Here is a 144,179-nt window from a genome sequence, read left to right as displayed (position 1 = left end):
ATCAGAGCAGTTCTTTCCTTAGGAATCCTGTAGGTTATGAGTGTGCCTTGCTTGTGCTTGTGTGCTCTTAGTCTTGTCTAGTAGCAATCCTTGTCTCTTTGAGTTGGACTGATGTCTTTTCTCTCTATGTAAGCAGAAGATGGCACCTAGGCCTCCTCCTCCTCCACCCACAAATCCTGATGCACCAGATATGATGAGAATGATGGAATTGGTGATCAGTGAGATGCGGCAGCAGAATACCGCTTTGGTACAGCAGAATTCTGTGGCTATGCAGCAATTGGAAGCTGCTCGACTGTCAGTTGAGGCCTCTCAGCGGCAGTATTTGGAATTGTTGACCAGTGGAAGGGCAGTAGCTAAACCCTCATCTTCTTCTTCCACACAACCTCAAGAGTGGAGTCTTGAGAATTTCTTGCAGCACCGTCCGGCCAAATTTAGTGGACAGGTTAGCCCAAATGAGGCGGGTAGATGGTTCAGAGATATGGAGCGCATCTTTAATGCCAAGAGGTGTTCAGAGGAGAACAGATTGGTTGTCACGGAGTATTTACTATCCGGGGAAGCTACTCACTGGTGGAGCAGTATGAGGACCATACTAGAGGGCAGCAACACTTCTATCACTTGGGAGTTGTTCAAGGAGAGATTCTATGCTGAATATTTTCCTGACAGCGTTAGATTTGCTAAGGAGATTGAATTTCTACAGCTGGTTAAGGGAAATATGTCAATTTCTGAGTACGCAGACCGGTTCAAGCATCTGATCAGGTTTCATACAGTGCCGATGAGTGAGGTTTGGCAGTGTCGGAAATTTGAGAATGGTTTGAGGGGAGATATCAAGTTGTTGGTGAAGGGGCTTTCTATTAAAGAATTTCCAGCTTTGGTGGAGATGGCAAGGGTCATGGAGAAGACCAAGTTAGAGGTGGACAGTCAGAGAAGTCAGCCTCTGAGAGTGGGAGGACCGGTGATGTCCAGAGATGGTTCCAGTTCTAGAAGGACTCCCTACTCTAGGCCTCCTTCTCATGGGTCTAGGGGTTCATTCTCCCAGTCTTCAGTGTCTTCAGGGCAATCCAGTCATTCCGGGGGAGTGAAGTGTTATTCCTGTGGAGGTCCCCATCTTTAGTCAATTTGTCCTCATATGGCGGGTTATAGAAGATGTAATATCTGTCGGGTTGAGGGACATTTCGCTAGGGATTGTCCTACTGTCAAGAGGACAGGTCAGCAGACTTCCCAGGCCGGGAGAGCACATCCGAGGAGCGGTGCCAGACCGCAGGCTTTAGGCAAAGTGTATGCTATATCAGGGTCAGAGGCAGCCAGCTTAGGTACTCTTATTGTTGGGCATTGTATGTTGAATGGTAGAGAATGTTGTGTATTATTTGATTCTGGAGCGACACACTCCTTTGTGTCAGAAGATTGCGTGGCTATTTTGGGTCTGGTAGTGAGGGAGTTACAGTATGACTTGGTTGTAGCAACTCCCACTTCAGGGTTGGTCAAGACATCTACCTTGTGTGCTAGATGTTCTGTGGTTGTAGAAGGACGTCCGTTCAAGGTAAACCTCATTTGTTTACCATTGCAAGGATTAGATGTGATCTTGGGGATGGATTGACTATCTGCCAATCGCATTCTCATAGATTGTGGTGAGAAGAATTTAGTTTTTCCTGAAGAGGAAGGGGCAGTGTTGTTGTCTTCAGGGCAGCTGAAGCAAGATTTGGTAGAAGGTGCTTGTTGCTTTCTCGTGTTATCGCATCTGTCAGTTGAGCAGAGTGGGCATGGTTTAGATCACTCAGTGGTGAGTGATTTCTTGGATGTGTTTCCTGAGGAAGTGTCGGGATTGCCTCCTCAGAGGGAAGTCGAGTTCTCTATTGATTTGGTGCCTGGAGCAGGACCAATATCGATATTGTCGTATAGAATGGCTCCAGCTGAGCTGAAGAAGCAAATTGAGGATTTGCTTGAGAAACAATTTATCAGACCAAGTGTTTCTCCGTGAGGCGCGCCTGTGTTGCTTGTGAAGAAGAAGGATGGTAGCTCTAGACTGTGTATAGACTATAGGCAATTGAACAAGTTAACCATCAAGAATAAATATCTGTTGCCCAGGATCGATGACTTGATGGATGATCAGTTGCATGGGGCTACTGTTTTCTCCAAGATAGACCTGAGGTCAGGTTATCACCAGATTCTGGTCAAGGCAGGTGATGTGCAGAAGACTGCCTTTAGGTCCAGATATGGTCATTACGAGTATGTAGTTATGCCGTTTGGTGTGACTAATGCTCCAGCCATATTCGTGGATTATATGAATAAAATCTTCAGGTCGTTCTTAGATAAGTTTGTTGTTGTCTTTATAGATGACATACTTATTTATTCTAAGACTCGGGAGGAGCATGAGAATCACCTTAGGACAGTGCTTGGGATCTTGAGAGAGAAAAAGTTGTACGCTAAACTGTCTAAGTGTGAGTTCTGGTTAGAAGAAGTGCAGTTTCTAGGGCACGTTATCTCAACGGGTGGAATTGTTGTGGATCCAGCTAAGGTTCAAGCCGTACTTCAGTGGGAGAGACCAAAGTTTGCCACTAAAATCAGGAGTTTTGTTGGCTTAGCGGGCTACTATGGTCGTTTCGTAGAAGGTTTCTCTAGAATGGTAGCGTTGTTGACTCAGTTGACGAGGAAAGATCAACCTTTTGCTTGGACGGACCGGTGTGAGTCTAGTTTTCAGGAGTTGAAGCAGAGGTTGACTAGTGCTCCGGTGTTGGTAATCCCTGACACAGGAAAACCTTTTGAGGTTTTCTATGATGCTTCCTATCAAGGACTTGGATGTGTGTTGATGCAGGAGAGAAAGGTAGTCACCTATGCCTCTAGGCAACTTAAGATTCATGAGAAGAATTACCCCACTCATGACTTGGAGTTGGCAGCAATTGTTTTTGCCTTGAATATCTGGAGGCATTATTTGTATGGAGCATAGTTTCAGGTGTTCAGTGATCATAAGAGTTTGAAGTATCTCTTTGATCAGAAGGAGTTGAACATGAGGTAGAGGAGATGGATGGAGTTTTTGAAAGACTTTGAGTTTGATCTTCTCTACCATCCGGGGAAAGCGAACGTGGTTGCTGATGCGTTGAGTAGGAAGACAGTTCATGTATTAGCATTGATGGCTAGAGAATTGGAGTTGGTGGAGAGCTTCAAGAACTTGAGGCTACAGGTGGAGTTAGAATCAGATTTTATCAGATGTAGCAGTTTGGTGGTGTCTAGTGGGTTGTTAGACCGTATCAGAGAGAAACAGTTATTGGATGAAGAGCTTCAGAAATCAACAAGGTTGATTGGTACCGAGCAGGGTAGAGATTTCAGTGTGGGGACGAATGGTATACTGTGGTTCAGAAGCAGAGTTTGTGTTCTTAAGGATTCTGAGCTGAAGAGATTAATTCTTGAGGAGGGTCACCAGAGTCGTTTTAGCATGCATCCTAACATGACTAAAATGTATCAAGACCTCAAGAATTCTTTCTGGTGGTCTGGAATGAAGGGTGATGTTGCATGGTTTGTGGCTTCTTGTTTGACCTGTTAGAAGGTTAAAGTGGAGCATCAACGACCTGGAGGTTTGTTGTAGCAGTTGGAGATTCCAGAGTGGAAATGGGATAGCATAGCTATGGACTTTGTTACCCATTTACCACGAACGGTAAAAGGTCGTGATGCTATCTGGGTGATTGTTGACAAGCTGACCAAGAGCGCTCATTTCTTGGCAGTCAATTTGAGGATGTCTATGGTTAAACTTGCTCAGTTGTATATCAGAGAAGTGGTGAGACTGCATGGGGTGCCTTCCAGCATAGTATCAGATAGAGATTCAAGGTTTACTTCTCGTTTTTGGCAAACTCTTCAGAGTGAATTGGGCAGTCGACTTCAGATGAGTTCAGCTTATCATCCACAGACCGACGGCCAGTCAGAAAGGACGATCCAAACACTTGAGGATTTATTGAGGACGTATGTCTTGGATCATTTGGGAGTTTAGGATGAAATGTTGTCGTTGGTGGAGTTCACCTACAACAACAGTTATCAAACCAGCATTGGTATGGCACCGTTTGAGACATTGTATGGGAGAAGGTGTAGGACGCCTCTATGCTAGTTTCAGGATGGAGAGTTAGTTTTGACTAGGCTGGAGTTGATTCAGCAGACAACTGATAAGGTGAAGTTGATTAAGGAAAGGATGCAGGTGTCTCAGAGTAGGCAGAAGTCTTATGCTGATTAGAGACGGAGACAACTGGAGTTTGCTGTTGGGGATCATGTATTCCTTAGAGTGACTCTTACTACTGGTGTAGGAAGAGCCATTCGCACAAGGAAGTTATCTCCTAGGTTTATTGGTCCCTATCAGATCCTAAAACGTGTAGGACCGGTGGCGTATGAGATAGTTATGCCTCCCCAATTAGCGAATCTTCATTCAGTGTTTCACGTATCAAAGCTTATGAAGTATGTGTCTAATCCTTCCCACGTGTTAGAAGCTGAAGATGTGCAAGTCAGAGAAGATTTGTCTGTTGAAGTGCATCCTGTCAAGATTGTGGAGAGCCAGACCAAGCAGCTTAGGGGAAAGACCATCAGTCTAGTCAAGGTTGTTTGGGATAGTAGAACAGGTGATTCCACTTGGGAGTTAGAGGGAGTTATGAGAAAATCCTATCCTCACCTGTTCTCTGGTAAGTCTAATTTTCGAGGGCGAAAATTTTTGTTGTTGGGGAGAATGTAAAGATCTGAAAAATAGAGTGTTATAGAGCAGATTGGTGTATTAGAATAATGAGATCGATTATTTTACTTAAAAATAATTTGATAATATAAAATGAAATTTTATAAACTATTCTCATTATTCTAAGAACACTTCATCTCTCAAGAACTTTATTCCTCAGAGTTCTCTGAGTTCTCTCTAAAATTTCTTCTTGCTGAGTTATCTGTTCAACGATCAGGAAGTGCCTAGGTGATCCTGGCGTTGAGGGCTTGAGTTTGGACCGATCAATTTCTCGTTCCTCAGCTAGTAAGTCGTCTCCCTTTTTCTGTCCGTTTTCTCTGAGTTGTGAGCATGCAATGAATCTGGTTGCATGTGATTAGTAGTTATTCCTCCCATTTCTAGCTCAATTTAGGTTCTAAGTGTGGTTCTCTATCATCAATTGGTGAGTTGTAGGTTTCTGTTGAAATTCCTTGTTGTGCAAGGTACGGCTGGAACGTTTCTGTGATTTGGACTGTGTATCTCTGAGGTAAGGGAAGCTAGGTTGTGCTTTAATTATCAATTGGTGTTGTATGTTATGAATTATGTGATTAGAATGTTATGCAGTTAGAATTTTAGCTTGTGAATGTATATTCATAACTGTTAGAATAATGGAAACTGTGAAATGCGATTGGTGAGCTGAATGTGATGAATCCATATGTTGTAATGTTTGTAAATTGGTGACTATTATTGGCTGTGATGTGTGGTAGTGTTGTTGTAGTAAAGAGTAAAGTGTTTTGGACTGGTTTAGTGTAAATTAGAGGAAGTGAGGTAGTGAATTTGAGAATTGGTGGTCAAGGGCTGTTGGTGACTGCTAGGATAGTGTAGATAGGTCATATGGGACTGGTTTGAGTCTTTAAAATGGTCAAAAATAGGTTTCAAGTGGTAGAATTGGTTTTGGGTCTATAAGTTGATGAATTGGAGGTTCTAGAGTAGAGATTGATGCATAAACACTTTAGATTGGTGTTAGGAATGTTTAGAATCCTTTAGTTAAGTTTTATTTAGCATATACATCGAATTAGGAGTGTTAGAAGTTGGCCAAGTTGAGTAGAATTGGTAAGGAGTGGTTGAGTTGTGTAATTCTGCAGAATTTCGTTCTGTAGATTATGCAGACTCGATGTGCGAATGGATTCGCATAGCGAGTTACCTTGGCGAGGTGCTCTCTTCCAATGCACTCACATAGTGAATGGGCGCGTTGTGCGAGTGATTTGAGAGGGTTGCTCTCTATTTGTCAATCCGCATAGCGAGTGTAATCGTTATGCGACTGGTTGGGGTTTGGAACCATTATTCATTTTATTCGATCAGCGAGTGGGTCTCGCTCTGCGAGTGCTTGGGGGGTTCAGTCTCTGGATGAGACTCTTGCGTAGCGAATTGGGTCGCTATGCGAGGGATTGGGGTCTGTAGCTTTCTACAATTTTATTCGTATAGCCAGTTTAGTCGCTATTCGAGAGACCCAGAGTAGTTGGTCTCTGTCTTTGGCTTTCACAAGGCGAGTTAGGTCGCTGTGCGAGAAGTTTAGGGTCTCGCTATGCGAAGGTGTGCGTTATGCGAGGGGTACGTTCTAGTTCAAGCCTTGTGTGTTCTTATGTTGTTTGATATGTATCAAGAAGTGTTGTATGAAGTAAGTGGAAGTGGTAACATGTAATATCTGTGGTGATTGTAGTATGTTGTAATCAAAATGGTTTAGTTTAAGTGTTGTTTATGGACGTAATTCCATGATCCTCAAGGAGAGGAGATATGGTGGTGCCCTATGTTATGATTTAAAGTGGAGTCTCTAGTTGAGATTCAAGTAAGTTTAGAATGAATGCAGGAGCTTAGTCTTGGGGGTTATCCTAAAACTTCAATGGTCTTTCATTCTCAAGTAGAGAGGATTGATCCATGTTGTAAGGAGTAGCAGGAGGTCCTAGTCTTGGGTGCTTCCAGTATGGCCCAAGGTGAGTGATAACGGACTAACCTCGTGAGTGCGGTAAGGTGAAACCCATTGACAATGGCTTTGCAAAGCAGTAGAAGCCACCACGAGTGCACGACCCGCCATAGCTCGACAATCATTCTAAGTCCGGACAGTCAGAGTTAGTGTGTGTTATGTGTGAAGGGTTTAGGTGATAAAGATGGATAATATGATTGTATGAGTTCTATTAATTGTGGTATGATTAGTCTTTGTTTAAATTGGCTTACCCTGTTGTGTGCTTATGTTTTGTATGTTCTGCTATTCTTTTCTACGATGATCATCCTTTGGATGTGAGCAGCGGAAGAAGATGTTTCCTTGGAGCAAGCATTGGATGGAGGTGATGCTGCTGCTGAGTAGTTGTGTTTGGTTCTTTAGAGCCTTGTAGATAGTTTTGGAATAGTCTTCGGTTTGTAAATAAAGTTTTAAATTTATAGTTGTTTTTGGGATGACTGTAAAGGTATCACTTTATGTTTAGATGGATAACTGTACTACTTTATCATGTATGTTGCTTCTCCTTATTGTCGGAACAATCGGTATCGTTATAGAGTTGCGCAGCGGAATAACTTATAAAGCGGAAAGCGTGTTCGGTCAAACTCTTAATAAGATGGTCCGTTTTAGAAATTTAATTTTCTTAGAGACAAATTTCCAAACAGTTGATGTGCATAAAATAGTAAACAATACAGAGAGCAGAAAAAATTACACAAGCAATTTTTATACTGGTTCGATTCAAAAGAATCTACGTCCAGGGGTTAATCACTATAAAAAGTGATTAACGTTTTCACTAAAATCAGTTTCACAAGTTTACAATAGAGTAAATGAAACAGAAAAAGATAAAACATTCCTTCAAACGAACGAACCGGAAGAACAACAACTTTGCTAACTTGAAGAGAACCGCTCCGACCTTTGACCCACAAAGCGCGAGCTTCTCCTTTTCACAAGACTAGGCAATGCAATGAACTAGCTTTCGGAACTTCCTCAGATCACACTGTATTCTCAAAAGCTATGTGTTCAACTACGTTTTTTTTTTAATCTTCACAGAAAAACCACTATATAACCAGCTGCTCTGAATATCTAAGGTTAAGTTTCAACTGCCACGAATAATAGATTATTGTAAGTGATAATCGATTATTCAAGTCCGTTACAGGGTTTTCAAAATGTGATAATCGATTATATGATGTGATAATCGATTATTCCTGTATGACTCTGTGATAATCAATTATTGTCATTCCATAATCGATTATTGTAGTTAAAAATGCAAGTTTACAAAGTTTACAAGAATTTCCTACTACATTTAATTTCTACAAATAGCTTTTAACTAATTCTGATATCTTCTTCAACTAAAACTTCTTGCAGCATCATCAAAACAAATTTCTTCAAGATTTACCAATACTCCTGATTGGTAACAATCTCCCCCTTTTTGATGATGATCAAAAATTCAATTTTAAAAGCAATTTTGGCTTACCTGCAAAACATACAAGCTAACACACAACAACAAAGTTAGCAATACATGTATTAATTTATACTTCTCCCCTTGTATTATTCTTCTCCCCCTCTTTGATCAGAAGCAAAAAGATTTGATGTTAAAGGATCCCCCTAAATATGATCTCCCCTTCAATTAAACAAAGTATGCATATAATCAAGAGATCATTTTATTTATGAAAATAAGGATTACATTATAAGAAGACACATAACAGACAGAATTATAACATAGATGAAATAGCAAGAAAACAACAAAACATTCTAACATAGAACATATATCTAAAACTCAGGACAAGGAGATCTCTTTGGAGGTTGAAGGTTGAGATGATTCTCGATGTTAGATAGGCGAACATCAAGATCAAGAAATTGATAAACCATGTACTCATCAACAGATAGTTGCCAGTCATAAATCTCCTCAAAGTGTGTTCTTTGTGCTAGACTCATATCCTCTAATTGCTTAGATAATCTAGCAAAATGTTCTTCCATGGAGAGTGAGGAGGATGAGGGCATGGTAGATTGACCAACATCAGAAGGAGCAGCAGCATTAACTGGTTCTGCCATATGAGTATCGATGTCATCATCTTCATCTTCATCAGGATGGTCATCATCTTTGTGAATGAGAACTCTTCCTCTAGTAATGAATCCCATCTGACGAAAGATAGTATCGCTAATTTCCGAGCCAACAGCTTGAATGGCTTGAACAAGTTCTCCTTCAACATTTACACCTTTGTACTCCAAGATTCTAGAAATAAGAAGAGCATAAGGAAATTGATAAGAGTGGGATTTCTTAGCTTTTACCATAGTGTCAGCAATGAGAGCAGGCCAATCGATGTGTATTTGATTTAGGATCCCATACAGAAGAAGTAGATCCTGTTCAGAGCATTGAGCATGATTGGTTGCTCTAGGACATAGGATCCAGACAAGTAAGTAGTGAATCATCCTTTCTTCAACCTTGAAACCTCCAACAAGCAATTGCCTTCGATTAGTCTGTTGTTCAGGGTGACGTAGGAAGGATTGGAAAGTCATCAAGCGATCGAAATCTTGGAGTCCGAGATGAACTTTGACAACATCATCCCAGATGGGTAGTTGGGCAACGTTGGTCCACACATCATCATCTAAAATTATGCGGACACCCTTGACTTTAGTGGAAATAATCCCATCTCGATATCTCAAGTTGAAGTAGAACACTCTGATGAGATCGGGATAAATGCAACCTTTTTGCTCCACCAGATTTGAGAGTCCTTGAACATTAGAAAGCTCTGGAAATTGAAATCCATAGAAACAGAAAAAATCAAGGCGAATATACTTTACTACCATGATTCTTCTTTCTTGCCAAGAAGTAACATAGTCCGCATGTTTTCCTTGATCCGAAATTCATCCATCAATGGTTGCCAGACATGGTTGAGAGGAAGAGGATGCTCCAGCAGCTCTACGGCGATGTCTCCTTGAATCTGCCATGAAGAAAGGTTGAGGGAGTGATAGTTTGAGAAAGTAAGTAAAAATGGAGAGATTGGGAGCTCAAGATTTTGATGTCAGTAGTTTCTGGGTGCAAAGAGATGTCTAATAATCGATTATAGGGGCCTATTTATAAGAAGAAGGGAAAAACTAGCTGTTTATGGCCGTTTTCAGCCGTTATGGGAGGCTCCAACGGCTCTATTTTTGAAACTGTTAGCGTGATAATCGATTATCGTAAGTGATAATCGATTATCGTAAGTGATAATCGATTATCTGCTCGTTGGTCACATTCCAGAAATTGTGTGATAATCGATTATGTATGAAGATAATCGATTATTTGCTCATGATTTTCCAGGGGTGCATTTATCACTCTCAAAGGTTACCTTGAGACCTTTGTCACATGGTTGGCTTATGCTTAGTAGGTTGTGTTTGAGACCTTCAACACATAACACCTCCTTTATTGTTAAGGTGTTTCCTCCTCCAATGTCTCCGGTTCCAATGATTCTACCTTTGTTGTTATCCCCATAGGTTACAAAACCTTGTTTCTTCTTCTCAAAAGATATAAACTTTTTCTTGTCACCAGTCATGTGTCTTGAGCAACCACTGTCAAGATACCACAATGACTTCTTTGACTTAGTAAGTTCCTACAAGACAAATTAAAGCAAGAACTTAGGTCCCCAATCTTGTTATGGGTCCTTGGGGTTAGTTTAAGTAAACATATATTGTTTCATAACTTTAACCCATTCATATTTCCCATTTGGTACACCAAAATGTTTAATGTTGCATTTGTTTGATGTGTGACCATGTTTCTTGCAGTAAAAACAACAAACCTCATGTACCTTATTTTTCACCAAGGTTCCTTTTTCAACCCAAACTCTACTAGTTCTTTTTATTTTTGAATTCTTGCTTTGATGCATGACTTTATTTTTCACATTGCTTTTAGTAGCATTTGTTTTAACATGTGATTGAGACCTAGTTGCCTTTGCAAGTAAATTCTCTAGTATATCAATATTAAACATATGACTCTTGCATGATAGACACTCAACATGTTGTGCAACAACATCAAATTCAGACAACTTAGTTTCCAGATTACTAACTTTGTTTCTCAAAACAACTTCATCATCTAGTACTTTTTCATATTTCAACTTCAAATCATTATGTTCTTTCTTTAGCTTCTTATGAGCAACATCAAGTTTTTCCGATTCATTTAACAAATCAAGAAATACCTTCTGTAAATCAAATTCATCACTCGACTCTAAGCTAGAGTCACTTACTTGGCTTCCTGCATCTTCTAAGTCTGCCATTAAGCACAAGTTTGCTTCTTCATCTGAATCGCTTGAGCTTGAAGAACTTGAAGCATTATCTTCCCAGGCTATGTAAGCTTTCTTTTTCTTTGGAAACTTTCTTTCTTTCTTTTCTTCACTTTTCTTATTCTTTGGACAGCCAGTCTTCACATGACCTCTTTCTCCGCATCCATAACATTTAATGCTTGATGAAGATCCATGATTTTCTTTCCTTTCTTCACGATATTTGTCTTTTCCCTTTGCTTTCATAAATTTTGCAAACTTCTTAATCATAAGACTCATGTTTTCTTCATGATCATCAGAGTCATCATCTTCAATCCTTTTAGAGTTCTTTCCTTTGGAGATCTCGGACTTGAAGGCTAGTGTCTTTCTTTTGCCTTGATCTTCTTCAGTCGTCAATCTTCTCAACTCAAGTTCATGCTCACGGAGTTTCCCAAACAAAATTGGCATCGACATTTGAGTAAGATTTTGAGACTCAGAGATGGTAGTCACCTTTGGTTGCCAAGACCTGTCCAATGATTTCAAATTTTTCCATTCAATTCATCAGTATCAAAAGTCTTACCCAACCCTGTCAAGTGGTTCACTATGTGAATGAAACGCTTTTGGACATCAGAAATTGTTTCTCCAGGTTGCATTCTGAACATCTCATACTCCTGAATGAGAGTGTTCTTCCTTGCACATTTCACGTCCTCTGTTCCTTCATGTGTGACTCTGAGAACCTCCCACATTTCTTGTGTTGTCTTACAAACTGAAATTCTATAAAACTCATCAAGTACAACAGTAGATGAAATAATGTTGCGAGCCTTAATATCAAATTGAGCTCTTCTATTTTCCCCTGGAGTCCAGTTGAAGTATGGTTTTTCTACTTCTACACCATCAATAGTTCTTTTTGGAATATAGGGACCATTTAGTACAGCTTCTCAGATGCCTCTGTCAACAGACCCCATAAAAATTTCCATTTTGACTTTCCAGAATGCATAGTTATCACCAGTAAAGAGTAGTGGTCTGTTGATGGAAGCACCTTCGGCATATACTTGATTTTGATGACCGGCCATTTTCGAAAATTTTGAAAAAATATCAAAGCAAGCTCTGATACCAATTGTTGGAACAATCGGTACCGTTATAGAGTTGTGCAGCGGAATAACTTATAAAGCGGAAAGCGTGTTCGGTCAAACTCTTAATAAGATGGTCTGTTTTAGAAATTTAATTTTCTTAGAGACAAATTTCCAAACAGTTGATGTGCATAAAACAGTAAACAGTACAGAGAGCAGAAAAAATTACACAAGCAATTTTTATACTGGTTCGATTCAAAAGAATCTACGTCCAGTTGTTAATCACTATAAAAAGTGATTAGCGTTTTCACTAAAATCAGTTTCACAAGTTTACAATAGAGTAAATGAAACAAAAAAAGATAAAACCTTCCTTCGAACGAACGAACCGGAAGAACAACAACTTTGCCAACTTGAAGAGAACCGCTCCGACCTTTGACCCACAAAGCGCGAGCTTCTCCTTTTCACAAGACTAGGCAATGCAATGAACTAGCTTTTGGAACTTCCTCAGATCACACTGTATTCTCAAAAGCTCTGTGTTCAACTACGTTTTTCTTTTTTTTTTAATCTTCACAGAAAAACCACTATATAGCCAACTGCTCTGAATATCTAAGGTTAAGTTTCAACTGCCACGAATAATCGATTATTGTAAGTGATAATCGATTATTCAAGTCCGTTACAGGGTTTTCAAAATGTGATAATCGATTATATGATGTGATAATCGATTATTCCTGTATGACTCTATGATAATCGATTATTGTCATTCCATAATCGATTATTGCAGTTAAAAATGCAAGTTTACAAAGTTTACAAGAATTTCCTACTACATTTAATTTCTACAAATTGCTTTTAACTATTCTAATATCTTCTTCAACTAAAACTTCTTGCAGCATCCTCAAAACAAATTTCTTCAAGATTTACCAATACTCCTGATTGGTAACACTTATTATAGTCTATACTATATATATTGGGATGTTACAATATAAACTGGATATATATATATATATATATATATATATATATATATATATATATATATATATATATATATATATATGGGGTTTGCTAATGCACGTACTCCTGTTTTTCAGTTTGTACATTTTAGCAATGTGTACCGGGTTTTAGTAGACAAAAATACCCTTATATATAATGGATTCTAAGTTTTAAGGTTAAGAGTGCTTTAATAATTTTCATTCTCAAAACTAAAAAAAAAAAAAACCCCAAACCCTTATTCACCTCCCTCATTCCTCTCAACTCTTTCTTTTTCATCTCTCTCACTCCAACATTTTCTGTGTCATCCTATGGTAGCCCCAACTGAAAAAAAATCAGAAACATTGGTTGTTAAACAATCTTACAAAAAATGATTTTATAATGAGTTTTAATTTTATAATTTTTGTCTTATCTAATTTTATCCAATTTTCACAAGCATAAAGGATTGGTAATTGACCTGAAAAAAATAAAAATTACTCGTTGTCAAACAATTTTCATACAAAAAATGATTTTATAATGAGTTTTCATTTTATAATTTTTGTCATATCTAATTTATCAAATTTTCACAAGCATAATGACATCAAAGGAATTGGTAATTGGCCTGGAAAAAAATTAGAAACACTCGTTGTTAAACAATTTCTTAGAAAAAAATGATTTTATAATGAGTTTTCATTTTATAATTTTTGTCGTATATAATTTTATCTAATTTTCACAAGCATGATGACATTCGAAGGAATTGGTAATTGGCCAAAGGGTCTTTTTTAGAGATGATGATTCAACATATGCAGATGATGAAATTAGAGAGGTTAGTGAAGATGGTGAAATTGAAGAGATCTTGAATGATCCTTTGCTTGATGACTCAACTCTTTACAAAGGCAAATTGTTTAACGGCAAGTATTTATGATTTTTCAATTGGGGCTACAGTAGGGATGACAGAGAAAAGGTTGGAGTGACAGAGATGAAAGAGAAAAGATTAAGAGGAATGAGTAAGGTGAGTAGGGGTTTGGGGGTTTCTTTTTTTTTTTTTGTCTACTAAAATCCGGTACACGTGGCTAAAATGTATGCGCGTTAACAAACCCACATATATATATATATATATATATATATATATATATATTGTATAATATGATATCTGGTTGAGCGGTTAAGAGAATTAACCGATCGGTTAACATCAATATTGGGCTATAATTGGGTCGTCGTATAAGTTATTATTGTTTAAATTATTATTAGGCCAAAAGTCCAGCGGATGGTTAAAATAACCAAAGATATCTGATTAGAAATATTGATAAAGTTGTTAATGAATAACGAAATGAATCTCCAGGTAAGTTTGTTATTATTTACTCTATGAAAAACTTATAAATACAACGACAAGGCCAGAAGCCAGGTACGTTCTATTCATTCTCCACTATGTCCAAATACTGAACAGTGATAACAATAAATTGAATATTTCATTATGAGCAAAAGCTCTTTGAACGCACGCTTAATTTGAGCGTCGGAGTGCCTTTTGCAGGTACCTCTCCCCTTCCCCCCGATCCAAAACAACAAACCAAACGGTTCCGACTAAGGACAAGTGAGCAGAGCATTCGATTTCAGCGTCGGAGAGTAGCAAAGCAGAAAAGTTAGTCTCTTGGTCCTACAAATCCCTACCAAAACATTTTGGCGCCCACTGTGGGGCTAGAGACTAGAAGACACCCAATGGTGACCACGAGAAACATGGAAGAGTAGAATACTAGAAACATGATCAGAGAGATGCAAGCCCAGATTCAGGCGCAGGCGCAAATCATACGGGAACCGAGGCTAGTCCAACAAGAGATTCAGCAGAAACATGTAGAAGAAATTGTAGCACTAAGGGCACAACAATCCCCACCTAAATTGTCTACCTCAAACAAACACAAGGGTAACGAGGGCAGTCAAAACGGGGAGCGATATGCCCCTACCGAGCCTAACAGAGGAGCAAGAAGGGAACCCATACCCCTTCAAACCTTTCGGCCTATCAGTCTACTTCCATTTACAGCGACCATCATGCAAACCCCTATGCCAGAAAAACCTTCTCCAACATTGGAAAAATATGATGGCTCAGCAGATCTCGATAACCACCTCAGGATCTTCACTAATGCGATGGCGTTCTACACGGATAGTGATCCAGTCATATGCATAGCTTTCTCTTTATCACTAAGGGTGCGTTCGCTTGAGGGGATTACACTATTGACGAGAGAATGGGAGCGCGGATTTGCGGGACTAAGTGTGTTCGATTCTATGGATATGCGAAGAAGTAATTGCGCTGATTTGCGGGATATGTGTCTTTTTTATCACTCGCTGATACCATGAGTTTTGGAGTGAATTAGTTTGCAATGTCATGTTTGCCCTTCTAAGGGTCGAGTATCCGATTCCAGATTTGATGTATATGGTTCCAGTACATTAAAGAAAAATAACATAGCCTTATATTCGATCCTCAGCTTTTTGTATTCGGTTCCCGTGCATTCCAAATATAACATTACGTTTGTATTCGGTTATGGATCCTTTGTATTCGATTCCACTTTTTCGTGGCCATGGTGTATTGGATAGAATATTGTAGTAGTACTCCTGGTGGATGATGAATGAAGTGAGGGATGTTAGGGGTAGGTCCTTAGAACATGCATGGAGATTTGGGCATAGGATGACACATATATGCAAAGGTTGACATGTGTTGAAATGAATAATTGAGGTGGCGGAAAAAAATGAATGCGTATACATGCAGTTGTGGTAAAAATGAATTTTTTTGCATTTACTAAATTATAATTTACTAAAAAAAATAATTTCAATTTACTAAATTATAATTATTTTACATTTTTAAATTAATTTAATTTTTTACTTTTTTATAAACATTTTTACAATTAAATATAACATAAACAATTACTATTTTATATTACTTTAATAACTAGGGGCATTTTGGTAATCTTTAATTTCTACCAATTAAACTAATTTTTTAAATCTGTCACATCAATCAAATCCTACACTAATTCTCACAAACTTTACTTCCAAGTCCACTCACTCTCAATTACCTACAAATCCACCCAAAAAAACAACAAAAAAATTACCCTCAAATCCACTCAAATCCACTCAAATCCATTCAAATCATATCCCACAAATCACTACAAAAGAACAAAGCCTAAGGGATGAAGCAATAGAATGGTATAACACCCTCCCCCCAAACACAGTCGATTGCTTCCCCACAATCGAAACTCTCTTTAAAAGACAGTATGCATATAATCAAAAGCAAGAGATGACGCTAGCTGAGTTGGTAAATACCAAACAAGAGAAGGATGAAACCTTAAAGGCATTCATCCAAAGGTACAACGAGGCCGCGCGATGAGTAAAGGACATGAATCACATTTTCATCATTAGTAATTTACCATTGTGTTTACAACCAAGTTATTTTCTGAACAGTTGTACACCAAACCACCAAAAACCATGGAGGAACTCCAGGAAAAGATCGTTGAATTTATCCGTATTGAGGACATGAGGAACTCGAGGAAGAAGCAACAACAAGAGGTTCCTACTAACGGGAACAAGAAAGGTGTCCATCTGGACTCCCAAATATGATCATTATACGACCCTCAATGCGCCCAGGGAGAAAGTACTCGAAGAAGCCCTTCACGCCGACTTGCTCACAATACGAAAGAGGCCCTCGCCGAAAGATGCCGACAAAGGAAGAGCCTGTCATTTTCATCAAAACCATGGTCACTCTACAGAAGAGTGCGCCACGGTGAAGGATGAGATAGAAAGGCTCGTTCGAGCAGGATATCTCCAAAAATACGTTGAGGGAGGAGCTAGAGTAAGAAGTCCCCTCAAAGAAAAAGCTTTACGTAGAAGTCCCGAGCGGTCATCAAGAAAAGACGATCGGCGTAGGAGACATTCCCGAAGCCGTAGTCGTGATCCTGAACAGGAAAGATCGGTCTGCGGATGAATCGATACCATATCTAGAGGCTTCGCAGGAGGAGGGGCATCATCTTCGGCCTATAAAAGACACCTGAGGAGTTTAAAAGCTGTTCAAATGATAGATCGCCCACATCGATCTATGCCGACTATTACCTTTACCGATGCAGATTTTCATGCTCTCGACCCCGACCAAGAAGATCCTATGGTCATCACCGTCGAGATAACACAGTACCAGGTTAGCAAAGTGTTGATTGACCAATGAAGTTCGGTCAATATTTTATACTGGACCACGATCTTAAAGATGGATCTATCCGAGGACTTAATAGCTCCATTCAATGAGCAAATCGTAGGGTTCGCAGGTGAAAGAGTAGATACACGAGGATATCTAGACCTACGAACTCGAATCAGAACAGGTAAGGAAGCGAGAGAGCTCAGAGTAAGATTCTTACTTGTAGAGGCAAATACTTCTTACAATGCACTATTGGGACGACCATGTTTAAATGCTTTTGGAGCCATAGTATCCACCCCTCATTTAGCTATTAAATTCTCATCCGATAAGGGAACTATATGTACGGTAAGGACGGATCAACGAACGGCTCGACAATGTTATGTTGCTGGAAAGTCACACCTTTTGTACGCCCAAGAAAGAATAGAGGGGCAAAGACAGCTACAATCGATCTTGATCCAAGAACAAACGTTGACGATCATATCCAATCCCAAGGAAAGATCAGAACATTCCAACTGGAAAAAAACGAGTCACAAACGACATCCATAAGAGGACGGTTGGAACCAAATGATGAGCAGAAATTAACAGAAATATTGAAAGGCAATATTTCTGCACTTTAATTGTCCGATGAGGTGGTAGTATAGGTAATAAAATTTGAGGCCTTTTGGTTCCTCCAGAACTAAGCAAATAAAAAAAATGTTAGTTTACAATTTTTCATTATATAGACACAAAATTATGTTGTGAATAAGGGTGGGCATGGATTAGATTTTTAAACATCCCATCCAAATCCATTATAGATCCAAATATATAGATCAGATTTTGGATCTAAGTCTACTTCTTGTGCAAAACTATATTGATTTTTTTTTAAATCCATATCCAAATATATGTAACAAGTTGAAAATCCAAATCCATAACTAAATCCATTTGTAATGAAACTTAAATCTTTTATAAATCTAATTTTAATTTTAAATCTATTTTTAAAATAAAATAATTATTTCATCTAATGCATAAATATATAAAAAAGTTAAAATAATATATAAAATAATAAAAAATATAATAATATTATAGTTATAGTTTAATAATATTAAAGATTAAAGATAATATATTATATAAATTCTTAACATTACAAAAAAACTAAAATCATGTAAATGTCCATATAAATCTTGGCCACAGATCAGCGCACTCCTTTCCTATGGGACCAGTGATAGCAAAACCTATAATTTCAAAAAGTGAACCAAATTTACTACAAGTACAAGCAGCAAAAAAGACCAAAAGCAAAACAAAACGCGACGCGACGCTAGTCACCACCGCCACACGCTAACACGCCGCGAGCGACCATCACCACGCGAGATCAAGAGAGGAGGCCCGCGTGACGGTTTGCACGCAGAGCAAGGAGGCGGGTCACTACGAACAGGTTCGTTTATTTATCCCTTGATTTTTCCCTGATTTCGTTTTTGGGGTTATACGGATTGTTTTGGGGTGCTAATTTCCCTGATTTTGTTTGGCCATTGTTTTGTGGTTGTCCTGATTTTGCCCTGAGCTCCCTTGACTTCCCCCGTTTTTGTCCTTCGTGTTTCGCCATTGGGATTTATGTTTACTGGATTTGATACATTCTGAGATTGTATAATTCTGACCTTGTATAACTGCCCAGCATGCTTAATTTCAATTCAAATTGGGGCTCTGAGTCACTGTCTGTTAGGAATTGGCAGCATGAGGAATGCTTCTCACTAATTGGCAGCACGTTAAAGTTTCTGAAAACTATAACTAACTTGTGATATTTCAACATATTAAAGCAACTTGTCAATAAGCAGAGAAAGCATTTGCTTGCTTCTATTTTTTAGGAGTTGTAGTTAAAATTAAATAATGAAGTCCCCACCCGTCTTGTTAGTTTGTTTGGATATGTTTTAAAAATGAAATGCCATTATCCTATAATTTCTTTAGGAACTTTTTTTTTTACCATAAGATTCTCTCTCTAGTCCCGAGAAAGCAATGTTTTCCCTTTCCAGTTTTTGTTTCAGAACATTGGATTTTTTTAAAAAAAATCGGACATTATTTTCATCAATTTTTTAAGCAAATGTCTCTTAAGTAAAAGTAATCCTTTCCTTTGGGTGAAAGGAAGAAGAACACATATCTCTCAGTTTTCCACCTTAAAGATCTTCTAAAGAAGGATTTTAGTTACTTATCTCCCTGCTTTTCCTTACCTCCATCCGAACATAACTTAAACAAGGAAATTTAGGTCTTTTTATGCTATCATTTCTGCTGTCAACTTATTGACATATTTTGATGATTGTGTTCTTAATACTACATTTCTAGGCTTAAAACTTGAAAGTATGAAACTTTTATGTTGTGACTATTTTTATTTTTGGATAGGATGAAAGAATCAAGGACAAAGAAACAGCCTGAAGGTGATTCTGAGATTTCAGCATGGGTTAGTAAAAGCCGCAAGTTAGAAAAGAAAAGAGCATTGCAGCTCTCAAAGATTTTTGAGGAGCAGGTTTTTCCCCCCTTTATGTTGTACCTAAATTTTGTGATCTTTAAGATACTGATTCTCCCAGTTTAAATATGTAATCATTACAACATGCTAAAAATCTCACAGGACAAAATTGCAGTAGAGGGAAGTGATGATGAGGATACAGCCCAACACACTGGTAAATTTCTCTGTTTCTGAATACATAGGGAAGTGATGTTGAGGATACAGCCCAGCAGCTTAGGGCATTTAAGTTTTGTCTTAGAGGGTTATGAATCTTTGTTTGACTGTTGATAAAATATACTTGTATATTGAATATCTGACAGAAAACCTGGCGGGGCTGAAAGTTCTCCATGGCCTTGATAAAGTTATGGAAGGCGGTACAGTAGTTTTAACTATTAAAGATCAGCCCATACTTGCTGATGGTGATGTTAATGAAGGTACAACTACTTGCTACTTATTCTGTAAGTTTGAAGTCTGTGAGTGATACATAGTTAGAGTTTTTGTTCTCACATGGCAGAGGTTGACATGCTCGAGAACATTGAAATTGGAGAACAGAAACGACGAGACGAGGCTTATAAAGCTGCAAAAAAGAAAACTGGTGTATATGATGATAAGTAAGACATTCTCCTTGTAGTCGATGTACTAGTGCAATAATGTATGTATAGACTAAAATGAACTTATGAAAAGGAAAGAGTTTGTATGAAGTCTGTTCTCTCGATTTCAGGTTCAATGACGATCCCTCCTTGGAGAAGAAAATGTTGCCACAGTATGATGATCCAGCTGCAGAAGAGGTTTGCTACTCTTGTTACATTCCCAAAAAGGATGATGAGTAACGTAGATTTTGTGAATGCATGTACTCATTTGATTATTTTATTCAGGGAGTAACTTTGGATGAAAAGGGACGGTTCTCAGGTGAAGCTGAGAAGAAACTTGAAGAGGTTAGTTATGCTTTTCTTTTGTGAAATATTGTGATGGCCATTCTATTCTTCTTTTCTTATTGCAATATTCATTTTGTTTATCTGTTTTTCTTTTTTCATTTTTTCTGGGGTATCTTTTTTCTTCCTTCCAGCTGCGAAGAAGGTTAACAGGTGTTTCCACAAATACCTTTGAAGATCTTACTTCATCTGGAAAGGTATCATCAGATTACTATACTCATGAAGAAATGCTAAAATTTAAGAAGCCCAAGAAGAAAAAGTCCTTACGGAAGAAAGATAAGCTAGACATTAATGCCCTTGAAGCTGAAGCTGTCTCTTCAGGATTGGGTGTTGGTGACCTTGGTTCTCGGAACTATGTGAGGAGGCAAGCTATCAAAGAAGAGCAAGAAAGATTGGAGTCTAAGATAAGAAGTAATGCTTACCAGTCTGCTTATGCTAAAGCAGAGGAAGCCTCCAAATTGCTGCGTCAGGAACAAACTCTCAATGTTAAAACAGAGGAAGATGAAACTCCAGCTTTTGTAGATGATGATGAGGATCTTCGTAAATCCTTAGAGAAAGCAAGAAGATTAGCTCTTAAAAAGCATGAGGAAAATGGGGTATCTGGTCCTCAAGCTATTGCGTTGCTTGCTACCTCAAATCATAATAATGAGACTGATGGTGAAAACCCCACGGCTGGAGAATCACGTGAAAACAAGGTGGTCTTCACAGAGATGGAAGAATTTGTCTGGGGTCTCCACATTGATGAAGGTAATTCTGATTTATTTGTGGTTTCTAATATAATTAATTTCATACTACTTCATGAGTATGACTGATTAAATTTAAAAGTGGATCAGTTTTGTTTTTTATCCATTTGGATTGCTGGAATTCTGTTGATTGTTTTGGAAATCCTCTATATAATATTTATTTCATTGTGCTCTTCTTGTTGACATCTATGTCAATAACAATAATAATTTGAATGTTTGTGATGTGATCTTTCTTTTTTATGCTGAGTACAGTAGGTGTTCTGACATATAAATGTTTTGTAAGCATGTTGGAAGTGTTATATATTGGGGAAGCTGATAGTAGATAAAACTAAACTAAGGCATGTTACTTTCTACTTTTCAGAAGCACGTAAACCAGAAAGTGAAGATGTTTTCATGCATGATGATGAAGAGGCTACTGTTCCTGATGAAGAAAAGACTAATGAGGCTGGTGGATGGACTGAAGTTCAAGAAACTAATGAAGATGAACAACCCAATAAGGAAGACAAAGAGGAAATCGTTCCTGATGAAAATATCCATGAAGTTGCTGTAGGGAAAGGATTGTCAGGTGCTTTGAAACTGCTTAAAGATCGAGGAACACTTAAGGAAAGCATTGAATGGGGTGGCAGAAATATGGACAAGAAGAAAAGTAAATTGGTTGGAATTGTAGATGATGACGAGAAGGAAACTCAGAAAAAAAGGGAGATTCGCATTGAAAGGACTGATGAATTTGGGAGAATTGTAAGTTTTCCACATTCTTTACCTCTTATTTCAATTTTTAATGTCACCAAGATCATATTGTTTATGATTACTGCATTGATATGACTTAAGATTAAAAACAGAGAAAATATATTTTGGAGGGCTTGAAAGACCCCTCTGATGGTATGCTATTTATAATGATAGAAATCTGATACAATGGGAAGATGAAAGATCAAAAGATTATACTATATACCTACGGACAGAACTAGGTACAGCTGGAAGCAGTTCCCAACACACTACTCCCTACTTAGATTTGATACTGACTCTAACATGCTTAGATTTAATAATTATTCTAACAATATGTTTTCCTTGAAAAAGAATAATTAGACAAACTTTAAAATCAGTCACTTGATAATCTTTTATACACATTGAATTTCATTAATTCAACTTATTGTTTGAGAGTTGTCAATCATTAAGTTGAATATACAATATTTCATATAATTTAGTTATAGGAATACATGTGAGTTCAATTTATCTAACAGTTGACATTCATGATCATCAAGATACAGTTGGGTTTATCAAATTTGTATTAAAGGATTATTTATTAAGTGGAGCAAGAACACTTGTCCTTTTCTTTTATTTGAGAAAGAATAAGACCTTCAACATCTTCAATAGTAGTATCATCAAGTTGGCTTTTTATTAGAGCAGTAACATAATTGCATTCTTGAGGTAAGCCTTCAAGAATTGCATCGACGTAGTGTTTAATGAAACAGGTTCACCAATTGAATGAAGAGTATCATTCAACGCCTTAAGGTGATGTAAAAATTCATTGACAAGACGATTATCAAGTATGGAGTTGCACAGTTCTGATTGTAATTGTTGTACATTAGTGCGCTTTTAATGATGAAAATATGCATGAATTTTATTCCAAATTTCATACCAACCAAGATCCCTAGAAAGGATTGAACTAAATAAAGAAGTTTGAAACCATGCAAGGAGTTGATCCTGTTTGCGAGATGTATGAATCCTGTGATGTTCTTTTTCATGAAACTCACTTTCTGGTGAAGTGGGGTATCTATCTCATTCCCTTCCTCCCCTAAACCTCATCCCTCCACTGCTCCTTTGGGTGAATTTTCTTCTCCTTGTTGTTCATCCATGTCACCCTTGTCTCGGCCACTACCTGCTGCTGACTCCTCCCTTATAAAACATGTTAGGAAACAAGGTATGAATCCTAATTATCTTCCTCTCTCTCTCAAGTCAAAAGAATAGAACAAGCAATTGAATCAACGTATAGTATGGTATTCACATCAAAAAACAAGAATACAATGATATATCAGGAGCTTAACCTCCTTCACCAGGTACTCAGACCGGTCTGCACAAGCCAAGTTTCTAACTGTCTACCGAAAACAATAAAAGAGCTCCTCTTATATAGACATTTGTCCCGCCCCCCTTAATCGCTCAGCAGTTCCTTATTTCTCTATTCTTTTTCTCCTTTCCTATACTCTCTAAGTCCTAACATTACTCCCCCCTTGAAGATCAACCTTGTCCCCAAGGTTGAACTGAAACTACTCATGCAACACTATCCTATTCCGCCAGCCGAGAAGGCCGAGAGCTCCATCCGTTTCAGCTCCACTTCTACCACCTCCTCTTCTACGTCCTCCTCTTCATCCTCAGCCAATAACACTATTCGTAAATTCTTCTCCGAGCATTGGTGCCCTGGCCTGAAAGGTCCCCCACATCTGTAACACCTCCCTTCTTCTCTTCGCTTCAGAAATTCTGGGTAGGGAAGGTTCCGCGAGTTTCTTCCTCTGTCATCAGTTCCCCCAGGATTTCCTTCTCTCGCTGCACTACCCGTCATGCTATCTCTCCTCACCGATCCGACGCTCTCAGTTGCGACAGTCCTTCCCGGGTTACTCCTCGCCGCTTTGGTTCTCGCCACCACTGCTCCGCCGTTGGTGGATCGCCCCCATAAAGGCGGGTTCTTGGCCCTAGACCACCCCAGCAAACCCAGGCCACAAAGCGCCTCCTCAACGTTGCACGCGATCCTCATCGCCGTCATCAGATCACGTGGGTCATGGGGCCTCATTTAACACCTCAACTCCTCGTGCAGTCTCGCCAAAAAATAACCCAACAACTTGTTATCGGAAAACTCCTTCGTCTGTCCGGCTAACGCTTCAAACTCCCTCATGTACTCCTCCATAGTGGACGTTTGTCTGATCGCCGCCATTCTTTCAAAAATTCCACCTCGGTGACGACTCTCGAAACGGATCAACAACGCCTCCTTGAGGCCCTCCCAGGTTTGGTTACTTGCCTTATCTTTCCAAAACTTGAACCAATATTCGGCGCTTCCCTCCATGCTAATATGCGCTAGTTCAATCTTCTCTTCCTCTGCTACCTTTTGAATTTTGAAAATTTCTCCGCCTTGCTGATCCAATTCAAGGGGTCGGGTCCCTCGAAAATGGGTAATTCCACCCTTCGTCTCCAATTAGGTAAATTCCCCGATCGCTCCCCCTCACCATCTCTGTCCCCATTATCCACGCGCTGGTTTCCACCATTATTGTTTACAGACCCTTGACTCCCATCGGAACCTTCCTCTGTTTGCTTGTTGCGCACCCCATCAACCTTATCAATTCTTGGATGTCCTTGCGCATTGCTATCGATTCTTGACGATTCGCTGTGGTCTCCGCCTTCAATCCGTCTACGGCCATCTCAATGTGCTCCAATTGTCCCTCGACTACGTTCATTCTTCCTTCCATAGTTTTCGTTCTCACCGTATAGTTATTCGGCAACTTCTTGGTCCAACAACTTCTTGATCCGGCAATCCCCTCCCAAGCGGATCCGACAGGTCGGACCACTTTGTTAGGAAACAAGGTATGAATCCTAACTATCTTCCTCTCTCTCTCAAGTCAAAAGAATAGCACAAGCAATTGAATCAACGTATAGTATGGTATTCACATCAAGAAACAAGAATACAATGAGATATCAGGAGCTTAACCTCCTTCACCAGGTACTCAGACCGGTCTGCACAAGCCAAGTTTCTAACTGTCTACCGAAAACAATAAAAGAGCTCCTCTTATATAGACATTTGTCCCGCCCCCCTTAACCGCTCAGCAGTTCCTTATTTCTCTATTCTTTTTCTCCTTTCCTATACTCTCTAAGTCCTAACAAAACATGTCTTGCATCAGTGAGCATTCTTATTTATTCTTTAAACCTGATTGTGCCAGCCTCTAGCACAATTAATCCTTAATCCTTCCCGTTTCAAGATGCATCTTCTTTACCTCCTCCTCTTTCAACTCATCCCATGCAAACCTGGTGTTAGTCTGGTATCATTAAATCACAACTTAATCCCACGTTTCTCCTTACACATGCTTAACCAATTATAATTGGAAGAACCACACAGGCAGGAATTGATACTTTATTTGCCAATTGGATCTAGACTTTAATTTCTCTACCTGCTGCTTTAAAACCTTTTCTCTTCTTTTAAAACCTGTAACTATGCACGTCATCCTTACCCTTGCTTTGACAAATCAGTGTCCTTTGCTGCAAATCTATGTCAACAACACCTTTGTTGATGGATATGGTTCAGCCTCCTGGCTTTGAATCCTCAAGTGTTGTTTGTAAGCTAAACAAGGCTATCTATGGATTGAAGCAGGCACCTCAGGCCTTGTATGACTGATTATGTCAAACTATGGTCTCCTTTGGGTTTAGTTGTAGCAATTGTGATCCCTCTTTGCTCATCTTCACAGACACCTTTTTCCGTCTTTATCTCCTTGTTTATGTGGATGATATTGTCATCACTAGTTCTTCTGCTCCAGAGCTCATGATCAGACTTAGCAATTTTGCAGTTAAGCAGCTTGGTGGCTTAGTGACGAGTACATGAAGAGGTCAACAATAGATTTACAATTGTTAGACTTTTAAATTCTTTTCTTGTAATTTGGATTTAATTCTTGTATTGGGCCTTGTATTTTTTCTTAAATTTTTTAAATTAGGGACTCTTTAGACATTAGTTTCTATTAGGCTTTTTAGTAGCTTATTGGACGGGTCTCTTAGTGAGTGTGCCTTGATCTTTGGTCCATAGTATAAACGACTTTTTGTAGACTCTTGTACTCAATATACATTTTTGGAGAAATTGAAGCTTAGCTTTGGTGAGAGAAATTCTCTGTAAGTTCTTTAGAAAAGTTTTGATTCTTATATTTGAATTTCTAATTCAAAGTATCAAATCTTCTTCTACTTGTCAATCTTCCTTGTGGCGTCTACTTCTTTTCTAATCTCCTTCCGTGTTTTCTACATTCTTAATTTTCAATGGCAATTGTTGGACAATCTGTTCTCTCTTATATGAGGTTATACATAACTTCCTTGACATTTAGGTCAAACAACATTTCTCTGGTGCTCTTATCTTGTCCCAATCAAAATATATCTGTGGCTTGCTGCATAAAGAAAATATATCTGTTTTCTAAATTAATGTAATACCATGGATGAGGAGAATGTGTGTAGGTTTGGGTGCTTAGTGATTATAATGTTTAATGACACTGAACCTTAAAATTGACACTATCACAAATGCATTTATTAATGAGCTTTAGTGTCATTCTTTCGAAGTATCAGTTTTCAAATTGTAGTGGATCATCAATCATCCTTCATTGATTTATTCTTTTGTTGCTTCAGTTAACTCCTAAGGAAGCCTTTCGAATGATTTCTCATAAGTTCCACGGTAAAGGACCTGGAAAAATGAAGCAAGAGAAGCGTATGAAGCAATATCAAGAAGAATTGAAGATGAAACAAATGAAGAGTTCCGATACACCATCACTGTCTGTGGAGAGGATGCGGGAAGCTCAAGCTCGTTTGCAGACCCCCTATCTTGTTCTCAGTGGTCATGTTAAACCAGGGTATGTTTTCAATTTTATGCAAACTTATAATTCCTGAAGTTTTAATTTAAAAGTCTCTTTGCATGAAATGAATTGAGAAATTTGGAGCATGTTTGGTTTTGTGATTTAGTGTTAAAAGTTATTGTTGCAACAAGGAACATACTTCCGAAACTAAGATTAATTCCTTTCCCTCATCTTAAAGCACCGTACTCGCTTTTCATTCATGTCCACACTTTGGTTTAAAAACTTTGATACTTAACATAAAGGCTTACGAGACCAGTTGGTACAGGTTCATTTAGTGATCCGTATCTTTGATTGTTATCTAGAATAGAGTGCAGGCTTTGTATTGATATATAACTTAGTTCTTTAATCGTTATGATTAATTACTTGTATTTTCCATTTGTTATAATGGGATTGCCAATCCATTTCTTGTCATTTCATTTTTATGTCATTATTTCTGTCTTCAGCCTTTACTTATTACCTAGTCTTTGAGGTTTGTTTATATAAAGTCCAGTCAGGGGAACACTTTTTATTTGGTTAATCTTCTCAAAGGCTATACAAGTGATATGTTGTGTTTAAATTCCAATATATCCAATATACAGTAAATTTTTCACTTCAGACAATCCCCGTCCCACTTTTTCAAAAAAAGTCCAATTCTTCCTCTTACCAGCTTTCAGAACCCGTTTTAAAATTTATAGAAATTGTTGGTGGCAAAAAGTGATTTTGGTATGCGAAGAACTAACTAGAGTTAATGTTAGCTGCTTTGATTTGGACCAATAGGACTGTCACGTGATGCTGATAGTGGCCAAGGGTCACTTTTTGTATTGTATTCACTATCTAGCATATCAGCTGCTTTGTGATCCTTCGTAGCATTCTTGGGGCCATGTTGCAGTGTTATCCAGATTAACTACTCAGGAAGTTGAAACAGTGTATTCATAACGAAACCTACTTTTGTTATTTTCTGTGATATTATGGCAGTAAAATTAAAGTTCTTTTACTGAATTGTGCAAGGCTTTGAAAATATGAAAGGAATTATGTCAATATAGCAAGCATGGTTCTGTGTGGTTTCTTCTATCTTCTCTTATTTTCTTGTTTTGCTTAGTTAATATACCAATGTATGTGACTGTTTGATTTTTTGTTGGCAGACAAACTAGTGACCCAAAAAGTGGTTTTGCAACTGTTGAGAAAGATCTTCCTGGTGGCTTGACACCTATGCTTGGGGATCGTAAGGTAATTCAGGGCGTGTTTAAGCTTTTATGGTATATTTTTCAGATGTTTATATATTTTTTTATTTGTTTCAGGTAGAGCATTTTCTGGGAATTAAGAGGAAAGCTGAGACATCAAGCTCCGATAACCCAAAAAAGCCTAAATCATAATTCCTTGGTATACTAATATTCTTGTAAGCTTAGAAGTTGGACCCATAGTGTTCATCTATTCTGTTGCTTACTGCTAAAGATTTGTAGCTGAATTTATAGTGCTAATTTCGTTAGTAAAACTTGATTTTCTTGAAAGATGTATGTTGGTAGAAATTTAAAGAGCTAGCAAGATCAATGCCAGTGGTTGAAATTTTCTCCATTCTATGCGGTCCAGAATGTGCGATTCCTTCTGTACAAATAAGAGTTTATTTTCAATGTATTAATTAAAATTTTGGAATGTGGATTTCTCTTTGGATAGTCTAGAACTTTATTAGTATGTTCTTCGCTAAAGAAATTTAGTGCAACTTTTCACTTTTTTTTTTCTTAAAAGTTTGTTCACATCAGAGCAGAACACATAAGACAGAAATTAATCTCCTCTCCATTACCCAACACCCATATAGAATGATCCTTAATAGCTCTAAGCCAAGTTTTGATACCCTGTCACAAAAAAGAAGTATACCTAATAAGAATCTGGTTTTTGGCAATGATGAACATTAACCCATGGTTTCAGCCCACTGAAAGTTGCTATAGATAAAATCCCAAGTTTAAGCAAATAAGCTTGATTTTCTTCTTTCTAATTGAAGACTCCAAGATCACCTCCATCTTTAAATCGAGACCAAGCATTTTTTGGTTATATATAAAGTTACAAAGCCAACTCTCCAAAGGCTTTAGTAGACTTATACCCCGAAAGAATAAATTAGATCTTAAGAGTTAGACTTTAAGGTTGGAATACAAATTTGTTTTATTTGTAGTTGATAAAGTTTGTGATTAAATATTAATACGTGGTTCAATGATATGATAAATTTAATTAAATATCAAATTTTTTAAGACAAATTTTGAAATGAGTCTTATATTATAAGAAGTGAATGAATTTAAAACTTAAAATTTAATTTCATAAAATTAATTTATCAATTTATAAATTAAATTTTATATCTGTTTATTTAATGTAAATTTGTTTTATATTTAGTTAATGTGTAATATTTAATAGGCTTAAATGCTTACTCCATTATCATGTTAACAGGTAAATTTCTGTTTAGTATCCGGTTTTAAAAATGAAGACATTGAGTCCCTATATTATGGTCATGTCCGTTAAGCTGACAGCAACGACATTAAGTTGACAGCAACGATATTAAGTCCATGCTAATGTGGTCGTACTTTTTCTCTTATCTCTTCTGCTGTCCAGTTTTTTCTCTCTCTTATTCAGCTTTTTCTTTGATAATTTGTTGGACTTGTTCTTTCTTTTGTGGACCTTATTCATATATTTTTCATAACATAAGAACCCAATGTCTTCATTTTTAAAACTCGATACTAAACAGAAATTCACCTCTTAACTTAACTTGAGGACGAAATAAGCATTTAAGCCTATTTAATACAATAAAACTACCAATGACATAATTTAAAAGATGAATTCTCCCATGGTAACCATCTTATCTTTCCCTTTCAATGTCTTCTTGATTTTATATATAATAGGAGAAAAATGACAAAAACGAGACACACCTTAAAAGACGGACCTCAAGATAAATAACAAAAAAATTATCTTTAATAAAATCAATGGATTGTATATGACAGTATTAAAATTAGGATTAGTTAAGTTTTGAGTTTTTTTATAAATTTCAGTATTTTTAATTAAACACTTATTAATTGTTTTCAATTAAATTTCGGTGTCATTAATTCAGTTGTTTTACTACTTAAACTTTTTATATTTTTCAATTGAATATTTGTTATTTAATTTTTCTGTTAAGTAGGTGATGAGATTTTTTATTATTTACGTATTTACTTTCACGTATTATAAAAAATATATATGAAATTTTATAATTAATATAAAATAATATAATTAACAAAAAATACAGTGTTTTTTTATATTTTAATTAAAAATATATTAGATAATGATATTGTCGTACTTTTTTATATTTCAATATCATCACTTATAATAATAAATATTTGAATATCATCACTTATAATAATAAAAGGATTTTTTTGTCTTATTAATATAAGTGAGGGTGATGTCCCTTCTTATCAAATACAAGTCAAATTTTATTTTATATTATTCTCATATCATTTTATATTAATAAAAAAAATCATCTCACAACACAAGTAATTTGTAAAGAGATTTTAAATGGGTTAGACTTAAACAATATGGTTAGACTAAAACAATGTTAAAAATTAAAAAATAATGGTTTAATCATTCTCGTAATCCTTATTTATGTTGGGTTTCTTAGAAAGCAGAGGAGAGTATTTGTAAGAGTGACAATGCATATGAAATGTATTATGTATTATTAACACTTGCATCAGAGCCATTATGTATCTTATATACAATGTAAAACATATGACAATAAAACAGAGAAAATCGAATTAACATACTTTTTAAATGACAACTACTAGAAGCTTGAGTTATACTGCTAACACTCTCCTTAATTCAAGCTTTTAAGAGATACAACACATATCTCTTTACTAAGAAATTCAAATCTATCCAACTTTAGAGATTTTGTGAATAAGTCTGTCCATTGCATTTCAGTCTTGTAGTAGGCTAATTCAATCTTTCCTTTATTTACCGTGTCCCTCAAGAAGTGATATTTCACCTCTATATTTTTGCTCCTACCATGACTCACAGGGTTTCTTGGGTTTCTTGCTAAGTTTATAGCATAAGTGTTCTCCATTCTCAACTGCACTGGACTCTTCCTGAGTATCTTTAATTCTCTAAAAAATTCCTTAAGCCAAATTCCTTAGCATGCAGCATAACATCCAACTATGTATTCCGCTTCACAACTTGACAAAGCAACAATTGATTGCTTCTTAGAGCACCATGAGATAGGTGCTTCATTTAGAAAGAAGATGTACCCTGATGTGTTTTTCCTCTCTACTGGATCCCCACCATAGTCTGAATCAACATAACCTATAATTTTTCTGCCTTCCATATTGAAACAAAATCCCATAGTCTGAAGTCCCTTTGATGTATCTTAATACACGTTTGGCAGCAAGCATGTGGCTCTTCTTTGGATGACTTATGAACCTGCTTATCAGTCCAACGTTGAACATCAAATCTGGCCTGTTGTTGCAAAGGTAGCGTAGCGATCCCACAATCTGCTTAAACATAGTCTCATTCACATCCTCTTCAACCTCATCCTTCCTCAATTTGATATTAATCTCCAAAGGACTTCTAATAGCGTTGCATAATATCATTTTAAACTTTTCTAGCAACTCTCCCACATACCTTTGCTGATGCATGACTAGTCCAGCAGTAGTGTGATTAAACTCCATACCTAGAAAGTATTTGAGCTTTCCAAGGTCAGTCATCTAAATCTCATCTTCCATCATGCTCTTGAGTTCATCTATCTCCTCCAAGTTTGAACCAATCACCAATAGATCATCAACATACAAACAGATGATCATCATATCTCTAATAGAACTATCTTTCACATACAATCCATGTTCTACAACACATCTTTCAAAATTGTGATTGATGAAGAAAGAATCAATTCTCTTGTTCCAAGCTCTGGGAGCTTGTCTTAAACCGTAGAGGGCCTTCTGAAGTCTATACACCTTATGCTCCTTGCTTCTTTCATTAAATCCTGGAGGTAGCTGAACATAAACCTCCTCCTCCAAGGGTCCGTGCAGGAAGGCAGATTTGACATCAAGTTGAAACAATGGCCATTCCCTTGCGTAGGCCACTGCAACCACTAACTGTATGGTCTCCAATCTTGCTACTAGTGCGAAGAATTTACCAAAATCCACCCCTTGCCTTTGAATAATCCTTTAGCTACAAGCCTTGCCTTATGCTTTGAGATTGTGCCATCTGGATTTAGCTTCTTCTTGAATATCCACTTTACCCCAATGCAGTGTTTTCCAACTGGAAGATCAACCAGCCTCCACATTTCATTTTTCTCTATGGACCTGAGTTCTTCTATCATTGGATTTTTCCAAACTGGTTGTTGTAGAGCCTTATTCTCATCCACTGATTCTGCTCTAGCCATCAATGCCATGTGAACCAGGTCTCCCTCATCATTAATTCCTGCATAAGTGTATATCTCATAATCTGAAAATCTTGGTGGCATTGCAGTTTGTCTTCGTGGCCTTTGAGCTGTTGCAGAATCAGCATTGCTCCCTATGACATTTGCAGATTCAGCTTCAACCTATACAGACTCATCAGAAACACCATGCACCATGATTTTCTTCAAACTGGTATGCATACGATACTAGTCCCAACTTTCCTTTTCTAACACAATTACATCTCTACTGAGCACCATCTTCTTAATTGGGTCATAGAGCTTGTATGATCCAGTGACATGATACCCAACAAACACCATTGCCTCACCTTTGTCTTCCAGCTTGGTTCGCTTTTGATCAGCAACATGCGCAAATGCCAAAGAGCCGAACACTTTAAAGTAACTCACTGGCAGTTTTGCACTAGTCCAGACTTCAGATTGTACTCTACCTTCAATTTTCTTGGTGGGATACCTATTAAGAATGTGAACAGCAGTCGAGACAGCCTCTGCCCAGAAGCTTCGTTTCATTTTCTTCTCCTTTATGAGACACTTGGCCATGTTCATTATCGTGCGATTCCTTCTCTTCGCCAACCCATTGTGTTGAGGCATATATGATGCAGTGACCTTATGTGTAATTCCACTACTCTGACAACACTCTTCGAAATCATGGGAAGTGTATTCTCCTCCTCCATCAGTTTTGAGAATCTTCAACACCTTTCCACTCTCTCTTTCTGCACAAGCTTTGAATCTCTTGAACTCCTCTAAAGTTTCATTCTTCATCTTGATTATATACACCTACACCATCCTGCTGTATTCATCAACAAATGTGAGAAAGTATCTGTTTCCAACTAATGAGGGCACCTCAAATGGACCATAGATGTCAGAATGCACAACTTTTAGACATTCTTTTGATCTCATCTTCAACTGTGACTAGAATGGTCTTCTGGTCTGCTTTCATATCAAACAAGATTCACAAGCACTGTTTGGTAGAGAAATGTTTGGCATACCTGATACCATGGCCTTCTCTCCAAGTTGTCATAGGTCTTTCAAGTGACCAAACGACAGGTGCCACATCCAGCTTTCTTCATCCTTCACAGTAGACAAACATCGTAGACTCTCTACTACATCCAGGCTAACTTGGAAAGTTATGTTCTTTGAGATCTTGCTTGTCAAGATCAACTTCTTGTTGTCGTCAAACAGTTCAACTCCATCATGATTTCCCATGATCACTGATAACAGTTGAAAAACTGTTATTTTCATGCTTAAATTTGATACTAAAAGCAACCTTTAACACTTAGAAACTAGCTTAAAATCATGCTTTTGGTTATATTTTTAGAAATAAGAGAGTTGGACAGGTTTATGCTTGATTTCAGTGTTTTATGCAGGTTTTAAGGTGAATTTGGTGAAAGAAGTGAAGAAGGATAGAAATGGAATTAGAAAAGACATCAAAAAGTGCAAAAGGAGAAGCTGCAATTATCGCTCAGTGGCAGTTTACCGCTCAGCGGCACTTAGAAACCCGCGTTGGCTCCGCTGAGGGGTGCAAAGGCCGCTGAGGGGAGGAAACCAACTCACGCACTTACCGCTGAGCGGTAGTTTACCGCTGAGCGACACTATTTTGGGCTTGGGCCTAATTTTCTGTATTATTACGAACAGTATATAAGCTTTAGGTGTTCCTAGGGTTTGTATCTTTGGTTGGGACGAAGCAAACACTCTCTTTTCCACCCCTTTGAAGGAAGATCTTGGATGCTCAAGCTACCTCTCTACCTTTCTAGGGTTTTATCTTTCATTCTTTCATTATTGTTCATCTAGATTCACCATGAATATGATGAACTAAACCTTGTATTGTTGTTGGGGAATCAATGTAATCTTGTGAAACTCTCATATATGGAATTTGTGTTTAAACATCTTATTTGAGATACGTGCTTTCTTTCATCAGTAGTTAGGGTTTTTCCTCTTTGCTTAATGCTTGCATTGTTTAACTCATTCATTGTCATGATCATTGATTTTTTCGATATGGGAACGTACGGGGAAGTCTAGATCTGGGGAATTTCTCCCAATAGCATATTGGTTGCCTTTAAGCTCCTACACTTCAGAACTAATTACTAGGAATGCTAGGAATTGTATGAAGTCGTAATTAAGGATAGACCTTCTTGACAAGGTAATTTAGAGAGTGTCATTAACATTGATGGAAAGAATGATGAATTCCTAAATTATATGAGAGTGGATAAGATGAAATTGATAACCCCAACAACATACTCATCCATATCATTCATTACGTGTTTGTTTTACTCTTTTTGCCATTGATCACATTCATGCATACATGTTTAATTACTGTCTTTTGCATTAAAAACCTACAATCAATCGTTCACAAGTCTTAAATAATCAACAAATCAGATAACTAACTAGGCCGTGAGTCCTTTGGGAAAACGATACTTGGTCTTACCTAGTTTTATTACTTGATACGATTCGGTCACACTTGCCGATTGTTAAACAAGTTTGTGGCGCCGTTTTCGGTGTTCATAAATTTGTCATCAAGTTTTTGGCGCCATTGCTGGGGACTCGTGGTTTAACTAGTTTATTTGTTTGATTATTGATTATCTTTGACTTGAATTTTGAAATTTGAATTTCTATTTTTATTTTCTGTTTATATTTTTCAGTTTTTATTTTATTTTATTTTATTTTTCTGTTTTTATTTTATTTTTTCAGTTTTTATTTTTCTGTTTTTATTTTTCTGTTTTCTGTTTGTATTTTATCTTCTTATTTTTAATCTTATTTCTTCTATATCTTTTTGTGCTAACCAATTCTTTTAGGGATTTGTTTTCTTGTGTATGCAGGAAGCAATCCGAACTAGGAGCAAGAAAAGTGCAAAACCTCTTCTTGAAGGTTTAGACGAGAGTAGACGGAGGAGAAGAATTTGTACATCTAGAGAACTCTTTCCTTCTTCGGAAACTCTGTTACAACCATCACCACAAAGTTCTGACTATAGCATTGAGGAGATGGAGAACAATAATAACAGACAAACTCTTGCTGACTATACTAATGTAGCTGGACCTCAACATTTCAACAGCATAGCAAGACCAAGAGTCAATGCGGCTAATATGGAGGTGAAACCAGCACTAATCCAATTGGTTAAGAGTAACCAGTTTAATGGGTTGTCTCACGAAAGCCCATTTGAGCACCTCACTACATTTAATGAGATTTGCAACACAGTAAAGATAAATGGGGTGCCGGACGAAGCGATCAAACTTAGCTTGTTTCCATTCTCACTAGGAGGCAACGCTAAGATTTGGTTGAACTCTTTTTCAGAAGGAAGCTTTACAGAGTGGGAAGAGGTGGTAACAAAGTTCCTAAACAAATACTTTCCACAATCAAAAGTAAATAAAGGAAAGCAAGAGATTACATCTTTCAGGCAAGGTATGGAGGAATCACTAGGACATGCATGGGACAGATATAAAAGCTTACTGAGAAAAACTCCCGCACATGGTTTTGACGAAGGGGAAGTAGTCTTGGCTTTCCTTACAGGTCTTGGTTCCCAAACCAAGATGATGCTTGACGCCACAGCTGGAGGAAACATCAAATGGAAAACTCCAGAGGAAGCTACAGAAATCATTGATAATATGGCTACTAGTGATGATGAGTTAAGCAGTGAAAGAGGATATCCTAGTCAGAAGGAGTTGTTACAAGTAGATGATGCTCTGCGTATTCAAAATAAGATTATTTTTCAGCAGTTGGAAGAAGTAATTATGAAACTTTCTCAATTACCACAGGAAATACAAAAGGTGTTAATGGTTCAACAGTAGCAGCAAACATGGCAAATGCAACCTACTCCATCTAGGAAGACAACAAAACTAGACGAAACCTTTCAACAATTCTTGAAAACGAATGCAGCTTATTGTAAGAATGTGGAAGCTGCATTTCAAAATATGAAGACTTATATTGAGCGAATAGTTGGCAAGATGAAAACTGATAATCTCAGAAAGGAGTGTAAGACTATTGTGACCAGAAGTGGTAAGGTGTTAGAGGAGAGAAAAATAGAAAGAGAGGAGAAAGAAAATGAGAGTGAAAAAGAGACCTGTGAGTGGAAACAAAGAGTTGAGAGAGAGAGAAAAGAAGAAGAAGATAAAAAGAAAGAAGAAAAAGAGAGAGAAGAGAAAGATGAGAGAAAAAAAGAAAGAGAATTTGAAAAACCACTTCCTTATCCAAAAAATATTTCAAGGAAGGAGAAAGAAAAACAGTTGGAAAGATTCATGGAGTTGTTTAAAAAGTTGGAGATTACTATACCATTCTCTGAAGCATTGCAACAGATGCCAGCATATGCAAAATTTTTGAAGGAACTCCTTACAAAGAAAAATAAGTACATTGAGAAGGAGACTATCCAAATATAGGGTAACTGCAGTGCAATTATACAAAAAGTACCTCCTAAGCTTAAAGATCCAGGAAGCTTCAATATTCCGTGCACCATAGGAGACTTGGAAGTTGGAAGAGCATTGATTGATTTGGGAGCTAGCATTAATTTAATGCCGCTATCTATGTGTAAACAAATTGAGGGATTGGAAATCAAACCTACTAGAATGGCTCTTCAACTGGCAGATAGATCTCTTAAATATCCATATGGAGTGGTTGAAGATGTGTTAGTGAAGGTTGATAAGTTTGTATTCCCAGTAGATTTTATTGTAATGGAGATGGAAGGGAATAGTGATGTACCTCTCATTCTTGGGAGACCTTTTATGAAGACTACTAGAGTTTTAATTGATGTGGAGAATGGTAAGCTGAAATTGAGAGTTCATGATGAAGAAGTCACTTTTGACATATTCAAAGCCATGACATATCCAAATGATGATAAGGCATGTTTTCAATTTGACGAACTTGATGAAGTTTGTATGATACAAGAAAAGATGGTGAGGTCTGTTTCTTCATTAGAAAAAACTCTTATTGATGCTTGTGAAGATCTAGATGAAGGAGAAGAAAGATTAGTTGAAGAGTGTTTGATGGACTTGGAAACATTGAAGAAGATTCCAGTGGAAGATACAAAATTTGAAATAATTAATAAGGAAGAAGAAGTCAAAGTAAAGAAGCTAGAATTAAAAAGACTCCCAGCACATCTGAAGTATGTTTTTCTAGAAGAAGATGAAAAAAAGCCAGTTATTATCAGTAATTCTTTGTCTCTACAAGAAGAAGAACAGTTGATAGAAATTCTGAAAGCAAATAAAGGAGCAATTAGGTGGTCAATATTAGATCTCAAAGGTATTAGCCCAACTTATTGTATGCATAAGATTTTTATAGAAGAGGATTATAGACCGAGTGCTCAACCACAGAGAAGGTTAAACCCTATAATGAAGGAGGTGGTCAGAAAAGAAGTGTTGAAACTTTTAGAAGCTGGTATTATCTATCCAATCTCTAACAGTGAATAGGTAAGTCCAGTTCAGGTGGTTCCAAAGAAAGGCAGAATGACAGTAATTCACAATGATAAGAATGAACTTATTCCCACTCGGACAGTTACTGGATGGCGTATGTGCATTGATTACAGAAAGCTAAATAAAGCCACTAGGAAGGATCATTTTCCTCTTCCTTCATGGACCAGATGTTAGAAAGATTAGCAGGTCAAGCTTTCTATTGCTTTCTAGATGGATATTCTAGATACAATCAAATTGTGGTAGATCCAAAAGACCAAGAGAAGACAGCTTTTACTTGTCCTTTTGGTATCTTTGCTTATAGGAAGATGCCATTTGGATTGTGTAATGCTCCAGCTACCTTTCAAAGGTGTATGCAGGCAATTTTTGCAGATCTCTTAGAAAAGTGTATTGAAGTCTTCATGCATGATTTTTCAGTCTTTGGAAATTCTTTCCAAAGGTGTTTGGTGAATTTGGATATCGTTCTTAAAAGATGTGTTCAGACAAATCTTGTTCTTAATTGGGAGAAATGTCATTTTATGGTAAAGGAAGGAATTGTGCTGGGACATAAAATTTCTGCTAAAGGGATTGAGGTAGATAAAGCAAAAGTGGAAGTCATTGAGAAATTACCTCCACCAACAAATGTAAGGGGGATCAAGAGTTTTCTAGGTCATGCTGCATTTTATAAAAGATTCATTAAATACTTCTCAAAAATTGCTAAACCATTAAGTAATCTTCTTATGAAGGATGCTTCTTTTGTGATGAATGAAGAATGTTTGAAAGCTTTCGACATATTGAAGAGCAAATTAGTGTCAGCTCCAGTAATTATAGCTCCAGATTGGAATAAAAATTGAGCTAATGTGTGATGCAAGTGATTATGCAATAGGAGTTGTTCTTGGCCAGCGAACAGAGAGGATTTTTCATCCAATTTATTATGCCAGCAAAGTTTTGAATGATGCTTAGTTGAATTATGCTACCACAGAGAAAGAATTTCTAGCCATAGTGTATGCTCTAGAGAAATTTAGACCTTATCTTATTGGGTCTAAGGTGATTATTTATACAGATCATGCAGCTATTAAATACTTGTTGACAAAGCCAGATTCTAAGCCACGTCTGATTAGATGGGTACTACTCTTGCAAGAATTTGATGTGGAGATCCGTGATAAGAAAGGGAGTGAGAACTTGGTTGCTGATCATTTATCATGATTAGTCAACAAAGAGGTCACTAGGAAGGAATCAGAGATCTGGGAATCTTTTTCAGATGAAGCACTCATGTATATTCAGCAGAGGTCGTGGTTCGCTGATATGGCTAATTTCAAAGGCATGCCAGAAGATTTAACATGGCAACAAAGAAAGAAATTTTTACATGATGCCAAGCAGTTCGTCTGGGATGATCCTTATTTGTTAAAAATTGGAGCAAATAATCTTCTGAGGAGATGTGTGACAAATGAAGAAGCAGAAGGGATTCTCTGGCATTGTCATGATTCACCTTATGGGGGACATTTTAATGGAGAAAGAACAGCAGCAAAAGTTCTTCAATCAGGATTTTATTGGCCAACTTTATTTAAAGATGCTCATAATCATGCTAAAAATTGTGATAAGTGTCAAAGAGCAGGGACAATCACTAAACGTCATGAGATGCCATTACAAGGCATTTTAGAGGTTGAGATTTTTTATTGTTGGGGTATTGACTTTGTGGGACCCTTTCCTCCATCTTTCAACAATGAATATATTTTGGTAGCAGTAGATTATGTGAGTAAATGGGTGGAAGAATTAGCTTGTCCTAAAAATGATGCTAGCATAGTAATTAAATTTTTGAAGAAGCAAATATTTTCGCGTTTTGGAACTCCAATAGTGATGATTAGTGATGGGGGATCTCATTTATGCAATTATCAACTAGAAAAAGTACTTAGACATTATGGAGTGAAACATAAGGTGGCTGCACCTTATCATCCACAAACCAATGGACAAGCTGAGGTATCTAACAGAGAAATAAAAAGGATCCTAGAAAAAATAGTGACTTCTCAAGAAAGGATTGGTCACTAAAGCTGGATGATGCTCTTTGGGCTTATAGGACGGCAATGAAGACGTCTATGGGATTATCACCGTTCCAATTAGTTTATGGGAAAGCATGTCATTTGCCAGTAGAATTGGAGCATAAAGCGTTGTGGGCTTTGAAATTTTTGAATTTTGATCCTCATGAAACTCAAAGCACACGCAGAAGGCAGATTCTGGAGCTTGAAGAAATGCGATTACATGCATATGATTCATCCAAGGCTTATAAAGATAAGATCAAATTCTATCATGACAGGAAGCTGGTAAATAAAGTTTTTAATCCAGGACAACAGGTACTATTATTCAATTCAAGATTGAAGATATTTCCTGGGAAATTGAAGACAAAAGTGCATCCACATGGAGCAATTGAAATATTTAATACAGTCGCTGATGATCCACAGAAAAGCTGGGTGGTGAATGGTCAACGTCTCAAGCCTTACTTAGGGGGAGAAGTGCAACAATTGTCCACAATGATGCAGTTGGTTGATCTTTGAAATTTTGGGTCAAGCTAATGACGTTAAAAGAGCGCTTGCTCGGAGGTAACCCAGTGATTTAAGAAATTTTTAATTTTTGGTGATGTAATTTTGAACTTTTGGGTATTTTTGTTATAAGTTTGTTATAGGGTTTACATCTACTGATGGATGTTAGGTGGAAGAGTATCTACTGAAGGATATTATGTTTGTATACACCTACTGATGGGTGTTGGTAAGGAAAATTTGCACCTACTGAAGGGTGCTGGAGGATTTTGGGTCAAGCTCATGACGTTAAACAAGCGCTACCTGGGAGGCAACCCAGTTGATTGATTTTTTTGTATAATTTTTTGTTTTGATCCTGCTTTAGTTGCATAATAGGGTTGTGCATGAGTGATCTGAGAATTTTATTGCAGGGAGCCAGTGAGGGGTATGTTTAGGACGCATCTAGGTCAAGCTAAGAAGAAGAACACTTCCCGTAAGTGCCGCTGAGCGGCAAACTACCGCTGAGCGGTAGTGTCGCAGAAGGGGCTTGGGTTGCCCCTCAGCGGAACCCGAGCCCATTAGGGGTATTTTTATACCCTAAGTTGCACCTTGGCCTCTCTTTTTAGATTCTTCTCTGCACACACTCCTACATACTTTTCCAAGGTTTTCTACAACTTTTCCTTCATCCCTTTTGAGAAAATTTCTTTTCCACTCACTTTCTCACTTGTTGTCCATTTAAGTTTGGGGTTGGGAGAGAGCATCATTGATGGGGATGAGTTTTTCAAAACACTAGAGCAGGGTTTGTTTTATAATTCATTGTTACTAGAATAGGGTTTGATGTACTCAATGGAAACTTTATCTGTTATGATGGTTTTCTGATGATTGTGAATGTGTGATAAGTAATGCTTGAATGATGCTTTGATATGGATTGATGTTGAGATGAGCACAATTACATGCTTGAACAGGTGGTTCACAAGCTCTGTGAATAAATGCAAGTTATTATGATTGTGATTGTGATTGTGATATTAAGCAGGATGTGTATGTCAAATGTGAATGAGCTTATATGTGAGGTTTTGAGCTCCAGAGTTTTTGTGATTGAGTGCTATTACTTTGGAAGCATGAATAACTTTGCCTAGGTTTTCTATGATTGAATCAATTGCTTGTTTGCATTATATGATCAAGGTCGTTTGTTGGAAACCCTTATATTAGCCAAATTGCATGAAATAAGCCACTAAAAGAGAACACTATGTGTTCTATCCTTTGAACCCTTAGCCTTGAACATAAATTTAAAACCCTTGTTGAAAGCTTTCCCTTGAGTTAAGTAGAAAATATTGTGGTATTGATAAATGTTCAAGTTTGGGGTTGTTGGAAAATAAAAAGGGAAATTGAAAGCATTGAGCTAAGAGCTAAGAATTAAGTATGTGAAAATAGAAAGAAAAGAAAAGAAAAGAAAAAGCAAAGCTCAATGCAAAGGAAAGTTGGGAAAAGTAAGAATGATTGTGTTTATATGATTCTCTTAACTCAAGGGTTTTGTGATCTAGAAAAACTAATTTTCTTTTTAGCCCAGCCACATTATAAGCCATTGAAAGTCCTTGTGATGATGCATGCTTGTGAATTTATTTGATTGTGGTTAAATGAAAGGCAAAGCTAATTCATGTGACACTGTGATAGTAGAGTGAATGAGTGATTACCTCTTATACACTTGTGTTTGAGTGAAACACTTTACCTAGTGAGGAAATATTCCATGAGCACATGAACATCCATGCTTAGTTGATTGATCATTCATGAAAAATAGCATTTGCTGGATATTAAGTGATTTTGTGAACATCCAAAGCATGTGCATGTCTTGATTGAAATCTGTGTCATGAGTTTAATTGAAGTTTTTACTTATCTTGAAAAGAGGATTTTTGAATGAGTGAACCATTGTAAAGATTGGTAGAAGATTGAGTTACATTTTGTTTGCTTGAGGATAAGCAAAGTTCTAAGTTTGGGGTTGTGATAACAGTTGAAAAACTGTTATTTTCATGCTTAAATTTGATACTAAAAGCAACCTTTAACACTTAGAAACTAGCTTGAAATCATGCTTTTGGTTATATTTTTAGAAATAAGAGAGCTGGACAGGTTTATGCTTGATTTTAGTGTTTTATGCAGGTTTTAAGGTGAATTTGGTGAAAGAAGTGAAGAAGGATAGAAATGGAATCAGAAAAGACATCAAAAAGTGCAAAAGGAGAAGCCGCAATTACCGCTCAGCGGCAGTTTACCGCTCAGCGGCACTCAGAAACCCACGTTGGCTCCGCTGAGGGGTGCAAAGGCCGCTGAGGGGAGGAAACCAACTCACGCACTTACCGCTGAGCGGCACTATTTTGGGCTTGGGCCTAATTTTCTGTATTATTACGAACAGTATATAAGCTTTAGGTGTTCCTAGGGTTTGTATCTTTGGTTGGGACGAAGCAAACACTCTCTTTTCCACCCCTTTGAAGGAAGATCTTGGATGCTCAAGCTACCTCTCTACCTTTCTAGGGTTTTATCTTTCATTCTTTCATTATTGTTCATCTAGATTCACCATGAATATGGTGAACTAAACCTTGTATTGTTGTTGGGGAATCAATGTAATCTTGTGAAACTCTCATATATGGAATTTGTGTTTAAACATCTTATTTGAGATACATGCTTTCTTTCATCAGTAGTTAGGGTTTTTCCTCTTTGCTTAATGCTTGCATTGTTTAACTCATTCATTGTCATGATCATTGATTTTGTCGATATGGGAACGTACGGGAAAGTCTAGATCTGCGGAATTTCTCCCAATAGCATATTGGTTACCTTTAAGCTCCTGCACTTTAGAACTAATTACTAGGAATGCTAGGAATTGTATGAACTCGTAATTAAGGATAGGCCTTCTTGACAAGGTAATTTAGAGAGTGGCATTAACATTGATGAAAAGAATGATGAATTCCTAAAGTATATGAGAGTGGATAAGATGAAATTGATAACCCCAACAACATACTCATCCATATCATTCATTACGTGTTTGTTTTACTCTTTTTGCCATTGATCACATTCATGCATACATGTTTAATTACTGTCTTTTGCATTAAAAACCTACAATCAATCGTTCACAAGTCTTAAATAATCAACAAATCAGATAACTAACTAGGCCGTGAGTCCTTTGGGAAAACGATACTTGGTCTTACCTAGTTTTATTACTTGATACGATTCGGTCACACTTGTCGATTGTTAAACAAGTTTGTGGCGTCGTTTTCGGTGTTCATAAATTTGTCATCAATCACTGTGTATCCTTTCTCTACCAATTGTCCAATGCTTAGTAAGTTGCATTTCATTTCTAGAACTAATAGTACATTGGTGATGATAGCATGTGATCCATTCTTCCTTTTGATGACCACATCTCTCATTCCTTCAACCTTGAGAGCACTATCGTGTGCAAATTTTACTTTGCTTTTCTTTGTTTCATCAAGATTTATCAGTCACTCCTCATTACATGTCATATGATTCGAGCAACTAGAATCGAGATACCAAGACTTAATATGAGCATTTAAACGTTCAATAGTGGTCGTTAACATCAAAGTAAAAGGATTTGAGTCTGTGTCTTCTTGTGCGAGATGAGCTTCCTTACTCATGTACTTCTTATTATGCTTTCCTTTGTTGGAAAAACACTCATACAAATAATGTCCAAGCTTATGGCAGTTGAAGCACTCGATACTCTTATTGTCTTTCTTCTTCATATTTTTCTCAAATCTGCCTTTATCTTCCACTAATTTAGACTTGTCATCTGGTTCATATGCATTATTGACATTCTTCCTTTTTCCTTTTGCTGATTTCCCTTTCCATTTCTTGAATTTCTTTCTCCCTTCATTTATGAAACGATACGACTTCAATGCTTGCTCATCATTCTTGATGGGATTCCTATCCAACAATCTCATCTCATGCGCCTCCAAGGAACTTTGAAGTTCCTCAATCTTCAATTTTTCAAGATCTCTTGACTCCTAAATGGCCACCACAATGTAATCAAATCTTTGAGGCAGTGATCTCATGATCTTCTCGACTATCATAAGATCACTAATTGACTCCGCACACCCTTTCATCTAGTTTGTAATGGTTAAGATCTTGTTGAAGTATTCACTCACTTTATCACCATCTTCCATCTGCATAAGCTCATACTTCCTTTTCAACGTCTGAAGTTTCACTTTCTTAATTTTCTCTCCTCCTGCATGACAACGCACTAAAATGCTCCAAGCTTCTCTTGTTATAACAACATTTTGAATCTTTTCAAAATGTGTATCATCCACACACTGGTGAATTATATACAACGCTTTGTTTTATTTTTTTCTTACAACATCCTTTTGATCCTCAGATGCACCTTGAACCAGTTCCAGCCCATCACCTTCAACCACATCATTCACATCTTGGTATTTGAACAATACCTTCTGTGCTCCACTTGTTTCCGTTTCTGTCTGTGATAACTGGGAAGTTTGATGTAGGAATATCAGCCATACCTCAATCTCTTCTTCTTGCTTAAGAACCAGATTCTTGACTGCCTTTCTTGTTGCTTCAATCACTCTATCCAGCCACCACACTGTTGACGTGATTTCAGAAGCAAGCACCACAAGTCCTTCTTCTTGACCTGACTCTAGATACCACTCTTAGAAAGTAGAGGAAAGTATTTGCAAGAATGACAATGCATATGAAATGTATTATGTATTATTAACACTTACATCAAAGACGTAATGTATCTTATATACAGTGTTTGTAACACCCTAATATTTTAAAGGGTATTACTGATAGTTAGAGACTAAATTAATTTGATATCTCATATAAACAATCAAACTTTATTTCAATTACTCCAAAGTACAATACCAAACTTACAAACTTTAAACAATATAGTCTTCACCATTGAAATTTCAACTTATAAGTTTTACACAACATAATCTTCCCAATACAAATTTATTCTTTTTACAAAAATCCCTAAACGTTTTTCCCCACATCTCTCTCATCTCTAAGCTTTTTCAACCGCATCTGCAACATTATCTAATCACATATAACATGAGTTATATGATCATAGTACAAACAAATAAGGGTAAGCCAACCATATCATAAAATCATTAAACTTGTAATAAAAATATTATAATCATGTGTTTCTGCAATTGATAAAATATCATTATTCCGATGTCATTAATTCATCATTATCAAAATCATCTTTCTCCTTTCCATAAATCTTACAAGTGTACCATGCTTACTCATGAAGCCTTATGGTCAGACCGCTCTCTGCCTGCTTCCTTAAGCCTCACTTATATACTATGTCTTACTTTCTGAAGCCTTATGGTCAGACCCCTCTCTGCCTGCTTTTATAAAACTTACGAATCATATGTTCATGTCAAAGCCTTATGGTCAGACCACTTTCTGCCTGCTTTCATAAACCTCATGTGTTACTTTGCTCATACCAAACTCTCATGGTATAACTCGAACATACTACTCCCGGTAGTAACATCATTTCATAAGTAATGATTTCTCATATCCACCCCAACATTTCATAAAACCAACAATTCATACCCTCTTATCCATCTAACTCAATCATGTTCATTCTTTAATCATGAATTCATAATAACCCGTTTTGGTATCAATAAATTAAACATATTGCCAGATATCATGCTTCATATTATAAACTCATTTTGCCCATAACGAGTATAACTCAACGTATTTTCACCAAACAAAGATCATGGATCAACCAAAATATATCAACATATCTTAGGAAATACATATTAAAGTCTGGGCTCAATGTAATAAAATATATATGAAATTTTTACCATGATAATATTATGCATCTACAATCAACTTGTTTTATTTTATTTTCATCCTAGTATGGATTTTTCTTTATTCCAATTGGTCACCGGAGAGGACCCAGATGTCTGAACGCATCAAACTCACCTTCGACGCCAGCACATATGACTAGTCACAACTGACTGGACCAGGCCAGGGCTGCTCTATGATCAGGGATGTGCCAACTCAGGTTTTTAAGGTTCCTCTATCCTACCAACAAAGAAAGGCCCTCAATAATTAATAATTGATTTATTTAAATTATCTATCATGTTCTCTTATGCTCTAAATTTGAAATGTCAAATTCTAATGTGTTCACTTCCTCTCATAGCAACCTCAAACAATATATGTACATCTATTTAATACCCATATATAAGCTATTTCAAAACCCTTACTTCAGACCTTCCAACAAGATCAATTTCAGCCAACAAACTCATTCAGAACAGATTAAATTCATCACGTCACAACATGTATAATTTCACAGTTTCAGTTATCATGCCCAATATAATAAAAGTCATAAAATAGTTTCACAAGAGCACACCAGTTCAACATTCATATGCAAATATTTTATAAAATAAATTCATACAAAAATAATTAGCTCCCATTACCATCAAAATAATATTAATATAAAAATTTAGGGGAATCAAGAAGTTGAATCTGGCAGAGCCGGTTAGACAACTTCTCATCATACTAGAAAGATGCAATAAAAAAAATAGATAAAACAATAAAATTTCTGGGGAAACAAGAAGTTGAATCTGGCAGAGCCGGTTAGACAACTTCTAATCCATCCAAAAATACAATATAATTAAATAACACGAACATTAACATGTCTGGGGAAACAAGAAGTTGAATCTGGCAGAGCCGGTTAGACAACTTCTAATCCTTCCAAAAATGCAATAAAATAAATAAGTAAAGCAATAAATAGTTTGGGGAAACAAGAAGTTGAATCTGGCAGAGCTGGTTAGACAACTTATAATCCTTCCAAAATACAATAAAAATAAATAAGGAAAGCAATAAAATGTTTGGGGAAACAAGAAATTGAATCTGGCAGAGCCGGTTAGACAATTTCTAATCCTTCCAAAATAATAAAAAAAATAAACAACTAATAACATACAAATGGCATAACATAATCAATATCACATTTTACAACTATCACACTTGGATATCATCACAGAAGCATACTCTTATTTAAATTTCAAGATCATACAGAAACAAAATACTCCATATTCAAGATTTAAGATCAGACAAAAGCAAAATATAGCATATTCAAGACTCAAGATAATAAAAAAGGAATACTCAAAGTTAGCTCCCTTTACCTCTATTCCAGACTTAGTTTCCTCTTCTCAAACCGTTCTCCGGAAACTTCCAGAATTTCCCCTCTTCAACTAGAATTTACTCCAACTCTCTTCTCTCACAATTTCTCTAGAATTTTGGTGTAAATTTCCAGCCTCCCCCCCTTGGCTATTTATAGTAAAAAAATTTACTATTCATTTTTACTATTCATTTTTTTTATTCATTTTACTATTACAAAAATAATTTTTTATTTGCAAATTGGTGAAATCTGATCTCAAAGCTACGTGTAACACTTATCCTTTCCAAAAATAATTTTTTTTTTACTATTCACTTTTTACTATTCACAATTTACTATTCACAATTTACTATTCACTAATTTTTTTTTTCTAGTATCTAACAAATATTTTCAAGGATCTTACAGTGTTCAACGTATGACAGTAAAGTAGAGAAAACTGAATTAACAGACTTTTTAAATGACAACTACCAGAAGCTTGAGTTATACTCCTAACAGAGTTTTCTTAAATAGGTCTTTTTTTTCTCAATTGGGTTCCTAAAAGTGAAAAATTGAAGTAATTGGCTCCTTACCGTTAAATTGGGTTAACGGGGTTAACTTTCAGGTGACTTGTCACTATGAGTTGGAGTAATTTAATAATGTGCCTCTTAGGTGGAAAATGTGTAATTAAAAAAAAAGGGTCATCCTCCATTCTCACATTGAACCATCCAAAACACTAACGCGCCACCACCCATCTCGGCACTTCTCCACCATGCAAATCTTCACCTTCGTGCTTCAATTGCAATATCCTTCCCCAAACACCATCAACCTCGCGCATTTAAGCACCAACCATAAATATTATTCCCTGTGCATCAAGCCTGCGAAAGGAAACCCAAAATTCAAACCCCAAATTACGATGAATCGTGCCTCACAACAACCCTATTCACAAACACCATCAACCTTGCGGAATTAAGCACCAACCATAAATATTATTTCTTGTGCATCAAGCCTGTGAAAGGAAACCCAAAAATCAACCCCAAATTACGATGAATCGCGCCTCACAACAACCTTGTTCATTACATGTCTTTTTCCACGTATATCATCTTCGTCTTCCTTCTTTGTTTTATCCCTCATCCACTTCTCGTGTGTACTGGCATACCATTGAAGGAACTCCATTAAAATAAGGTTTAATAGGTTCGGAGGTCCCTATATTTGTGGGTTCGTTTCAATTGGGTCCTCCAATTTTGAAAGTGATCAATTTGGTCCCTAATTTAACAAAATTGAGTCAATAATACCCTTTCCGTTAAATGCAATGGACGTCATTAACTTTTTAAACATGTGGTATGTTGAAGCATCCTTCAAATAAAACTGTGCCACCTGCAAATAAAAGGATGCCTCAACATGCCACATGTTTAAAAAGTTAACGCCGTCCATTATATTTAACGGAAAGGGTATTATTGACTCAATTTTGTTAAATTAGGGACCAAATTGATCACTTTCAAAATTGGAGGACCCAATTGAAACGAACCCACAAATATAAGGACCTTCGAACCTATTAAACCTTAAAATAATTGAATAAAGGAGTGGTCGTGGATTTAATGAGAAACACGTTTTAGATTATCTTTATTATGGGAAGGTTACGTTCAGGAGAGAAACTTTTCATTTGGATATGAATTTTGAATATTTAATAGGGTGGGATCCATTTGAGTTTAAGGAAATTAAAAGTAAAGGTGCATGGGAGAAGTTCTCGTATTTTCTTGGTTTGAGTTTTTAGAAGGGTAGGGATTTGTATTACTACTTGTATGTCCCACGGGTGATAAATTGAGAAGGGAATATCCTTTTGGTTTTGAGAGGATTTTACGTGAAAGGTTGCATGGGTAGTGGAATAGAAGATGAGTAATTGTATTGTCCTTTTGTATTTTTTTTACATGAATGATGTTACACTCTAGGGTTGAAGTCTACGAGAGGTTGGAAACTGTGAGAAAGAAAAGTTACTTTGGTGCCTTCTCTCTCGAGAAAGCTAGGGATCGCAGGGTCCCACTCCATTGTTCATCGTAGTTTTACTGACGTTATTATAAATCTAAATCTAAATAGGCTTAGGTGTGTACGTGTTAAATGGCATGAGAATTTCTTGGCAGCGGGAGAGCCTTTGAGGTCATTTTGGGTGCTTTTATTGTATTGATACTGTGAATTAGAGACACGGCTTGGTGGTCACATACGGTTAGGGTTTTGGGAAAAGGTTGGTTAACTTATTATTTTGATTAAATAATTACTTTGGATTTTAGAACTTTGAAACTGGTGGATAAATGTTATATTGATAGTAGTTATGAAAGGTATTGAGATTTGTGTTATAAATATTGTGTTTGATGAGTTAATATTTATTATTGAGATTAAGTGTGGAATGTATTGAGATTGCGTTATAAGCTTGGTGATTGCTGAGCAATGCATGTTATTGAGAATGTGTATTGATTTGTGATGTGAATATAAAACTATGTTATTTTCTTGTACTATCGTCGATCATGTGTGAGCTTTTTGTACTACGCTACATTAAGAATGTGTTGGACTCTCGTTTAGAGATAGTGATTCGAGTGTCACTTCCTTCTGCGCGGAGAGGTGGATGTCTCACCCAAAAGGCTTCGGCTCGTGCTGAGTATAGTGCACTGGTGCACGTAGTGCCAGTGTTTTTACTCGTTGGTCCTTGAGAAGTCGGGGAGATAGGTCAGAAGTTGCGATGGAAGACGACTCAAATTGTCCTGTTAGTGAGAACAGGTTTCCTGTTAGTGATAACAACTCATGACGACACAATATAAGAAAACAACATTGATTCCTAAATGGTGTGGCTATGATATTAATGCGTTGATGGAATATGTTATATGATTATATTACTCTGTGATTAAAATTAAATATGTTTTGTTGTATGTTATGATATTTATGGTTACTCACCCTGAAATATTGTGGTTGTGGTTTCCACCTACGATGTTCGTACTTGTACGGGAGTAAATGGCGTTGCAGATAAGACTGGATTGGCGTAGTTGACGTGAGAGTTGGGATCTTTATTTTTGGGAATAATTTATTCTATTTAAAAGTTTTCAGACTTGGTATTTTTATTATAAAAGAGATTATTTGAGATTTTCGTTTTGAACAGACAACATTTATTATTATGTTTTGCTTCCGCATTTTAATCGAATAAATTTTGATTATCCAAAATAAATGTTTTATAGAAAAGTTTTGAAATTTTTTTTTTACACCGTCACATCTCAAAAATCGAGGTGTTACATTCTGGCATACCATTGGAGGAACTCCATTGAAGGTTCTCCTTTGCTTGCATGTTGAAGGTACCCTAGTGTGCCATTGTGGTTGAAAGTGACCCTCATTCGGTGTTGAAGTTGCCCCTCTGTGTTTGCACACCATTGGTCAACCACCGTGCCACTGCTCCCAACATCCCATTATCACCATGTCGCTGCTTCCACCAACCCATCATCTTCGCGCCGCTGCTCTCATCAACCCATCACCTTCGTGCCATTGCTTTCTCATCTTTTGTGGTTATTATTAGTTTTATGTTTCATATAATTTTTAATTTTGTAAATTTAATATTAATATCTTCCTTCTTTTCTAAAAATGAAATATAAATTTTGGTTGTAATTTAGGATTTCACTCTATTGCAGGTTAGTTCGTTAATATCTTTGATCAAGATAAAATCTCTAGACTAGAACTTCCTACACCTCTTAGCACATACTCATTCTACTTTACCTGAGCTTGAATGGTTATTAGAACGACATTAAACTAATGAAATGTCACCATCAAATCTCCCCACAGGATCCATGAAACAATATTCATCATCATTAATAATATCATCATTATCATGCATATTTATCTATTAATCTATTAACCATTCTCAGATTATATTATAAATTAATCATTGTTTTAACATTCACATAATCACACACATTAAACACATTATAAGAGACATAAAAAATTAGTTAAAATTATAAAATTTTCACTCAGCCAACATATTTGTTCGCTCAGCGAGTAGTGTCTGACAGCACACTCGCATGACGACCAAATCATTTGCTTAGGGAGAATATCACAAGAACTTATAGACATAAATTCTCCTAAAAAGTCGCCCGGTGAGTATATTTTCGCCTAGCAACTATCAAGTTAATGAACTTTCTAAGGCCCGTCGAGATTATTCTCACCCAACAAGATTATTCTTGTCCAGCGACTACCAAGTCAGAAACTCTCTCACTTTGACTTTACTTAGCGAGTATATGCTTGCCCACGAGTTTGCATAATTCTCTAAAATAAAATTTTGGATATTTATGTTATTTCAACCCTACAAATCAATCTAACAACAATCAGAGATGCCAAAGATTATACACTCAATTGCAATCTCAACCATATGACATACCAAATTTCAACATACAATGAATAAAGACAAACCAAACCCCTAAGTCAACTCCACATGTCATGTTTCATCAAACAACTCAATTACACACAAAAAATTATCACACAAGTTATCATCAGTTAAAAATAATGCAATTAACTTTCCTTACCTAAGAGACAAACTAGACTCATCAAAACTTTAATACACCTCCAAGCACACAAAAAGCTCTATTTATCCCTACAAACAACACAAATACAATCAAGACACACCATAAAATTAACTGATAAGCAGAGACTAACAAATAAAACTAAAACAATACATGCGAGCCATAAAGTGTCACATGCAAAGAAAGGATGAACTTAAAAATAAAAAGGACAAAAACTAACTAAATTAATCAATCTAAATTGAAAAGTTTATCGCAAGGATCAATCTTATGATCTCAATTTTTAATTAGACGAGCAAAGAGGAAGAACTCTTAAAAAGAAAAAAACTCTAATAAAATAATTTCTATATAGATAGTGTGCGTTAAAATAATGACATTCATTCGTAACAAAATTATTTATATTAAAATCTTTTAATATTAAAATAATTAAGTATCACTATTTTTAAACCAGTGTCAGTTTTTGTCTTCAAGATATCGTACATGGTTTCAATATTTTTTTTCTCAATATTTTGATTTCATTTTTAAAAGGAATATTTTTTCAAGAATTTCATATCATGTAAGTCTTATTTTAAAATATGCCATAAAAAATTGTAGCTGTCATGGAACAAATATCGAAACTGATTTTTCTATAAATAAACTTTATGATGGTTGGATTTCAACGATGTGGTCCTTTTTTTAGTCTAAAATTATATTTAGATTTTTTAGACCTAGCACTCTCTACTATATATCTCAAGTTTACCATCTTCAATTCATTTAGATTTTTCTTCAATATCATTTGAATACCTTATTCTATATAAGATTCTCTAAGTGTTCTTACTTGAATATTATTATTTAAAATAAATGTTATGTGGATGAAGTTATACCGTTCGTTCTAAAGTCTCATTATCAAAGACGATCGAGTTTTGTCAAATTAGAAACCATTGTAGAAGATGAAAGACACGAGTTTAATTCATTTCCCAAGACTGCTTTTGTTTCTTTCCCTTTACTACTCTCTGGATTGTTGTACATTTTGTTGTGTAAAGGAATGGTTTGATTTGGTGTTCAATCAAACAAATGTAAACAAAATTTTCCAGTATTATAATGGAATAATAAAGACTAAAATTAGAAATGTAAAAAATATTTTGTTAATTGTGTTACATATAGTATTGTTGCTGATAAAAAATAGTGTGTAACTAAAATTAATTTAAGGCATCACCATAGAATGAATTGAGCAAATAATCTCCAGTAGGAATTGTATTACGGACAAACGAACTCAATTTTCACTCGTTTTGGATTTGGTCTGTAAAAGTAGGTTGGTTAGGGCCAGTTCATATTTTTCATGGGAATTAATTTTTCAGATCCACCTTATATAACATTTGGTTAGTATAAAATGTTATTTACTTTTGTAATTTTTTCCTTCAGTTGTAACATGTAAAATATTAGGATTTTAATAACCTTATTTAATATTCACAATTTTATAATTTTTAATTTTTAAATACAAATACGTTAGAAATTCCATATATATATATATATATATATATATATATATATATATATATATATATATATATATATATATATATATATATATATATATATATATATAACTAAACATAGATTAAATTTCAAGAAACAAATTGTTAAAAACTGAAAACTAATCAAACACCATAAAAAATAAATTTAATTAATGCCAAATCTACACATCATAATATATTACTACATTTTGAAAATAATTCATACACTGCAACTATACGAGTTAGTCTAACCTGCCCCATCATTAACCCGTGCAAGATGCGAGCTATGTGGAATGGACCTAAATGGGCAGACCAAAATAGTTAACATGTCTTACACTTTTTTGAGTTCTTCTCCGTGCGCCTCCAAAACTTTCTAGCTACACCTCCAAGTTCCAATCATACCCTCAACTAATTTAAAGAAAAAGGTTGGTATGCAGTAATTATGATTTTACTGCTTACCAAAATTTTCAACAGCTAATGCTTTGCATTAAGTATGTCTTTTTATCTTATATATTCGTTCTTTATTCCCTACCATTATATTTACTTCTTCCTTCCATTTTCACAGTTTTCATGTGCTCCATTGTTGGTGTGTTTCGTGGTGTTGGTTTCTCGTGGACAACATAGAAAGGAGGTGGAGGTGCATTTGTTCGTGAAAAGTTACAGATCAAAAATCTGGTGCATGAAACCTTTGAACCTTGGGATCTCATCAAATTTCAAAATTTGTTGAAGGCGTTAAAAGATTTCGAAATTCAATAAAGATCGAAACAAATTTTGAAATCCATTGAGACCTTCAACGAATTTTAAAATCTGTTGAAGACCCTCGAAATAGACCTTTAACGAATGCATGAGTTATTTGCAGGGTCTCATTCATACGGTCCCATGCTATAGTCTCATCGCTCACATCCCGACAAGAGATCATCGTCAGTAAGATTCTAGCAATGCGCTTCATAGAACCCTGCATTATAACCGTGACACAAAAATAAATAAACATTCATAAATAAAAGTTATAATATAAACAATGTAGGATAACATACCAGCTAACCATAATATGTAGGCAATCTAAGACGAACGGGCATGTCATTTGGAATGTGTCATTGCAGTCTAGGAGCAAGACTGGGTCGGTCTTGATTGGCAACAAGAATAAGGTATGGATGAGAAACCCTCCTGAACCATTATAAGTATCCCTTAATAGAATCAAAGAAGATGAGGCGTGTCTTACATGCCTTATAACGTGGTCTACATAGTGCAACCAAACAACATCAATGATGAGTATGTCCGCCTCTACAACAACATATGGTGGTCGTGAGATGATATGTTGAAATCTAAATTGCCTCAAGACACGCTTAAGCAAATGTTGGTGAAGCATCTCACTAATCTTGATCCATCCAAAGAACATACAGATGCCCAAAAATGGACTAGTGGCCCAATGTGACTCATACGGGTACCAAATCACTGCATCGTATGTGAGGCCATCCAGATGTGACCTCACCTCTACTAGGCTGCAAACCTGCCTCCTCGTCACCCATCGAGCGAGATGCGATTTGTCTTCATCGTCAAAAGACAACACATGCCTCTTTCCCATCCCAAGAATTACTACTGGAAAAGCGCTTTTTACCGGCGGCAATTTACCGACGGCCTTAGAGCCATCGGTAATCATATGGTGAAATAAAATATCGACGGCCTAAGAGCCTTTGGTCATCTCTTCGATCAATTTTGCCCCAAATGATGATATTCCCTCTGTGCAATTCATTTCCCACCAAGAGTTAATGTTCGTCCCTTCTCCAAAGTCAAAACGAAAACACTAAACCTTTCTCCATTGCACGAAACACTTGCTCGAAGACTTGGTTTTTGCATTAATCCTGGCCACGAAACCGTTGGAGGAGTGCCAAGCGGTTATCTCTGTGACAACGTGGTGGGTATTTGCCTTCTCATTTTCTGTCAATTCCTTGCACGAAACCCTTTTTTAATTTTTGTTTTCCCCCAATCTGACCAATGTCTTGTGGAATCATGGTGAGTAGGAGGCTCCATTAGATTTGAATCGTGGTGGGACGAGGGTTTAGTGGTTGATGGAGGCTTCGTGGTTCGTCAACGTTGGCGTGAGGAGGCGATAGTGCTGAGGAAGGGCTCCCTGGTCCGTTCAGCGAGGTGAAGGTTTGGTGCAGCTCTGGCTTGGACGAATAAGCCATCACGTTCTCTTGAAATCGAACCAGGTTAGAATCCAACCTTTTTATTTCGTACATCCTCTCTATTACAATTTAGTAGCTAATAGTCACAACAATAGTCTCAATTTTTGCGCACGTTATTCAGCTAGAAATCAACCAAGTGGTGACATTTTACATTTTCTTATGTTTTTTTGTACTATTTTGTAATGGAAACTTATAAGAATTGATCTTTGTACAAAGTTGATGATATCATCTTCATAAAGGAAAAAGAAAGCATATTAATATTAGAAGATGGTTTGTTTAACAGGTGACAGCATGTCTGGATTAATTGATCTAATAGAAAACTGAATATATGGATTAAAATAAATTGACATGCAGATTTGGAAAGGTACTAAGGGTGGTAGAAAAAGAGCATAATTGTTAGTGAAGAGAATGAAAGAAAAAAGTAGAGTATATTATGCCTATAATAGATTGATTTTACAATGTTTGACACATGTGAGCAGGGTTGGATATTGGCATGAGTGAATGCCATCCAATATTTTGTCAAAGGAGTCAAGTAGGACCTCCTAATATGAATTGGCGTGTCATTCTTGTTCCTTTGGAACTGGCCACCTGGCATGCACAAAGTTCCCTCCACATCAGCATAATTAATATCCTGTTCCATGGCTAGAGCAAACTGACAATGCTCTATTGTCCATTCAGCACCAAGAAACCTATTAATTGTGACAGCATCATAAGGTATTCTTCTTCCTCTCACATAGCTTGTATATGCCTCATGACTAGCACCGAATGACCTTGCATTAGTATAAAACTCCTTCACCACAGCTATGTTGGCAGGTAATGGATAAGAAGCTAAGTTCTCCCACTGTCTTCTTTCCAGCTACCTCTCAAATTCAGGTGCCATGGTAGGTATTAATCCCACCTCTCTCTCCATCAACAACCTCCTATTTTGCACCGTCTGAAAGTGCCTCTCATGCATGTGCGAGAGGAACTTGTTAGAATATATTTGCTCTTTCCTCTTCTGTCCTCTATCTGTCTTGGAGGCAATGGTCCTAATATGTTTGCCAGATGATGAAGCCATATATGCACCACAATCAAACACAATACATTCCATTAATGAGTCATCTATAATATCAATTCATTCAACATATACTCACTAGTGCTTACAGACATGCTTTCTATCATACTCTCAACACCTCAAACATAAGTATCTTAAATTTAAAGCACCAATCAACATCAAGATCTTTTCTCCAACGCTGAGGGCCAATCAGGGGGCCCTCAGCGACACCTGCACACAACCAAAACCACCAGAACACAAAACAAACACCATGCACCAGTCACACCTGCACTGAGCGCTAGTCAATGACCCTTAACGCCACACCAGAATGTACATCACGACCCTAGCTGGCCAAATACTCCATACAAATGCTTTCCACAGTGCAATAATCATCAACAATCCATCCAAACATAGTTTATTCAGCAGATCCAACAACATATCATGCATAAACATCAAAAATCAAAGCTATCAAGAGTAAAAATTGAAAATGCAAGATGCTTACTTCAGTGGAAATCAAAGCTTTCAAAATGTGCACAAAGAGCTTGTGAAAACTTAAGGCTTCTACGGACACTAGCTATAACACACCAAAATCTCCAAACTTGATGGATGGAGTGAAGCAAAGAGAGTGGAAATGGTGATTTTTAGTGATGGGATGAAAGGGGAAAGTGGTAGAGAACCCTAGGCAAAGATCTTAGGTGGCTAGAAAGTGAGGGAGTGAGAAATAAGGGAAAAATCGCGCCCTTTTGGGTTAAAAGAATGAAATGGACCTAATGACGCTGAGCTTTAAAAGGCCCAAAGAATCCAAATAGCGTCGTTGGCGCTAGGCGCCCCTTAGGAAGGCGCTGAGCGCGGTGCGGTGGTTTTTCTCCCCTCTTTTCTTGCTTTCCCTAAGTGTTTTTAGGTATGAGCCCTCAGTTTCAACCCTTAATTTTTTCAGATTTTTGCTCTTTCAAAACATTCCACTTTCCAACCCAAGCTTAACATTTCACACTTAAAATAATTAAACTCTCGATGCACATCATAACCATACATCCACAAAAACATCCCTATTGCAAACTAAAACATATCACAAAATAACAAACACACCAAATAAAACAAAATTAAAAGTTTTATAAACACTAGGTTGCCTCCCAACAAGTGCTTGTTTAACGTCACGAGCCTGAAGCCATAATGCTCAGTTTGAAGTTTTATAAACACTAGGTTCCACCTTTTTGACTCTTCTAGAATATGGAGCTTCTATCTCAATAACTCCATTCACTTTAATCTCCTTCACAACCCATAACCTGTTCCTGTACTTGACTGGTTTGCCAGGTTTGAATTCTTCATCATCATACTCTGAGTCTTGGTGAACTATCTTCTCTTTAATCTCTTTCTCCTCTTCCTTTACTTGTTACAAGAAACAATTCTTACCTCCCTTGACTGAGTCAGCAGCTTGCTTAGATACACTATTCTTTGACAAATTTTTATCTATAACTTTTGCACTAGTCTTCTTCACTTGAATCGGGTGCTCATCATTAAAGACATTGAAAGTCACCTCTTCATCTTGGTCTTTAAGCATTAGAACTCCATCATCTACATTAATGACAACCTTAGCTGTGTTCATGAATGACCTTCCAAAAATGATAGGAATCTTCAAATCTTCCCCCATCTCCATTACTACAAAATTCACTGGGAATTTAAGTTTGTCAACTTGGACCACAACATTTTCCACTACACCATAGGGATTCTTGGTAGACATATCCGTCATTTGCAACACCATCTTAGTAGGCTTAACCTCAAGAGCACCAATCTTCTTTAGCACAGATAAAGGCATCAAATTGATGCTAGCCCCTAAATCAATTAGAAGCTTAAGATAACCAAGTGTTCTATCCCTATGTCTAGGCAATAGTTCCCTTGGGAGAAATTCCCTAGATCTAGATTTCCCCATATGTGTCCATATTACAAAAACCAATAATCATGTCATGAATGAGCTAAACATAACAAGTATAGGGCAAAGAAGAATAACCCTAACAATTAATGAAAGAAGCATATATCAATTAAAACCAATTCAAATACATGAGAGTTCACAAGATTACATCATCCACCAACAACAAATTGAATTTAGTTCCCCCTTGTCATGGAGAAACTAGATGAACAATGGAATGAGAATGAAAGATAAACCCTAAAAACTGAAGAGGAGAGCTTATGCATCCACTTATGCCTCTAGAGAGTTGGAAAAATCTGAATCTGTGTCAATTCTATCAAAAGATACTCCCTCTAGGACGTCCAAGTCCTTATAGACAGCTGAATTGGATCATAGGTCAACGTTGACACCGCTCAGCGCCCCTACTTAGGGCGCCTAAGCTAGCTTGCGAGAGGAGTGGTTCTCAGTGCCCCAGGGAGGGCGCCCAGGCGTGAAACGTTACTTGAAGATTGGCGTTCAGCGCCCCAAAAAAGACGCCCAAGCATGGTTTGGAGGCTCCAACGCTGAGGGTCTAGAAAAGGGCGCCCAAGCGTGAGCGCGACTTCTGTAGCATTCTCTTCTGGTGCTCTTTCTGTCCTTTCTGAGTTCCAACTTCTTGACAATTTAACTCATCTTCCAATTCATCCCAATTTCCTACAAAATTAAGGGAATTTAGTGATAAAATCTTCAAGTATAACCTCAACTCTCTTGTTCACCACAATAAGCTAAAATCAAGAGAACAAGCAAGTTTCTAAGTCAAAAAGGATTCATTTATTATCAAAATTCAATCCCAAATAACGGTGAAGTCAATCGTTATGAAGCCCATCGTTTTATTTTGGTTTCTACCATGCTATGTCCAGTACATGTGTTTGGACCATGTGTTCTCTAAATTAAAGCTGACCAAGGTTGGCTTTATTGTTAAGAACAGTGGATTTGTCCAGTTTTCACATGCCATGAAGGTTTAATTCAAACAATGGAACTTGATCTTACTTTGCCTCTGAGTGCACAACCGAATGGATGCCAAATAAAAAATTTAGGGACTACACAGTTTTTGTGTTATATGAAAATTTTTGTGTAATATAAAATAATTGAATTACTCTTTCATAACACCGAATGAAACCAAAGTTGGACATTCCCCTTGTTGTCTTTTCTTTTTATTATTCATTGAAAGCATGGACTAAATTTGATTTCTCCTTTTGCATCCTTGGTTTCAAGTTATCCATTTCCTCTTAATTTATTTAATGCTTCTATAATATTATAGGCTAAAGTTAGAGAACTTTCATTTACAATATTCCTATATTAGACCTGAGGCATGCTAAATATTCAAAGGATGAAACATTGCCCTCTTTATGTCTTGGTTCATTTTACACAAGGATAACTTGCCATCTTTTGATTATTGCTTCCAACTGCGGAGGAGATAATCATGGAGCAAATCATCAGTGCAAAAAAGACCTTTGACGTTTGATATTTTGGACATTTAACGTCCAACCTAGCCCCGACGTCTTATAGGGAGATGCCAATTTGACATTGGATTCCACATGGAACATTAATTAACGTCAGATTACACGTGGACAGACATAAATTTTGACGTCGGACCCTCTGTAAATCGATGTTGAGTTGTGCTAAGCACATATCTACCTGGCTGAACGAGAAAATCCTAGGTGAGTACCTAAAACCATTCAGGTTTCGGATGTTCCTTAATAGACGTCATTAGACTTCGGTTTTGACACTAATCGACGTTGGTTTTAACACTAATCGACGTCCCAATTATTTTTTTTAAAATTAAATTTGTTTTTACAATAAAACCACACCTAAATACATAAAATATTCCCAGCACATCACAAAATTATATATACTACGCGTTTCAAGTCATTATAATACTAAACAATCTAAAAATAATTCCAAAACTTAAACTATCAAAAGTAAACTAATTAATGTATTCAACAACAACAAAATTGTTCCTAAAGGGATGGCCATAAGTCCTAAGTCCATTTCTACCAAAGATAAGTTGCCTACTCTTGTCGTATCTTCTTAATTATGTTATCTGATATAGGTGATGCATGAAGTACCTGAAAAACACTAGAAGGGGGTTGAATAGTGTTAGTGGAAAACTTTTCGCAACTCTTCTGATATAGCACGTTATCAAGCTCTTGAAATTTTCTTTTTAAATGCTTAAAAGCTCGACTTGATAAATATGTACGAACGATTTAATGTGTTATTCAGACTATGTATTGTAGTGTTTTGTAAGAACTTCCTTTATGAAAAATAATCGTTTAACTTGGAAGATTGTTATGTTTAGAAATTAAAGCGCAACTGAAGGTTTTGTAAGAGAGATTGTTTAAACAAGAGAATAGATAATTGCACAAGAGATTTTATATTGGTTTGCTTCAACTGAACTATGTCTAGTCTCCTATGTAGATGGTTCCACTACAATCTTCACATGATTACAAATGAGTATTAGCACCACTGCGGGTACTCAACAACCCCACCGGGATTTTCTTTGAGTATTCGCACCACTCTTGGTACTCAACAACCCTGCCAAGATTTTCTTTGAGTATTTGCACCACTCCTAGTACTCAGCAACTTTAGGCGAGATTTCCTTTGAGTATTTGAACCACTCTTGGTACTTATCAACCTTGCCAAGATTCCTCAACACAACCATAGTTCAGTTGTAAGTATTTTAATTCTCTTCAAAATTGCAATCAACGATTACTTACAAGTTGTTCAGACTCTAACTCTCGTAGAGAGATTGTAAACACAATACAAAGCAGTCTAAACACTCGTAGGTGTTTCTCTCTCTTCTCTTACAACATTAAGCACTATAATAATGAAGCGTGAGAGTATTTCTTTTCTCTTTTTCTTCTCTTCTCTTTTCTTCAACTCAAATGTATTCTTTTTCTTCATCTCTTTCTCTTTTGCTTCTTAGGATGAATACTTCGTTGTAAGCTTTGCTTCACTATCCTCTTAAGTTATCCTCTTAATTTTCCTTTCAAGAGATCTTCCATTTAAAGGCTTCATGGATATTTTTCTATTAGACTGAGCTTTAGCCTTGATATTCGTGTTTTTTCTTTCTTCTTTATACAGAAGTCGTTGGGTAAGTCAATTGGTCAAAGCAAACATGTTTTTTCAATACTATGCTTGAAGTAGGTTGTACGATCTTTTTAGTCTTTGCTTCAAGTGATGAACATTATGTGAATATCTTCTTTGTCTCTAACGTTCATTTTTTTTACATTTGTTTTTGTAGCACTATGGATGTGTGTATAATAACTTATCTGCAAGAGTAGGGTAAATAATGCATGCAACATATATGTCTTTTCTTATCATTTTTGTTGTTTTTGAACATTATTATTTAATGCTTGCTTAAAACAACAAAGTGCTTGTTGATTTTCTACCATTATGTAGCATTTTACAATTAAACTATTTTCTCTAAAGATACCAAGTGTAGATAAATACTTCATCGTTAGACGAAGTACTTGTTAGGCTCATGGTATCGTTTAGTCAAGTAAATGAGTCTTTTGTAATTGTCTCTTTTTAGACAGATAATGTTTAGCTTGTTTAAGCTTTCTTTTATATTTTGATTTTTATGTCTTTTAAAAAGTTTTGTCGAAGACGTCGTCTCGACTTATTTTTGATTTTTGAGAGATACGATGAATACCTTTTTCAGGTATGATAACCTGCAAGCGTTTAACTTTAACTCTCTTAGACAGTTTAGGCACAACAATGTTTAGCCACGCGTCTGAGTGTTTTGACCTAGATGTTTTCCTATTACCTAAGAATCTCAGTGTTTTCCTATGTTTTTCTATGTTTTTCTATGTTGGGGATTTTGGTTCTAGGTTTTGTGTGTTTGGGTTTAGGCTCTTAGTCTTGTGTTTTCACCCTAAGTTATTTTCTTATTATTATGACATTTTAATGTTTTTTTATTAAACTTCAAAACATGAGAGCATTTAGGCGCATAGACAATTTTGTATTTAACAATGTATTCTTGAAGCGCTACAAAATTAAGTCAAATTCATTATGTTTGCATACAAATGTTCAAAGCTGAATTGGATTTTTAATTATGAAAGGTAAGTATCATTACCTTAATCCATTCATCTGTAATTCTTGCTCAAATGATGGTTTTAATCCAAGACATGCCATAGTAGTCATATTTCCATGAATCTAGATGCTTGTTACACTAAAATGACAAACTAAATAGTCACACATGTAGATCATAAAATAACATAGAAAATAAATAAGAACTATTTCGGGTATAGGGTTGAAGTCCCTTACTCAAAGTCATACAAGTTGTCTTGAAGACCGGACGGGCTACCTAGTTGTCCTCCATCTTCCAAGTGACGTTGTTCATTCTCCCCCCTCCTTGTTCAAGCCGTGTGGGTGGGTACTCAAAGCAATACAAGTTGTCTTGAAGACCGGACGAGCTCACTAATTGTCCTCCATCTTCCAAGTGACGTTGTTCGTTCTCCCTCATCCTTGTTCAAGTCTTGTGGGTGGTACCTGTCAAAGGCACTCCGACGCTCAAGTTAGTAATATAACCGAACGATTGGCGCAAGAAGTAATGCATATATTGTGCATCGTGATTCTAAAGTCATACTTGGGACCTTTATTTATACTAGTTGTGATAAGCCTTTACCTTTCACTGGCCTAATGACGGTCGAATCACACCTTAATCTGTATTAAGGGCTTAATGAGCCATTACCACTTGGCACGACCTCGGTGGATGACCATGGAAGGACGTCCTCAGAGGACGACCTGGGAGGATGGTGGACGACCTGGAGGGTCGGCCTAGGAGGACGACCATGGGAGAACGATCACGGGAGAACGGTCATGGAAGGACCGTGGACGACCTAGAAGGTTGGCCTGGGAGGACGGTCATGGGAGGACGACCATGGGAGGATGACCATGAGAGAATGACCATTGGAGGACAGTACGGTACATGGTCCTTGTTAACCCTCGACAAGTGTAACCAAATCGTATCAAGTAATAATAAATGGTAAGACCAAGTATCGTTTCCCAAAGGACTAACGGCCAAAACAGTTATGTGATTTGTTGATTAAATTAGACTTGTGAACGAATTCTTATAGATTTAAATGGGTTTAATAGGTTCGGAGGTCCTTATATTTGTGGGTTCGTTTCAATTGGGTCCTCCAATTTTGAAAGTGATCAATTTGGTCCCTAATTTAACAAAATTGAGTCAATAATACCCTTTCCGTTAAATATAATGGACGGCGTTAACTTTTTAAACATGTGGCATGTTGAGGCATCCTTTTATTTGCAGGTGGCATAGTTTTATTTGAAGGATGCTTCAACATACCACATGTTTAAAAAGTTAATGACGTCCATTGCATTTAACGGAAAGGGTATTATTGACTCAATTTTGTTAAATTAGGGACCAAATTGATCACTTTCAAAATTGGAGGACCCAATTGAAACGAACCCACAAATATAGGGACCTCCGAACCTATTAAACCATTTAAATGCAAATACTAAATAGTAAATATGAATGCATGTATTGATCAATTGAACAAAAGAATCAAAGTGTGATTGAAATATATGGAATGATGATGTTGTTGGGGGTTTTCAATTCATCCTATCACGTCTCATGTATTCAAGAATTCATCTTCTTCATTAATGTTAATGTCACTTTCTAATTTACCTTAAACCCAATGTCTTGGTGAAGAAAGCCTACTCCTAATCACTAGTTTACAATGTTTTGTCTCCCTAGCAATTATTCATGCATTACATTCGCACAAAAGCTTAAAGACAATCAATCCTCCTATCCCTATGTCTAGGCAATATTACTATTGGGAGAATTTCTTGATGTCTAGATTAATTTATATGTGTCCATACAAATAACATCAATGATCATGCAATTGAATGAATTAAACAAAGCATGCAAAGAGTATAAAAGAAAAACCCTAACAATTAATGAAAGAAAGCATATGGATTAAAGAACCAATTCAATACATGAGAGTTTCATAGGATTACATTGATTCCCCAACAACAATGAAGGTTTAGTTCACCATAATCATGGTGAAACTAGATGAAAAATAATGAAAGAATGAAAGATAGAACCCTAGAATTTGAAGAGTGGAGCTTGAGCATCCAAAATCCTCCTCCAAGGGGTGAAGAACGTGTGATTTTGCTTCGTTCTGCCAAAAGATCTAACCCTAAGTCGACTAAAACCTTATATAGACTCCTAAAGATTATAGAAAAGTGGCCCAAGGCCCATTAAAATGGCGCTCAGAGGTAAGTGCGGTTCTTTTTTTTGACGCTCAATTGCAGTTTTGCCCCTCAACGGTGACTACGAGACTTCAAAGTGACGCTCAGCGGTAATTTCCACTGAGCAATACTTGCGGCTCTTCTTTTATGCACTTTTTCTTCCTTTTTTGCCTCCAACTTATGGCTACTTCACTTCTTCCATTCAATTCATCTTAAAACCTGCAAAAATAATGAAAACCAAGCATAAAACCCATCCAACTCTCTTATTTCCAAAACATAAGCAAAAGCATGATTACAAGCTAGTTTCTAAGTCATAAAGGTTGTCTTTAAGGTCAAAATTAAGTCTAAAAATAACAGTTTTTCAACTGTTATCACAACCCTAAACTTAGAACTTTGCTTGTCCTCAAGCAAACATAATGTAACTCAATCTTCCACCAATCCATACAATGGTTCACCACATTCAAAACTCCTTCTTCCAAGATAAGTAATTACTCAAATCAACTCATCACAAAGAATTTAGTCAAGATGCACACATGCTTTAGTGATCACATAATCAAATAATATTCAACAAATGTTATTCTCATGAATGACCAATCAACTAAGCATAGATGTAAACATGTGCTCATGGAATCTTTCCTCACTAGATAAAGTGTTTCACTCAAACACACAAGTGTATAAGAGGTCACTCCTTCACTCTACTATCACAATGTCACATGAATTAACTTTGCCTTTCATTTAACCATAATCAAACACATTCACAAGGAAGTATCATCACAAGGACTTTTCTATGGCTTATAATGTGGCTGGGCTAACAAGAAAATTGGTTTTTCTAGATCACAAAATCCTTGAGTTAAGTGAATCATCTAAACACAACCATTCTTCCTTCTTCCCAACTTTCTTTTGCATTGAGCCTTTCTTTTTCTTTCTTCTATTTTCCTTTTTCTTTTACTTTTCACATGCTTAGCTCAATGCTTTTCATATTCCCCTTTTTAAATCACCCAACAACCCCAAACTTGAACATTTATCAATACCACAAGATATCTTCAACTCAACTCAAGGTAAAACTTTTCAAAAAGGGTTTTCTATCATGTTCAAAGCTAAGGGTTCAAAGGATAGAACACATTGTGCTCTCTTTTATTGGGGTAAAATCATACATTTGGCTAATAAAGGGTAACAATAGATGGCCTTGATCATATGACACATACAAGCAAGTGATTCAATCATAGAACCCTGGACAAAGTCATTCATGCTTTCAAGGTAATACCATTCATTCACACAAACTCTAGAGTTCAAAACCTCACATATAGGCTCGTCCAATCATTCCACACACACATTGTACTTAGCATCATAATCACAATCACAACATCATGCATTTATTCACATAGGTTGTGAACAACCACCTGTATATCAGCATATAGTTCACAATCTCAACATCAATCATTAACCAAGCGTCATCAAGCAATACTCATCATGCATAAATCACAAGCAAACCATCATGGCAGATAAAGTTTCAAATTGAGTACATCAAACCCTATTATAAAAACAGAAGCAAATAAGTTCAACAGTACAAAACAAAAGATAACAAATCCTGCTTTAGAGGTGATAACATCCATCAGTAGATGTTATATCTGCTCCTCATCAACCCATGTTGTCGTCTGTATCTTCCTCCACTTCATCTTCCTCAGCATCTTCAAAAGCATTCTCATCATCCATAGCTGAAGCTTCAGCTGCTCCAGCTCTGCTGTCCTAAGCTTGCTCCTCTGGCCATGGCACCACATTATGAAACTCATCAATGGTCCACCTATGTGTTGGGGGTGTATCATACATCCCAATAATCATCTCTGTTGTGGCCCCCTGCCCTTTGTGGATGGACTGCATCCTAACATCTATAAGAGACATATACATGTCCCTCATCTAAAATGACTCTACTTCTTGAGTCTCTGTAGATGCCTAGCCGTGTGGTGGTCTTCTTCCTCTACGAGGACGGCGTGCTGGTACTAGCTGAGCTGCCTCATCACCTCCACAATACTGTTTGTAATAGGCCTCATCAATAGCTTTCCTATGCCTCTCAAATGGCGGAGCAGAGATATTCACCCCAACTAGCTCACATAAATGTGTAATCAAAGAGGGATGCCCCAGAGGTGCTTTGTTATTCATAGTGTTGGCACACACTTGTATCTCATTAGCTATGACCTGGCCAATATTAATGCTCATCCCTCTGAGCACACAGTACAAGAGAAGCGCCCTGCTGACAGTTATGTCTGAGACATGTGAGCATGGCTGAATGTTGGCATGAGAAAATGCCATCCAATACTTTGCTAGAGGAATCAGATCAACTCTCCTGATGTTCACTACAACACCATTCCTGTTTCTCTGAAAGTGTCCACCAGGCATACATAGCACATTTTCCACATCACCAAAGTCTGCTCGTTCTTCCATATTGAGAGCAAACCGACACTACTCACCAGCCCATTCAGTATTTAAGAATCTATTAATGGAATCAGGGTCATACCGAATGACGTGTCCTCTAACATAGCTCAGATAGTCTTCAACAGGATGATCACCCAACCTTCTTGCGTTGGTGTAAAATTCTTTCACCACTGTTATGTTAGCTGGTGCAGGGTAAGTGGCTAGCCTCCCCTAGTTCCTGTTCTTCAATTGCTCCCCAAATTGTGGAGCAAAGTCAGGTATCAATCCAGTCTTCCTTTCCATCAGTAGCCTCCTATCTTGGACAACTAGAAAGTGGCGCTCATGCTTGCGGGATAGGAACTTGTTGGCATAGGATCGTTTCTGCTCCTTGTCCTTCCTCTTAGATCTTATAGTCTTGATTCTCTTGCCTGATGAGGAGGCTATCCCTACATCAAACACAGTTCACAAAATCACAAGACATATTGTTAAGCATTAGAAAACCACAAATAACACCCTAAGATCAGTCCTATCACCGCTGAGGCAATCAAAACCCCTCAGCACAACTTATACAGCAAGCCAGCAGCCAAAAGAAGCAAGAAAAACCATTCTGTCAGAATCGCGCTCAGGGGAAATTTCTGTTGAGCAGCGATTCTGTAGACTTTTCAAAATCTTATTTAAATGCTCTTAATCTCCACCCACATGTGTTCTTCCTTGTTCCAGACCCAAATTCAACAGTTTAATCGGTCCAAACAGTAGTTAATTCATCTAATCATGCATAAAAATCATAATCCCTCAAGAATCATGCTTAGACAACCATGTTCATACCAATTCATGCTTTCAAAAACCTAGAATGAAAAATACTTGTACTTACTTGGGTGGAGATGCTAAATGAATGAAAAATGCTCTATGAATGTGAAGAAGTCAGCCCCCAACAACAATGCTCTCACCAAACCCCAAACTTGAATTAAAACTTGGTGCAAAAAGTGAGTGGAAGAGAGATTTTGTGAGAGGGGGAAGAAGGGAAAAGTGAGGAAAACTCTTTGGAAAGTGCTTGAGAGTGTGTGGGAAGAGAGAGATATGAAAATAAAAGCAAAGCCGCGCCCTAGGGTATTAAAATACCCAAATGGGCCTAATCCCGCTGAGCCCATTTGAACCAAACCAATCCATCCAACTCTGCAGTGTTGGCGCTCAGCGGAAATTTCCGCTGAGCGGCATTTGCGGCACCTCTTCTCTTTTTTCCTAGCTTGCCTTAGGTGTGTTATACTCATGCCTCTCACTCACCTCATGCATTTATGTTTTCACATCACTCATACATTCCATCCCTATCATGCATCTAAAGTAGAATCAAACACAAATAAAGTAAATCAACTAGGTTGCCTCTTAGGTAGCTCTTGTTTAACGTCACGAGCCTGACCCAAAATCCTCCAGCACCCTTCAGTAAGTGCAAATCTTTCTTACCAACACCCATCAGTAGGTGTAAACAAACCTGATATCCTTCAGTAGATACTTAACCACCTAGCATCCATCAGTAGATGTAAACCCTGTAACAAGTTTATAACCAAAACAAAAAATACCAAAAGTTCATAATTACATCACCAAACAAAAAATAAAAGTTTTTAAATCACTGGGTTGCCTCCCAGCAAACGCTCTTTTAACGTCACTAAATTGAGGTGATACAATTGTTAGAATATGTTCCTCATAATACACCGAAAGTAGAAGTTGAAGCTATGATGCTTGATAGTGGTCAGACTGTGGATATAGTTGGTGGTGAATGTCAACAGCAAGGTGATAGTGGACCAATTTTCAAGAGGTTTTATGCATGTCTCAAGGCATGCAAGGTTAGTTTTGTCTCATGCAGGCCAATTATTACGCTGGATGGTGCTTTCTTGAAAGGAAAATATGGTGGTGAATTGTTAAGTTCTGTTGGTAGAGACATGAACGACCAAATGCATGTTGCATATGCCGTGGTGGAAGTAGATAACAAGGATACATGGAGATGGATTTTGGAACTTCTGGTTGAAGACCTCGGTGGGGCACGAGTATGTTCATCATTTAAATTCATCTTAGACCAACAAAAGGCAATTCCAATGACCTTTCACCCCATTATGTTCATTTACATTAATATCGAAATCAGACCTCTAACCACACTATTATAATTTAAAATAACAGGGACTACTTCAAGCTATACAAGAAGTGGTTCCTAGAGTTGATGAACGATACTATGTTAGGCACTTATGCAAATTTCAGAAAAAAGTTCTTTGGAAAGCATCTACAGCGTTTGATGTCGAGGGCAACTACAACAATCCACCCACAAACATGGGAAATAGAAATGAGAAAGATAAAAGAGCTCAACGATGATGCTTTTAAATACTTGATCAAAATTCCTCCTAGGTTTGGTTTTCTTTAATACCTTTTCAAAATGTTGTGTCTGCTGTAATGATTTAGTTTTATTGTTTAATGGTTTCCCAAGATTAATGCTATAATGATTTAGTTGTACATGCTTAGTTCAATTGGCTAAAGAGTGGAAAACTTGGATGTTTATTAACCTGTACTTGTACCTGCTTAATATTTCTTAACCTATTCCAATGTAGATATTGGTCATGATCAAGGTTTACCACCACATCTCAATGTGATACTTTGGTAAAGAACATGTCAGAGGCATTCAACAGTGTAATGGTGCATATAAGGTCTAAGCTAATCATAAGCATGTTAGAGGAGATCCGGCTTTACCTGATGAAGAGATGGGCAACAAACATTACAAAAATACAATCATTTTTTGGGGTCATTTGTCCTAAAATCAAGACTAGACTTAATAAGGAGTCCCAATTAACTAAATATTGATTCCTAGGTAACCTTAATTTATTATTATTTATGATTTGTGTTAAAATGTCAAGTTTTTCATTATTAATTATAAGGTCTTTTGTCTTTACAATTGGTCAGCAAACAAGCTCTTTGAAGTTCGTCATGTGTCCCAAGCTGGGGACAAGTTTGTAGTCAATATAGACCAATTTTTGTGTACATGCAGGAAATGGACTATCACTAGCATTCCATGTTGCCATTCCTTGGCTGCTATGAAAATTCTCAATTTAGATGCATAGGACTTCATACCTTGTTGGTTTAGGAAGTCAATATATGAAGAAATATACTCATCAATTGTGTATCCAATAAATGGTAACAACATGTGGGTGATTACCACATATGCTAATGTCTTCCCTCCACCAAAAAGAATATTACCAGGGAGACGAATGAAGAAAAGAAGGTTGGATCAATGAGAGTTAATGAAGGACGATACAAGAATGAGGAAGGGTGTGTTACTTAAAAGATGTGGCCTTTCTAAGGAATTGGATCACAATAGAACTTCATGCTCGAAATTAACCTAAGAATGTGTTCTGATTCCATAACCAGAATTCAATTACTCAGTCATAAACACATAAGAATGGTCCTTCGACGAACAATAAGAATGATCTTTCGACATCCTCTTTGAAGAAGAACAAGTACGTTCACCTCCTGCGTCGTACAAAAACAAGCTCGATGACCTCACACACCCTTTTCAATTAAGGATTTTCATCTTCGACTTTAGGGATTTTATGAAATCCCAATTCTTTTTCATTCCTAAATTACACAACCACGTTATGCGAGCGTTCTCTACTACTTGCTTAACATTTACACAGACAACATGTTACAAGATAGAAATTTTAACTTCATCTACCCCAATTAACAACAAGATTCCAATTGATTCAATTTTACATCAACATAGACCTAATTGAGACAAAAAATAATACCAAACTTATTTAAGACAATTATACCTCGAAAATTATTAAAAAAAAAACCTATGCATACCCCTTTTTCATTCTATATATTCACGCTCGGGTAGCCGACCCAACCCTAAAACAACCCAAAACTTAAAACGGGTCGGGTTGATAGAGACCTACCGGACGAATCTCTTCGCATTTCAAACTCCATTGCGACACTATCAAAGCAACACCGCAATGCCTCTGCAACGATGCGCAGTTCAAAGTTTGCAGTGTCTCTGCTTATAGCACGTGCCAAGTCCCTTCAACTTCATCACCTCACGTGTCACTGCGTCGCTTCTTCTTCTCCAACTTCAACGCCACTCTTCAGGTTTTTCCCTTCTTCCATACGAAATGCGAATGCCGTCGCCACCACGCGCCTCTTCTCCAGCTACTATTCCCTCGAACAGTTTTCCGATGATGAATACGACGGTGACTTTGAGAACCAGCAGGTTCTTCTTCTTCTTCTTCTCTCTCTCTCTCTCTGTTTTTTCTTTCAAATTTTATTGTTTATCTCATATGCTTAGATGTTTCACGTGTCGTTTTGGTGAAAGTGATTTTATTTTTGTTTAGGTATTTGAAGTTCGCTTTGTCTGGTTATGTTAGTATGTTTTGATTGCAATGATTAAATTGAAAAATAATACAGTTGAAGTTAAATATATTTTAATACCTATGAACTGGTTATGAATATGTTTTCTACAATTGCAGTTCTGTAAAAACAAATACTTTTGTTACAAATGCTGAGGCTTTTCAATCGAAGATGGAATTTGATTAAGGTTCAATTTGGACAAAATGGAATCTACTTTTTTGTACTCAGTAGGTTCTGAAAATCATGGTCTGCTTTGGTACAGGGCTACTATTTCTGAGAAAATGTAATGGTTATTGTAGGTATCGTCTACGGTGGCCAATGTAGACGAGTGGAAATGGAAACTCAGCATGCTGTTACGCAGCGAAAAGGACCAGGAGATTGTATCAAGAGATAAAAAAGATAGGAGGGACTATGAACAGATAGCTAACCTTGCCAAAAGAATGGGGCTATACAGGTAAAATAATACACATTTATTCATGCTTTGTGAAATGAGAGAAAAAAAATAAAGACTCACTGACTTTAAGAGATATTCAGACTTTTTAAAGAATCTGCGTCTTTCTGTTTTCAATCATTTATTCGTGTTGGTTATCATAATGCACAGTGAGTTGTTTGGAAAAGTGGTCGTTGCAAGCAAGGTGCCTCTTCCCAACTACCGTCCAGATTTGGATGACAAACGTCCACAAAGAGAGGTAATAACTTTGCCACAACTGGTGGGTAGAAAACTTCAATTTGTACTAGGATTGGTTGTATCCTAGAAAAATAATCTCCTACATTCCGTTGTCACAGGTGGTGATTCCACTAAGCTTGCAAAGGAGGGTTGAGGGTTTGCTGCAGGAGTACCTTGATAGACTTCAGTTAAATTCTGCAAAGACAACTGGCAGCCTGGATGATGGGAACTCCACCAATCAAGTTAAAGAAATAGACATTGACGAAAATGATGATTCTTTTGTGGATGAATCTGTCATGGAAAAGGTTCTCCAAAAGAGGAGTTTGAGGATGCGCAATATGCAAAGAGCTTGGCAGGTTTTGTTTGATTTCTTGAATTTTCCTGTTAGATTTTGTTTGGTATCACACATGCATGAATTAGTCACAAATTAAGAGTCTGTGTCTGTTGGGTTTACTTTTTTTGTAATTTGTTAATTTTCTTTTCTGCTCTAATTTCATACCGAAATTATTAGTTTGTTTGTGTGGTTTTTCTAACTTATAATGAAAATATGTGTTTGTCCTTGCATAGATTATATCTTATACACAATTACTCACACTGAAGATTAAATGGTACCACGAGACTAGGTTCTAATTTTTTAGCTTGGCCAACAACCACTGTTATGTTTTTTGTTGTACAGTCCTTTCTGTAGCAAGTTATTTGTCTTCCTTTGTTTTGTTGTATTGGAAAAACGGAACAACTTTCCTTTTATTTTTCTGATACTAAAATTGGTTACTTGGTCATAAATGATACTATTGCTGCTGTCTTCCTGGCTTGCGAGCTTGTGTGTTGACAAATGGAAGAACTTAGTATTAATTGCTATACAAATTTGAATATTCATGATTTATCTGAAGGCTTACCAATCAGATATTTGCATGTTCGTAATAAAAGCTTGCAAATGAAGTTTGGAGTTGGTTGCTGATACGCAAGTTTTACTTTAGCTATCTTACAAACAAATAATCATATTTTTGTTGTTTTTAAAATGCCCTACTTCTATGAACATAAGATATTTTCATGCCATTAAGCACTCTAGAGCCAGATAGTTAAAATGGTTGTGTATAGCTGCACACACAGAGTCAAGATACAAGCTTGTAGTGTTGCATAGAGCTATGCTGACTCTTGGTATAGGAGTATGGCATGTGGTTTCTGTAAGTTTTATCTAGTCTGCATAATGGGCTTCTTACATTATCCCTATATTTTAAGCCAACAAATATTTTTTAGTGAATTGAGATTCTCAAAACTACAATTTATTTTACTTATGGTTTTTTCTTTTTATTCTTTTTAATGAAGCAGAAGGTTCTTGAAATAATTTGCCTACTTTTAGCTTTAAACTATATATATTGTACTTTTTTGAGTACAGGAATCACCTGAAGGCAGGAAAATGTTGGAGTTCCGGAAGTCTCTACCATCATTTATGGAAAAGCAAGGTTTACTTCAAGCTATAGCACACAATCAGGTATGCTTGCTAATTGTGTTTCATTATATATGTGCCAGGTTAGCTATCAGCACATCTTTAGTACTCTGAACTTTGAAAACCAAACACTGTATGGACTATCCATAATCCCACAAGGTTTTTAGGACATCATTATAAAAAATAAACAGATAAGAACTGAAGATTGAAACTGGACTTTGACACTTAGTATTTTAGTTAGATTTTAATGATCTAAAATCTAGATAGGTCTTTGTCTACCATACAGGCATTACCTGCAGCTGAAAAGTAGGTAAACTTAAGCTGAATTGGACTGAACCAACACTTAAAATACACTAATAGGTCCTTGAAATCAGCACTACACCCTGTGGAAAAATTTGCAATGAAAGGCATATCAAAATTAGATCACATTTTTCTTTTTTGGTATTTAAATTTGTTTTATTGGTCTTTTCATGCCCTTTATCGAACATTTTTTTAAATTGATTTATAATCTTTCCTTTGTCCTTTTGCTTGAATGATTAGTTTGGTATTTTTATCTGACTTAAACTTAATAGATGCTATGCACTTAATATAATTTTTCAAAATGATGGGAAGGCTTGAGATGAGCAGTAGGTTGGTTTTAACAGCTCTACAACCTTATAATTATGCCATTTTATTGAATTTTACTCAGTGAAATTCAACCTGTCCTTATTCAATCCGATCTAGTAATTTTCAGATCAAACATGTTATCACTGTCTATGGTTTTAACTATGAATGAACTGAATGTATGAATTCAGTTGAGGTTACGTATTCATAATTGATACCTTATTTGATGAATAATAATCTAGGTGATAGTTATATCTGGAGAGACTGGCTGTGGTAAAACCACTCAAATTCCTCAATATGTATTAGAATCACAGATAGAGTCTGGCCGTGGAGCATTTTGTAACATTATTTGCACTCAGCCTCGAAGGATATCAGCCATGGCAGTGTCGGAGAGAGTGTCAGCCGAGCGTGGAGAGCCTCTTGGTGAAACAGTAAGCTCTGCTTTTCTGGAAATGAACCAAAACTCAGATACATGTAATTGTAAAGAAAACTTAGATGCACATATTATTATTCATGAAGAAAATATAAGATTCATAAACTACTCTTTTTGCTTTTGAATGGGATTTTAAAATTGGGAATATCTTTGTTCTTGCTGCTATACCACAACAGAGGTTTTTTGATAGGTGGGCTTCAAAGTTCGATTAGAAGGAATGAAAGGGAAAAACACCCATCTTCTATTTTGCACCAGTGGTATATTACTTAGAAGGTTGCTGAGTGATCGTAATCTGAATGGTATAACCCATGTTTTTGTCGATGAAATTCATGAAAGAGGCATGAATGAAGGTAGTTTCCTGACTGACAATCTAATATCAGTTAATGATATAATGCCAAAGAAGTATTTAAGAAGACTTATGCTTTTGGTGGTTGGTTTGTGTTTGTCTCAGACTTCTTATTGATTGTGCTAAAGGATCTGCTTCCAAGGCGTAGGGATTTAAGGTTGGTTTTAATGAGTGCCACCTTGAATGCTGAGCTGTTTTCAAATTATTTTGGAGGTGCTCCTACATTTCGAATTCCGGTAAGATGATCCACTAGTTTGTAGTTGAGCTTTTATTTGTGTTGACAGTTGAACTTCAATTACTCCAAATGATAGAAGCTCGTGTATAGGCAATTAAATGTTTAGTAATGTTGACATTCACATTGTTGTATGCTAGGCATGGTATGGTAGTGATTGGGTGGATGAGTGTGTACATGCAGTTTGTATGTTCAAATTTGTGCTTGATCTTTAATGCATTTAAGACATTTTTTAAGCTGCTATATATTCCATTGTTGAGGCAAGGTTTAGAGTGTGGTTAGCTTATCTTTCTATGGCTACAAAACAGTTATTAACATAGTTGTCAAACTCATAGTGATCACATCTAGGATTGTTTGACCAATGTCTGAAATGTGAATGAATAGTAAGACATAATATGGTTCAGAAATTCGTCAATAAGAAGCTTAAATATATACACTGTTCAACACTATACCAAGATAATACTCATAAATGTCAAATTCTGCTTAAATTTCACATAGGACTAAGGAAAAATAAACTCCAATGATAGCATGCCAACATTTTCCAAAATTCATTAGTCCTAATTCATTGGGTTCCTCTATCGTACTGAATGCCAATATTGGACCTTAATTTTGACTTTCCAATTGCCAAGGATAACAAAATGTTATCTGGTGATGTCATTCTTCCCTTCTTAGCCTTAATGGTCTCATAAAGTGACCACATGAAACCTATATCTCAGAAGGACAAGAGTAACGGTAAGTTACTATCATGCCATATATTTTAAGTGAGTGGGTTTGGAGCCTTGGTTCCAGAAGAAGGAAAATAGGGCAATAGAATTGCCAGATATGGTGTATACAGTGAGTGTTTATATGAAGACCTGTTTAAGAAGAATGAAGTAAATCACTAGAATAATCAAATAGGTTGCATTCAGTAAGGTTTCTGTAGTTCCTTTTCCTTTTAATAATGTTTTCTAGCTTCTATGACTCCAGTTTCTCTGATGATAATTGATGAAAGAAAAGGAAAAAAAAGAAACAAATTGCTGAAAATGTATTTGTTAAGTTTATTAGATACTAAATGATATACTTGCAATGAGTCAACCATTTCATGCGATACATGATGCTCTTTTGTTGTAAGTTTTTCTTTTTTCTGTTTTTTGTAATATTTTATCATAGAACGAGGTCGTTTCAATTGTTTTGTTTTCATTGCCCAGGGTTTCACCTATCCTGTTAGAGCTCACTTTTTAGAAGATGTGTTGGAAATGACTGGATACAAGTTGACTTCCTTCAACCAAATTGATGATTATGGTCAAGAGAAACTGTGGAAAACACAAAAGCAATTGGCACCACGGAAGAGGAAAAATCAGATCACTTCTCTTGTTGAGGTGTGCTGCAACCTTAAACATTTGGCCTTTAATATGTATAAGTTGAATTGATGCTTAAGAAACTCTCTTCATGATTTTTCTGTGCGTTTGTGCAATCTTGGAAGATAGAAATGTTTAGTCTGAAAATGTACTGGAAAATGTTTAGTAGACATTCAATTGATATTAGATCCTATTACCATGTCGGTCAACAACAAATGAGTGGTTTGGGTTGGGATGTTTTCATTCTCTTGTACATTTAACTTATTGATGTGATATAATAGTCACCATTCTCTTCTTAACTTATTAATGTGATAGCAAAGTTACCATTCTCTTCATTCTGGTTTCGTTTCCTCATCTATATTTCATTGCATTGGGCGGCTGGGAAGGAGATGGAAAAATCGAAATAAAGATTAAGGAAGATAGAAAGATATTGTATATCCTCCCACTTGAAAGGATTAATCTGAAAGAAAGAGGATTTTTATTCAGTTGGTTTATTTTAAATAGTACATTAGCCTCTATACCTAGCCAATTCTAACCCTAAAGTAATAATTACAAAGAGATCTCTTGAACCTTCTAATAATTTCTAACAACTTCTTACATTTTCTAGTAGTACACTTAATATCCTATTAACAAGATTCCCAATTATTGCTTATTTTGGTGCCGAAACAAAATTTTATTCTCAATCTTCCCACCAATATTTTTTATCACAACAGTGATGACATAGAGTGTTTATATTTTCAATTGCATCTATGTTCAACTTCTGTGTTGCCCAAAATAATGTAGATGTTCTTTTTTTTTGGCCTGAGATTGACTTTCCACGCAGTATATTGATCTATTTATAATCAAAAGGGTTACATAGGTGATAAATAGCTTCAGCTATTTTCAAGAGAACAATTAAATTATCACAACTTTATAAGATACATTGAACGTGGTTAACTACCAGGAAAATAAGAAACATTGATTGTCCTATTTCCAACAGTAAGTGGTGACTTTTATGCAAGACGTTCTTTGTTTGTCTTAGAAACTGAAACTAAATTATGTTGAAAAAATTAACTTTTGATTTTCATACTGTTGAACAGGATGCTCTTTCAAAATCAAACTTTGAGAACTACAGCTCCAGGGCACGTGAGTCAGTGGCATCTTGGGCACCTGACTGCATAGGGTTCAATCTCATTGAGGCTGTTCTATGCCATATATGTCGGAAGGAACGTCCAGGTGCTGTCTTAGTGTTTATGACCGGATGGGAGGATATAAGTTCTCTAAGAGATCAACTTAAAGCACATCCTCTTTTAGGAGATCCCAATAGGATTCTACTTCTAACATGTCATGGTTCAATGGCAACTTCAGAACAGGTTGATTATTTCCTTTGTTGGATCCTTTGGGTTTGCTATTACATCTCCATTTACTCATGATTTATATTCACACAAAAAATCATTTTATGCCACTCAATTTATAACTGAATTTTATAATATAGAAAATAAAATAGTACATCATCATTAAATAGCTGAAAAAAAAGTGAAAATTTGTGTAATTTGAAGATGGAAGAGCGGTAGTCTAAACACATTTTAGTGAAGGGAGAGCAGGCGTTTCACTTGAGGGAAGAGAGGGAGTCACGTTGAGGAAGTTTTTCCCAGTTATAAAAGGGAGGGAGTCACTCTTTTATTTTATCAGTGCAAGCCAGTTTTAACAGAGTAATTTTTTTTCCCAGTGCAACAAGGGCTGTTTCTAGATAGGCACCTTTTTTTGTGTTATTCTTTGGGTGCAGTAACAGTTTTAAGTAATTGGGCTTAAATGGGCACTTTTTAGGTTAGAAAACAATTTCAACCCATTAAGAAAAACCCTAGAGCTGTTTCCCACCATCCCTCATGAAGAGTTTCACAGCAAGGCCAGTGTCAAGGCTGCCATTGACAGGCAAGTTGATGCCATGAGAGTCACTGCTGCGAGTCGCCGTTGATAGAGGTGCCGCCAAGAGAGGCGCTATTGTCAAGAGAGGCGCGTTGCCGATAGAAGCACTGCTGTCAAGAGAAGCACTGCTGTGAGCTCTGTCGGCTTCTCCCTCGCCACTGGGAGGGAGTGCATTGTGAGAATTGCCAGTCCTACACAAGTTGCGATTTACAACGGCAATCCACTACAATTTGTGAAGATCTCGAGTTTTAACTGAAGCGAGATAGGAGACGGAGTAGAATATCATAGACTCGTACGATCTTACATTCTGGATTGTGATTTTGACTACCATGTTGTTAGGAACCAAAGAGGAAAATAGAGATAAGGGAAGAATGATATCATTGATTGAGCGAAAAATGTACACAGCAAACAATATTAATCTCTTCTCCAGGCACTTCTCATTTGCCCTTCAGAAATGATTTCTCTCTTCATGCATAACTATCAAACCCACTCTAATCTAGTGTCCCGTTTTCTATAACCATTCTAACACTAGTGGACTAATTGACTGTCAACTGCCCTTATTCAGCTCTCATTATTCTAACAGTTTTTGGATAGATAATAAATTGTATTAAGGAAAAAAGAGAAAGTAGATTAGGAGGAGGCTGGACAGGAAGAAAACAGCACACATAAATGAATAGGGATCCACTTATCATTTTGTATCTTGTTATATGATAGGCATATCACATTATTAGAATTTCTGGGTTCAAAAACAAGTCTTGTAATGTATGTTTCTGGGAATGCCTTCTTAGACCCTGTCATTAATTTGCAATTCATTTTTCTTGCTCTCTTATTTATAAAGTTATCTGTTTTCATGTACTTTTTTCTTATTGTTGGAAGAGAGAAACTGAGAAGTTATATGATGAATTGTGTGTTTAAATTACAACTGAAGCATTCAATTTATTGGGAAGAGAATATAATGACGGAATATTCAGTTACTCTATTTTATACCATTAACATAAATATAGAATCAATCAAATTGATGATAAATTAATTGATGGTAGATAGTACTGAGGTTTATGATGATAATAGAATATTTATCTCATGTTCTGTTTGTAAGTGCATTTTACTGATAATTGAGTATCCTTTTTCCCTGTTGATTTCATTCTGTCACGTCTAGAGTTAAATTATTTAAAATCCTGCATTATGTATTCTTTGTAGAAACTCATATTTGAGAAACCACCTCCAAATATAAGGAAAGTAATACTTGCTACAAATATGGCTGAGGCAAGTATAACAATCAATGACATAGTTTTTGTGGTCGATTGTGGAAAAGCAAAAGAGACCACGTATGATGCTTTGAATAACACACCTTGTCTTCTACCTTCTTGGATATCACAAGCATCTGCACGTCAGGCAAGTATCTACATCTCTTGAGTATTCACTGTTGTTGCTTTTGTTTTAACTTTTGTAGTATTCGTGCTGCTACTGATGCTCCATCCCTTTTGTATTTACCTTTAGGAGCCTGGTTATCTAATATTTTTCTTGGTAAATGTTTATATGTTGCTTATGTGAAAATAATACAGCCTTTGGTGGAGGAAGTTAATAAAGTGCATAGTGATGTTAGGAGAGGGCGAAGAAATGGGGTTAATAAACCTAACTGTAAATTTGAAGACCAATAAAAATCATCCAGCCTGAAGTTAGTTATTCTGTTTCTTGTGTCCCTCCTTACTCCCTGCTGAGTTGTATTTTCATTAGACCCATCTACCCTTGCAGTAACTAACCCTGCTGAGCTACCTAGGAGACATGGACATTGTACATAATGAACTAATAGAAAGCTCTACCGAAAATGTTCTTTCCCCCTCAAACTCGGTGGTAGCTGAGAAGATCTAAGTACCCTGAGTTTGTCTTAAAGTGGAGTAAACTGAGGCTTGCCAAAGGCTCGGTATGAATGGCAGCAGTCTGTTCTTGAGCAAGAACTTAGGAAAGAATGAGTGGCTTGTTAAGAACCTTTAATCAGACAAAAACAAAAGGCTAATTCCCTGCTTTTGGTCCGATAATGAAGAACTGAATTATGGCTTAAAGCAACAATGCTTCAATTGTCATGGGTAGATGGCCGGAGTAGGAAGCTGAATTTGGGGTCCTTGCAGAAGCGACTAGACCCAATGGACCTTCTGTCAGCAACATGGGAGGCCCAATCAGCATGGCAAAATGTTTGCAGAGTGAGAGGAAGACTAGTTAAAGCAGGCTGCAAGGCAAGACTGAGGGCAAGCGTACTACCAGGAAGATATCTAAGAATCCATTTGACTAAGAGTTTAAGGGCTGTGCTATCAATTGGTAGATCTTATTTACTGCATAGCCTAGCTGTTGCTGAGTGATAGCCATGCAATCAGCAGCACCTGCAATGGACCCATAGGTGACAGGATCATCAAGATAATCTGAACCATATGACAACAACTTCCAGTTGCTGGGAGGGGATTAGATATGTTCTTCGCAGAGGCCATATATCTTCTCTCTGCAGAAAATCCTTGCTATATTTAGACTCTAAAGTAGAAGCCTTTTTGGGTTGTGACACTTAGAGTATAAGTGACGAACTTACACTGCACTTTTAGATTGAAAATGATCTTATCTTGAAACTGCCATGAGTGTTAGCAATCAATATGCTTGGATGAAGACATCAAAGATGTCACAAGGCCAATGGATCTGACCTGAGAGGTCTAATTTGAGGATGTGAAGGTGTGATCGAAATCCATGGAAATGGTGTCAGGAATGGATTACATTAAAATTCAGAGATTTACAGAGGTTGAGAGAAATTTAGTAAACTGAAAAGTTTGCTAGTGAAGTTTTGAATCTAAACTATAAGATTGGGTTTATAGTACATAGAGAATTGATACCGTTATTACCAGAAAACAACGGCTTGCAGTAACTAACTCTGCTAAGCTGACGAATTACCTAGAGTTCAAATACATTTTATATAATGAACTTGTTAGAATAATTACATCTATGTATCATCATTAAGCCTGCTTAAGGTGTAGTGTGCTAGTCTTTATGAGTTGTATCTATAGTAGTACCTAGTTCTGCACCTAGGTGTCTAGGGAAGTCCCTTAATCTTCCATGTACTTTTGTATGAGTTCTTTATTATAAATAGAAGATAGTGAGAGGGATCAATTAAGCCCTCTAGAAATATATTTTCCAGTTTCTGATTTTTAACAGCCATATTCCTGTCTAATGTGAAAATCTTAACAAAAGTCTGAAAGTTTATTTGTTTTTGCCATTGTGTGAAATTTATCTTTTAAAAGTCTTCTGGTTAGTATTGAGACATTTGTAGTGGCTTGCTTTTTAGTTGTCTTTTTAGGTTTTGCTTTTTCTTCCCCATAGTCTTGTAGTTTTTCTGAAGGATTTCTTTTCGTGTCTTACTATCGATCTGTTTTCACATTATGTAATGGCCTAGACTGTATGATGTAAGCCTTATTTCTATTACCGCTGAGGTGTGGACTAGGATCTATGTATCAATTCTGACTCAATGGTTTTTTGGATTTTTCGAAAGTCAGCAGGCAAGGCTTCAAGCTAGCTTGTGTTGTCAAGTATTCTGTTGTTGTTTAGACTAGAGAGAATCTCATTAGTTTTATGTTCCTCAATCTTGCTCCTTAATTGTGTGTAATAGTCAACCCACATGCCTTTTGGCCAAAGGATTCCTTTAAATATGAATTCCCTCCTTCGCTGACCACTTTTTCCTTGAACCTTGATGTAAGAGCTTTGAGGTGAATTGTTAGGGGTTGGATAGTTTATGAAAGAAGGAAGAAAAAGAAGGCCTAACTGCCTTAGCGGTGAAGCGGTGAGAAATAGGGCGGGTAGTATGGGTATATAAGGAATAACACTTTATACTGTGATTAGACAGAGAAAAATCATATACTTTGTATAGACCGGTGGCAACACCTGGTGAGAGGGGTTAGGCTCTCGTCTTACACGTGTTTCTCCTTATTCATTTCATAGAATAAAATACCCATTATTTGATTCTTTATGTTGAGTGAGTGTGCGTTTTAGTGACCGAGAGTTACGGTTAGGATCCTATTCTTGGATTCCTAACATGAATTGTCTTTACTATCATGAGTTGATTGTTGAGAGAGGGCAGGGGTTTTGAATGGAAGTTCAGCCATTAACACATGGGATTGTCTTGAGGAGGAAACAAAGCGAAATTAAATTAAGCTCTTATTCTCATGTCTCTTTAGGTCTTTATATTTTTGCTTTACTATATTTTTGCTGGTTGCAAGATTCATCCTTTTTCTTGTCATTTGTCTTTTAAATTCTGAAAGTTGGGAATGCTTTTTAAGCTGCATGTTCATAATCATTATTGTTTTTGCTAACAGTCAAACATGCAACTAATTGTGCTATTTTTTGTTTTCCTCTTTGGTTGCAGAGAAGGGGTAGGGCTGGTCGTGTGCAGCCAGGAGAATGCTACCACCTTTACCCCAAATGTGTTTATGAAGCCTTTTCTGAATATCAACTTCCTGAACTACTGAGAACACCTTTGAACTCTCTTTGCTTGCAAATAAAAAGTTTGCAGGTTGAGAGCATTGGAGAGTTCTTATCAGCAGCTTTACAGGCACCGGAGCCACGAACTGTAAGTGCCATTGCTCTTTAGTTATAATGTATATTTGTATTAAATAAATCAAAGTAAATCTTATAAATTTGTAGAGGATAATCCATTTTTATAGATAATTTAAAATGCTTAACGTCTAAATATATTGTTGGGACAGGGAATTTTAAGAGAAATTAAAATTCTAGAAGTTTAAAAGAGTAATTTCATTACATAAAATTATACAATTTCAAATTCTACCTAAAAAGTATGATTTGAAAGTATCTGTATTCTTTTTTCTCTTACATTTATTACTCTTTCTTAATATCCTCTCATATGTCAACTCCTTTGAGGTTGTTTAAATCATGTGTAAAAGTTAGTTAAATTACACCTTCACTAAGTTTTTATACAATGCAAATTTAACCAATCTAATTGTGGAATTTCATGATATTATCTTAAAGATCATGTTTAAAAGTTTTCACACAATTTTAATTTTGGTTAAGTATGTTTTTAGTTTCTGGTTTTTGACGTGAAATTGGAAGTTGTCCCTGTTCAAAACTTTGATATATTTTGGTCCTCAAATTTAAAAAATGAATGAATATAGTCCTTTTTTTAACCCAATTATGTTAAATTTTTTTGACATATCAAACATGTTTTATGATAGCATTTAAGTTAGTTACACCGTTTGACATGATCTCGCTTCAATGTTAGATGGGAAACACATTTAAGAACTAAAATGTATAAAAATTTCAGACATGAACAAATTCCAATTTTGCATCAAAGTTCAAGAATTAAAATCATACTCAACAATTTTAATTAGATATGTTAACCAATAATGAGTATTTATATATTTCAGTATCATATTATTTGTTAAAATTAAGTGACGCGATAAATTAGTAAATAATTTGAAATTGTCTATGCATGCTATAATTAATTATAATATGAAATTCAATTGTTGGATTAATTAAATTTGCTTTCCATAAAAAGGTTTTTAAAGGTGTAATTTAACTAACTTTTACACATGGTGTAAAGGGATCTTAACCCATATACGTACGCATATATAAAATTAGAGCTGTCAAAACGGGTAACTCGACCCGACCCAACCCGACCCACCACGGGTTGGTCACTTAGTGAGCCAACCCAACCCGACTCATTTATTAGCGATCTGAAAAAATTCGAACCCGACCCGACCCACCACGGGTTGGTGGGTTAAACGGGTTGGCTCATTGGCTCACTTAATTAACTTCTTTTTCACTCTCTTCTTCCGAGATTCTTATAACATGTTACTTTGATCGATCAAATTGAAACAATAATAATATGATCAATTAATATAAAAGAAAATGAAACAAAAGAAATATATTGTTATATATATTTTAAGCTATCAAGCATAAAATTTTGCCAATTTAGTTTAATGAGACATACGTAATTACATATATCCATTAACAAAAATATATAACACAAGATAAAACTGTCATGCTTGTAGATAGATCTAAAAACAAGATAAAACAAATGATATATTCCTGAATTATCCAATCTATAATATTATCCATCTATTAAATTTGAGTCCTGAATGAATAAATCCATAGGATTATGCTCTCTTGAAGCATCTTCTTCTTTATCTCCATCTACAATACAATAAAAAATAGTGTTAACTAATAATATTGAAACACAAAGTAATAAATAATTAAAGACATATGAGAATAACAATAATGTTACCTGTTAGTTCAAAACCATGCAACCAGTTTTGAGTTAAAATAAGTGCCTCAACATTCTCTGGAAGAATGGATGAACGATATTTGGATAGCACACGAGAACCAAGACTAAAGGCAGACTCACTAGCAACTGTAGTGATTGGAATGCTAAGAACATCATAAGCCATCTTAGACAAGTTTAGATAACGATCTTGACGATCCCTCCAATAACTTAATACATCCAACTTATCAAAAAACTTTGGATCAAGATTCCCTTCATCTAAATAAAGATCTAATTCAGACCTTCCAGTGTCATTAACATGTTGGCTCAAATAATCAACATATTCCTAAGACATCAAACAAAGTTAATATGTCATTAGTCACAAGTAATAAATAAAATTTACATAATAAAATAAAGCAAATATAAGAATTAAAGACTTACATCAAATGCATCCATCACTATCATTAGTAAAAGAAGGTTGTTGTGTTGGAGGAGCAACTTGAGAACTTGAAGTATTTGACTCATTTGAATTTAATTTGACATATTCTTCAAACAACTGATACATGTTATCCTTTAAAACATTAATTTTTTCTTCACAAGTAGAAGGATTAATCTTTCTATAACAAAATCGAATGACTTCAAACTTCATCCGTGGATCAAGAATAGCCCCAATAGCAAAAATGTCACAATATTGATCCCAATACTTACTAAACTTGTTCATCATACTCAATGACATATCTTTAATCGTCATATCATCACTTTTTACATTTTCTCGTAACAAACATTCAATTTTCCAAACTTGCATGAAGTAACTATTAGAAGTTGGATAAGAAGAACCTGAAATCAAATTAGTCATTACATAAAACGGCTTCAAGAACTCACACATTTTTTCAGCCTTTTTCCACTCATCATTTGACGGACAATGAAAATAATTTCTATCACGGATAGCCAAACTTCCAAAGGCACGTCGATATCGAATTGCACTCTCAAGCATAAGATAGGTAGAATTCCATCTAGTAGGAACATCCATTTTCAAACCTACTTTGGTATCAATACCCCTTACTTGCATAACACATTCTTTAAATGCAATTTTTCTTGCCTCTGATCCTCTCACATATTTTATGCTCTCTCTAATCTTTTGCAAAGCATGAGAAGTCACCTTTAATCCCTCTTGCACAATAATATTCAAGACATGTGCACTACACCTTATATGAAAGTAATCACCATTACATATCAAACTATTTTGCAATTTCAATTGCTCACTCAAATTATTTTGCAACACCTCATTGGCACTAGCATTGTCGAGTGTAATAGAAAAAATCTTCCTATCTATTTCCCAATCAAGCAAGAGAGCAAATATTTTTTGTGCCAAATCATGACCTGTATGTGGAGGTTCCATTTTACAAAAGGCAATAATCTTACTATTCAACCTCCAACTAGCATCAACAAAATGAGCAGTCAAACAAATAAACCCTTCTTGATTTATAGAAGTCCAACAATCAGATGTCAAACAAATTCTACTATGAGATTTACACATCGCAAGTTTAACCCTCTCTTTGTGTTCATGAAATTTCTTTGAAATATTAGACACAACTGTATTCCTACTTGGAACTCTTACTTCTGGATTTAGATATAGAAGTAATTCTTTAATCCATTTATATTCAACAAAATTATATGGAAGTCCATGTTGAATAATAGCCATTGAAATAAGGTCATCTACAACTTTTTGGTCAATTTCTTTAGATCTTAATTTTCCAGCATGATCAATTATCATTTTCCCTATGTCATTGTCTTTTAATTTCTTTAGGACCGAACACTTTGACAAATGACACAACATTGTTGAGGTCCCTATTTTCATACCACCAGCAACATACTCTGTTCCACATGCATTGCATTTTGCCTTTTCTTTACCATCTTTAATACCAATTTTCGTAAAATGATCCCAAACTTTTGAAGTACTTAACCTAGGTCTCTTAGTTTCTCTATCAAAATCTTTATCCTCATTCTCAATGTCTTCTATGTTAGGTGGCAAACCATCTTTCAAATGATCATGAACACTTTCATCATTTACTGTTTTAGATTTCATTTTGTTCTGTAATAATTATACAATATTATTAATATAATGATCACAACAAAAGATACACACAATATTTTTAAACAACAATTTATTCCACATTAAATTCAATGATCAAATAGGTAAAGAAACAAAAGGGTTTAAAAACCCTTAGTTTAGGGGTCTGCGGGTTTGGAATGAGAAAAGGAAAAGAAATATTCATGTGGGGCCAGTAATGATTATTTGGTAGTTGATTGGATGTGTGGGGGCAAAAGGGTTTTATTGTTTCATTTTTTTATGCATGATGGAGGGGTCTTACGTAAGAAATGGCAGGGAGGATATTTCATTCAAAGAATGAAACCAAATAAAAAATGAAATCGTGACCTTCTAGACTTAGGACTGGACTGCAATGACCGTAGGGTTATCATTGCTCCAAAATCAAAATATCTCAAGCACTAAGCTCCTGGAATCAATACACGGTTCACTCTCAAAATAAAGCACCACTCACATTACACTTTATTATGACAAAAACATGAGCAAACGAAATTTGAAAGCTATAAAAATATAAATCGTTTCTTACCTGAGATATTTGAGAGGACAACAAGGGTTTCACGAAGGGGAAGGAGAGAGTCTGCTGCACGGCTCTGCTAAAACGAATTTTTTGCTGCACTAAGGGGAAAGGCTGCGTCGAGTGAAGGGAGCGTAAGGGTAGGGGAACTTAGGGTTTTATTTGCAGAGGAGAACTTGTGAAAAAACTATATATTACTAAGTAAAAGTTATACATTTTGAATAATTAATTTAATTAATTTAATTTTAATAAAAAAAATAGAATTTAAATAATTAATTTAATTAATTTGATTTAATTAAAAAAAAATAAGTGGGTTGGTGAGCCAATCCAACCCACCACGGGTTCAACCCATGTGAGCCGGGTTCTTAGTGAGCCGGGTCAAAATTGGCTCGCATAAAAAATTTGATATTTTTTTCCAACCCAACCCGGCTCAAACTCGTGGTGAGCTGGGTTGGCTCACGAGTTTCAACCCATTTTGACGACTCTATATAAAATATAGAGGAGGGATAAAATGAGACCAGTTTAAGTTACACTACTGACCTTTTTAATAACATGTTAGATAATTAATTTCTAAACTTAGTTTTGGGTTGAAAGTTACTTATAGTTAGATCATATCTACAAAAAAAAATGTATTAGTCTAAATATATTTGATACTTTATTTATATCTGTCAAAATTGGTATAGTTTATAATATATAATTCTTAGCACATATCCAAATACGAACTTATTGATTACCATTTTAGTGTTCTTTTTTTCTGAAGTATAGCACACACAATCAAGGTAATATGTAATTATGATTCAAGGACATATTATAAAAGCAAAAAAAAAAATACTTTTTATAGGTGGTTTTATTTGATCTTTGTCATGTATTATTTACATACATACTGTTACGTATCGAAGTGGGAAACGTAACCAAAACGAACCCTCACACACTCTCACAAGCATAGTACAATGAGCAATAGATAATAGATGAACCAATGTCCTTTATTGAAAGAAATAACTGAAAGAAAACAAAGAATAAGTGGGAGCATAACCTCCTTCAATCACTTGGGAATATAACCTCCTTTATAAAACTCAATGATCAAAAGCCTACCCTCAACCATAGCGTTAGGGCTTTATTTATAATTATTATTTTCCTAGGATATATTTCTAATTACTGTAATTAACAATATTTCCCTGGAATACTGCTCTAATTACCGTAATTAACAATATTTCCTTGGGATACTGCTCTAATTACCATAATTAACAATATTTCCTTAGGATTACCATAATTAACAATATTTTCCTAGGATATAGCTTTATTTACTATAATTACTATATATTTCTCGCATATCCTAACTACTGTCCCATTTAGGAGAGTCACTCTTCAACCGATCGACTTTGGTCTTCCTCCTTCCACCGTTTGGTCTGGCCTCTCCCCGCTTTCCACCGTTCGGCTTGGTCTTCCTCCTTCCACCATTCGGTCTTCGATGGAGCTTCCACTCTCTGTTCCGACCCTCCGTAGCAACCATTGGTATCATTTTCGTTGTCTTAACAATATCTTTGTCTTCTCGCCACACGCTTTCGCATTGCCGGTCTCGTTTCTGTGTTCTGGTTTTCTGTCACCACCAATGGGTTTTGTTATCACCAATGGGTTCTCACTTCATTTCTGTTTCTCAAGCAACAGTGCTTTGTTCCGCTGCTACCATAGTCAGCGCCGGCATAGTCAGCGCCGGCGCAGTCAGTTGTTGTAACCTCTGCAATTTGTCGCTGCCGCCTCAATAAGCTGCCACATTTTCTTTGGTCAAGATTAAGAGTGCCTCATGAAGTGCACTAGCCGTCGTTTCCTCTGTTTTTCGTGAGGGGAAATATTTTTCAGCCCCTACAGAGAACTTCCTTCTTGGGCTAGAGTTTAGCCCGTACTTCTTGTAATACAGTGTTAAGTATCACCATTTAAGAGTAGTCCAACAGAGAACTTTGGACCTCCAACCTGTCTTTGGCCTTTTGATGCCATCATAAGTCCCCCAATCTTTGGTGTTTTTGGTTTCTGCCAATGCCTTGTTGTAATAGCTCACTGAGAGTTGTTCTAATGCCTTGTTGTAACAGCTCACTGAAAGTTGTTCTATGAGACCACCCACTGATTTGGCTCGTTCGATGTTAGGGGTTTTAGATTTGTCCCCAAATACGGATCGGTTCTCACAAGTTCTTCCACCTTCACGTTCTGTCATTGACATGCATATGCCGTTCAATTGTGAGGGGAAGAAAAGTTTCAGTCGCTGTAGGGTGGTTAAGTCCCTACAGGTTTGTTGCTATTAGCTGCTGCAGGGCAGTTCAGTTCCTGCAGGTTTGTTGCTGTTTAAGACAGTAAAGTCCTTGAAGGCTCATTGTTGTTAGGGCAGTTAAGTCCCTAAAGGTTAGGACAGTGAAGTCCTTGATGGTTCGTTGTTGTCAGGGCAATTAAGTCCCTAAAGGTTAGGACAGTGAAGTCCTTGCAGGTTCGTTGTTGTTAGGGCAGTTAAGTCCCTAAAGGTTAGTTGATGTTAGGGCAATTAGTCCCTAAAAGTTCATTGTTGTTCAGGGTGGTTAAGTCCCTACAAGTTTGTGGCTGTTAGCCTTTGAAGGCCTCCCATATGTTACTCATAGAAATCATGTTCTTGAAGTTTTGTTGTTGTTCGCCACTATTGATGGCAATCCAGTCCCTGCAATTTGTTGCTGTTCGTCACTGGAGGCCCTTGATTTGTTCTTGTAGTTCGTTTGCGGCTGCAAGTCATCATCCATTTTTGATGGAAATTTGCCCTCGTCCATTGCTGTCCAAGTTGAAGTTTCATGGTGCTAGTTCGCCCTCGTCCATTACTGTCTAAGTTGAAGTATTGTGCTAGTTCGCTTTTGTCCATTGCTGTCCAGTTTGGTTTATTGACGTTCTCTACAATTGAGTTTGACTATTCCAAGCTTGGTTTATACAATCTTGTATGATCCAGCTTGAAAGGGAGTGTTATAATTTGAGATAATATCTTTAGAATCTTCCTAATTAGAGGAAATAGATATATAATCTTTTAATTTATTTTACTTTCCTAGTTTCCCTATTTACCTTTTTAGGAGAATTAGATTATTACAAATAGAGAGTATCAGAATATATTTTTTATGATTGAGAATAATAAATTAGTCTTATTTTCCACTAGAATCAACACCTGTTTTTCTCCTATCTGTCCCTGCAATTTCATCGTTCTGGGCTGGGTAAGGCCTTCAACCGAGAAGGCTGACAGCTCCATCTGCATTTGATCAAGTTCGGTCTCCGCTTCTTCGTTTTCTTCCTCATCTTCTGCCAATATAACCATTCGAAGGCTCCTTTCCAGACATTGGTGGCTTGGATCGAACGGTCCCCCACACCTGTAGCACCTTCCTTCTTCCCTCTGTTTCAGATATTCTGCATAAGGTAGATTCCTCATGTTTCTTTCCCTGTTGTTGGTGGCAGATCATCCTATCCCACTTCTGTGTGTTCCTTCTCGTCCTATTGAACTCCTGTTCTTTGTGGATCTCGCTCGGCTTCCTACAGAAAACCCCGTTCGATTCTGGTTAGGTTGATTGGGCTCCAGTCGCGTTCTCAAACCTTTCGGTCTCCCCCAAGGTTGATTCCTTCTCATACTTCCGCTCCCCACCTTTGCGCCCCCTTGGATCTCCTCCACGTCTTTTGCCATTCTCATTGCTATCATCAACTCCTGCGGATCAAGCAGTCGTACTTGATTCCGAACTCCCTCCTGTAAACTCGCCATGAAGTATCCCATCAGCTGTTCTTTGGCCACTCCCTGTGTCTGGCCCACCAGGATTTCGAACTCTTGGATGTATCCTTCCACTGCACCTGATTGCTTAATAGCCGCTAGTCTTTCGAAGACTGATCCCCGATTTGTACCTCCGAACCGTACCACCATTGCCTCCTTCAATCCTGTCCACGTTCGGTTCCCCGCCTTCCCTCCAACTTTTCTTCCACGGACACCCCTTGTAACTCAGAGTTTATCCGCTCTATTGATCTAATTCAACGGATCAATTCCTTTAAAAATGGGTAACTCAACCCTTTTTCTCCAATTCAGCGATTCCTCCTGGTGTCCACCGTTCGGTCCCCCATCTCTCTCAACCTCCTCTTCATTCATCTTTCTGTCAACAGATCCCTGGCTTCCTTCCAAATTCCCATCTAGATGACGGGCTCGTCCTCCCATCATCCTCATCAGCTCTTGCAAATCCTTGCAGATTGCCGCTACCTCCGTCTCCACCCCTCCTATGGACAGTTGCATGCTCTCCTGTCTCAGCCCCACGTGCTCCAGTTTCACTTCCACCGTATTCAATCTTCCCTCCATGATGTCTTTCACTTCTATCTGTCAAACCGACTGGCCTCTCACTCCTTTCTATCGATCTTGCAGGTCGGACCAATTGTTACGTATCGAAGTGGGAAACGTAACCAAAATGAACCCTCACACACTCTCACAAGCATAGAACAATGAGCAATAAATAATAGATGAACGAATCTCCTTTATTGAAAGAAATAACTGAAAGAAAACAAACAATAACTGGGAGCATAACCTCCTTCAATCACTTGGGAGCATAACCTCCTTCAATCACTTGGGAGCATAACCTCCTTCAATCACTTGGGAGCATAACCTCTTTTACAAAACTCAATGATCAAAAGCCTGCCCTCAACCATAGCGTTACGACTTTATTTATAATTATTATTTTCCTAGGATATATTTCTAGTTGCTGTAATTAACTTATACTGAATATTTCCCTAGGATACTGCTTTAATTTCTGTAATTAACAATATTTCTCAAGGATAATGCTCTAATTACCGTAATTAACAATATTTCCCTGAGATACTGCTCTAATTACTGTAATTAACAATATTTCGTTAGGATTACCGTAATTAACAATATTTTCCTAGTATATAGCCTTATTTACTATAATTACTATATATTTCCCACCTATCCTAACTGCTGTCCCAATTAGGATAGTCACTCTTCAACCGATCGACTCTGGTCTTCCTCCTTCCACCGTTCTGTGTTCTCCTTCTTTCCTATACATTTTTCTCTCATATACCTTCAACCCCTAATACATACACATACATCTCTCTCTCTCTCTCTATATATATATATGTATGTATATATATGTATGTATATATATGTATATATATATATATATATGTATATATATATATATGTATATATATAAGGATATATATATGTATTTATATATATATATATATATGTGTATATATATATATGTGTATATATATATATATATATATGTATACATACATATATATATATATATATGTATATTGTAACATCACAATTTAGTAATATAAAATTACTAAAAAGAACATTACATGGATAATGATATAACAAAAACTACAGATTTACTATGAACAAAAATTCTTCACCTGAAGAATAAAAGTTCAACCTAAATTGCAAGCTTCACTCCCAAACTCCCGCGCGACAATTTAAAGATTGCATCCATAAGCTCACACCATTAGGTGATCATTGCAAAAGAGAAAGCAACATACAAAGACATACCACAGAAAAACAAGGGTAAGCTAGTGTAATTTAATATTCATGTGGAAATACAATTCAAACAAGCAACTAGGATACTCATACAACATGTGTAAAACATATAAACATATATTGACCGACCATTTTAACTTGACTATCCGGACTAGTATGAATATGTAGCTTGAGGCCGTTCGTGCACCCGTGGGTGTAGTAACTGGAAACCCATCAGCTGCCACGCGAGGTTAGCCCGTTATCACTCACCGTAGGACCCCCGCTAGGCTAGGGCCTCCTACTATTCTCACGACATGACTTACCCATCTCTACATGAGAATTGGTAATCATTAGAATGTCAGGATGAACATCGTGGATTTGGCTGTCCATATTTATACTTTACCACCACCTTGATAACCAATCACTGACACATTCCTCCTTGGAATTCTCTTTCATACTAGTTGGAACATCATACCTTATTTGAATATTAATACAATTTCTCATACATAGTAGATCAAGGCAACTATAATAAGCAATCAAAGCCAAACAGGGAAATCAACATTTAAAGACCGAATAACATTTTGTAGTAGAAGACCGAACAGGCAACAGCACAACCCCTGAGTACGACCGAACGGTCAATGACCAGTCAAGCCTAAGCATAGGCCGAACTCAGTTCAGGACCGAATGCTAGAACACTGCCAAACACCGGGTAAGACCGAGTACTTAGGTCATACCGAACATTAGGACAAGGCCGATTACTAAAACTAGACCAAACGCTGGTACAAGACCGAACATCAGTGTAAAACCGATCAATAGTACAAAACCGAACGGTCATTAACGGTAAGGCTCCTCGGAGGCCGGGCATAGTTAAGACCTAACCCAATTAGTAAGGCCGAATACTACTGTGAGACCGAACACTACTAAGAGATCGAATGCTAGTACAAGACCGAGCACTACTAAGAGACCGAGTACTAGTACAAGACCGAGCACTACTAAGAGACCGTGTGCTAGTACAAGACCGAGCACTAAGAGACCGAGTGCTAGTACAAGACTGAGTGCTAGTACAAGACCGAGCACTACTAAGAGACCGAGTGCTAGTACAAGACCGATCACTACTAAGAGACCGAGTGCTAGTACAAGACCGAGCACTACTAAGAGTTCGAGTGCTAGTACAAGATCGAGCACTACTAAGAGACCACCCACCCACCTAAGACCGAACGGTCATGAATTGGTATGACTCTAAAGAGACCGAACCCAGTTAATGATCGAGTACCTAAACATGGCCGAGTGGCCAATCAACGCATGGCCGAGCGGTCAACAACGCATGCTCAGCTTTCTGCATAATTCTGCAGAACTTCTGCAGAATGATGAACACACTAGACTTTACCAAAACTAAACATTTTTCCCAACTTCTAATCTTCCATACATGAATCATATACCAATTTACACCTATCCAAGGGTACCTAAATCTTCCTAACATCATTCCAAAGAGTCCCATACCAAATTTCACTCCAAATTCTGCATAATCAACAACTCAATGACCCAAAACCCATTTTCCTACTTTTTACACATTTTATAGAGACTTAAGGGTTCTAATAGGTTCAGTTATACTTGCTCAGACTCTTCCAACTGACCAAATTCACTCTTAACCCCAAACTCTCATTTTCACCTACTCACTTCCTCAAAACCAGAACAAACCGAACATTATGCAGAGAACTCCAAACCATTCATAGGTTCTCGCATTCACAATTTCAATCAAACATTCAAATTACACACATGCAACCATCCAAACAGTAAATTTCATATATAGAAAATCTTAATTAAATTAACTAGCTTCCCTTACCTCTTAGCTGAACTGAACAACTTCTATCCTTCTAGAAAATTTGCTCACAACACCAGAAAATCTTAAGAACACCTATAGCTCACAGATTTTTGAGAAGAGACCAACCAAAGGGCTAAGAACGTAGTCAGAATTGAGGAGAGAAAGCTGATGAACACATGCAAACCGAAATGTTGCTTGCATGTGCTAAAAGTTTCAGAATTTCACAAGACTCAAGGGAAATGAAACTTACCAGCTCTAAACACGAAATTGATCGGTGGGATAGGAAGCTCTTGACGTCTGGATCGTTTAGGAAGCTTCTGATCGTTGATTAGATGAATCTCCAGTGAGAAAATTTAGAGAGAAGGGAGAGGAAGAGTAGAGAATAGTGTTTTTAGAGAGATAGAAAGTATTTAGATAATGAATCGAGTGTTTTAAATTTCTATTTATACGGTTGGCTTATTTTAACACAAATGCTCGGTCTTATTACTTTAATACATCTATCTACTCTTAACTGGCTATTTTCTGGGTTCTTGCACACACACACACACACACACACACACACACACATATATATATATATATATATATATATATATATATTAGATAAAGTAGAAATTAAATTACCTTACCCAAATTGAAAATTTGAATTATTGATCGGAACAGAACATTTTTAAAATATACTGAATTTAGATGACAACAATTCAACTTCAAACCTCTGTTTTCCAGTATGAAAATAATGCTATTGGCTTGGAGATAGGCACTTATTAATGTTTGAAAGGTGTTATGGTGTTGAAAAATTGAATATTAAAATGTCGAATTGATAGGATACTGGGTGATAGGATAGAAGGCAGGGGAGTCGAACGGTAGGAGGCAAAGGGAAGCAAGCCGAACGATGGAAGGCGGTGAAGAGCTGGAGCCGAGCGGTAGGAGGTAGGGGGAAGCAAGCCGAACGGTGGAAGGTGGTGAAGAGTTGGAGCCGAACGGTAGGATACAGGGGGAAGTAAGCCGAATGGAAGGCGGTGAAGAGCTAGAGCCGATCGGTTGAAGAGTGACTATCCTAACTCGGACAACAGTTAGGATGGCCAGGAAATAATTATAGTAAATAGGGCCATATCCTAGGAAAATATTCAGTACAAGTTAGGGAAATATTCAGTATAAGTTAATTATAGTAAATGGAATTATATCCTAGGGAAATATTCAGTATAAGTTAATATAGTAAATAGAATTATATTCTAGGGAAATATTTAATATAAATAAAGCTAGATGCTATTGTTTAGGGCATGCTTTTGATTATTGTGACAGGCGACTATGCTCCTGTGAGGGAGGTTATGCTCCCAGTTACCCTTGTTTACTTTTGTTTATTTAGATATTACCATCAATAAAAGAAATCATTCGTTAATTATCATTTGTTCGTTGTTCTTTTTATCTATTGTGATCGTGGATAGTTACGTCTCCTACTCGGATACGTAACACGAATGGTGTTGAGAAATTGCATATTAAAATGTTGAATTATGTGTTCTATTTGTTAACTAAGTCAAATTACATTTTCTGACTGTTTTTGAACTTGGGCAAAAGCAAAGAGCGCATCAACCCATTCTGTAATTTCCTGCAGTTTGCGTACATACACATGTGTGTACATATTTGAGGCCTAGTGATTGATTAGTCTGTAAGTAAAGATACCATGTTTTACCATTTAATGGAACAGGTTCAAAATGCTATTGACTTTCTAAAGATGATTGGAGCACTGGATGAAAAAGAAAATCTTACAAATCTCGGTGAGTCTATTTTTTCTATCCTATTTTCTTGGTTTCTCATGTGCCTATGAATATGTTTGATGGTTATAAGTAATTCTTTTGTTTCCATTTTCTTTCAATCAGGGAGTTTTCTCTCTATACTTCCTGTAGATCCCAAGCTGGGCAAAATGTTAATAATGGGAGCTATATTTCGATGCTTTGATCCTGTTCTTACAATTGTAGCTGGCCTTAGTGTCAGGGATCCTTTCCTTTTGCCCCAAGACAAGAGGGATGTAAGTCAGCTGATTACCTTTTGTGCAGAATTGATTCTAATAACCTTTGCATTTATATGACTTTGGCTATGTAGCTAAACGATGAATACAAACTTTTGCTTCAATATTTCGTGAACCAAAATACCAAAAGCTTAAGCTGTTAGGTCTACACATGATGTTTATGCTATATCCCTGAATGTGATTAAGCAAACATTTAATGGAAACGGATAATCTCATATTTAGGCATTTAATGTGACAGCAATAGTGTTAGATCTGTGAATAGTGCTAATGTGATGGTGAAGACATTGAGATTTGTAAATAAATATGTTGAAAATCTGCAAATACAATATATTATTGTAATAAATATAGTTTATAGGCATATTATCTGTAATTTAGAGGAAATCGTCTACCCTCCCTTCATGTGTATTTATTCGACAGATCTACATAAACCTTTACCCGTGCTGTATTCAGACATAGTTTCAACCTATCTGTCTCTTTTGTTTGTTCTAACAAAATAAATTACTAAAATGTCTTCTCATCCTACTTTTAACCGAGTCTAATGGTGCATGCACTTCATGTAGCTGACTTCATCAAGTGGGAAAAGACCTTTTTATTAATCTTGTCCTTCTGAATAAAATTTTTCCTTTCATAGTGATCAGAAACTGGTACAAGAGTGCTGTAAATTGGAAACCAATACTGCGAATGATTACTGTAAATCGTATTCTCATCCTGCACTGGTTTCCTATTGCTGAATTGATATTCATATAATATCTTTATAATGTGCAAAATAAATACTACAAAAAAATTCACTGAGGTAAAGATAAATGTCGGAGACAGAGACGTAACAGGCTCTTTGAATACTCAGTTACCTCCCTTCCAATTTGTACTCAAACCTTCTTCCATGCTCTCTTGCAATCTACTTCCTTCCGCCCACCTGCTTCTTGTGCAGGTCGTTACAATGCCATTTCCTGGGTTGATTACCAATCACATTCCCTTCATTCTTCACAGGAACCTTCAGTTCCTTCTACTCTTTCCCTTCTTTTTTCTCCACACCATAGTGAGCGTTGTCTGCTTCACATAGTGACAATTAACTATGGGATGCATTAGAAGGTGCTCACTACTGTTGTTGGACTAAATTTGGACTTTCAGCTTAGAACTTGCACATTTCTTTCTTTGGTTGGTTGTGCATAATCTAATTTGCATTAGTTATCACCTCACCCTACATTTAATATCCCCTTCATCTTGGTATCTAATGTTGTGATTCCCATGTTCTACAATAGTAATAATTTGATATAAGGTGGGCCATATTAGCTAGTCTTTGAACCATTTCATTTTTTCTGTAATATGGCAATTGCTTTTCTTATTGTCACACATTATTATTTTAACCAGAAAGGTTGCGTTTACACTTAAAATAACTAAGTATAGCTTTTGCCTTTGTTTTCAGTTAGCAGGGACAGCAAAGTCTAGGTTTTCTGCCAAAGATTACAGTGATCATATGGCTCTTGTTCGAGCATATGAAGGATGGAAAGATGCAGAAAGAGAAGGATCGTCTTATGAATACTGCTGGAGAAATTTTCTCTCTGCCCAAACTCTTCAGGCTATTCATTCACTTCGGAAGCAGTTTAGCTTCATCTTGAAAGATGCTGGCTTGGTAGATGCTGATGCAAGCATGATTAACAAATTGAGTCACAATCAGTCTCTTGTCCGTGCTGTCATTTGTTCTGGACTCTTTCCTGGCATAGCATCAGTGGTGGTGAGTTATTTGTTTCTTATAATTTCTTTTTTTTTTCTCCACAGTAAATTCCTCACCTGGCTTACTAGTTGAGCTTTTATTGGTTTATTTACTTAGTTAATTCTTCCTCGGTGCAGCACAGGGAGACATCCATGTCATTTAAAACAATGGATGATGGCCAGGTTTTATTATATGCTGTAAGTGACAGACCAATTTAAATTTTTCCTTTCATCTTAAATGAATAAATTCATGTTGTGTATAATGGTTGATATTCAATTGAATATCCTTTAAGCAATTGACGAAACTTAGATATATTATGTTACGAGTACTATATTGGACTCCAATTAAAATTAAAGTTTCATCTTGGTAACTGAGGCCTTCATCTCAGATATTTAAATCGGCAGTAATAATTACTGAGATGAAAAGGAGATTTAATTGGAAAATAATACGAATATTACCTATGGTGTTATATCTAAGTTTTGCCCATTCTCGATCTAAATTGTTGTTGAGTGTTGCTTTTAAGAAAAGATTGTCTTGTTTTCAGTTTTTACATACAATAACAAGTACGTCTCCTTCTTGAATGTGGTTTGAGATAAACCCTTCCCTGCCCCTATAGTATTCTTTTTCTCCTGATGGTTAGTTTTATCATTTTGACCAGAATTCTGTGAATGCACGTTACCAGACCATCCCATACCCATGGTTGGTTTTTGGTGAGAAAGTTAAGGTCAATGCTGTTTTCATCCGTGATTCCACTGCTGTATCTGATTCAATACTTATCCTTTTTGGTGGTGTTCTAAGTAATGGGATACAGGTGATTAGTTATTTGATTCACATGCTTCTTCCAGTTGACCATCTCTATGGATTTCAATACAGTAATATCATCCTTTCTTTCTTCTCCCCTCTCATGGGTTTAGGCTGGGCATCTAAAAATGTTAGATGGATATGTTGACTTCTTCATGGATCCTAATTTAGCTGATTGCTATTTGAAGCTTAAGGAAGAGCTCAATAAGCTTATCCAGAAGAAGGTTAGTAGATATCGTTTCCCTGCAATAACATTCTTTGTTTACTCACCAAATGAAAGGTTGGTGCATGACGTGAGCTTTAACTTTTTATAATAATGTTACTTTTAGTTGAATTAATATAATGTTAATCTGTTATGATAGTTGAAGATAAATAAATTGATGATGGGTTTGTACTAATGCAGCTTGAAGATCCTAGCATTGACATTCACAAGGAAGGGAAGTACTTGATGCTTGCTGTTCAGGAGCTGGTTTCAGGGGATCAATGTGAAGGAAGATTTGTGTTTGGCCGTGAAAGCCGGAAGCCAAGGGCCTCTAATGATGAAAATAAATTCACAAAAGATGGGACAAATCCCAAGAGCTTGCTGCAAACACTGTTGATGCGAGCAGGACACTCCCCACCAAAATACAAAACCAAACATCTCAAGACGAATGAGTTTAGGGCACTGGTGGAGTTCAAGGGAATGCAATTTGTTGGCAAACCGAAGAGAAACAAACAGCTTGCAGAAAGGGATGCTGCTATAGAGGCATTGGCTTGGTTGACTCATACTTCTGATAATAATCAGCCCGAAGATGATAACTCTCCTACGGACGTCACTGACAACATGCTAAAACTCCTAGGGAAGCGTAGAAAATCAAAGCGACGCCATGATTGACAAGTCATCCATAGATGGTTTTGGGTTAGTTGATCCTATCCTTTTCAACTTTGATCAGTAGCCTAGCACCATGCAACTTGTTGCATGATTGTGAATGGAAGGGATTTATGAGAGACCTAGTATGAGGTCCTGCCAAGCATTTTCTTTTTTAGTGGAATATAATTTGTGATATTAGGCTCTTTGCTTTCTCATTTCTCCCCCTTTTGGAGGGCTTGATATTGATCTAGGATAAAATAGTTAATATAAGATGGTCGGTCATGGCCGTCTTCTGGCGCTTAGAGGTTCATTGTATATTTAGCCCACCAAATTTTGGTATCATTCTGTACACCAATATTTAAATATATCTTGTGTCCAAGACCGAGATACATAAAGTTGTAGTTAGGAATGACATGCCCTGCAATTTCTTATAGCAACATTCAATAGAATCAAATATATTTTGGTGCTTGGTCTTCCCGGTAAAAGCTGTGATGTACTAGTACACATTTAAAAATACTAATGGTTTTACTCTTTTTGACTTTGAGGGTGTGTCTGGTATCAGACAGCTTCTTCTTGCACCTTCATACATTTTAACCTTTATTCCTTTTAAGTTATGAAATGACTCATTAGTCCTTATTTTTTTCCTCTACACCTTCCTTTCCTTTCTTCTACCTGCGCGCGCCCCTTCTTCCTCAACCGCACCTCTCTTCGCCCACTGTTTAACTTCTTTCTAAAAATATATCTAAGATGGTACAATTTAAAATGATTTCTTTTTTTGTATTTAAAAATGTTTAATTTGGAATACAAAATTTGTATTTTGGACCAGAATGCAAAATATACCATTTGAAGTATAAATTTTATATTTTAAATTATATAATTTGAAATAATTTTATTATTAGAGAATGTATAATCTGAAATATAAAATTTATACTTTAGATTATATATTTCAAAATACTTTTGGATTGTGCGATTTAAAATTTAAGAAAGAAAATTAAAATAGAAGGTAAAGTTTTTCAAGTATATGAAAATGCAGGATTAAATTATTGGGATGCAGGAAGAATCAGTCCTGGTATCAGCATTTATTGCGTACACGTTGGTACTTGTCTAAAACGTATTTTTGTCGTCATGTACTTTGCTCAAAAAGTAGTTATCAATTTTAATCATCTCAATCAAAAAATAAAAATTGAGTTATTGAAAAAATACAAAACGAAAGAATATAAATTTGAGAACATAAAAAAAATTAGATTCTTAAATGGAATTTAAGTTTTCTAAAATAATTCAGATATTTCGTAAAATTATAAAATTTTGATTGTTTTAGATTAGACATTATCATAAAATATTTTAAATTCTTTATAAAATTAAATTTCTAACTCAATAATTTAATTCAATTTAGTATTAAATTAAATTTAACTCTTTAATTTGTAATTAGACTAAAATTGATTTAAATTGCCACGAAGTGATCAAATGAAAATGGCACAAGAAGACGCGTGTTGGTGTGCCACGTGAACTATCTATCTATTGCGCTTAAGATCTCTTTTCCCTTTCTTTCTCATTCCCATCTCGCATCAAATCAATGGCTGCAACCACCACTCTCTCCTTCCACTTTCCATATCGAAAGCTCTCTTCGCGCTCTCAATTTTCCCTCTCTTCACCTTCTTCCCGCTTGAAATCCTACACTGTTGCTTCCCGCTACAATCTCTGCATCTCCACCACCGCCACCCTCTCTCTGTTGGCTTTCCGAAGCCCAAACTCTCCGACGTTTCTCGCAAAGGCTACTCGGAACACTCAGCCCATGCTCCCTCCTTTCAACGTTTTGATTACTGGCTCAACCAAAGGTTAACACAATATACACTCTTTCACTCTGAATTACAATAAAAAAAACATAGCTACTGTTTGAAAAATGACTCTTAAATTTCGGGAATTTTAAACTATTTCATTTCATTTCCTACGTCTTAAAATATTTTTTTATAAATAAATTTGAAGTCTGAATGACTTAATTTAAGTTTTACTGAAAAAAAGGAAAGAAGAGAAAGAAACGAATATCAAACTTCGTAGATTCTCATTTTATTTTAGAAACTTGAAATTTTATATTTTCGTATGATAAAAAACATCTTTGTCAATTTTTGGGATATTTAATTTTGCTTTCTTATTTTACCATAAAATATTTTAAATTTTAAAAATAAATTATCTCTAAATATTCTGAATTCTTTCTTGTTTTTGTTAAGATGTATTTCAGGCACTATATTTAATATTAGCCAAAATATCTTACTTGTGTATAATAAATTTTTTTAATTGAACACTTTTTTTCAGTTTAAAATAATCTGATCTCATATTAAATAAAGCATACATTATAAATTTTAAGTATAATTTATGTATTTTAAGTATTTATTTATTATGAATTTGAAAGTATTTATCCCATGACGAAATACTAATTAATTTTTTGTTTCTACTTGGAGCATACTTTCTTCCATTTTAGAATTTAGCTGAAAATATAATTTTCTTGGACTTTAATTGTGAGTATCGAATGAATTCAAGAGATTCAAATGCATTGGAACTTGTAAATGCATCCACAAGGGCACCACCACATCACAATTTTTTTTTTTTTTTATATATTCTAATTTATTTTCCATTTATACTTTTTATATGATATGATATGATTCAGGAATAGGGTATGCATTGGCGAAAGAGTTTTTAAAAGCTGGTGACAACGTCCTGATTTGCTCAAGATCAGGTGAGCAAAAATGATTGGTGTTTCATACATGTACTCTGTTTACTTTTGTCATATTATATACTTATTCGATGTCTTTCAAAGTCTTTTCAGTTTTATTTTCGAAGAAATTTTATAAAATGTTGATTCAATGGTGATCACGCTTTTCTTTTCCCACTTAGCTCCCTTTAATTATGTTAGTAGAGGTTGAAAAAAAAGCGTTTGAAGTCTCTGCAAAACTTAATCTACTTTTGCTACAAAAAACTTATTTACATGCTATTTTTTTTGTTTTTCTATGTCTTGATTTTGTTGTCGAAAAGTTTCTTCAATCACAAAATTATAACAGTTATAAATGTTTGCCTTCAGTACCTGGAAACTTGTGTTTTGTTATTGCTCTTGGAAAGTAAACTTGTGAACCCATGACACAGTAAGGTCTTAGGTTAAAGTTCCACTATATGCAAGTAATACTTTTTTCACCTCCAATCATAATTTTACATTTTTTTAGCTCTTGGAGATTGAACATTACAGTAAATCAGTTATTCTATTACATTGCTTTTAAGATATTTGTTGTATCAGATAATCATTTATGGACATCTGTTTCCTTTCTATCAGTCCCAGTCCTTGTTATCTGTGCTTCTCTTGAAATTTTAATTCATGTTACGAATTATTTCTGAATGCCTGGGATTTTACAGTCTTACTTATCTGAATTTTTTTGTCTTTCTGTATATTTTATTTTCATTTAATAGATGAAAGGGTAGAGGCTGCTGTCCAGAGCCTGAGAGTAGAATTTGGGGAGCAGTATGTGTGGGTACCTCCTCTTAAACTTCTTTGTTAATAGTAATCCGATTATGATAAATAGTTGGTTTGCGTGTGTTCTTACATATATGCTTTTCTTTCATGCAGGGAACTAAATGTGATGTGAGAAATGCAGAGGATGTGAAGAATTTAGTTTCATTTGCTCAAGAAAAACTGAAATATATTGATATATGGGTATTAGTGTCTGATTTCCTTTCCTGTTGTGATTTATTTTGCATATATTGGTGGGAAAATATTACTAAGATTTTATTTTAATTAGTTCTTATTGTTGAAGTCATGGTCTGAACAACAATGTAAGCTGCTGTTCTTAGCCTAATTATAAATGTGACTTAAGAAATGATTTTTTAAACTGTTTTTTATAGTACCAGATTTCATATAATGAGTTCAATCGCATAATAGCATGTTCTACTCGGATCCTTTTTTATTGTGAAGTGGCATATGTTTTCTTTTCTTGCAAATAAACAATTCTAAGTGCAGTTATATCTACAAATTAAAGAATTAGCAGTGGCGTGCCTATAATCTACTACTGTATATACACTGGATTTTCGCAAATGACCTATTTGGAAGTTGGATAGTTTATATTACTAGCCACATCGTTATTTACTTGGTACTTCCTTGTTGTGGAACTTGAACCAGAGACCTGACTCTAGGAAATATTTGCCATTAGTACCTGGAAACTTGTGTTTTCTTAATTACTTCTTGTGTGTCAGTTTGCTCTTGTTAGACTCTTTGGAGTCAACACTTTATATAGCACTTAAATAACCTTTGTATAATTCACTGTCAGCTGTCTTTTACAGCTAGCAACAAGCATTTCCCTACCACTCTCCTCCTTAGAGTAATACTGACTATTTTTATACCAATTTTATTATTAGTTCCATCCCTTCATTCAATATGTTTCTAAGTACAGTAATTCTAATTTTATCCTTTTATTTTGAGAATTATGCAGATCAACAATGCTGGATCAAATGCATATAGCTATAAGCCACTTGTTGAGGCTTCAGATGAAGATCTTATGTGAGCTTCGATCCACCTTCTACCCTAAATGTCAAATTTTTAAATTATAGCATTTTTTATTCTTTGCTTGCAGTGAGGTGGTGACAACAAATACACTTGGCTTGATGATATGTTGTCGAGAGGTAAAATATATTCGTATCTAAGAGGCACTATGAAATATGAACAAAGTAGGTGCACAATTATGCATAGATATTTAGTTTCCATTTAGGCAATCAAGATGATGGTGGACCAACCTCGAGGAGGTCATATTTTCAATATTGATGGAGCAGGTTCGGATGGGAGGCCAACTCCTAGGTACCTTTTTGGATTTACCGGAGTATTTCATTCATGGTTTTGGTGCAGTTTTCTGCATATGGAGCAACAAAACAAAAGTAATTTATGATGGTCAATAATCATTAATCAGTTGCTATTTAACATACCAAATCAGTTATTGTTAACAATTTGGTAATCATACAGCAGTCTCACTTGATCACATTTTGATGAAAGTGATGGATTATGAGTACTTTTTAAGTTTATTATAGTTTCTTCACTTTAGTAAGTCTTATAATCTGCAATACTTGCATAGGCAGGAAAGCCTAGGGTTTGCGTGGTGTCAGTTGAATTTAGTTTTTGAATGAAATCCAAGAAAGCACTGTAGATTCCACTTGAAATCATAATCCTAGTCAACTTACAAAATTATCACCAGTCCTATATGTTCTGGTGAAAATTCACTAATTCTACCGCTATTTCTTAGGTTTGCTGCATATGGAGCAACAAAGAGAAGTGTGGTGCACTTAACGAAGTCCTTACAGGTTAATGTTTTGCATTTTAAAAGTGTTATTTCTCTTCATGTACCTTGATTATCTTTGATTCTATATATTTCCAGTCCATTTGTGTTTGTTAGTTAAAAGTTTTTATACAGTATTCCAGTCTTAATGGTATCAAGTCAGGTTACTAATTTGTGGTTTTTATTGATTCGTCCTTTCTTTGACTCCTAGCTCTTCTTCTAACAAATAAGAGACGTGTATTACAAAATTACTAGCTTTATTTTGTTTTTAAAAAACTATGGTTGTTATTTACTATCTTCAAAAGAAAAGATGAACCAGACCCATAAAAAGCATACTAAAACATATTTTGTATTGTCATTCTCTAAATATTTTGACAAGATAGGATTGCTAGAAAGGGTAAGAATGTTGCGGGAATGAATAGACATGCTGGGCAAGATGGAATTAGAAATGCATTGCAGAGAAAGTTTGGAGCAGTTTTTGTAGAAATCTTGGCTTAGGTGGTTTGAGCTTGTGGAGGCCCTAGTCAAGATTGCAACTAAAAGACTATAGATGAAACCATCAAGAAGGATTTGTCTATATACTTGATTTTAGAATATAATGTTATGATACAAGTTAGTTCATCTATATGAAACGCACTTCCTTGATAAGTCGTAGATTTTATTGTCATTCTCTTAATGTAATTATTGGTGTTAAAAAATAAATGAGATATCACATAATATTGCTAAATAATCAGCGAAACTAGACAATATTTAAGATTAAAATATGTGTTGGGCTCTGGCATTGACCAACAATACTTGATCGTATCTTGTAGAATTGTAAATTAAATTATTCAGCCAAAATGCTTTAGCTGCTTACAACATGGTGTTTTGACATTTGTAGCTATTTTTTTTTTCACGTTTTAAGCTGGTAAAGTTTTTCCCTATTCTTCCATGAGACATATTGGATACAAATTTTCTCCTTGGTCTTCTTCCTTCATTGTTCTAATAGATTTCTTTGAATAAGAATTATAAGTATGACTACGGATATACATGTCTACGTATATAATACGTCTTCTTGACATTTCACAGGCAGAATTGAAGATGCAAGATGTTAAAAATGTCCTAGTGCATAATCTTTCGGTAGGTTTTTTCGTTTTTACATCCTATGATAATATATTATGGCCATGGATACAAAAGCTTGCATGTTTCTCCAATTTAAGTGTTGCCATTGTTGTTAATTTATAATAAAGGAAAAATTTTGTTTTTTTTTTGTATACTTTCGATCAAAGGTAGTGAAAGCTTACAGTATTTTCATATTCATTAATTTGATCTCCAAACCTTAAAAGCATATGGATTTAGTCTTTTCTCCTGAGAATTCATGTTTTAAGATATTAGGAAGGAACCAAGTCACATGTTTTTTATATTTTAAGGACTAAAAATTTAATAATATATGCAAGGACCTTGGCCACATTTAATAGAGTATAGAGATTAAAAACACATTTTTTTTTTCATATAAGAAATTTAGCAACTCTTCCAGAAAAAAATATTAATAATTTGACATGTCTTTTCACATGCAAAGTCATTTCAGTTCCCTTTGTGTTACTAGAACTGAATGAATCCCTTTACTTTTAGAGCCTCATTTACTAGAGAAGGCTTGAATGTGCTCAAGAGCATACAAATATTTATTACCCTGTACACTGTGATGGAACTTGGTGGTGAAGGAACTTGTAGCAAAGTTGTGTTAGTCTTACAAAACAGAACAATAACTCCCTTGCTTATCCACTAGGTTAAATAATGATGTTAGCCTTAGTCACAAAAAAATTAATTTACCTATTCTATTACCTATCAGACAAAATTATGGTACTGTTAGGGGTTGGAAAGTTTATGAGAGAAGGAAGAAAAGAGAGTAGAAGAATTAAAAGGCGGGAAGTATGGGTATAAAAGGAATAACGCATTATACTGTGTTTAGTTAGAGAATTATATACTTTGTATAGACCTGTTTTCGAACCCGGTTAGGGGGGTTAGGCTCTCGACTTACACGTTATTTTCATTCTTTGTTACTGTGAATAATATACCCATTGTTTGATTCTTTTGGTCTGGGGTGAGTGTGTATTAGTAAGTGAGGGAGACGGTTAGGACGCCTAACAGAGTGGTCCGACCTGCTGGATCCTTGTGGAGAGAGATCGGAGAAATGGAGGGAAGAAATGAAGGACGCCTAAACGTGGTGGAGAACTAGCTCGAAGCGATAGAGATTGTAGTAGATGGATTGAAGGCTGAAAACATGGCGATAAGACAAGATTCAGCAGCCATTCGCCAAGATCTTTAGGAAATCATGTGGATGTTGGGGAATCGCAATCGTGACCACGAAGGTGGATCGGATGGGAGTCGAGCATCCGTGAACAAAAACTAGAGGACGAGGCGAGAGGGTGAGAATGGAGGACGCGAGACAGATCGAACGGAGGGACAATTCAATTGGAGAAAGAAGGTGGAACTTCCCGTATTTGAAGGAGTGGATCCTTTGAACTGGATCAACCGGGCGGAGCGTTTCTTCGAATTACAGGGAGTGACGGAGGAAGAGAAGGTCAAAATCGCATATGTCAGCATGGAAGGGAGCACTGGCTATTGGTATCGGTTCTGGCGGGAAAAGGCGACAAACCGCACTTGGGAAGGGCTGAAATGTGCGATGATCGGAAGATTTGGGGAAAGGATTTGGGGCTCAATCTTTGAAAGGCTAGTGACGAACTGTCAGACTGGAACGGTTGAGGAGTACATCCGAGACTTCGAAATTTTGGTAGGGCAAACGAGCGGGGTGACGGACGAACAACTTCTAGGCTATTTCCTCGGGGGTTTACAGGATGACGTGAGGAGTCGAGTGCAACCGCATGATCCGCAAGAATTATTGACGGAGATGCAAATCGCGAGAGATGTGGAGGTCCTATCGGGAGGGACGAAGACCTGGGGTGGAGGCGCGAATCGACCACAGGTATCAGGGGGACGAACGTCGGGGACGATAACCCGAGTGGAACCGATGTGCAATCAGGAGGGGCGGACAGTTAGCACGAAGAGCGTAGGTTTTGGGGGAAGAGAAGGCAACTCAGGGAATGTTGCGGGGAGGGGTGCGAGTGCTACGAGGAACAACACCATGGGAAGAGGGGTGCGAAACCTTCCCTATCACGAGTATCTCAAGAGATGGGAAGAAGGACTCTGTTTCAGGTGTGGGGGGCAGTTTGGCCCTGGTCAAAGACCTTGGAGAAACCGAGGTAGAGGTGGAGCATGAGCAGCTAGAGTTATCTTTCTTTTCTGCAGGAGGTTTGACCCAACCGAGAACCATGAAACTTCAAGGGAGTGTGGGAGACAGGGTGGTGTTGATCATGGTTGACAGTGGCGCTAGCCACAACTTTATATCCAAAGTGTTGGTTGAAGAGCTTCAACTGGAGGTGGATAAAGGCTAGACTCATCTGGTCTGTTTGGGGGATGGACAGAGGAAACAAACCCAAGGTTGTTGCAGAAGGGTAGTATTACTGATGGGAGCAATCGAAGTTACAGAGCAATATTATGTCTTCGATTTAGGAGGTGTAGACTTGATCTTGGAGGTGGAATGGTTGGCTAAGTTGGGGGAAGTAGTGACTAACTGGGGCAACTTAACCATGACAAGGATGGGAAAGGAGGATGTCCACAAGACCGCCTTTAGGACACACCAAGGGCATTACGAATTCTTGGTGATGCCCTTTGGGCTTACCAATGCCCCCACCACATTTCAAAGTGCCATGAATGCCTTGTTAAAACAACATTTGAGGCGATTTGTTTTGGTATTCTTTGACGACATTTTGGTCTATAGTAGGACTTGGAGAGAACATCTGGAGCATGTGGGATGTGTGTTGAACATATTGATGCAGCATCAATGGGTGGCAAATCGCAAGAAGTGTGAATTTGGAAGAATGCATATAAGATATTTGGGTCACTTGATATCTAAAAGAGGGGTGGAAATGGATAAGAAAAAAGTGGAAGCTGTTCTGGGATGGGAGGAGCCCAAAACCATCACAGCTCTGAGAGGATTCTTGGGCTTGACTGGATATTATAGGAGATTAGTTTGAGACTATGGAAAGATTGCCCGCCCCCTAACTGATATGCTGAAGAAGGGCAGTTTTATTTGGACAGACGTGGCCAGGGAAGCAATGGGGAAACTGAAAACAACTATGACCACTGTACCTGTTTTGGCGTTGCCTGATTTCACTCAGGCCTTCCATGTGGAGTGTGACACGTCTGGGGTGGGAGTTGGAGCAGTTTTAACACAGAACAAGCCGCCAATTGCTTTCTTCAGTAAAGCTTTGTCTGAAGGGTCTTTGAGCAAGTCCGTTTATGAGAAGGAGCTCATGGCCCTCGTGATGGCAATACAACACTGGCGACCTTACCTTTTAGGCTAGAAATTCGTGGTCCATACTGACCAAAGAAGCTTGGGATACTTGTTAGAACAGAGAATAACCAGAATCAACAAAACTAGATTGCTAAACTCTTGGGCTATGATTTTAATATAATATACAAGTCGGGAGCTATGAATAAGGTAGCGGACGCATTATCCAGGAAGGGAATGGAGGCAATGGAGGAGAAAGATGGGGGGTCTAGGAGTTTAGAGGAGGAGGAGAAAGAGCTGAGCATAATAGTTAGACCCTGTTAGATGTTAAGATGTGTGTCTTTGTTATTTGGGCTTAGTCTATTCTGTATTAAGGGCATTGGCCCATATCTTACAATATAAATAAACTACCCTATGTGTAGTCTAAATACACAAGGGATATTTTCTCCCAATCTTCTTTATTTCTCACATGGTATCTAGAGCACAGGAATAGTTCCAGTCAACTCCACGGTCTCCGGCATCCATCACTGGTGCTGTTGTCGCAGTCGCCGCCGCTGCCGTCGTCGCAGCCGCCGCCGCCGCCGTCGCCGGAGTTCCAGAATCGACCGGCGACCACACCATCGGAAGCGTCTCGGCCGGGCGACCACCGTCGTACGAAGATCGCGGCGATCGGACCTCTCACGCGCCTCCACGCGCCGCCGCAAGAGTCGCCGCTGCCGCCGCGCATGCCGGCGCGTCGCCGGAGATTTCCACCGCCGATCAGCACCGCCGTGATCGCCTCCTCGCCCTCTTTCTGGATCTGTGGTCGTTGCGTCAATCAGAGCACTTTGAATTTTTAGGGTTTCTCCCTCTCCATGGCTGCCCAACTTGATGATCGGAGTCAGTCTTGCCAATCAGGTAAAGGACGTCCAAAATGTGACCACTGTGGCAAGCTAGGCCACAAAATTGATAGATGTTATGCGCTTCATGGACATCCTCCTCGACCTATAGCAATGGCTAATTCTGATCCACCTCTCCCATCACCGTCTGCAGACCATCCTACATCAAATCCCATAAATAACCCTTTACTCTTTCAGGAATTTCTCAGATGGTATGAGGACCGTCAGCACTCTAGTTCCACTACATCTGCTTCTATTACACGCACAGGTACTCCTTTTGTTGGTCTGACTCACTCTCTCGGATCTTGGGTCCTTGACTCAGGCGCCACCGATCATATCACTGGTAACAAGTCCTTGTTTTCTTCCTTGTCATGTCCGGTTAATTTACCCTCGGTAACGATGGCTGATGGGTCTAGAGTCTCATCTCGTGGTATTGGTACTGTTCATATTTTTCCCTCCATATCCATTGATAATGTACTTTATGTCCCTGGGTCTCCGTTTAACTTATTGTCCGTAAGTCGTCTAACTCGTTCCCTTAATTGTGTTATTTCTTTTACCAAAGATTTTGTTTGGTTGCAGGACCGGAGTTCGAAACACATGATTGGCACAGGATGTGAGTCTCATGGCCTATATCATCTCAGCCCTTCTCCACATGCTGGCGTAATCATGGAGTCACCATCCCTTCTTCATGCTCAGTTAGGTCATCCCAGTCTTGCCAAACTGCAGCAACTTGTTCCGAGTCTGTCCAAATTATCAAGTTTGTCGTGTGAGTCTTGTCAGTTAGGTAAACATACTCGTAGTTCCTTTCCTCGTAGTGTTTCACAACGAGCGTCATCCCCCTTTTCATTGGTTCATTCTGATATTTGGGGACCTAGTCGTGTTAAGTCAACTTTAGGATTTCAGTATTTTGTTACCTTTATTGATGACTATTCCAGATGTACTTGGTTGTTTCTCATGAAGAATCGTTCTGAGTTGTTTTCTATTTTTCAAACCTTTTTCAATGAAATAAAAACTCAGTTTGGGGTTTCTATTCGCACTTTACGCAGTGATAATGGCCGTGAATACCTTTCTCAACAGTTTAAACATTTTATGGCTTCTCATGGCATTCTTCACCAAACCTCATGTGCTTATACCCCTCAACAAAATGGGGTGGCTGAGCGCAAGAATAGACACCTTATTGAAACAACTCGTACCCTTCTCATTCATGGTCAAGTACCCTCACATTTTTGGGGTGATGCTGTTCTCACGGCATGTTATCTTATCAACCGCATGCCATCTTCCGTCCTAGAGAACAAAATCCCTCATTCTATCTTATTTCCTCAAGACCCTCTGCATCCATTACCTCTTCGAGTTTTTGGGTCTACATGTTTTGTTCATGATTTTAGTCCTGGTCTTGATAAGTTGTCTCCTAGGTCTCACAAATGTGTCTTCTTAGGATTTCCACGGTCACAAAAGGGCTATAAGTGTTTTTCCCCTTCCCTCAATCGTCATTTTATCTCTGCTGATGTCACTTTTGATGAGTCTTCTTTTTACTTTTCACATCTATCTTCTAGTTCTGTACCTCTCCCTGTTACTGTTGATATTCCTCTTATCTGTGATCCTCCTGGTGATGCTCCACCCATTTTGTCTTCTCCTTCTTTAGACTCTCATTCACCACAGGATCATCCTTCACCTCCACCCCTTCAGGTTTATAGTCGCCGTAATTGTCTCCCTCATGACTCACTTCCGGTGCCGCCTCATGTGTCTCCTCCGGCTCCAGCAACTGAGTCTGACTTGCCTATTGCCCTCCGTAAAGGTATACGCTCTACCCGTAACCCTTCCCCCCATTATACTGTTCTTAATTACCACAGATTATCTCCATCTTTTTATACTTGTCTCTCATCCATTTCTTCTGTGTCAATTCCCAAATCTGTGGGTGATGCCTTAACTCATCCTGGTTGGCGTCAAGCTATGATGGATGAATTAAGTGCTTTACAGGAAAGTGGAACTTGGGAGCTTGTCCAATTACCATCTGGAAAGTCTGTTGTTGGTTGCAGGTGGGTGTATGCTATCAAGGTTGGTCCTGATGGCACCATTGATCGTCTGAAAGCTCGACTGGTTGCCAAAGGCTACACACAGATTTTTGGTTTGGATTATGGTGATACTTTTTCTCCAGTGGCAAAAATGACCTCTGTTCGCCTGTTCATTGCCATGGCCGCTCTTCGACAATGGCCTCTTTACCAACTTGATGTCAAAAATGCTTTTCTCAATGGTGATTTGCAGGAAGAAATTTATATGGAGCAACCGCCTGGCTTTGTTGCTCAGGGGGAGTCATCTGGATTGGTATGTCGTCTTCGCAAATCCTTATATGGCCTAAAACAGTCTCCTCGGGCCTGGTTTGGTAAATTCAGTTGTGTTGTTCAACAATTTGGTATGTCTCGCAGTGAAGCGGATCATTCAGTGTTCTATCGCCACTCGAGTGCTGGATGTATCTATTTAATAGTGTATGTCGATGATATTGTTCTCACAGGAAGCGACTATCTTGGCATCTCTCAGATGAAACAACACCTTTGTCATCATTTTCAAACCAAATATCTTGGCAAACTCCGGTACTTTTTGGGTATTGAAGTAGCACAATCCAATGATGGTATTGTCATATCTCAGAGGAAGTATGCGTTAGACATCTTGGAGGAAACAGGGTTAATGAATTGTAAATCTGTTGAGACACCTATGGACCCTAACATCAAACTCCTACCAAATCAGGGGGAGCCTTTCTCAGATCCTGAACGGTACAGAAGACTAGTTGGTAAATTAAACTATCTTACTGTTACGCGTCCTGACATTTCCTTCGCAGTTAGTGTGGTGAGTCAATTTCTAAACTCCCCATGTGAAGACCATTGGGATGCAGTTGTTCGTATACTGAAGTATATTAAAAGATCACCTGGAAAAGGTTTGCTATATGGCCCTAACAACGATACAAAGATCGTTTGCTATTCAGATGCTGATTGGGCTGGTTCCCCTTCTGATAGGAGGTCTACTTCTGGATATTGTGTCTCTATTGGTAGCAACTTGATATCTTGGAAAAGTAAGAAGCAAAGTGTTGTGGCAAGGTCGAGTGCAGAAGCATAATATAGAGCTATGGCATCAGCTACTTGCGAGCTTGTGTGGCTTAAACAATTGCTTAGTGAATTGAAATTTGGAGATGTCACTCACATGATACTTATATGTGATAATCAAGCTGCTCTCCATATTAGCTCTAACCCTGTCTTCCATGAGAGAACCAAACACATTGAAGTTGATTGTCATTTCATTCGAGAAAAAATCATATCCGGAGATATCAAGACTGAGTTTGTTAACTCAAGCAACCAGTTGGCAGACATATTCACTAAGTCCTTACGAGGACCTAGAATTGATTATCTTTGTAACAAGCTTGGAACATATGATTTATATGCTCCAGCTTGAGGGGGAGTGTTAGATGTTAAGATGTGTGTCTTTGTTATTTGGGCTTAGTCTATTCTGTATTAAGGGCATTGGCCCATATCTTACAATATAAATAAACTACCCTATGTGTAGTCTAAATACACAAGGGATATTTTCTCCCAATCTTCTTTATTTCTCACAGACCCTATTGGAGAGACTTCCAGGAGGTGCTGGAGGAAGTGGAGGAAGACGGAGAGCTCCAGAAAATTGTGGCAAACATTACCAAGAATCCTGATATGCATTCAGCGTTTACTTTGGAAAATGGGAGGTTACACTACAAGGGCAGGCTAATATTGTCTGCTAAGTCGAAATAGATCCCGTGGGTTCTAGATGAGCTGCATGCATCAACTACGGGGGGCATTCAGGGGTATACCGCACATACAAGAGGGTAGCCCAATCCTTGTATTGGATAGGGATGAAGAAAGATGTGACGGAGTATGTGGCTCATTGTGTGGTGTGTCAACAACACAAGTATCTGGCTGCTTCACCACAAGGGCTGCTACAACCCTTACCCATTCGCCAAGCAATATGGGAAGAAATCAGTATGGATTTCATTGTTAGACTCCCAAAATCCAAGGGATATGATGCTGTTTTGGTAATGGTAGACCGTCTCAGCAAGTATGGCCATTTCATTCCTTTGAAGCACCCTTATATGGCTCGCGCGATGACAGAGGCATTTGTGAGAGAAGTGGTGAAGTTGCACGGGGTGCCCAAGTCGATAGTAAGTGATAGGGACCCCTTATTTTTGAGCTTGTTCTAGAAAGAGTTGTTTAAGCTGCAGGGGAAAAACCTCCAAATGAGCACTGCTTACCACCCGGAGTCGGATGGACAAACGAAGGTATTAAATCGGGTTTTAGAAGGTTACTTAAGATGTTTTTGTTCGAAGCAGCCCAAGGGCTGGAGCGCTATACTGCCTTGGGCCAAAGACTGGTACAACATCAGCTATGAGAGAAGAAAAGAGAGTAGAAGAATTCCTAACTGCTAAGGCAGTTAGGAAAAGGCGGGAAGTATGGGTATAAAAGGAATAACGCATTATACTGTGATTAGTCAGAGAATTATATACTTTGTATAGACCGGTTTTCGAACCCAGTGAGGGGGGTTAGGCCCTCGACTTACACGTTATTTTTATTGTTCGTTACTAGGAATAATATACCCATTGTTTGATTCTTTTGGTCTGAGGTGAGTGCGTATTAGTGAGTGAGGGAAACGATTAGGATTTTATGCTCAGATTCCTAACAGGTACTAATGAACTTTTTTATAGTTTCAATATGGACTGTCTAGTTTGGACCATGTGCAATTTTTTCTCCCAAGATTTTTGTATGTCAATTAAGTCCTCTAAAAACTAAGCAAAATTGGTGTTAATTTCTCTTTGTTTCACCATAAAGACATGAAACATATTATGCTGGGCTACCTGCAAAGTTTTAATGTTTGGTTTTCACATCAATGTTTATAGCAGTTGTTGGTTTTCTTTCCTTTTTCAATGTTGCAGCCAGGAATGGTTACAACGGATCTTCTCATGTCCGGTGTTAATACAAAGCAGGTAGATTTGCAACCAAGTTATATTATTATATTTTTCATTGTGTTTTGTACTGACTTCTTTGTTATGTGCAGGCAAAGTTTTTCATTAATGTCTTGGCAGAACCGGCTGAAGTGGTAAGATTTTCACAGCAGGGAATGGTGATACATAAGCACCAAACACTTGGAAAACCTACTCTTATAAGCTAGCCGTTAATATAAGAGAACTAAACTCTCGAATACTCTATCCAACATTTTATTCTACTTGATTTGAGATTTAAACATCTCGTACTAGCCAAGTCTATCTGACGAACTTTGTGCAAACAAACTCAAGTAAGAGTGATAAGAATCTATTAAATATTGCAAGTGAAAAATCCTTCATGATTACTTTCATAAACCCAAAAGATTAACCAATTAGATTATGGACTGTCAACGTTCTTACATTAAATTATGTACCTCACAATTCCTGAGGACTTTGGGTTTGAAGCCTGGACAAAGCCCAAACCCCATCTAAAATTCTATCTTTATTTGAATTAATGGGTCGGTAAGGACAAACTCTAGACAGCCTGAAATATAGACTCCGTTATGGTTTGAGGAAAATGCTTTATGATTGTATTCAGAATCCAGATTGGCAGATAAATAATAAGCTATGTGCAGGGAATTAGGTGCTAAAATAGAAGAAATATTCTCCCCGTGACAGTGCTAGTCACTCTAGACTGTAAAATTGCCTAAACTTGATAATTTCTGATGGAATCATTTAATAACCCTAGTTTACAGCTGTTGGTCACTGGATTACTGGAACCGTTTGGTATATGATGTGATTTCTATTTTATGTGTTGGATGATTTGTGAAATAATGTGGTGTTGACAGGTTGCAGAATACTTAGTTCCAAACATTAGATCCATCCCTGCAAACGGATCAAAGAAACCAACATACATTCGATTCCTCACCGGTTTGAAAGCCTATTCCCAGATATTTTCAGTTAAGATAAAGCCTAATCTATAGTAGTAAACTTTCATTGCATGCATTATCGTTAGTTTCACCTATGCACATTTCCATTCCGAGCAAAATCTAGCATTTCAAACTTGTTTACAACTTCGTGCATCCTTTTCTGTAACTTTACAGAGATTGGCATTCGGAGCAAGAAGGAACCGATACATTCTTGAAGATTGAACTTCATGAAAGTTTGTGCAATTTGCTACTTTCATTTCTATTTTAGATGTCAATTAACCCCCCCTCCCTCCATTTTTTTTTTTAAATTTTAAGCCGTTCTTTTCTATTATTATTCTTACTAACTAAAATTTACATGTTTTAAGGGTACATATAGGTGATAAACTACCTTTTGGCAATGAGAGAGAAGTATTAAATGAATCGTCAAAGCATATATTATTTTAACACGGAAATAATTTAATGTAATGATTTTCAATAAGAACTTTTTATTTATTTTTTTCTTAATGTGAAACTCAATAGTAATATTGTTATTACCATATAGAATTATTATGGGAATTACTATTTGCCGAGACAAAAGAGTGTTGATTTGACAAACTTATGCACTCATACGTGTATATTATCATTTTAATTCTTGTAAATATATGGTGCAGAGCTTTTTACGTACAAATTATTTAATTAAATACATTAAGACATTTAGTATATTTTTTGGTGAATTTTATCAATATAGAATATAATATGACATTTAATATATTTAAATTGGAAAATAATTTAAAATAATATACTTTGGACTAAATTATGTTTTAATTTAAATTTACTAGTAATGATGATGATGTTTGAATAATTGTAAAATCTTGAAAGCCTAAATTCACTCCAGTAAGTTGTGAAAATCTATCTGTAAAGTATTTATAAAGTGAGTTAATCGAATAAGTGAGAACAATGGAAGGTAAACTTTTTATGATAGTTATTGAAGTTTGCAACGTGAGAATGTATTTATTTACTTCCTTCCAGTCTGGTTATTCGCTAAGTTATACCTATCTTTTAATCATATTTTAAGTGAAATATACATTTAATGTTGATTGAGGTTAGACTTGTCAAAACGGACTGGTTGGTCATCTGGATATGTTATGGGTCAATTTATTTATGAGTAGTGGGTTAAATAGGTTAATTTAATTTAAAAAAGATTATAATATTTTAATGTTGATTTTTTTAATGTATTAAAAAGCATTGTAATATTAACATTATACTATTAATTTATTTTCAATTTTAAAAATATTATAATGCTCACATTAACCACTTAGAAACTAAATATTTTGTGACTGAAGTACATTTTTGTTGTGTATTAATTTAAAATACAAAATCAATTTTTGTAACATAAACTTTGAACTAAGGCCAAATAATTTTCATGTGTTTAGTATTAATTTAAAATTCACAACAAAAACATGTTTATCTTGTGAATTTTTAATTGTGATAACTTTTTTAGTAATATAAATTTGTCCTTTTTTTAACTAGATTTGGTTCGACACCCTTCCCTTTCAGAAATTGACATAAAAACTATACATTAACACCCTCATATACGTTTGAAAAATATTGCATACATCCTTTATATATATATATATATATATATATATATATATATATATATATATATATATATATGTATATGTATCTATGTATATGCATGTGTATGTATATGTGTATGTATATGTGTGGTTGTTTGATAGAAGTGGAAGTGTTTAAAGGTAGCTCATGACTTCAACCCTTTATGATAATAAAACCTAATGTAATAACAAATAACATGTATGGACTAAGACAATTTAAAAGAGATAGACTCTTCAATAAGATTATAACCATAAATACACTAATTAGTCTTTAAATAATGAATTATTTAATAAAATAGTAAAGACTTGTTGAAATTTTACTAAGTTAAAAAATAGAAAAAATATTAAGGTTCCAATAATTGGTGTACGGAAAGTTTTGTAATAAGAAGAAAGATGTAGTGTAAACTAACACTACTAAGAGGATAATGCTACATAAAAGGATGAATAAAGTTGTGAAAATAATATAGTATATATTAGATATGTTACGTGTGTATTCAAAATAAAGAAGATTAATTTCATATTACTGTATTAAAGAGTTATAAAACATTATAATAATATTTAGTTTTTTTAAAATATAAATAATATAATACGGTAGTTCCAAAATGGTAACAAAAAATAAGTTAAGACTTATTCACCAAAACACTTAAGACAATGATACTATGTTCAACCAAAACACATAAGTCAATGAGTTTATGAAGGTTTCACAAGAGTAAAGGGAAACATGGAAAGTCTTATCCACCAATATGATCTCTTTAGTATGAAATCAAATGAAAACATAATTTGTTTTTGAAGGAGAATTTATTAGGAAGAGATTACATAAGTGTGATCTAAGTCCAACCATCATAAGGGATTAATATAATTTTCAATAAAAAACCCTTAAAGCAATAAATTTATGGATCTTCTTTCATTAGGAGGGTGAATAATGTTTTTGAAATTCTTTGCAAACCAACATCTAATGACTTGTAAGGAGAATATATAAATATTGTAAGATGTTTAGACCTTGGTTTTTATAAGATGAGTAAATAGAAAACATTTTGAATAACAAACCAATAAACCATATATTTTTATACTGGTTCACTCAACCTAAGCTACGTATAGTTTTCCCTTAAGAACTCTTAAAGGGTTCTACTAATCTTTTTTAAGATTACACGAGTTTTTTCTCTCCAAGATCTCACTGAGTATTCTTACTACTTATGAAACTAAGTATAACCCACTCCTAGTTGATTATTCTAACCACTCTTGGCACCAAGTATAACTCACTTCTAGTTGAGTATTCTAGCCACTCTTGGTTGAGTATTCTAGCTACTCCTGACACTGAGTATAACCCACTCCTGGTTGAGTATTCTAGTCACTCTTAGCACCAAGTATAACCCACTCTTGATTGAGTATTCTAGCCACTCTTGGCACCTCTACACAATACGTCTAGTTTGAGTTTATCCTCTTCATCCCTAGATAATTGTCTAGAACGAGTTTAGCCTTCAGGATTTATTCCTAGACAATTGTCTAGAATAAGTTTACCCACTCATGGTTGTAAGTGTTTTATTCTCTCCAAAACATACAACAAATGCACTACGGGGTATTACAAGGTACAAGTGTTTAACTCTCATAGAGAGGATATGTGTACATTTACAATTTCACACTTGTATAGCTACAAACTTGAGTAATTCTCTAAGAGAGGATACGTATGATGATGTTTAGTATTGTAACTTGGAGGTTGCTTCCTTTGCTGAAGAACATCAGAAGATGTAAGCTTGATGAGCAACAATATTGATCTTCAATCTTGATGCTTGGCCTTTCTCTTTTTCTCTTCTCTTCAGTGAGGTTGTTCCTTAGATTTGAGAAGTATCAGATGATGTAAGCATGAAAAGTAGTAAGGCAAATACTTGCTCTGTTTCTCTTCTCTTTTGTTCTTCAATGAAGGTAATTCCTTTTAGTGAAGAGTTATATGTAATGTAAACTCTAAGAAACAACATTGTTGATCATTCAAGTAATGTGATTTGGACGCTCCTTCTCTTCTTTATTCCTACTAGATGAAAGAGCTTTAGACGATGTGTATAATCTTGGTGAGCAACAAAGTGAATTCTCAATGATGCTCTCTTTCTTTTCTTCTCTTCTTTTCATTATGCTCTCAACTTCATTTTTTTTCTTCATATTATTTCAACCTCAACTATTTCAACCTCATTTCTTTTATCTTTTTCTTTTCTTCATCCCATCTTAGGCATAATACCTTATCACTCTCTTTTTCTTTTCTTCATCTCTCCATGTCTTCATCATGTTTTTGATTTGAAGAACATCATTTTGTATATGCGCTGAGGTGAAGTAGAGTAAATCATTTGTGAATGTATTTCTTCATTTTCCCTCTTTTTTCACCTTTTCTCTCTTCCATATTCTCACCTTCTCTACATCTTTTTCTATTATCAAAACATTCTCTTCAGTTAGTCTTCTTTATATAGGTCCCTTTGAAATATGATCGTTGGATGCTAAGTTGATTTACAAGAAAGTAGACAACCTTTTAGGTGAGATTCATCAGAGGTACATTGCTTTATTCAAAGTTTTCATTTAGAAGTAGTTTGTATGACTCTGGCGTTGAGATTGTTGATAGGCGGAGCACATGATTAGCTGAACCCATAATCTCTGTGATATTAGTTTTTGATGATGACAACACATAGTTAATAAAAACACATGTATATGTTCTATGTTATATGTGTTATATGCTTATATGATTAATGTGAGATTTGTACAAGCATAACTGTGAATATATTATGTTGATTATTGCATACTACTGTGTTTGAAATGTGATTATATCTGTGTATGCATAATATGAGTTTTAAAATGGAAAAACCACATGCACCAAGCATATCTGCATGACTTAATCGATTATAATGGTGGGTTAATCAATTAAGGTCATCAGATAGCTTAAGCTTTAAACTGTGACAAAACAACAAGTTTTAAATCGATTAAAACTCGTGTGTTTGCACAAATCATTTTCAAGTGTGCTGTGATGGATTTTGAGAAGAAATTTTTTCAAAAATATGCTAAGTGTTAAAACTTAATCGATTACATGGATCTTGTATTCAATTAAGTTTGTTAAAGATTTGAAAACTGTTTCATTGCTTGACACAACAATCATATTTTTGAATATGTTGACCAAGCATTTATTGCAAATCGATTACATTAAATGAGCATTCAATTAATGACTTTGACTGTTGTTAATCAGTTATATCTGTGAAATGAATTCGATTAGATTAATAGCATAATCGATTAAAACGCGTCTGATTTGATTTACTCTATATATAGATGCATGATTTGAAATTCTGTAAGACAATTGTGATTAACACTTTCATATAAGTTTCAGATTAAAGCTTTGAAGTTTTACAAAAGAGAGAAACGCTCGAAGAAACAAGAATTGTCGTGGTGTACAAGTCTTGAAGATTTCTTGAGGAGCAAGATTGATTGATTTGTAAAGTCTGATCATTTTCCACAATAGAGGTGCATACTGCTGGATCAGGAGCTCTTGAAAACGCTTAGTGTTGTTGTTTCGCTATGGTGTATACAGGAAGAAGAACGTGGTTCTTGACTTTGAGGGGGATCTCAAAGGGTTGACTATAGGAGAGGATTGTTCTTGCTGCTAGTCTGTTTGTATTTTCCTATATTGGATTAGTGAGTTAGAGAGGTCATTTACATTTTGACATTGTGGTCGCTGTAAATCCCTTGTTGTGGAAACTCAGATCTCTATAGTGCATTGGCTTCCAATCTCGGGTTAAGTGGAAGGACACTGGATGTAGGCAGTGGCCGAACCAGTATAAAAATCAGAGTTTGAATTCTTTTCTCCCTATCTCTCTACATTTAATCGATTGCATATTATCTGTACTCGAATACGCATACTGTTACATTGCATACATTTTTACTTGCGATTCAAGTAAAGTTTAAAGACTTACAGTTTCACAAAAAAGATTTCAAAAGCGATCATTTTTATACATCACCAATTCACCCCCCTCTTGGTGTGAGAAATGAAGCACATCTTTTTTAACAGTCATAGTAGAGGTCTTTAGAAAATTAGCTCTAGAATGATCTTTGCTCCTCCAAACGTCTTTATCCAGCATGTGCTGATGTTCCGATGAATCCATTGTGTATTGCTATTCTGCACAGATAACAAAGGCAAGGTATACATGTAAAATAATACTTTACAATACATGCATTAAATGTTTTGATCGTTTATAGCCCTTAACTTATACTGCTTGATTAGAACATCTTGTCATTCGTCTTGTCAGTAATTAATGCGTCATTCAAGTATATCTTTCAATGAAGGTTGGACGATGTATAACGCTTTTGACAGTAGACAACATAAGTCATTAGATTCTTATGAAAAGTTGTTTTATATTTATATTTTAGTGCGCTTTTCATTAAACGATGTTCTTTATAAATATTTTCATTTATAAAACTACTTTTGACATGGTTTATTTAAGCTTCAGTGGTAGTACAATTCTCAAGAAAAAATATTTAATTTTGATAGCCAGAGAGCATATCCTACTATTTTGTGCATATTCCTAGAATAGTTATGACATATTCTTCTCTTTGTCTCTACATGAGTATAACTCCTTAAGTATATTATCTCTAAGGCTTTCATGTAGACTTTCCTAAATGATTAGACACTTGTTGTAGATAATGTGGTAGGAAATATAAACATCAGAGAAACATTGTTGTGTACGTTCTTATTTTGAGAAGACTTTGTATTAGTATTTGTGCGATTTGCGTGGCTTCTCGTATAGACCCTTAGGTTTTCATTTGACTCAAGTAAGTTCTTAGACATTATATGTTAAGTAGACTTCTCTTCTTGAGAGGATATTTCGTTTAGTACTTATTGTTAAACATCAAAACTAAGGTTGCTAGACGGTCTAGATTCTCTAGACAATCTTGACTAAACAATATGAGCGCAACAAGCTTTTCTTTCTATTATCTTTTCACGTTGTTATTCTTTGTATGTTATCTTTCTTGCGTTATCATCAACAACTTCTTTTCTTCAAGCTTTATCTATATATAGCTTCTCTTGAAAGATGACCGTTGAACATAAAGTTGACTTCTAAAGAGTTGGTAACCTTTAGATGTAAAGTTAGAATTTAGTCTACTTTATGGGGTTCAAAGCTTTTTCTCATAGTCTTAAGCAAAACTTGAGCTTGTACGATGTTACAAAGTAGATGGTTTTAAGGGAAACATTCCAAATATGTTCTTCTTCTCTCACATCTTTTTATTGGGTGTAGTGATTCTGATAATATCTTTCTACTTTATTGATCAATATGAATATCAATAAACAGAATATACAACCATCAAAATACTTTTTCGTACATGCATTAAATGTTTTGAACGTTGAGAAGCATTAGATAGTGTAGCGTGTTCAAGACATTTTATCACTTGTCTTTTCACTAATAAATGCATCATTTGGTAAGACATACAACATATAATCATCCGATGGTATAAACATAAGATGATTTTTCAAAGGCTAAAGCATTTAGCGGTCATTCATCAAACAATGTACTTTTTAGAAAGCTTTGGTTGACATAAAACTGTATTGAGTAAAGGTTCCTTTTGACATTAGTGTTATACAAGAGATAGACTTTAGTTTTCATAAGACGCTAGCTTGTTTTGCTCATATAATCTATTAGATGAATGTAATGAGAGATACTTTCTTTCAAATGTTGTTTATGATTTTCTAATTTATTTAAACAATCTAGTCTAGAAAACATTATGTATTATCTTGGTTCCAAACATTATAAAGTATTTCTTCTTTAGAAACTTATTACTTTAAACATCTTTTCATACAAAACAATATTTTTTTAACACATTTTGTTAAACCTAAAAAACTTGGATTGCTTAGACGGTGTATTCTCTAAACGATCTTGTCTTAACAATCTCCCCTTTTTTTATGTTTAATAAATACTCATGCTAAACAAAATAACTTTAAAAAAATGTTTAGACCTTTGTATCACAGAATGAATATTCTTGAAAAAAAATATCAGAGCAAATATGAAATGTTTATGTCAAAATTATTATCAAAGTTTTAAGGTGTACATATTAAACCATTGTATCAGAGTACGAATGTATTTTAGTAAGGAAGTATTGGAGCGGAATATGATTATTAGTTATTCATCTGAGCAAACATATAATTAGTTTTTCATGTATCAGAGGATATCGTCTAATCATTTTTAGAGTAAAATATTATTAGATTGTAATGAAACATATATGAGATTTTTATCATCAGACAATTATCACTTTGTAAAGAATATGACTTCCTTAAGCCATGTTTATGCATTATATGATATGGAACAAAAAAAACAATTGTAATGTCAGAGCATAAACACTTTTTTGTATACTAGAGCATAAGTATAAACATAGATATTCATACATGTATCGGGGTACAAATATAAGATTTAAAGCATACGTCTATCAATACAAAAAAATTATATTTCAACAAATAAGCATTACGATGCAATATCATATTATTACATTTCTCCTCCTGAATGTAATATCTATCCGATTTAGAATTTTCTCCCCTATTGGATAAACATCGAAAAAGGATAGGAAGAAAAGCATCAAGGAACGACTGAAGAAAGATAGGGCGATGGAGGTAGTGGTTGGGAAAAGGAGGATAGGAGAAAAGGAAAACTTAAAGGAGGGAATTGGTGGGAAGGGGTAAATGGAAGGCTAAAAGAGAAAGGGTTTCGAGGAGGGTGAAAGAAAGGAATATTTTGATGGAAGGCTGGAGGGTTTGGCGAGGGAAAGAGAGAAAGGTTTTTTTGAGACTGTTTAGAAATTTAGGATTTCTAAAAGGAAGTGCTTTCAAGGAGAAAGAGGGAGAGGAAAATCATAAGACTTGAGAGATTATGGGAAATCTAAGAGTTTTTAGGGAAAAAAACATGAAAGATTTGAGGCGGTTGTAATTGAGTGTAGTAATGGTTTTTTGGAAACAATGCTCGAGGGTTATAAATGCCATCAAATCACAATTAATGAATTTTCTAAAGTTAGATAAGGTGACAGAGATTCAAGATCTTTCTTCAACCTTGACGGTCCTCAAAAGGATCACCTAGTTGTTCTCAGAAGTAAACTAGTTATGCATATAAGAATGAGGTTCACACGATGTGTCTTTTGACCATACAACTGTTTCATCTCTAGATGATATGTCCTTTGATGTTTTTCACTAAAATCAATGTATGAGTACTAGACGTATTGAAGTATAACATTCACACAATATGTTTCATGCCTAAAAGATTTTTCAAATATTCAAATATTTCTTCAACTTAGGGTTTTGTAAAACTATCAGCAAGCTACTTTTCAGTTTATATATATTGTAAATCAATAATTGTTTTTTGAACAAAATCACAAATGAAGTGATGTTTTATTTCAATATGTTTAACTCTTGAATGCATAATAGGATTTTTAGACAGGTAGATAGCGAAATTATTATAAAAAAAGATAGGAATTTTACTCTCGTGCATGCCATAGTCTTCAAGTTGATTTCTAATCAAAAGAAGTTGAGAGCAAAAGCTAGCTACTAATATGTATTCTACTTCAGCTGTGGAAAGATCAATTTTCCTTGTTTCTTACTTCTCTAGGAGACGAGATTTGCTCCTATGAAGTAACATCCTCCACTTGTACTTTTTCTTTCAATTTTTTCTCTTGCGTAATCTACATTGCAAAATCCCTACAATCTATAAAAGTATCTTCTTTCAAAGCATAGACCACGATTAGATGTTCCAATGAGATAGTGAAAGATGTGTTTAACAACAATTAAGTGATTTTCTTTCTAGGATTTGATTGAAATCTAGCACACAGACACACGCTAAACATAATTTCGGGCCTAGAAGTTGTAATATATAGAAGTGAACTTATCATCTGTCGATAAGTGGTGTTGTCTACGTTTGCAGAGCTTTCGTCTAGCCCCAAGCTAGTTATTGGATGCATTGTGTTGATAGGGGGAGCTATATCTAGCTATACCCATCTCATATATATGTTTTTAATGATGAACAAAAGAAATGTTTTATGGTTTCTTATATATATATATATATGTATATATATATATATATGTATATGTTCATTGTTTGTAAATGAATCATGAGTTTTAACATATTGCACATTACATTTCTGGTAGAAATAATAGATTAGACATTGTATATAATCTGTTAGATTTCTCTAGATATCAATATATGCTTAACAGGGGTAAATAGTTGTGTAATAATTGATTACATTAGTTGTATAATCGATTAAAACATGTTGTTATGCCAACATGTGTTTGATAAGTGTATTGATATGTTTGGAAAGGAAATTTATTTGAATATTTGCTTAAGTGTTGAACATAACCGATTACATAAGTTTCCTAATCGGTTAAAATGTTTATCTTGTGAAAATCAATTTCATTTAAAGCCTTAACTGTTTATATGGTAATAGGAATTGGATTTTGGCTTGTATGAATTACATAAGCGATTGCATGCGCTGTATAATCTGTTAAATCTGAACCAGATGTAAAATTGTTAAAGTAGAAGGAAAAGCTTAACAAATTACATTAATTGGGTAATCGATTAAATTACGTCAAGATTCAAAAATCCTATAAATAATTGTCTTGCGTGCTGTTTCAAAACAATATAATGAACTATAAATTTCATAACTAACTTTTTGATTGAGTATTAATTGCAAGAGTGTCTAAGAACAAGTCTTGGAAACCCAAAGATCACATTTGGGTTAATCATCAAGATTCTAGCAAAAAAATTGAGTTGAAAGAGTTCTAATAAATTCTGCACTATTGGTGTACTATTGTGAAGATCAAATTCATCATTTGCAACCAGAGGATTGTGTTTTCCTGTGCAGGTTAGCCAGGAGGAGAGAACCATGGTATTCCTCAATGGGAGTTGAGATTGCTCTCAAGGTGTTTAGAGAGTTGGGATTGCTCTCTGATTTGGTAAGATTGTGAGGTTGTTTACATCTTTTATTAAAAAGTGATTTTGAGTGGGGGAGAAGTACATTGAGAGATATATCTCTATATTCTTGTAACTCAATCATTATAGTGTAATCCCTTCAACTAAGGTTGTTGAAGGAAGACTGGATGTAGGCTTGGTCGAACTAGTATATATCATTGTGTTGATCTTTCTCTCCTTTCTCTTTTATTGTTGATTCATATACTTATTTTATTGATTTTAAGAAAACTCAAAGATTTTGCAAAGCTTTTTAAAGAAACAAATCTTTAAAGAAAAATTCAATTCACCCCCTCCCCCCTCTTGGCTTGAGATATAAGGCATCATTTTTCTAACAATTGGCACTAGAGCTAGGAATTCGAAAATTACTCAAATTTAAATCAGTTAGGGTTTTCGTATAATCAATTAAAAATTGCTGATGGCCAGTATATCTCAAAGTATGAGTAAGTGTAATTGATGATGAGAATAATTGTTTCTTGAATTCAATAGGCCAAGATATATGGGATTTTGTGATTAACAGTTCTCATGAGCCTATCAAGATAGGAATATTAAGGAGATCAAATCAAATGGAGAAATGATTCATCAACATCCTGAAACCTGCAAAAAGTCCAGAGAATGAAGAAACATATATGATGGGAGAAAGGTTCTCAAAGGTTTTGACATGCAAAAGGAAAACTAACTTGAATCTTGCAGAAGATAAAAAGCATTCTATAGAGCAAGATCTGCAACAAGAAAGTGAAGGCATGGAAGATGTAAGCAACACCCTGAACAACAAACAAAATTAAGCATGATGGCCACATTTGCACAGGCTGGAAATAGTGAAGAAAAAAGTGAAAAAGAGATTATGTGGTATCTTGAAAATGGATGTTCTAGACTCATGACTGGAGATCCTACAAGGTTCAACAGCCTATCCTACAAAACAAGTGGTCATGTCACATATGGAGACAACAATAAGGGTAAAATTGTTGGCATCGGTAAAATACAAACACTCTCCTCAAATAACATTAAAAATGTCTTACTTGTTGTGGGCTGAACCATAACTTGCTTAGCATTAGCCAACTATTTGATAAGAGATTAAAAGTTACTTTTGAACCAAATCACTGTTTACTTTGGCATGCTTCTTCAAATGAACTTGTGTTAATTGGCAAGAGATAAAACAACATATATGGTTGATTTCAAGAAGACTTAATGGAAGTAGCTCCACACTTCAAGTGAGAACTCTCCCAAACTCAGAATGGATGCAACGGAATGGAGGAGTAAAGGTTGTTTCTGGTGCATGCCAAGTGTTTGATGAATGGTTCAGTGGAGGTTTGGAGAGTATGTGAGGTTTCTCAAGCTTAGAAGGCCTTCCAAAGGGGGAGGAAGCTAGAGGAAGAGGTGCAATTAGCACTAGAGGGTTTGAACTATGAGGATATGACTGAACCAATCTCAACAACATTTTATTATCTCATTAAAGTTTCTTTTTACATGGAGATGCACCTCTCTTTTATAGGTGAAGAGAGAGCTCTAAAGCTGATCTATCAAGCTTTAAAGAATGACAAAAGAAGTGTGTTGAAGATGCAATCCAAGCTTGGCTCTCAAGTCTCGCATGAAACACATTAAAAACTTGTTTTAAATGCTGAAAAATATGGTGCAAATTGGCTGAGCGTGAGCAGCAGGTGGCTGAGCGTGAGCAGCAGGTGGCTGAGCAAATTTCCATTCTAGAAGCCAATTCTCTTTGTAATCCTAATCCGGAAGGTACTTGCTCTAATCCGGAAAACACCCTTTTCTTCACTTCTTTTGCTTCCCGTGCTTCCTTTGGCTCACCAAGCTTCTTTAGGTGATTGTCCATGGTCTTCAACCTTTATTTAAGACCTACAAAATAATGCAAATGTTATTTAGCAAAGATAATCCATCTAAGACTTAGATAAGGAAAGAGCTTTTGTTGAAAGTCTTTATTCACTTCCCTTTCTTAGTCTTAGTCTAAGTTGATACTTATTTGGATGAGAAATCCCTAAAGGAGTTGCCATCATTCCCTCCCTCTTTAAAAACGATTTGTCCTTAAATCGGGAAGAAAGAAAGAAGCACAAATTTGGTTGGTGTTTTCCTCCTGGATAAAAAATATATCTACAAAAGATAGCAAAAATTAATATGATTAAAAGGATGTAAGAAAAAACAAGGAAACAAAATGAAGGCCTTTTGTTGACAAGAATTTTCTTAGAAGTAGTTTTGGAAAATTGAGAAGTCCAAATTCACAAGTTTTTTTACTTTTATCGTGAGTTACCCGTTTCGACAAGGGTAACATTAACTCAAGATTCGAATTGCCATATTTTGAAAAGGATTGCACAGAATATGGAATGGAAATTGATTTAAAAGAAAAATTAATAGTTGAAGAGTGCACAATGATTGGAAAAGGATAAAGAATGAGAAACCTTCCCTTTTAGGTTCCATGGTAATGGTAGGAGTAGGAGTTGCCTTCAGTAGCAATTGCTCCGTCTCTTTATTTTCCTATTCTTTCTTCTTCTTCTCTTTGCTTTTCCTCTTCTCTTCTCTCTCTTTCTCGTCTATCTTTTTCCTTTCTCTCTTCTTCTTCTCTCCCTCTCTTTTCTTTCTCTCTTCTCTCATCTTCTTTTCTTACTACTTCTTCTCTTCTTTCTTTCGCTTATCTCTCTCTCTCTTCTCTTGTTCTCTCTTTTCTTGTTCTCTCTTCTCTTTTCCTTTCTTCTTCTTTTCTTTCTACCTCTCTTCTTTCTTTCTTCTCAATCTCTCTTTCTATTTGCTTAACCTGTAGCTCCTTAAGTCTGTTTCTAAATTCTAACTCTTGAATAATGAAACCATGGTCTGTTAAATTTCAAGAAATGTTTTTCCCTCTTAAATACTATCTCTCATGAGTTCTAGGTTTCTTTTAATCGAAGGATGCACAAACTTTCTTCTCATGCACGATCTTAATTCATACCAATTATCAATGGTGGATTTCCTACCTTTATGAACCCAATATTGCCTTTCATCCCACCACTCACGTGCATGCTTTTCTAACCTAGAGAGATATAAAATAAGAACATGAGATTCACACTCTCTAGAAAGAACAATGGGACTATAAGATTCAATTTCACTTTGTCTAACAAGGAATGGGTACATTTTATCAATTTCTTTTTCCCAAACTAGGTATATTAAGGCATCTATGTCTTTACCAAAGAATGGAAGTTTACTAGCTTGAGTATACAAATCATCCTTAATATATGAATTATAGTACCCATTATCGATCCTAGATGACCTATATGAACTAGACAACATATATGAATAATAAGACATTTTGTTTCTAAAAGCTTTTCACAAACCTTTTAGATTTTTGGTGAAGGATTTCTAGAAAGATTCTAGAGGCAAAATGAACCAAATAGCTCCCAAGAAGGAAAGGTGAGTCACAAATAGACAAGCTTAAGAACCTTGTCCTTCTTAGCCAGAGTGTCTTTGGTTGTTTCTTACCTTAGTTTCTAGATAGAAATCTTTCAAAAGCTTTTGAATGCAAGATGAAATGCACCTAGAAACCAAATGAAGGTTTTGCTAAATGAAACACGCTCCTATGTATCATGGAGACTTAAAACATAAAAGTCAAACAAGCAAAGTAAAGTAAAGGAATGCAAATGGAAAATGCTAAGCGGTCCTAAGTGAAAGTGAAAGTGACACTTTGAGCCCCTTAACACACTTTCACACTAAGAAGTGGAGACTAAGCTATTACAATGTTTAATTGTGCACTTGGAATTGCTTGAAAAGCATTTTTCCAAGCCACTTTGAGTTGCAAATGGAAAAGAAATTAAACTTCAAATGTTCCATGATACAAAGCTTGAAAATTCTTGATACAATGCTTAAAATGTTACAAAATCAAGGGCTAGAAAAACTGGACTTGTGCACTCCAAAACTGTTTGGAAAAAATGGCTTGCTTTGGTGTGAAATGGTGCTGGATTATGAAGGAAAAAGTGCCACTTTGAAAGCAACTCCCTTGTCCAATTCAACAACCCTTCCACTTCCTAGTATGCCACCCCCATGGAGCAAGGATTTTGGACCTTGGAAGCCTCACCAAAACGTCACAGCACCCTGCCACACACTAAACCAGTCACAACAAAAATCTGAACTACACCAGAATTTAAATTCGGATAGCAAGTTTGGTGCACAAATTGGAGGTCAAACAATTTAATTTCAAGTATTTTTAAGCTTTCAATCAATGAAGGTACACAAATGTTTAAACTGCACAGAAATAGATAAATTCACCAAATCCCAGTAGTAGTTTCTAAAAATGTAGAAAAATGCACCTAAATAGCACCAAAATTGGGAAATCTATGGTATCAAAGCTGGATGGCTCAATCAAAGACTCAAGGAAATCCTAATGCACTAGATGTAGTTGTAGAATAAGAGCTAGTGAATTTTTAAAGCCTAAGAACAAACCAAACAGTAAGCACGGTGCATACACTATGATTAAATAGTGACAGTTTTTGGAAACCAGATTTTTAAATCAACTCAACTATTCTTTTTGGAATTCAGTGGTTAATACAGATTGCTAGCACTTGAAACATGTATAAAATCATCAAATAAACTTGTCTCAAGCTTTAGGCACAACAAAACTGGACAGAAACAGTATGCACTATATCAAACCAGAAATTGACTTTTTATGCAGATTTTGAAACTGAAGCAAGGTTTGGCACTGCTATTAGCTCATATGATCAAAGCTAGACTTGATCTCATTGCTTTATATGATCAATATACGGCTAACAAATGCACTAGACTCAATTAAAAACAAAAATCAAAATCTGAACATAATCAAACACATGCTAACAAAGCTAAAACTGCAACACATTTGCACAAGACATTGGACAAAACTGAAATGTAAAGGAAAGTTGGATTTGACTCAAACAAATGAATTGCACAAAAACTAAGGAACACTGGAAACACTCAAAAAACAATAGCAACACGAATTCAAGCAAAGAAAAATAAATAACAGTGATGAACATGAACAACACATGACAAAAATGAAAAAGTTGCAAAATAAAGAAGCTTATCTCTTGAAGACAAGCATGGAAGTGCTGGCTCTTGATGCCAAATGATGGAAGCAACTCCACACTTCAAGTGAGAGCTCTCCCAAACTCAGAATGGACGCAGCGGAATGAAGGAGTGAAGGATGTTTCTGGTGCATGCCAAGTGTTTGATGAATGGTTTGGTGGAGGTTTGGTGAGTATGTGAGGTTTCTCAAGCTCAAAAGGCCTTCCAAAGGGGAAGGAAGCTAGAGGAAGAGGTGCAAAATTAGCACTAGAGGGTTTGAACTCTCAGGATATGACTGAAGCAATCTCAACAATATTTCATTATCTCATCAAAGTTGCTTTTTACATGGAGATGCACCTCTCTTTTATAGGTGAAGAGAGAGCTCTAAAGCTGATCTATCAAGCTCTAAAGAATGACAAAAGAAGTGTGTTGAAGACGCAATCCAAGCTTGGCTCGCAAGTCTCACATGAAACACATTAAAAACATGTTTTAAATGTTGAAAAATCTGGTGCAGATTGGCTGAGCGTGGGCAGCAGGTGGCTGAGCGAATTTCCATTCCGGAAGCCTATTCTCTTTGTAATCCTAATCCAGAAGGTACTTGCTCCAATCCAGAAAACACTCTTTCCTTCATTTCTTTTGCCTCCTTTGGCTCACCAAGCTTCTTTAGGTGATTGTCCATGGTCTTCAACCTTTATTTAAGACCTACAAAATAATGCAAATGTTATTTAGCAAAGATAATCCATCTAAGACATAGATAAGGAAAGGGCTTTTGTTGAAAGTCTTTATTCAGTTCCCTTTCTTAGTCTTACTCTAATTTGATACTTCTTTTAAATTTGTGATATGCTTATCGTCTAAGGAAGATGAACCTTGGTTGTGGCACAAAATACTTACACAGATTCACATGCCTTATTTGAATAAACTTGCATCTAGAGGTCTTGTATAGGGCTGCCAAACATAAAGTTTGAATCTGATAGACTTTGCGATACTTGTCAAAAAGGGAAACAAACTATATGATGTGTTAAATCCAAAAGGATGATATCTACTTCAAGACCACTTGAAATTTTACAGATGGATCTATTTGGCCCTTCAAAAATCAAAAGTCTAGAAGGAAATCATTATGGTCTGGTCATAGTAGGATTATTCTAGGTCCACTTGGACTTTCTTTCTTGCATCTAAGAGGGATACCTTTAGAACTTTTAAGAGATTTGCCTCTATCATTCAAAATGAAAAGGATCTTAGGATAAAGGCTATTAGAAGTGATCATGGGAGAGTGTTTCTGAATGAAAACTTTGAGAATTTTTGTGATGAGTAAGGCATATAACACAATTTCTCTGCACCTAGAACACTAGAGTAGAATGGTTTAGTTGAAAGAAAAAATAGAGCCTTAGAAGAGCTTGCTAGGACTATGTTGAATGAGAGATCTCTGCCCAAACATTCTGGGCTGATGCTGTTAGCACAACTTGCTATGTGCTAAACAAGACCATCATTAGACCCATGCTTAAACTTAACCCCTATAAGTTGTTCAAAGGTAGAAAACCCAACATTACTCACCTAAGGGTCTTTGGTTGCAAATGTTTTATGTTAAATAATGGTAAAAGCACCTTGGTAAGTTTGATTCTAAAGCTGATGAGGCAATCTTTATAGGATATTCTTTAACCAGAAAGGCATATAAAGTGTACAGCAAGAAAACATTATTTGTTGAAGAGTTTGTTCATGTTTCATTTGATTAAACTTTTGATTGTACTACTAACATAATGCAACCGAGAGAGTGCATAAATGCAGGTGAATCTGATGCAAGTGAAGAACTAAATGTTGAAGGGACTCAAGAAGCTCCAAATACTGATGTCATTGAAACTGAAACCAGTACTGATTCTCTCAAGGACTGGAAAGCTCCCAAAAATGTATCAACAAGCAACATCATAGGTGATATTACAAAGGGAGTGTCTACAAGAAGACAGTTAAATCAATTATGCATGAACGTTGCTTTTGTCTCTCAGACTAAACCAAAGAATGTTAATAATGCTTTGAAAGATGAAAATTGGTTCCTGACAATGCAAGAAGAATTAAATCAATTCAAAAGGAATAATATGTGGGAGCTCGTTCCAAGGAAAACTACACAACAAGTGATGGAGATGAAGTGGGTTTTCGAAAATAAAATGGAAGATTCTAGAGTCATTATCAAGAACAAAGTAACACTTTTGGCAAAAGGATATAGCCAAGAAGAGGGAATCGATTATGATGAGACTTATGCTCTTGTGGCCAGACTTGAAGCTATAAGAATCCTACTTTCCATTGCATCAATGTTGAACTTTAAGCTCTAACAAATGGATGTAAAAAGTGCATTTCTAAATTGCTACATCAAGGAAGAAGTATTTGTGGAACAACCAATGGGCTTTCAAGACTTTGAGTTCTCAGATCATATCTTCAAGCTGAAGAAAGCTTTGTATGGACTCAAGCAAGCTCCACACTCCTGGTATGAAAGGTTAAGTGAGCTCCTTCCCAAAAAGGAATTTCAAAGGGGTAAGATTGATTCAACTCTATTCATTAAGAAATCTGAAAGAGGTTTATTATTTGTGCAATTATATATTGATGATATAGTATTTGGGTCTACTAACCGTCTTTTGTGCAAGGAATTTTCTAAGAATATGCAGGAGGAGTTTGAGATGTTAATGATGAGAGAACTTATCTACTTCCTTGAACTGCAAATAAAGCAAGGAGATGCAGGCATATTCATTCATCAGTCCAACTATTGTGTTGATATGTTAAAGAAATTCAAAATGAATGAAAGCAAAAAAGTTGCAACTCCAATGGCAACAAATTGCTATCTTCATAGACATGAAAAATGTAAGGATGTTGACCAGAAAATGTATAGAGGTATGATTGAATCTTTACTTTACTTGACTGCTAGTTGTCCTAACATCATGCATAATGTATGCTTGTGTGCTAGATTTCAATAATGTCCAAAAGAATCACACTTAACTTTTGTAAAAAGAATTGTGAAGTATCTTAAAGGGACTAAAACCGTTGGGCTATTGTATCCTAGAGGTACAAATTTATCCTTAGAAGGTTATAGTGATTCTAATTTTGGGGTTGTAAGCTTGACAGAAAAAGCACCAGTGGTACTTGTAATTTACTGGGATGCTCATTGATTACATGGCATTCAAAGAAGTAGGCTTGTGTGACATTATCTACCACTGAAGCCAAGTACATTGCTGTTGGATGTTGCGGTGCTCAATCTTTATGGATTAAGAGTTAGCTGGAGGATTATGACATTCATTTAGATCACATTCCTTTAAAATGTGATAACACCACCTCTATCAATTTAACTAAAAGTCCCATTTTGCATTAAAAAAACAAAGCATATAGAAATAAGGGATCATTTCATTACATATCATGTCTCAAAGGGAGAAATTAAAATTGAATTTGTTGATACTTTGCACCAATGGACTGACATTTTTACAAAACTCTATCAAAGGAAAGGTTTTATACAATCATAAATGAACTAGGCATTCTAGATCAGAGTTGTGCACAATAATCTGGAATGTCATTCTATTATATGAGTAATTGATTATTTTCACTCATTGATTCATGCATTGATACACAACTATTCTTATCATGTTTATTATGATTCTAACATGTTACAATGTTGAGGAAGTTGTGTGTGCAGGTTTCAATATGATCATGACAAGTCAAATGATCAAATACAACGAAACTGATCATAGTAATGAAATTTAACAGATTAAATGGTTTCATAATCTGTTGAATAATTCGCATTGTAGTCTTCTTAATCTATTACATAAATAATGTAATCGATTAAGTGATAGAACATGGTTTTACACGCTTATAACTGTTGTTTTGAGTTGCTAAACTAGTTTTAACTGTTCTTATATACATGTTTAGCATATCATACATGTCAAATGTTGCAAATTGCTCAAAATCGTTTTGAAACTCATCCTATATGCATAATTGTGAAAAGATAAATTTGTTGCAAATGTTCTAAAAACATTTTTCATATATTTTGCGGCATCATAAAGCTAATATCATACATTTAAACTATAATAATACTCTATGCTTTATCATCATTGCATACATTATTTCAGTATTAAGAATTGCACTTGATATCATATGATATACTCATTTGAATTCAGTATAAATGCTCTGATTGGTATGCGTAATATACATTTGTTACATTGTTTCAAGTTGATGAACTCAACTTTGATATACATTCTGCTGATCAAACATATCATGCTTACATTCTGGTATAGTGCTACATCTCTTAATGATAGAGGGAGCATCACAATCTTTAATGGTCTATAAGGATTACTATCTTGATGTTTCTTTTTGTAACGCCCCCTATTTGAAGGTTACAGAAAATTGTTCAAAATATTTATTCACATATAAAACCATAAAATTTATTATTATTACACAATAATAATGTCACACTTTTCATTAGTAATACTTAAAATTACATACCAAATCTTAAAGAGTTGTTTAGAATTACAAAACAAAATATTTCACAACTTAAAATACATTTTTTTAAAATCCCATAGCGTTTTTCCCAATGCGTCCTAGCTCTAAATTTTTCAGCGTCACCTGAAACATCATCTACTCCCGTATAACGACACGAGTTATACGACCATTGTAGTCACACAAGTAGGGTGAGCTAAACAAATATAGAGAAGAAATAAACTACAAATAAATTTACTTCCACATTTCAAACATTCATTAGTATTATTAACTGATTTTTGTCCTTCTACGGGACACATGCCCTTCACACGTAGCTATTGGACCTATCTCGGTTCTATCCTACTCATACATTTGACAAACATATATATCTCAAAATTGATCTCTCATATGGACCGCGGATAAGAGTCGTCCTCCACACTCAGCTTCGGACATATCTCCCCTGTTCTTCAAGGTCTTATTAGTAAAAACATTGATGAATAACATCCATTCACCAAGCACAATACTCAGCACGAGTCAAAAACCTACGACGAGATATCTATATTCTCTCGAAAGCGGAAAATGACAAGACTTGAATCCACCTATCGCCTTGCAAGAGGAATTATCCTTTTAATTACCAAGATAAAACATAAATCTTCCCCGATTATACATGATAAAACTAGAGAAGAATCAAATGTTTGACGAATCAAATTCACCATAAACGCTAGTACATATGACTAGTCACAACTTACTAGATCAGACAAGGGCTGCTCTATGATCAGGGATGTACCAAATCTGGTTTTTAAGATTCCTCTATTCTACCAGAAAAAAAACCTTAATATAAACGTTTAAGGGAACCAAAAAGTTGAACCTGGCAAAGCCGGTTAGACTCTTCTTATCCTCCTTCCAGAAAGATGCACAAGAAAAAGAAAAGAAAATAAACGCTCCGGGGAAATAAGAAGTTGAAAATGGAAAAGCCGGTTAGCCTCTTCTTATCCTCCTTCCAGAAAGATGCACAAGAAAAAGAAAAAAAAATAAACGTTTTGGGAAAACAAGAAGTTGAATCTTGCAAAGTCGGTTAGTGCTAAGACCTCGGCAAGTGTACCGAATCGTATCAAGTAATAATAATTGGTAAGACCAAGTATCGTTTCCCAAGAGACTCACAACACTAAACAATCATGTGATTACTTAACTAATTAAGACTTTTAAGAACAATTTATGGTTTTGAATGTAAAAACAAGAAAGTAAATATGAATGCACTTTTGATCAATTTGAGAAAAACACAAAGGTGAATGAATGATATTGTAATTATGAGATGAGTATGTTGTTGGGGTTTAGATTTCACCTAGTTTACTCTCATGCATATAAGAATTCATCTTCTTCATTCAATTGTTAAAGTCACTTTCTAAAGTACTTAAAACTCGATCCCTCGACAAAGAAAGCCTATCCTTAATTACTAGACCACAATCCCTTGCATCCCTAATAATTAATTCTGCATTACGAATAGAAGCTTAAGATGACCAAACCTACTATTCCCCATCCCTGGGCAATATTGCTTTTGGGAGCAATTCTCCAGATCTAGGTTTCCCCGTACGTTTCCATATCACGAAAACCAATAACCATGTCATGTATGAGTTAAACATAACAAGCATAGAGAAAAGAAGAATAACCCTAACAATTGATGAAAGAAGCATATATTAATTAAAACCAATTCAAATACATGAGAGTTCACAAGGTTACATGATCCCCCAACAACAAATTGAATTTCGTTCCCCCTTGTCATGGAGAAACTAGATGAAAAATGGAATGAGAATGAAAGATAAACCCTAACAACTGAAGAGGAGAGCTTCCGCATCCACTTCTGCCTCTAGAGAGTTGGAAAAATCTGAATTTGTGTCAATTCTGTCAAAAGATACTCCCTCTAGGACGTCCAAGTCCTTATATACAACTGTATTGGATCATGGGCCAACGTTGACACCGCTCAGCGCCCCATGAAAGGCGCCCAGGCATGAAACGTTACATGAAGACTGCGCTCAGCGTCCTGCGACCTTCACCGACCTTCTCTTTTGGTGCTCTTTCTATCCTTTATGAGTTCCAACTTCTTGACATTTAACTTCTCTTCCAATTCATCTCAATTTCCTACAAAATCAAGGGAATTTAGTGATAAAATCTTCAAGTATAACCTCAACTCTCTTGTTCACCAAAATAAGCTAAAAACAAGAGAATAAGCAAGTTTCTAAGTCAAAAAGGGTTCATTTATTATCAAAATTTAATCCCAAATAACGGTGAAATCAACCATTATCAGTTAAACATCTTCTTATCCTTCCAGAAAGATGCAAGAGAAAAAGGATATACAAAATAGTTATGCCTTTAAATGATTATCGCATATATAATCAACACATAGACATACACAATAATTCAAGAAATGAATAGTAATAAATAGTATTAGATAATTAACATAAAAGCCTAGGAAAGCTAGCTCTACTTACCTCTTTTCTAGACTTAGTTTCCTGCTCATAACTTGTTTCCCCGAAAATCATCCAGAATCTCTACCCTCTTTGCAACAAAAACTTCCTAATTTTCTCTCTCCTTATTTCTCTTTCCTTGTGTAAAAGTCAAGAACACACATGTTCTTCTTCCTGTAGTCACAACAGGGAACTCAAACCAATCTTCAAGAGATTGCAGAATATTATCAGTCTTTGTAACACAGCAGTCTTGCTCTTCAAGAAATCACAAGTTGTTGATCACCACGGTCAATCTTGTTTCTTGGAGCTTTATCCTCTCTTTCTGTAAGATCACATGTTTCTATAAATGATAGTATAACACATACCATTGAGCTACTAACGTAATCGAAAATAACAATCAGTTATAACAGAATTACCAGTACTCAAACAAATAATTGAATGTACTATTAATGCAATCGACTATCATTTAATGCTTGGTCAACATATTTAAAAATATGACCGTTATGTTAGTTGTAACAAGCATTTAACAGATTTTCAAAACATCAACTAACTTATTCGAATACAGAGTGCATGCATTCGATTAAGTGAAATCTTTTTGCACAGTTTTGAAAACTTTTCTCTTTGAAAAAACTCACAACACACTTCGAAAGAGTTTGTACCAACACACGAGTTTTAATCGATTCACCCCATAATGTAATCGACTTAAAACTGTTGTTTTGCCACACATTTAAAGTTCGACCATAGTGCTTGTGATTTTCCTTTTCCAAAATCATATGCCATGCATACACATATAAAATCACATATTTCACACAATGATATGCAATGAAAAACACAAACATGTTCTTAGATATGCTTTAACAGATTTAACACATTAAGGAAAAGCATATAACATGTAAACATAGAACATGTAACACAGAATACACATGTGTTATTAATTATGTGTTGTCATCATCAAAAACTTAGATATCACTAAGATTGTAGGTTAAGCTAAAGTTGTGCTCCACCTATCAATAATCTCAACAATCTGAAAAAAAATATACTATTATACCAAGCTCCTTTCTATGCATTGAACCACTACAATTACTAATTGAAATTTACAAGGAGATTTTACTAATTGAAATTTACATTACTTGCAAAGGAACATAAAAATTGAAACATCTTATCGTATTTATTTTAGGTCTTACATTCTCCCCATCCACAAAAATTTTTGTCCTCGAAAATTGTGGTTATCAGGAGAATAAATAAGGGTAGGTCTTCCTCATCTCTTCTTCTAATTCCCAAGTCATTTCTTGCATGCTCTCATTCCACAACACTTTCACCGTGTTGATGCTCTTTCCTCTGAATTGTTTAGTTTGATGATCCAAAATTCGCATAGGTTTGACTTCTAAAGATAAATCCCCTTTGACTTGAATGTCATCCATTTCAAGCACATGATCTGGTCTTGACACGTACTTTCTTATATGTGATACATGAAACACATTGTGTAAATTCGCTAATTGTGGAGGCAACGCGATTTCATATGCTACTGGCCCGATCCTCTTGATGATTTCAAATGGTCCAAGAAACTTGGGAGACAACTTCTTCGATATAATATCTCTTCCTATGTCTGTCATTTGAGACACACGAAGGAACACATGGTCTCCTACTTCGAACTCAAGAGGTTTTCTTCTCTTATATGCATAAGACTCCTATCTGCTTTGAGTTGCATGCATTCTCTCTTGTATCATCTTAACTTTGTCTGTCGTTTGTTATCACATCTCACGACCTAATGCAACTGCTTCTCCATCTTGGCACCAACATAGAGGTGTCCTACATCTTCTCCCATACAAGACTTCACATGGCATCATCCCTATGCTGGAATGAAAACTACTGTTGTAAGTGAATTCTACCAAAGGTAGAGTTTCGCTCCATCTTCCCATATGATCCAAAATCCACGTCCTGAACAAGTCTTCGAGAGATTGAATAGTCCTTTCGGATTATCCATCTGTTTATGGATGATATGCTGAACTCATCCTAAGCTTTGTACCCAAAGCCTCTTGTAATTTCGTCCAAAATCATGACGTATTGGATCACAATAAAAAAAGATATTGGATGGTACACCATGCAATCTGTCTACTTCTCTAACATAAAGTTCTGCCAGCTTATCCAAGGACGTCCTTTGATTGATTGACAAGAAGTGGGAACACTTCGTCAGTCTATCTACAATCACCCACACGGTGTCATGCCCCTTTGTTGATCTTGGTAAATGAGTCACGAAATCCATCGAGATGATATCCCATTTCCATCGAGGAATATATAACTGTTGTAGCATCCCTCTTAATTTTTGATGCTCAATCTTGGCCTTCTGACAAACCAAACATGGTGATACAAATTCTGCCAAATCTTTCTTCTTTCCGCTCCACCAAAACGATTAATTCAAATCATTATACATCTTAGTGATACATGAATGTATGCTAAGACGACTCTTATGGCCTTCTTCAAGAATCATTTTCTCTAATTCTGTTATTGCTTGAACGCATACTTTGTTCTTGAAACGAAGAATGTCATTTGTCCCCATGGAGAATTCCTTAGTTTGATCCGAGCCCAAAGATTCCATAATATGTTGTAAGCTAGAATCGTCTTTCTGGTCTCCCTTGATTTCTTCTAAGAAGTCATTAGTAATCGTCAGGTGACCACACCAAATATGATATTGGTTTAACTGCCAACCCATATTCATATCTCTGAACTTTTCAATTAATTCTAACTCCTTTACCATCAAAGCTGATATTTGAATACGTTTCCGACTCAAGACATCTGCCACCACATTAACTTTTCCTGGATGGTATTGTAACTCAAAATCATAATCTTTCAGGTATTTCATCCATCTCCTCTAAAGCATATTCAGCTCTTTCTCTTCATTTCCTCAAAGCTTGCTTCGCACTTGTTAGTCGATGAGAAAGGTTGGTCTTTATGAGTTAACTGAGTTAAAGGACCCACAATTTTGGAGAAACCTTCTACAAATCTTTTGTTTATAACCGGCAAAGCCCACACAACTTCTTACTTCAGTCACAGTCTTTGGGTGTTCCCACTTAAGCAATGCTCCAACAAGCTAATTTTTCCTCTCACAATTTCACCATAGTATACTACTCCATTCAAACATTTCATCTTCACTAAGTAATCAACACCAAAATTTTTTTATCTGAAAAAAATATAATATTATACTAAGCTCCTTTCTATGCATTGAACCACTACAATTACAACAAGGATATTTTACTAATTGAAATTTATATTACTTGCGAAGCAACATAAAAATTGAAACATCTAATCGTATTTATTTTAGGTCTTACATTCTCCCTATCCACAAAAATTTTCATCCTCGAAAATTGTGGTTATCAAGAGAATAGATAAGGGTAGGTCTTCCTCATCTCTTCATTCCCAAGTCATTTCTTGCGTGCTCTAATTCCACAACACTTTCGTCGTGTTGATGCTCTTTCCTCTAAGTTGTTTAGCTTGATGACGTGCTTCAGTTCTATGCGAGCAGGCATATTCGCTCTCCCGCACCATAATGCTGCGAATGGGCCGAAAGTTCAATCTAGTCTGACCCATTTCATGCGTCACAGTCCCTCTAAGTTTGATGGGAGTGCAAATCCTAATGAAGTAGAGTATTGGATCCATGAGATTGAGAAAGTATTTGAGGCTATCTCTTGTCTAGAAGACAAGAAGGTGGTCTTTGCGACCTTTCTATTGATCGAAGAAGCGGAATACTGGCTGGGAGGAGTTAAGGAACTAATGGAGGTTAACAAGGAAAGTTTCAAACTCAAATTCCTGGAGAAATAATTTCCTAGTAGTGCGAAGTTTGCGAAGGAGCTTGAATTTCTAAGTTTACGCTAGGGAGAGATGTTGGTACATGACTATGCGATAAGGTTTGCCCAACTTTCAAGGTACTACTCACAATCCCTTCCAGATGAATGAAAGTGTTAGAAGTTTGAGCAGGGTCTAAAGCATGACCTGAAGAAGGTCGTTATACCATTGCATATTCAACATGTTTTGACTATGATTGAGACTGCTAAGAGGGTGGAGATGCTAGAGACAAACCTAGATAGGGTTGTGAGGCCTCAGAAAGGAAGTTCGTCCGAGACAAGATTTCAAAAGAAGCCTTATCTGAAACCTCAACAACCTGTTCAAGGATCTGTGAAGTGTTATGAGTGCGACGGTGCGCACTACACAATAGAATGCCCAAAACTCTTTAGTAACCAAAATAATGTGAAGAAGTATTTTTCCTTCAATAAGCCAGGACATTTTGCTTTCAACTGTCCTGAAAATAAGATAAAGATTAGACCACAACAGCCTAGTCCTTCTGGAGAAAAGCCCAAGGCAACGGGAAGGATTTTTTCCATTACTAGAGAAGAAGCACCGAAGCTAGGTAACCTTGTCTTAGGCATGTACCATTTCTTTGGAAAATGTATGCATGTTTTATTTGATTCTAGAGCTACGCACTCCTTTGTATCGTCTTCATGTTTGGAAGAATTTTGTTTACCTGTGAGTGATCTTGGGTGTGGTCTAGTGGTTTCTACACCAGCATCGGGATAAATCTCGACTAGTTCAGTCTGTGTCGGTTACCGATTATAGTAGCAGGATGCAAGTTCAAAGTGAACTTGATCTCTTTGCCTTTACGAGATCTTGATATCATTCTAGGGATGGATTGGTTATCCATCAATCACATCCTTATTGATTGTGGACAACACAAGTTTATTTTCCCAAAAATAGACAATTCAACTAAGGAAGTTCTAAAAGATTTTAAACGTAGTGCTGCATGTTTCATGGTTTTAGCTTACGATAAGATGGAAGGTTCTGGACAACAAACGAGGAGTATTTCAGTGGTGGAAGAATACACTGATCTTTTTCGAGATGAAGTTGAGTTCTCCATCGACTTGATTTTTGGTGTAGGACTAGTATCTATAGCTCGTTATAAGATGGCTCTTGCAGAGTTGGCAAAACTAAAGAACCAGATAGAGGAATTGCTAGAGAAGCAGTTTATCAGACCGAGTGTGTCACCATGGGGAGCTCTAGTGTTACTTGTGAAAAAGAAAGACGGAAGTTTGATGTTGTGTATAGAATATCGCCAGTTGAACAAATTGACAATAAAGAATAAGTATCCATTGCCGAGGATTGACGACCTATTGGATCAACTACGAGAAGCAAGTACCTTCTCTAGATTGACTTGATTCTGGTTATCACCAGTTTTTAGTCAAGCCCGAGGATGTTCATAAGACAACCTTTAGATGTCGTTATGGGCACTACGAATATGTAGTGATGCCATTTTAGAGTTA

General features: G+C 36.2%; 6 protein-coding genes across 7 annotated transcripts; all 6 read left to right on the top strand.

Moving 5' to 3' along the window:
* The first annotated feature begins 139 nt into the window (after nucleotides 1–139).
* Nucleotides 140–1,111, top strand: LOC108339185 (uncharacterized). The gene has a single exon (XM_017576328.1). It carries the CDS (start codon nucleotides 140–142, stop codon nucleotides 1,109–1,111), a length of 972 nt encoding a protein of 323 aa, XP_017431817.1.
* A 15-nt stretch (nucleotides 1,112–1,126) lies between these two features.
* Nucleotides 1,127–1,975, top strand: LOC128196623 (uncharacterized). Its single transcript, XM_052878111.1, has 2 exons — nucleotides 1,127–1,526; nucleotides 1,620–1,975. Exons 1-2 carry the CDS (start codon nucleotides 1,127–1,129, stop codon nucleotides 1,973–1,975), a joined length of 756 nt encoding a protein of 251 aa, XP_052734071.1.
* A 16,306-nt stretch (nucleotides 1,976–18,281) lies between these two features.
* On the top strand, nucleotides 18,282–28,367 carry LOC108340621 (SART-1 family protein DOT2). Its single transcript, XM_052877516.1, has 12 exons — nucleotides 18,282–18,497; nucleotides 19,454–19,577; nucleotides 19,680–19,731; nucleotides 19,877–19,990; nucleotides 20,071–20,167; nucleotides 20,278–20,344; nucleotides 20,432–20,491; nucleotides 20,623–21,235; nucleotides 21,593–21,969; nucleotides 26,590–26,810; nucleotides 27,935–28,019; nucleotides 28,091–28,367. The coding sequence occupies exons 2-12, from the start codon at nucleotides 19,455–19,457 to the stop codon at nucleotides 28,163–28,165; spliced, it is 1,884 nt and encodes a 627-aa protein (XP_052733476.1). The 5' UTR covers nucleotides 18,282–18,497; nucleotide 19,454; the 3' UTR covers nucleotides 28,166–28,367.
* Nucleotides 28,368–70,908: 42,541 nt separating this feature from the next.
* On the top strand, nucleotides 70,909–100,425 carry LOC108340342 (DExH-box ATP-dependent RNA helicase DExH3). The gene is made up of 19 exons (XM_017577643.2): nucleotides 70,909–71,273; nucleotides 71,710–71,864; nucleotides 72,012–72,099; nucleotides 72,197–72,433; nucleotides 73,474–73,569; nucleotides 74,370–74,558; nucleotides 74,751–74,910; nucleotides 75,012–75,142; nucleotides 76,326–76,496; nucleotides 77,555–77,827; nucleotides 79,578–79,772; nucleotides 82,774–82,977; nucleotides 96,276–96,345; nucleotides 96,448–96,596; nucleotides 98,020–98,328; nucleotides 98,445–98,504; nucleotides 98,966–99,118; nucleotides 99,222–99,332; nucleotides 99,512–100,425. The coding sequence occupies exons 1-19, from the start codon at nucleotides 71,034–71,036 to the stop codon at nucleotides 99,980–99,982; spliced, it is 3,462 nt and encodes a 1,153-aa protein (XP_017433132.1). The 5' UTR covers nucleotides 70,909–71,033; the 3' UTR covers nucleotides 99,983–100,425.
* A 1,018-nt stretch (nucleotides 100,426–101,443) lies between these two features.
* Nucleotides 101,444–116,814, top strand: LOC108340418 (chlorophyll(ide) b reductase NOL, chloroplastic). 2 transcript variants are annotated; one of them, XM_017577797.2, is made up of 14 exons: nucleotides 101,444–101,793; nucleotides 102,621–102,689; nucleotides 103,412–103,473; nucleotides 103,569–103,655; nucleotides 104,428–104,495; nucleotides 104,569–104,617; nucleotides 104,704–104,789; nucleotides 105,229–105,286; nucleotides 106,330–106,380; nucleotides 115,418–115,468; nucleotides 115,540–115,581; nucleotides 116,314–116,424; nucleotides 116,569–116,627; nucleotides 116,760–116,814. In XM_017577797.2, exons 1-13 carry the CDS (start codon nucleotides 101,532–101,534, stop codon nucleotides 116,614–116,616), a joined length of 1,044 nt encoding a protein of 347 aa, XP_017433286.1. In that variant the 5' UTR covers nucleotides 101,444–101,531; the 3' UTR covers nucleotides 116,617–116,627; nucleotides 116,760–116,814. The 2 variants fall into 2 exon arrangements, with proteins under 2 accessions (XP_017433286.1, XP_017433285.1); XM_017577796.2 differs by having other exon boundaries at nucleotides 116,569–116,814.
* A 26,088-nt stretch (nucleotides 116,815–142,902) lies between these two features.
* Nucleotides 142,903–143,439, top strand: LOC108339184 (uncharacterized). The gene has a single exon (XM_017576327.1). It carries the CDS (start codon nucleotides 142,903–142,905, stop codon nucleotides 143,437–143,439), a length of 537 nt encoding a protein of 178 aa, XP_017431816.1.
* The last annotated feature ends 740 nt before the right edge of the window (nucleotides 143,440–144,179 follow it).

Source organism: Vigna angularis, chromosome 5 (assembly GCF_016808095.1).
Source record: "Vigna angularis cultivar LongXiaoDou No.4 chromosome 5, ASM1680809v1, whole genome shotgun sequence".
NCBI classification, from domain to species: Eukaryota; Viridiplantae; Streptophyta; class Magnoliopsida; order Fabales; family Fabaceae; genus Vigna; species Vigna angularis.
This window is presented reverse-complemented; position numbering and strand designations above follow the sequence as displayed.

What these genes read in the sequence shown, in the direction of transcription:
- LOC108339185 (XM_017576328.1), top strand. Translation starts at nt 140, where the DNA reads ATGGCACCTAGGCCTCCTCCTCCTCCACCCACAAATCCTGATGCACCA.
- LOC128196623 (XM_052878111.1), top strand. Translation starts at nt 1,127, where the DNA reads ATGGCGGGTTATAGAAGATGTAATATCTGTCGGGTTGAGGGACATTTC. An exon ending in TTCTGTGGTTGTAGAAGGAC is followed by an intron (nt 1,527 to 1,619) that starts GTCCGTTCAAGG and finishes GCATTCTCATAG; the next exon opens with ATTGTGGTGAGAAGAATTTA.
- LOC108340621 (XM_052877516.1), top strand. Translation starts at nt 19,455, where the DNA reads ATGAAAGAATCAAGGACAAAGAAACAGCCTGAAGGTGATTCTGAGATT. An exon ending in ATGATCCAGCTGCAGAAGAG is followed by an intron (nt 20,345 to 20,431) that starts GTTTGCTACTCT and finishes TATTTTATTCAG; the next exon opens with GGAGTAACTTTGGATGAAAA. An exon ending in AGTGGTCATGTTAAACCAGG is followed by an intron (nt 26,811 to 27,934) that starts GTATGTTTTCAA and finishes TTTTGTTGGCAG; the next exon opens with ACAAACTAGTGACCCAAAAA.
- LOC108340342 (XM_017577643.2), top strand. Translation starts at nt 71,034, where the DNA reads ATGCGCAGTTCAAAGTTTGCAGTGTCTCTGCTTATAGCACGTGCCAAG. An exon ending in CAATGGCAACTTCAGAACAG is followed by an intron (nt 77,828 to 79,577) that starts GTTGATTATTTC and finishes TATTCTTTGTAG; the next exon opens with AAACTCATATTTGAGAAACC. An exon ending in ATAAGCTTATCCAGAAGAAG is followed by an intron (nt 99,333 to 99,511) that starts GTTAGTAGATAT and finishes GTACTAATGCAG; the next exon opens with CTTGAAGATCCTAGCATTGA.
- LOC108340418 (XM_017577797.2), top strand. Translation starts at nt 101,532, where the DNA reads ATGGCTGCAACCACCACTCTCTCCTTCCACTTTCCATATCGAAAGCTC. An exon ending in TGAAATATATTGATATATGG is followed by an intron (nt 103,656 to 104,427) that starts GTATTAGTGTCT and finishes AGAATTATGCAG; the next exon opens with ATCAACAATGCTGGATCAAA. An exon ending in TCCTAGTGCATAATCTTTCG is followed by an intron (nt 106,381 to 115,417) that starts GTAGGTTTTTTC and finishes TCAATGTTGCAG; the next exon opens with CCAGGAATGGTTACAACGGA.
- LOC108339184 (XM_017576327.1), top strand. Translation starts at nt 142,903, where the DNA reads ATGATTGAGACTGCTAAGAGGGTGGAGATGCTAGAGACAAACCTAGAT.